Source organism: Trachurus japonicus, chromosome 14, assembly GCF_045865225.1.
Source record: "Trachurus japonicus isolate A0001 chromosome 14, Traja_1.0".
Classification (NCBI taxonomy): domain Eukaryota; kingdom Metazoa; phylum Chordata; class Actinopteri; order Carangiformes; family Carangidae; genus Trachurus; species Trachurus japonicus.
Genome location: NC_140920.1, coordinates 11,982,901 through 12,103,876, shown reverse-complemented (window position 1 = coordinate 12,103,876; position 120,976 = coordinate 11,982,901). Strand labels below are relative to the sequence as shown.

Sequence of the window (120,976 nt, the reverse complement as noted above, 5' to 3'; positions counted from 1 at the left end):
GGGGCAATATGTAGGGCAGGCACTAAAATAGTCTGTAATATAGTTATATAATATATAGTTTGTCATTATAATCCCAAAGGCCACATGGGCAGTTATAATGAGCTAGGGCAGCGATGTTTTAACCCTTGCCAGTTTCCATTTCTGTTTTGAGAACTCTCTACATCACTCAGTGTCACGATTTGAATCAGAGTAATGATGTGCTGAAGTTGCAGGATTATTTATTTCTGTGAGTTTTTACTGTCTGGTTATTTGCCTTCACCACATCTGAATATATCAAAGAGAGAGAGAACTAACACTCACTGGACTCTCCGATTTATATAATGTGGGCCAACACTGCATTTAGTGTGCAGGGACTGCCAATTACTCAGCAGGTGTTGCAGAAACATAGATGAAAAAGAAATTTAGGGTAGAAAAATCATTTCAAACATTAGCAAACTGGACTAACAAGGTTCCACTTTACAAATGGAGGGTAGTGGAGTAAAAACTGAATGGCACCATGGTTCCTTACTTACAAATTGTACATGTGCTTTCTTAGCTAAAGGAGAAAGAGGCTGTAGGTAAAGCAGGGCTATGATGTGTGCCGGTCAGTAGTGGGCCACTGAAGTTGACCATGTGTTGCCTCTTAAATGTCAGTTAACAGCTGAGGCATCGACATTATTTCCTTGAATATGACCAAAAATGCATATTTATTTATATAGCAATACAAAACAAGTTGTCCAAAGTTCTGTACAATAAAAGCACACAAGTAAAACTAATAACAATAAAACTAGATGGGATACAGGTAATGTACAGTAAAAACATGCAATAAAACAATAAAACAGAAGTGAAGATATATCAAACCTAACTAAAATGCCAAGGAAAATAGATATGTTTTTTAATAGAGACTTAAAATGCTCAAGTGTTTGTGCAGTGCAGTCCTAATCTGAAGAGGTACAGTAGGCTGTTCTACCATGTCAGAGCCACCACAGAGAGCTCTGTCTCTGGTTTTTAGTTTTGATCTGGGCACAGTTACTGTAGGCGCAGCTGATTAGCAGACCTCAGTGTTCTGGGGGCATGGTAAGGAACAAGAAGATCAGAGAGATAGGGGGCGCCAAGCCATTCAGCATTTAAAAACAATAAGTAAAATTTTAAAATGAATTCTAAAATTGACAGGAAGCCAGTGTAAAGTGTGGAGAATAGGGGTTATGTGATGCTGATGATGTATTCTCTGTCAGTAGGTGTGCAGCAGCATTTTGCACAACCTGCAATATGCGCATTAAAAACATAGCTCCCAGTGGCTATGCGAGATACACGAGATTTGCCGCGAGATGTTCTTCCGTATGAACGAATACCTTGCAGCAAATCTTGCGCATGTGCACAAACATCGACAGAGCCTCTGGGAGCTACTACTACAACAAGGCTAAAAACAGAGATCAAATTAATTTTTTACAAACAACTTTTTCATGTCGCGTCTTCAGGACACTTGGGTCAGTACGGACGAGCAGTATGGAGGTATTTGGATGTTTCATAGTGTGTGTTTTGGACGATTCAAAAGTGAGCGCTTTCCACCGCCATTATATGAAAATCTGTTGCCCCCCTGGAACTCCAAAAGCGTTTTAATGACTCCGAAAGTTCTCCAAACCCTTCCTTGGCATGACAGTGAGTAGAAAATTGGTGAATTATAGATTTTGGGTGAAGTATCCATTTAAAAGATGAGGTGGAGGCTGTCATGTGGGCAAGAAGAGGGTTTCAGATGTCGGACTATATTAAACAGGGCTTCCAAAGAGATTTGTTCGAAGTTCTCAAAAGAAACGGTGCAGACAGGGGAGTAGGCAGAGTCCAAAGTTGCTGGTGAAATGATGATCTGACATCAGAGTTCTTATCAGTAAAAAACCTCAGGAATTCTTCACACAGCTCTGCAGAAGGCACAACACCTGTTTGGTCACGGGGATTTACGTAAAATGGAGTGAAGAGTCCTAACAAGAAGCTGCGGTTTTTGACTGTTGGCTGACACAAGGTGAGAAAGGCATTTTTTTAAGAAGTCCAAAAAAACCTGGAGGTGATCTTTTTTCCATTTATGTTCAGTGCATCTACAGAGTGCGAGTGGACTCGTTCAGCCATGGTTCCGTCTTTGCTTTAGGACGCTTAGTCTTAAAAGGAGCCACCCGATCCAGTATACATGCACAAGTTGAGTTAAACGTGTTCAACAGCTCTTCAGTCCTGGAACTGCTATAAAAGTCACATGAGTGCAGTTTGGATTGATAAAAACCCTCAGAAAAGCGGGACGCTGTTAAAGAATTCATTACGCGCGTTCGTTACACTGGAACGCATGGTTTGACAAGAAGTGGGGGGGCAACAGCATTAAACAACACAGTAAATTGGTCGGATATATGGATATCGCATATCTCACTAATATTTACATCTAAGCCAAATGATAGGACATGGACCAGCATGTGTCCTTTGATGTGAGTTGGGCCCAGCACTGATTAAAAGAGTCTACAAGGAATAAAAAGTCTTTGACCAGCTTGTCCCAACTCACAGCATAATGCTGCAGTCTCAGACAATCACAGACAGATCATAGTCCACTGCCAATCCAGCCACAAAGGCTGTAAATTCCTGGATAAATTCCTTGTTAAATTGCGGGGGGCAATAGATCAATACGCACAGGATGGGCGTACTAAAGTTAACTATGAAACTCTGCAATTCAAAGCTGGAATAGGCTGACGGGAGACACAAACAGCATTGGTAGCTGGGCTTAAAAACAGATGCTATTCCACCACCACAGCCCCTGGGAGAGCTAAAATACATACAATCAGGAGGGAGTAGCTCAGAGAACTGGAACGACTCACCAGCTTTGACCCACGTCTCTGTCAGAAATAAAAAATCCAATTCCCGTAACCTGAAGAAGTCATTTAGTATAAAAGTCTTGTTCGCTAAGGATCTACAGTTAAAAAGAGCCAAGTGAAGGGTCATCTTCTCAGGAGTCTGTATGGAGTGGGGAGTGGGGACGGAGCAGCCGGAGATTCCCAAGCTCTACCCCACGGAAGGAGGAGGATAAAGGGTTAAGTGGGTCCACCTGTTGTACAGCAGGGGAAAGGGCAGCAGACAAAAATGGATCAACAACTACTGTCTGGTAAAAGCTTATCTTTCTTTAAGAAGAGGTCAAATTTTAAGACCACCAGCGTCTTACAATCTTATAATCCTCAGTGCAATTCTTCTAATTTGAAACATTTTTTGAAAAATATTTAGTTTGTAAGTTCTGCCATTGACCTGGTTGTGATCTTTTTTTTTTTTTTTTAAAGACTGACAGTGAATAATGGTTAAATGAAAAGAATAAAAATGATATCCACACTCAAGTTGTATTCACCTTTAAAATCCTTCATAGAAAAAAAAAACATTGTCATATTATGCTATGTTTTGTGAGGTTGTTTAAAACAGGCAATGCAATTTGTTATGACCACAGTAAATCATACTTTTTGATTCAAAGACAGCTATATGTTTGTTAAATGAACTTAATCTTAAATAAACTAGCACAACCTATAATGGCATGCCAGACAACAACACTGGGTAACAGAATGATTAAAGGAATATAAAAGTTTTCTTGCCTCACTGACATCCAATAACAAAACTTGGAGCAATCGCATTGACTACACCAATTTAAGCTCCCGTGGTAGGTTGTTCTCAATGCCTGAGGGCCTGAAAAGCAGAGACTGAACTGCCTTTGGTCTTTAGGCTACAGAATGGCCAGGGGGGTCTTGAGGTTGTCAGGTTACATACTTGCTCAGGTTAACAGATCAGAGGCAGGTGCATTCAGACATACCAGAGTGATATCAATAATCAGTGCAACATAAAATCACAAACTCCGACCGGGATACAACAGACACGTAAGAGTAACTGACAACCTGGCCTGAGAAGCCTGAGAAAAATACGTGGAGCTGTGGAGTTGTCTTTAGCAGTAGGTTATACTGTACCACAATGTGGACGTCCGCCACATTCAACCTTAACAAAAGGGGATAGCATTACAATTATCAGTAAACCCCAGATATTGAAAATGGCCTCTAATGCTGAGATGCAAATTAGATTTTGAGGCAGCACTTCTAAACAGTTCTGGTTTAAAAATAATATTTGCTTTTTGGGACTTTCTCTGTCTTCACAACACTTTATTTTGCAGTCTTATATTAAAACAAAGAATAAAGAAATGTTAATTTAGACATATTTAGTCCCTTTGTAAGGTCACTTCTTTGAGGTGTTTGTACTTCTTGATTGGAGTCGACCTGTGGTTAATTCAATTGACTGGATGTGATTAGGGAAAGGCACACACCTGTCTGAATAAGGTCTCACAGCGAGCAGTGTCTATTAGAACAAAATCCAAGCCATTTGGAGGAAGGAACTTCCTGCAGAGCTCAGAGACAAAGACTGTGTCGAGGCACGGATCTGGGGAAAATTCTGCTGCACTGAAGGTTCAAAAGAGCACAGTGGCCTTCATAGTTCTTCAGTATAAGAAGTATGGAACTACAGGGGCTCTTCCTAATAGCTGGCCACCTAAACAGTCTGAGAAGAGGAGACTTGGTAGAAAGATGATCAAGAACCTGGTGGTCACTCTGGCTGATCTGGCCCTAAACCAAAGAGCTTGAGTCACAAATGCTCTTTATTCAAGCTGTATCTTTATTTCATGCTATTATTAATTTCTGATATACTGAATGGTGAATTTGTTATAACAAATCTTTAATTGTCCCTGTCTTTAATTGTCCCAGATGCTTATTAAAGAAAAGGCCGACATACTTCACAGAGCAGAGCATAAAAAAAACATATTGCCACTTCATGGTTTCTTTGCTCACTTTACCTTTTTCTGTTGTTTATTTCCTTGTTTATTCACTTTGCCTCCACAAAATCAATTCAGGTCCAATCACATCTTTGTTTTGTGGTCGATTTTGTACTTTGCCTTGATTTCTTGCCAACTGTCTCAAGTACAAATTCTGTGCAAAGGCTTTTTGGACAATGTGGATTCATCTTGTTTTGAACAAAACACAATATATGTCTTCTTTTTATTCCTTATATGTATCATGAATCACTTTTGGTGTGAAAAGAAACCAGAAGTTGTGTGATGATACATATGCTGGCAATTCCAATACAATACCAAAAGGTTTGTTTTTCCAACACAAAGCTGGTGCTGTATGATTGCAAAATGTTAAACGGGATTACTCATAGTGCCAAAACTGACATGTATTTTCACCCACCTCTGCTATCCCCTTCACACCTGAAAGACATTCATAGACAGAATAGAGAGCATTATTTTTAATTCCCTGGCTAGAAATTCTGTTAATTCAGTCTCACAGGTCTCATCAACATTGTTTCCATCTGAAGCAGGTAGTTTTCTTGAGCTGATAAACTGACAGTGCACTACATGTACATGTATGGTTTTTTAACTAACCAGTAATTTCTAACACCTTAAACACATGACTTTGCAAGGTCACCACATTGCTCTTTTTCACCTTGAACCAAAGGCTCTTTAAAAAGATGCAGCAGTTGAGGATGAAAATTGGCTTCTATTTTAGCAAGAGAGGGGTATTAAAGGGACTTTTGGAAATTTGGGTGCAGGTACACTGAGGACTCACTGTGTGCATAGTGACATGTTTGATGATGATCAGGCAAAGCAATGTAGAGTGATGTTTTACTTTCTCTTTCAGAAATACTGCTGCCAAATTTATTTGCATGTCAAAGACCAACTTCTGTGGATAGGGGCATCCAAAATGTGACTCCTTTTGCATATGAATCAGGAAAAGAAAAATGTGCCTTTAATAAGTTAACCTCAAAATGAAAACTTTCCAGAACATAGATACAACTAGGAAATAGTTTGTGATAGATGCCATGTGACATAAAAATTACAGTCTTTGATGACACCAGAATAATTCTTTTTGATGTCAAAAGACTTTGTGTTTATCATATTTCCAATGATACTCTATAATTTGTTATAGCTGGGGAGATTACTTCAGGGAAACGTCTCACATTTTAATATGTTTTCCAGTCAATTTTCATATCACACATCAGTTCTATTGATAAAATATAATACAGGTTTATCAAAGATGTTTCATTTTGTTTAGACTGATGTTGATTAATGCTTTCTAAGGTGATTTTGAAGACAAGGTTGCAAAATTGAAAAGGCTAGTTTGCATTGTATATTACAGAGATAGTGATGTGAAAATGAATCATATTATATATTTTTTTGTTTAAAAAAACTCTCACTGGAGCCAAGGCCAGCTTTTGCCAGAATGCCAGATGGACTCTACAACTGTAACTCTACATGATTCACGGGCGACAGAGACACAGAATTAAGATGGTTTCAAGAGGCTTCTCTTTGAACGGATGATGGTACTTCAGCTTTTAGCTGAGAATGAATAATTGTGTCTTTCAGAGCTATCCTGTGTGAACCTAGGGGATACAGATCAGCAGTTTTGTGAGCAGTGGTCTTTTGTAATCCATTGTTGGACTCCTCAACCACCTATTGTGTCACTTTGTAACAGGATGTTTTAAAGGGTCAAATTGGACACCGGGTTCACACAGGTGGTTATTTTGAATAACATGAGAAAAGATTCATCTTTAACTTGCTTATACAATGAACCAGGACATTTTGTTTTCTTCTCAATTTTTCTAGAATGGAACAACATCATGTTGTGAGGCATTAGATATCTTGATGGAGATTTCCATTACCATGAGAACTGTCACTATGTGCTGTTTTGAAGTAGACGCCATGATACAGAGGAAATGAGAAGCTTTTCATGTTTAATTAATAATGCTAATGAAGCTTAATTAGAGCAGCTTATGAAAAATGCATTCAAATGAGAGATGAGCTTTATCCTTAAATAACAAGCCTCCTGTGCTGGATTTGGTGTCCTATTACATGCTAATTAGACTGCACTGGGGACTGTTAATGAGCATAGATCATTTCAATCTTTAGCACAGCAGGGCCCATATATTTGGAAATCATCTCATATGTATGTACGTAGCATACACTACGACTAGTTCATTGTGAGCAATATCGGTTTGACATCTATCTGGGTGACTGTTGTCATCCAATGGAACAGATTGTTGATAATTAATTGATTACTTAATATTCATTGAAAAACCTGAAATCATTGAATAATTAAAATGTGTATAATGTACAAAATGTGCATGAAGCCTAATTTTGCCATGTTTAACCAATATTATCTTGTGTAGGGAGTTTATTTAGTATTTCAAATTTGAATTGTTTCAGTGTACAGTGAAGATATCAGATTAGATCAGAGAAAAATACCTCATAACTTTGCATTATATATTAATTTGTCAGATTCAATATTTTTCCATTTCATTACATTTGCTTTCATTTTTAGTTATTAAATGTGATTTTTTAACACTGTTAGTATAAAAAACATTAACATCATTTACTCCGTCTTGTATCTATGATATAAAATCTTTAGTCATCTAAAATATCTTAATTGGAAGTATTTACTTTTGCTACCCCAAAAACAAGTCGAGACTGACATGTGCATAACAGATAGCCTCAGAGCATCTCTGCATTCTACAGTCCTTTGGGAGTATCTGCTAAAGAAAAAAAAAAAAAAAAAAAAACCTTGCAGACTGCAGGCGTTCACTACGCAGTTAACAGATTTGAAATTGGAAATCTTCAAACAAACTTGCACAGTTCATTTGCTGTTCACTGAACACTATCCAAAAGTACATTTCCAGATGTATGTTTTGTATTTCTGTATGCAATTGTGTATGTTAGTCATGTCAATTATCCACATTTGGTTTTCTGTTCTTTCATCTAAACACAAAAGTCAAAAATAATTGATTTGCAATGCTAAACAGCGTATCCAGTGATGCATGCTGTGTTCTGAAAGTACATGGATGGTCTTTATGTAGAGAGACAGTGGTGAACTGTCACAGTGTGTGTCATCTCCAGCTTCCTAACAGCTTACTAACATCACAGCTCAATTGCTGAAAATGCCTGTATACCCTGCAGGTAAGGGTCTATTAAATCCTCCTACACTGTGATCCTGCTCCTACGCCTGATTCTATCTCAACCTGTAAGGGTTTTGGTCAGCAGCACCTTTTGCAATTTACTTCTCCTGAATTTCAACAAATTAACCCTTAAAAAGGGAACAATCATTGATTTTATTGCCAACATGAGGCAATTCATACCAGCTGATAAATGAGAGTGATGCGTATACATAAACTAATTAACTATATAACTGGCGTCTTTGTGCGAGCGAAAGAGAGGGGGTTGGATGAATGGGTGGATGTGTGCGCTCTGTTTTACACTGTCAATTTGGCAGACGCCTGCAGGGGCTGGTGTGTTGCCATGGTGATATGAGCACGGCATGAAAGAGCAGCAAGGTTTGCCTAAAAGGACCAGTCTCATAAGGACTGATAAAATGAGAACCTTTCTTTAAGAGTCTCACATACACTATATGCCTATTCAACACAGCCCTGGGTATCCCTCTTAAGCACAACACGATTTAAAATACGATTGAATCACACCTGCCAACTGAATGCTTGAATCACTTCAAATCATTTGTTTTTTTTATGATGATATAATTCTTCTTTCACCACAGTATTCACCATTCATTCAACATATGCTAATATTTTCCTACCACATCATTACATGTGCTCTGAGTTCTTTAAACTGAAAGTATTATGTTCACTAACATCTTCCACAGCCTTTATGGTTGATCTGATATACAATTAGGAAGGTATTGCAAAATGTTTTTTGCACAAAGCATTTATATATTTGGTGCATATTCATAGTCAGTACAAGTCTGTGTAAGATTTGACCTCAGTGTAATATTCAATAGTCAATGCTTATTGCTGGTAATATCCTGGGGGTGTGAAATCAAGCCAATGAAAATATTTACTAAGGATTTGTGGTCCATTTTAAGAGCTATGCAGCTAATTCAAGGGCCACTGGGGTTTAGCACTGGTGAAACTGAGAAAAGGCAGCACCACAGAAAATTGCATGTTTGGTCTCATGCAATATGTACATTTAGGTATTTCCATAAACAGTCTCAAAATACAGGAGGAGGGAAAGGAAATTCTTACAAATAGACCCTGTGTGTTATTTATTAATGCAGACCAACCACTGGGAGAGAGGAAACTGTGTCTGACATCATACATCAGGGAAATGCAGGTGTAACATCTGTGACACTGCTGTATTGGGCACACATGCAGGGAAAGACTATAGTCAGGAGGAACTCTCTGTTCAGCACAGCAACACAAAACAAAAGAGCAGCAGTGCAACAAGCTGATATATTTTAGATGACTTTACCTTTGTGTTTTCCGCAGGTCCCTCCTACTTATTTTTCCTGTCTTTTCTTCCTCTTTCACAGCAACTCTATTCCGGTAGTACTTATGAAATAGTTCCCTATATTATGATTTATCTAACGGGAAACACAAAACAAGTTTTACCAAAAGTCTCACACATTTGCTTTACTTTTTTTTTTAACTTACTGATTTTTTTGTTGTTGAATTGACAACATAAGACAGTTCCTCACATACACCTTTTATCTTGCTAGATGAATACAAGCTTTCAGTTCCACGAGTGTCTTCTCTTCAATAAATATTCCAAGTTCCACTGAAGAAAACACTGTTTTCGACACTCAATTATTTTTCCAGACATGCACGAGGCGTATCTAAAACTGCACGTCGTCATCGTCGTAACAGGAAAATCTGATGTAGCCTATGCAGTTGTGCTTATCTGTAGCCTTAACAAATACTATGTTTTTTGCTTTGCAGTGACGCAAAGAAGCAGCACCTGGTAGACTTAGTACCACATACAGTACAGTAGGTTTAGTCTTAATTGCTGCAGCTGCGGGTTTGAATCTGACCTGCAGTACTTTATTGCGTGTTATCCCCGAAACTAAACCTGCTACACGTCTACTGCTATGCTAATGACTACACATGGCTACACGAAGGTACAATGGTGCTTTGTGGTAAATGAAATATCCAGATGCTAACGTAGTCACGACAACAATGATTTCATATACTGATGTTTAGCAGGTGTGATGTTTACCCTGTTTGCCATGTTATTTTAGTATGCTAACATGTTAACATGTTGTATGAATGGAAATCCAATAGTTGATGGGACATTTTTCTCAAAAGCCATGTATATAGTATATGACCCTGAAGGAAAAGGATGTGTAGTGTGATGTGAAATAATGGTTCCAAATTGTACATACAGTAGGTAGTTTGTTTAAGATATTACATAGATATCATTCTTATTATATATTACCACAAGCACTTGCAACAAACAAGTTAACAAAAATAATCTAACTCACCAACTATTGCAGATTCCTTAGTCGAGTCTCCAGCAGAATCACCTCCGACTTGAACACACAGCACCGAACATAATTGGCAGAGTGCACAGGTGGAAGGACGAGCTGGGGATCACATTCTCTTCACTGCACTTGTGACTCTTACTGGCTGAACAGACTGGGATCTTAAGGTTTGAACACTGTGCCATGAGGTTCCATGTGGATTGGGCTCTCCCAGTCAAGCTTGTCACTGTCAGATGAAAAGAAGGAGCCAATGTGACTCCATGCCTACATGGCTGTGCAAACCCTCAACAGCCCATCGGGGAGTGTGCACAGGGACAACGTGCACATGGCACAGTAAATAAGCCACTTAACACTGGAAGGAAAAGAGAGAACATGGGGGGAAAAAAGTGTCAGTAAACAATTATATTAGCCATACACAGGGATATAACAAATTAAGGCACACACGCAAACTATTTCTATGCAGTGGTTTGGTCTAACACTGATGCTGAGTGTTGCAGTATAATCAGAAAAGCATTTACATTTCCTGGAATTGAGATAACATGAGTCCTATATTAAAGGATCACACAGCCAGGATGTTACCAGCTATTTTGAAGTTAATGATGGTGTAAAGTGCAAGGCATATACCATATATGAGTCATGCCCAAGAAATAAATTGGTAGAGTGGTTGCATGTGGTGATCCCAAAAAAGATAAATAGGCTTTTGCGGTTGGAACAAATCAAGTAAATACCCATGTGCAAATTGTGTCCCTGTTTGTCTCCCTCTCTCCCTCTCGTTAGAGGTGAAAGTACTCGACCATGTAAACACTTGCATGGGCTCTTTCATTTGACTGGTTGACTGGATAAAGTTCTTTTATTTTTTATTTTGTTTGTTTGTTTCTAATTATATGAATTGTCAAAGAGTAACCTTCATAATTTGATTAATACCTCATTAATCTTAATTTCAATATTCTCCTTTGTCTGTGTTTGTTTTCATTGTGCAGCGTTTCTCCTACATCCACTCAGCAGCCATGCAGCACCACTGCTAGATTGATCGCTGCCACAAAAAATTCACTCACATTACAGTAATCTATGGGCTACTTGAGATCCTCACTTGTGGAGCACAGCAACACTCAACATTATCTTGGGACTGTTTTGACTGACTATAGTGCATTATAGTTTGACATCACACATGAACACTCATGCTGCCAAGGAAAGGTAACCATTTTTTTCACACACAGAAAATAACTTCCATACATCAGAGTAAAGAAAATGTATACAGCGTAATATACTGTAACACATAAACAAAAGGAGGAAAATTGTAGCCTACAGTGCTGTAAATAAATATATGGTATTCATATTATGTTCTTGACAAATTTTGACAATTAAACAGACTATTGTGCATGTGATGACTTATACAATGAAATGATGCTGACATATTCTGGAGAGAGCAACCATTACTGTAGATGGAGAAATCAACATCAGTTTAGATCAACAAGATCTATTCACTTGGAAATTGTGCTAACTGCAGGCTACCTGTACTTAATCATTTGCAAAGATGTACTGAGACATTTGCAATTTGATGAAATGAATGAGAAATTCAATTCTGTTGTGAACAACTGCCAAGTGGTTTGGAGGTCTGTCCATTTTGTTTTAAGAATGTAATTTCGGGGCCGCCCCATGTGTAGAGGTTATAGTCCTCGCTGCAGGCGGCCCCGGTTCGAGTCCCGCGTGGGACGGCCCTGTCCTGCGTGTCATTCCCCCCCTCTCTGCCTCCCATTTCCTGTCACACTCTGAACTGTCCTATCTAATAAAGGCATGAAAAGCCAAAAAAATATACTTTAAAAAAAAGAAAAAAAAGAATATAATTTCGGTTTCAAGAAATGAGCCGAACCAATGGAGAAAAACTGTAAATCCTTCCGGACCTAGTCGTCATTCTTCAAAGGACATCTATGTAAAAGGTAACATCAGAGCAGTGTAGCTCCTTTGGGGAATAGAGCAGTGCGCAACAAGCGAGCGGACGAAAAATGACAGTGAAGCGGTGAATGCAAGAGGTACAGAGGAAAAGCTTTGCAGTGAGCTGTCAATGTGGCAGTAAGTGTAAAGTACTGTATGGGCTGCAGTGTGTCAGTTGCTATACGCTGCAGCTTCTCAAGAACAATAAAAGTCATATGTTGTTTCCTCAACAGCTGGAAAAGGTCAAGAAAGCCTCAATTTTGTTTATATCCATGGTATTTATGTCAAATAGCATCTTGTCATTAATACCTGTGCATCAATTATTAAAATCCTCTGGTAAGTAATTATAGCAGAGCTAGTGACTTGTGATTAGTTAAATTATATCTCCTTTTCAGATGAGTCTCTTAAACTGGTTGGTAAGAGAGATAAAGGAGGAAGTTTATAATGGAGGGGTAAAGGTTGGTAAAACTAATTATGGATGCAAACTAGTTAATCTTTTAAACTAATGATAAGTTTTAGGATTAAGGGTACAAATGCCTAAAAAGAATGAAGTAATTAGAGTTGCTGGTGCATTGTTGCCTATTGCTAAAGTAAAGAAAAAAGAAAAAAGTGCAGGTGAGGGAGGAGAGAGAAGCAAGAGAACAGCAAGGAGGACAGGAGAGAGAGAGAGAGGGTGATATGGTCACAAGCGAGGAGAGGAGCGAGGTATCTGGAGGACGACACAGACCGTCTGGGTCACATATCAAACGCTCTAAATTAGGACACAAAAGACGAACATGAATAATCCTATCTATAATGATTCTAAGGTTATTTAATTTGAAGCTGTTCTGCATGAATACAGGCCGGGGTTGCATCGTCATGGACACCAGCACACGGGCACCGCAGCTGAAAAGAAAAATCAGACACTGTTGTGTCAGCCTTTGTTATGTTGTTCTGTGCATGTACAATGTTTCAAATACCAGCTTGTCGGGAGTGTGAATGGTTTTCAACCGGTCATTAACCATTTCTAATTGTTTTGCTGCAGTGTTCTTGTGTTTCATTTTTCTTCTTTTTCTACATGACACACTGGATTGTTAGCTCCATGCTTTTTCACAATGTAAACAGTTTTTCTGTAATAGTCTTAACCTGATGTTCCTCACCATGTTAATTCTGTATTAGAGTCTAATCAGGCTGTAGCATAACTTCTTTTATCTTCTGGCCATACTATTGAACAATCGACTGTTTACTGTTCTCATTAGTGATCTGCTACGCTCCAGTCATTATTCCAGCTGACAGGTCAGTGTACCCTTTGGGTGAGCCTGATTTGTTTGCATGCGTGAGCCCAATCATTAATTCAACCAGCAGACATAGCCCACAGCTTTAGAGAAGACAGAGTAGTGGGTACTTTATGCTTCCTTTCTGCACCTCACAAACCCATAATTAAGAATTTCCAACCAGGAGAGACACAGGAGCTGGTGTGTTGAGACACAGGAGAGTGGCCAATTCAGGGCTGATGAAATCTGATAACAGAGTCCAACCAAGGTTTTATAGGTTTGTAGGGCATTTTGCTGCATATAACACATCAAACATGATGCACAAGTACTTTAAAAGTGATGCCTTAATTATCAACGTATACAGAAATGATAAACATAATTTTTAATCATAATTTTTATTTTCAGTCCTTACTAGAACTGAGAAGCTTTTAGCGGTGAAATGATGAGAGGAGACAAAGTAAGCTCCTCCATCCTGCAGAAGGACCTGCATCGTGTTCAACCGCCTCTCCGTGTCAGCTATTTTCAGCTGCAAGCTTCTAACCAAACCTACTGTCACAAAAGTGGAAGAAATTGTCTCATTAAATGGACTCACCGAAGTGGTCCAAATGCTCCAAATGCTTTTGACATGTTTTCATTATAAAAGAGGGAATAAAGACAGTACAAATGTTTCGGCTACAAGTCTTCTTCACTGGTACTTCCAGGACCTACAGTAAATATACTCAGACAGATTATATGATTCACTGATCCACACAGTGGGAGACCATGGTCTGGCGTTTTAGCAACAGAGATTGTTGATATATGATCATCTTTTATGTCTGGCCAAATGGACAATCTCATAGAAATCTTATACTCCAGAGGATAAGGGCTTCTACAGTAAGAAAAATAACAAGCAGAATAACAATGGCTCAGTGTCTGTTTATTAACATGCAGATTCATAAGTTATTTCCTAAGAAATTGGCGTAAGGCCAAAAAAATGCCCAATCTCACAACGTTAAGGATCGGCACCAAAATTTAATTGTTTTTTTGCTGGCACTGCACCAAGCGTAGTGCAAATCAGTCCTGCTGCCAAATAAACCCAACAAACAGACAAGAGTGAAACATGACTTCCTTAGTGGAGGTAATAAAGACAACAGTGGCATTCCAACTGAGCGTTATTGTTTATAACATCATGGAGACATAAATTACATCTGGAAATTTTTGCACAGCATGTGAGCTGACAGTTGTATCACCTGTGTCCTGACAATGTTTCAATGGAAAGAAAATGCAATTTTCTGCAATGCTTGGCTAAAGAACATCAGACAATAATCTTCCTCAGAGACACTTGTTTCCAATAATTACATATGATTATGTTATCTTACTGACTTACTGTTTCTTGCTATGTAGGGTTTTAACTTTTGTTCCTCCATTGTTAGTATTTTTCTCATCCTCTTCTTAGTCCCCTTGACATTCTCCCACAAATCTATTCACTTCTGGTTTATTCCCATTCTCTACTTTTTCCTTTTTGTAAATGACACTTGCTTGTTTGTCTCCACTTCTCTCCAATCCTCCTCTGCTGTAATATTCTGCTCCTTAACCTTTTTTTTCAATTCCTCCTCTTTTCTGTCTTTTGTTTCCTATTTTTCACCTCATATCTTTCCTCTTTGCTTTTCTCTCTTGTAATTCTCTCCTCCATCCTCTCCTTTCCTTTTGTGTTCTCTGTTCCTCTCATTTATTCCTGTCCTCCAGCTCTCTTTGTGTTCACAACTATGCTCCTAATCCTGCACTTCCTTTGCCCATTCTCTCAACTCTTTACATCTCGTCTTTATTTCCAACTTTATAATCTTACCCTTAAATTAACAGAGTCAAAGTAAGCAATAATAGTGTAACAGTTGCACTCGCTCTCTGCCGGAAGTTTACAGGCAGCACTAGTGCAGGTGAAGCTTCCCTTGCACAACAGGATCATGTCTTATTGACAGTCTCCAGTGATCTGACAGAAACAAATGAGGGAGCGCTGAGTCTGCCACTACATACTGTAAATCGTGGGATGTAACAGGGTGATACTTCAAGGTCAAATCCAATGGATTTGCCACTGCTTTCAACTACAGTTTGCGTGGTAGGGGGTGGGACGGCCTGCAAAATTGCACTGCGCAGCTGGCAAAGAAATACTATGACTTGCTCCATCTATAGTTATAAATTCTACAGCAACTCAAACCTGCAAATTAAATAGCACAAAGATTACACTCACAGTCCATCCTCACTCTGTCAAAACTCACTGTTGGTTGCAGAATTTTGATGTCCATTAAATTTTGTTATGAACATACTTGATTGTTCTGTCAGTAATCAGCTTTCACAGTTGACAGTTACTGGATGTGTTGCTTAAGATGAATCATGCATTTGCAGCCAATGTTTGTTTTTTTTCAGTGACACATTCTGTCATTTGAAGAAACTCAGCAAGGAACTAGAGAATAAAACAATCCTGTCTTTCAGAGACACATTTCAGAACTGGCCAATCCTGCTTGCACTGAGCAGTTTATTAGCAACACCACACTGCATAGGGCCTGTTGTTAGAAGACGCTGTAGTCATTTCTTTCAGATTCTGCACCATTTCAATATAATTTCTTCACATCTTTTCTGCAGATATGTGAGCTGTACAATTAATACGCTATGAAAGTTTGCTCAACTCAATTTAATGTTCCAGTGTAAGATAACTTTTGCTTTGTGACATGGTGCATTATTATGTTTGAAGAAGCCGTAAGAAGATGGTACAATGTGGCCATGAAGGAGTGGACATGCTCAGCAACAAAACTGAGGAAGACTGATTGATAAGTGACTGTTTTTGAAACTGTGGAATTGAAATATAACATGCTCACATTCATGCAAGTGCATGATCTTCATTAATCTGTTTTGGTGCTCCTTTGTACTTTAGTTCCTTTGTGGTTGAAAGTAGTAGTTTTCCTTCTTCACTGGTTCAGTGTCTTTCTCCCTGCCTGCCCTCCTTCACTGCTTGATTATAGGGAAAAAAGAAATCATAATCACTGTTATCTTTAGATGGCAATTATAGAAGCCCTCTCTTTTGGGATTTTGACAGAGAATCAATCTTCAACTCCCTTTGTTTTATTAGTTTTGAGGTACCTGAATGTGTGCCTATTTTACACTTCTGCTATGAGTCAATCATACTGAAGTAAGGATGGTTCAATTAATATTATCTATTACATGGCTTACATGACTCAAATGATCTCCATGAACATAGTAACAGTTGGTGGTTTCTATTTGTTTGTTTTTTCCGATTTTGCAATATGCACCTCATTAAATCCGAGAGCTGACAAGTAAATTACCAGTGTTTTCTAATTTCAGGTATTTAACTATAATTAAAAGTGTTAAGTTTGTTGACTCTGAATGAACCCTGCTGCTTTGAAGGGCATGTGCCATCTTTTGGTTAGCTGTCATCGCTGATGAGATCACTCCAGCACAAGCATTTAATTCACACACCAGATGGTTATGTGGTAATTTAATCTAATGATTCCTAGTTGAAAGACAACTGGGCAGGGCCGCCTTGTAGCAAACGCAACATAGGCGGATGCATGGAGTGCAGAATGTCAGGGGGGCTGCAAGAATGCCACTAACATAATTTTATTAATCATCGTTACAGGAACGTTATCAACAAAAACAGTATTTTAATTAGAATAATATGCATATTGCACCCTGTCAGTGACAAGTTGACAACATGATAGAATAAACTCTGCACTTATTCTATGCACAATGTGAACTGAAGGACGAGAATGGAGAGGTATCATCAGTCCATGTGCAACATGTACTATCAACTGAGTGATGGCAAATGCTCAATGGGATCAGCTGAAGGGATGGAATATTTCATAATGAATACTGTAATTATGAACATTTAAGTGACCAAGGACAGAAATGGAGAAAAGAGGTGATCAAGAAAGCATCGTTATACATCATAAGTTGAATGCAGTTTTGTGCACTGAAATGCCATTCATAATAGCTAGCTAACTATAGCCTATAACAGATAATTATGTTATAATAGCTTTTGAATACAGACAGAGATATGTGTTTGAATAGTAAGACAGTGGTGGTGGTGGTGGTGGCAGAGTTATTTTATTTTATAATAAATACCTAAACAACAGTGTTAAAATACAAGTAAGGTCATGCATAAAAAGGCTTCAGTAAACTAATAAAGTATAAGTACTTGTTCCGTCCCTCAGAGTCATTATTATATACACTGTGTTTAGAAAGTATTCAGACCCCTTTACAGTTTATGTCACTTCTGAAATCGACATATTACACTGGCATCATTATTCAAGCCTTATTGCTAAGGCCTTGAAATTTAGGCTCCTCCTTCTGTCTATTTAAGGTCTCAAAGATGACAATGTACAGTACATCAAAGCAAAAAAACAAAACAGACATGGGGTAAACTACCAGCAGAGATCCGGGAAAAGGCTAAAATTTCTGCTCTATAATAATTCTTCAATGAAAGAAGTTTGGAACAACTCTCAAGTTGGCCATTGGCCAAACTGAGCAATCAGGAGGATGAGTCTTGCACCTGATGGTCACTTTAACAGAACACAGATTCATGAAAGGAAGAAATGAAATTGAACAATTTTGTATATCAAAGAAATTGCTAAAGTGAAAAAGGTTTGAATACTTGAATACACATCAGTAGACCATCATTACTCCAGTGTGTGTCATGTTCCTGTCGAGCTGCTGAAGTTGGAGCATTTTGAACATTTTTATACACAGGAAAACGACCCTCAGATTTATCCGAGTGGGATGATAAATAGAAGAGGAAAGAAGAAAAAGCTATGTTATTATATGCAAATTTGTTTTCAGTTTTTGGAATTTGGACCTGTTGGCAGTTACCTCCACCTCATGCCTTGGCTATCTCAACTCAACTCTTTTGGTTTTCCATCACAGTGGCCCTCATTTATGAAACTTGCGTACACCAAAAAAATGGGTGTACACCAAATTCACCGCAAGGATCGGCATTTATTAATCTGAGCGTGAGTGTACGGTACGCACAAATCTCACGCCAGCTCTGACCAGGTGTACGCACATTTGGAACCAGCGTAGAACATGCAGGAAGGAGTGCTGCTGTGTCAGAATGATTATTAAACCATAGTCTAATAACGCAGCGATGTGGATCACATGTTGTTGTTGTTTATATTGATAAAAAGTTAAAAAGTAGCCAAAAAAGAGAAACGCTACAACCAAGTCCGTGTTGAAAATTTAACTCGACTTTTATTTTGAGCAACTGAGATGAATTAAAAACCACGACGTGACAGATGCTCGTTAATCAGCTGTGTAAACAGAAACAGTCAATGACAGACAGACCTGTTATTGTAGATCACACACACAAACTTCCAACATCTCCTGCACCAGAGCATGACCGGACGGCTCCTCAGTCTCTCTCTCTGCCGGACACCGGAGGGGGGAGGGGGGGTGAGGGGGGGCTCCGCTACCTGTCCAGGTGCAGCTGATCTCCGCGGCGGAGTGTTTTTTTTTTTTTCCCCAGTCAGCGGGACCTGTCAGCGGGACATCGGGCCGGTGTTTCACATCCCTCCATCAGCCGAACCATGCGGTGCTGATGGTCATAAAGTCGCGTTCGCAGCAGTAATATGCCTGTGATTTCTCCTCAGTCACTTGTGTTTAGTAAACTGCAGGAGCATTTCATTAGATCGCTGGGTTTCCTGACGTGGTCGGTGACACGTGCGTCTGCAGCCTCCATCCACGGCGATGACGCTTATCAATCACAAAACTATCAATCTATCAATGTCCAGATATTTAATGTTGCCGCCCTCTCCCTGTTCAACGCGGTAACGCCAGTAAAGTCCCTCTTCTTGGCCGTCTTCCGTGTCTCCATGTCGTAAAAGGGGCAGGGCGACGCCTCTAAAGCAGGAATATATCGGGGCGTGACATTTAAATGACGCTCGTTTTCAGCCGCCGGATTTATCACCACCACGCCGGTTCTACGCCGAAATCAGCAGCGTACACACTTTTAGTAAATCACACGTGACACTTGGCGTACACTGATATTTACACCAGAATCTACACCAGATCCTGCGCAAGTTTGATAAATGAGGGCCACTATGAGTAAATTTGAGAATGTCTAGTAACACATTTCAATATTGTTATCACAATACGACTTGTGATAAATAAACAAATATTGAAGTGTACACATTTGCTGAGTGCAGCTGAATGAAGAGTACAGACAAAGGTCACTACTGGTCATCTCCTCCAACCTCCTCCCTCTGCTGTAGGTGCTGAGAGGAGGCAGCCGCTGTCTCAGGCTGTGGTTACATGTTTACAGAAGTTTCTGGCAAGTGAAGCTGCAGTCAACAGAAAGTCAACTTGCTCATAAATTGTTGATAACACTTCATTATTATCTAACATTAGCTCACTGTGCTCCACTGCGGTGGATGGAGAAGTTGAAAATGTAGCTTGTATACATACATGTGTAAAGTTTGTAGGACAAACGTGTGATGTTGCACATTATAGTTGCTGTTTTTCCTCACAAAGGTTGTGATGACATTCACAAAGCTATAACTGTATAGTTCTCAGCTCCTGTTAGTACAGTACGTTTTTTCCCCTCGTCTCCCAAAAAAGAGAGTGTGAGAAAGAGGCTGTAGAGTTAGTGTTTTTTTTCAGTTGCTCCAGCATTCGTCTTTTGCTATGTATTTATTGCACAAGTTAATGTCACAATGATGATGAAAGAACATATTTATGTATAACATATATCTATTGGTCAGCACTATCATGCACTTCTTCAGTATCACCTCTGCCAAAAGAGATTACAAAAGAGAATCCTTCCTACTGTGTTGTTGTTGTGGTTGTTATTGTGTTAGATGAGACGTTCTGAAGAAAACCATAATTTTTTAAGCAGCAGCAATACACCACTGGCGTAGTCTACATTTTTTGTTAGTTGTAGTGTTATAGTTTTAGTATGGTAACCTGGGAAACCATGCCATTGTCAGTTCTCTGTTTGATACCCTTTCATCATAATATTCTCCACTGTCCATATGTGTCACAATGAAGACAACACAATAGCCTCTCACAAAGTCACTTAAGTGCTGTAAGTGCAAATGTTATTGCTGCAATTGAAATGAAATCATTTATACAGAAAGAATATCATGTGGTGGAGTTACAGTATATACACATATGAAATGTTACAAAGACTACACATTTAATATAAGATACAGTATCAGAGGCCACAAAGGCTAAAACCACTGGTTTAATCTTGAATAATGTTTTGAGTTATAAAAGCTTGTGTAAAATCTTCATATTCAAAGTAACCATTAACTAAAGCTGTCAAATAAATGTAGTAGTGCAGGGAGTACAATACGTCCCTCTGAAAGATATTAGAGTTTAAGTATAAAGTAGCATTAAATGGCCAAGTCTTTGTGTAACTGAACAATGACAACAGTGCATGTGCAGCAAAGGCTTAAATCTATTCTGTTCCACTAAGGAAATTTTGTGTTAGCCATCAATACATGCAATAGAAATGTTTCACTCTTTTTTATAAATACTATATATAAATGAAACCACAAAACATACGCTACACATCATTCATAAATCCCATCATTCATGTCAGCAAAGATTTCACTTACTGGCAATATTACACTTATAATGATCATAGAATATAATAAACGCTGTTTCCTCTCACATGTTAAACAGTTCAATGTCATCAGTATCGGATGTTATGAGGAGATGGAGGAATTATCTGTAATGAAGTCTGTGTAAGACAAAAAATGTGTCACAATTGTAAGATTATGGCGAACTGACTAATACAGATGGATATTTTAGTCTCTTAAACAGTTGTGTTGTTTGCTCGAACACTGGGGCCATGATTGAGCTGTCGGCTGGAATACAGTCAGCCAACTAACTAAATAAAATCTTTACAAAAACACAACAAAAAAAACAGTACAACTGCCAGCACCGCCACGACCAATCCAATAGAAGGATACACACAGACACAACTAACACAAATAACATTAATACAACTATACACACTAACACAAATAACATTAATACAACTATACGTAAAACAATTTCCTTATCACTTTCAGTTAAACTAACTGTTCAGCTAACAGCAGAAACATCCTTCAGGGTCTTAGCCTACAAGCATACCAGTGAATGTCTGATAACATAACAGCAGATAATAGCCTGCATTTCTGTTGAAGCTACGAGCATCCCACTATGTCTGGAGGGGAGGTGAGCATAACAGCTGTGGTGCCAGCTAACAAGCCTGTAAGTAATTGGTGGCAGTGCTGTGGAACAATCCATATACACACACAGCAAACAATCAGATCAGATAAGCAGGATTTGTTTGTCCTCTCTGTGGTTTCCGGCCATAAAGCAAACTTTCATACAGAGCCACTAAGAGATGTCTTGTATGATCCATTCAACCTCTAGCCACTTTCCATTTTCATGTGAACTCATCTCTACTGCATTTTCCCCCTGTAGCGTGATGAATGGAAGGTGGTTCAGTAACTTGCTTTACTTGCCCATGTAGTCTAAGCTACCTTAAAGCAGAAGTAAGTGGTCCGGTCGTTTTCGCTAATGCTGCGTTCCAGGCAGGCTTTTGAAATCGTAAATTACAGCTTCAAGTCACAACTTACGACTTTGTAGCGTTTCAGGCAACCCACTCGTGTTTTTCCGACCTGTTTTACCGGTGAAAGTCACTATAACGGCCACTCATAACTTCCGACCGGTGAACTCGTACCAGATCGAACTGGTACCACTTCACGGTCGGAAAAATACGAGTTTCCTTGAACGCACCATAACAGTCCTCGTCGCTACGTCACCACATTCACGGCGTTCCTTGGCTGCACACACAGCCCTGCATGCCGTTCTCTCTCCTCATTGGATAAAAACTGTAGGATACGATAAATGTTTTCTCTTCGGCTCAGAGCAGAGCAGAGTGACTGAGAGACCCGTGTTTCGGTCCAAACACTCTATGTAAGTGATTGCTGTCGGAAGATATAACTATTTAAGACTTATATTAACACAAATATATCACTTACTTCTGCTTTAAACAAAAATGTACAGTTGTCAGTTCCTAAACCTGTATAACTGATTCTCCAAATGCACGTCTTTTTTAACAAACTTTTTTACATGCAGTTTGGCATACCCTGTAGAACTCATTTGTCATAGATTATCTCTCCTTAATGAAATATTTGCAAGTGCTGGAACCAGATAAAATGTTAAAATCTAATTAATATGCAAATAGTGACTCATTTACAGATACTGATTTAAAGGGGAATTTTAACCACAAAGACTTTAACTGCTTAATACTGATGTAACAAGTAAAAGCTGAGGCATGCCAAACCTAAATTGCCTGCTAGAGGCCTGATCATCTGAAGACTGAATATTTGACTGGTGATTGTCATAATTCATATTGTCACTTGGGATCCAACAGTAACAGAGGAAGTAGGCCAAGCTTACGTAACGCGTTTGAGGCTTTGGGAAGCAGGTGAGCAGCACAAAGAGGCACACTTGAGCAGGGCCAGGTAGAGTACACAAAGATCATCATCTAACACCTGCTGAATGTCTTGCTGTCACTTTTCTTGAGGCAAGGCTGACTGAATATGCAGATACGTTTCTAAATATTCCTGCTTCACTCTAATGTGTCATATAGTCACACTTGGCAGTTGCCAAATTCAGCTGGAATAAGCATGCACCATTCAAACCTTCACTTGAATCCTCACTTCACACACAGAACACTTGATTCAAATAAGATCACACATTGTTTGGTTTTCCACACATAGATAGAGAATCAAACTCTAACGACAATTAGCTAGTCAAGATGATTACACATACATCCCACTTCCCTTAATTATTTCCTCACTTATTTATTTTCCTTGCATCTTGATCACTTCCACTGACGTGCGAGGAAAGATCCAAGGTAAAGATGCAAAAAGAGAGGAATGGAGGAAATATTTTTTTAGAGACATGAGTCGTGCTTTCATCTACATCATTATCTGTGTTAGTGTCAGTTTTTAATGACAGCTCCACAGCAATTGAGTTTTTACTTATTATGCACTGTCCAAACAATAATAAGGACTTACAGCTACCTCTTGTGTCGGGTAAATGGACATTATGCTGGTATAGCATTGATCAAACTATAGTGTATACATGTACATGACTCATGGAGAAATTCTGTGTCATATTACTAAATGGAAATTGGCACAGACAATTAAAAATGTGTCTATTGCTGAAAGGCGTCACACTCACCTCATCTCCCTGGCTATTATATAACCAGTGATACAGCCTGAAAGAGAAAAAAAATCTTCCTATCCTTAAATAAATATATACACACACACACACGCACACCAACCTCGCACTAATCCTCTCCTTTTGTTTTCCTCCTGATTACATGGCTTCCTACAAACACAGAACCAAGCAGCATTACAACAAAAAGTCAATCAAGCCTAACGCTGGTATGAGCATGTTTTTACATATCCTCCCCATGGGAGTATCATATCAGGGCAGGCATTATGTGAATTTGCACAGTGTAAGGCCGCGTGCTCTAACTGTTGGGGATATGTCTGTCACTGCCTCTCTAGAGGTTATATCCGTTAGGAGACCATCTGTTTATTTTGTCCTGGTATCACCTCTGCTTATACTACCTTAGAGCAATATATTATCTGAAAAGGCGTAAAATGACTTTTGGATACAGTATTTGCCAATTTATTTGGAGGAGAGTTATCCTCCTTTTCATTCTGTTCCTATTGCATACGAATATTCTGTACCATTATGTCAGATAAAGTGTTTTACGCTCTGTGCATTTATGATATATATATACGTATGTGTGTGTGTGTGTGTGTGTGTGGGGGGGGGGGGGTTGACACAGAATTGACAGCTGCAGCTTTAATGGAACAAACTGCTCATGATCTCTTACATGATTTTTTAAGGCCCACATCATGATTTGATTTTGCACATTGTCATCACCATCCCACCCATGCTACTGCTGTCACATCAACAGACTTGTGCATTCCAGCATAATTATAAGAAAATCACAAAGTGACATAAACTTTATCACACTTTTCACAACAGAAAATCTAATTATGCTTCATCAAAAGGCAGGCTTTATGCACATCCTGTCTGCGTTGACTGATGGATTGGATTGTCAAGTACAATGAAGTATGTGCACTTGTCTACATCAGACACTCAGTTTTTACCGTCAGATGGAGATAAATCCAGACTAATACTTATATTTTATGCTTGAATTAACCCCTTAAATGCTAATTACTTTGAAGGCAACGGCACCGTGTCAAACACAATATTGGGGTTATTAGTATAATTTTATTACAAATGTAAATCATCATTTTCTGCAGATACCCATCTTAGACTGGCTTGTAAACACTAAAAGTGGGGTTCTCCAAAGAGGAAACATCCCTGCAGTCACGTAGATTGTCATTATGTAACACAAGTGGTTATCTTGAATTTGAAATGGATGATGTCCCTGCACTTAAAAGACCTCTATTAGCCTGCCAAAAAGTGCAAAGATTGCCAAAGATGATGGAAAATGAATATCAAGTGCAATACATCATTCTTGTCTGCCTAGTGATATGGCAATCCCGGGTGGAAAATTAATTTGATTTCCACTACAGCCTGACACAGTGAGATGAGCAGGAGGAGCACTTTCCATATTTTTCCACCAGTGCTGATCATCACAGTGTCAAGAGTCCTAGATTTTGAATATATTTTCACATATTTGTATTTTCTCCGTTTGTTTTATTCAATTGTGTGTGATCTCATTTTTAGTGTGGACGTTCAATAGCACAGCAGGTTAACATGAACGTATTATTTTCTTCATAACCGCTATAATATTCAATCATTTCTCAAAGCTGTCTAGATACCAGGATAATAGGGGTATTTATTAGGTGTAAATACAATCATGCAGGCTATAAGGATTGAAAAACACTCCACATAAAATGAAAATGGCCATGGTTGTTAAATAAAGATATAAAATGAAGCATTCAGTGCAAAGGACTGCCTCATATACTGTACCTATAGCTATAAAATCCACTTGAAAAACAGATGAACTAAAGAGCAGCCTTGATATGACAACTTAAAATGGAACCAGATGGAAAGATTGTTTGTGGTTAACACGGATAAATAAACCCCCAAAACCTACAAGCCTATGCATCAGGTGCACCAAATACATTCAGCAAAACAACCCCATGAATGTCAAAATAAGATCACCATGTGTCTGAGGCTGGGAATACAAGGGTGACTGGTTAATTTGATGATGCCAACAAGCTGTTATATGTTATGCAATCTGCCTAAAGCTACAGTTATATCAGCAAAATGTGTGTCTGCAACAAATACAGTATTACTGCCAATTCTCAGTTAATTTGTAAAAACTCACCTGTAATACAGCCACTAATACCGTCCGCATTCTTTTTTTAACCAGCCCAGCTTGTTGTGTACTGCAGCTGCAATGCGCACTTATATCTATACTTCTTCCTTATTTCTATTGTGGAAAAAAAAAATCAGTGAAATGGACCAGCTTCTTTTGTAATGCTCCCTGTATTGCTCAGCACTGGACACAGTTCAACAAAGCGCCACTCTCTAAACTCACTAATTAATTACCTGTCAATCACGCAGTGAAGTCAACACCGAGAAAAGGGTAGCAGTCAATATTTAGAGCAGTAACAAAACAGATGGAAACTGTTGAAAACTGAAAGTTTGAAGCAGGAAAAAAATAATGATGAAGGTCTCGCATAATTAAATTAAAAAAAAAATGTCTCCCTTGGAAAAAGTTAAATTCATACTCGCTCTGTGACTATGAAGAATTCTATCACTGGTATTAGTCAAACAGCTTAGCCAATCTGACATCTGTTCCACTTCCCTTCACTCAACAGACTATAATGATGATGCTAGTAATGCTTTCTGTTTCAATGACTTACTTCCTCAGCCACTTCTTTCAGTTAACCTGGTTATACGAGACCAGTTGCACTATAGCAGTGGTGGGAGGAATACATTGTAGAATTTAAATTTTATCTCAGCTTTAAGAGTGTAGTTCATGCTTGAGTGACAGGAGGCGGTCACGCTACTAATTAAGGCAAATCATGAGTCTGCAGTTGATGTTAATGTTACATCATATCTGTACATGATTTTTACATCAGTCCCAAGTATTTTACAGATGTAACACAGTGGATCAAAAATATCTATATCTCAAGTATGATTTAAGTCACATTTTCACATCAGCTGCAAGACTCGACAATATTCCAACAGAAACATAGAAAGCAGTGTCTATGAGTGTAACACCGGAGCAGTGTGACAGAAAGAAGGATGACTAAAATAATTAAATTTCATCTCCAGCTAGCCTTAATAACTGTGCATGTTACTGGTGAACAAGTGCGCTGCTCTGAGGCATGCTGAAATGCATGATGAAAGAGACAATTAGTAGTTACACAATCAAAGGGAAACATATCAGCAAACCCAAAAGAGCAGAGACTGATTGGAGAATTTATTTTTGTCATTAGAGCTTGGCAAATTAAATCAGTCCTTTAGACCCATCTTTCTGAGCACCTCAGAACCCAGTTATCATTCAGCAGACAACATCTAAAGGTCTAATCACGCCAGTCCCACAGCCTGCAGTCAGTAAGAGCCTCTCCATTCACATGGTTCTTAAACTGCATCTGTGACACTAGAATCCCGAGGGCGTGCTCTCCACAGATGCTGCTGCCAGACTAACTCTCCCGTCTACAGTCCCTATTTGGAAGGAGGAGATATGCAAAGAAAAAAGAACAGCCTTCTTTATATCCTTGACAGCTCATTACCACGGAAACAACCCTGGCCTGGCATCACTAGCCAGTCCCCTCACTGGAGGAAACAGACAATAAAAAAAGAGCATTGAGGAGAAATGAAAGTGCAATATTACATACACTAACTGGACCTTTAATTAAAAGAAGCTTAGCAGAGTGTAGAGGTCTGCTATATTTTGGGCACCATTAGTTTCCACTACTGTGGTATTAACACTCAAATATGGTAAAGGGCAACACAAAGTGCCAGAAAGAGTGTCTGACACAACAGATAAACATGACAAATCTGGCATGAGCAGACAAGTTTGTACAGTAGGTCCTGTCATGGTTTGGTGCACTCACCATTTTTAATGTTATTGTTCTTTGTTCAGGCATGGAAATAAAATGACAAGGGGATAGTGTAGACAGGTGGGAAAGCCTTAGCTGGATACAGTCCATGCATAGAGAGAGAGAACATTTTTTTCCCCATGCAGGGAACTTTAACCTTGACTGTGGCTGGGCAAACAATGAAAAATCTGTTTAATTATCCACATTCAAGTCAAGCCCATAAGTATAGTAAGCAGCGGCAAAAACAACTGTAATCCCCTCTGTTTGCTGTAAACAACCAACAATGGTTTTCACATGGAACAGGGTAAACATTTTAATAAGTAAAGGAATTTGTTTTTCTTTCTTTTTCACAATCTGAATGTGTTCTCACAACATAGTCATTTCAAAATGGGACAGTCTACAAAGGGTACAAAAACCAGAAAAACCACTGTACTGTATATGTCTACGCTCGTAGATTGTCTGTACTTCCCCTCACTTTAAATCATGGCGAGTATTTTCTAAGGTTTTAAGGTCTATTCAATCACGGTGAAGCAGAGCTCTGATTTAACCTATGACACTAGCCTGTCTCCGAGTGCTACTCCAGAGATGTTTTTTGAGATTTAGATATGTATATTTTTTCAACCTGCAGTTTCATAGGGACCTAGAATTAGGCTTTTGGGGTGTACGTGATACTGCGGAGACACAATACTTGGGAAAAATCATTCTCCTTGAAAACTAAATTGACTCCTCTGACACTCAGCTTGGAGATGTTACTGTCTGAGGGTAATGTGGACTTGATACAACATGCTTGAAGTTATTTTGAAGCAAACATTGGAAGACTTGCAAAGATTTTTTGTTTGTCAGTGGACTCTGCCAGAATCCGGTTTTAGCATCTCAACTTCAGAAAACTGTCCTGCCTGCTAGTTGTGGAAGTAGGTCAGTCTTTTAAGATCAACACATGCAAAGATTTTCCTTCATAGCTTTGAGCAAGGAACCATGGTGTGTCGTTTGGCTTGTTCAGTAACATTTTAAATGGCACTCATTAAGTGCAATCTCTGATTCTGCGGACTGGGATGTGTTGTTGCTGAACTTACAGCACGGGCAAAGTATCCTCACACTGAGTCAATAAATCAGTTCTGCATTCATTGAAACTGGACATACAGAAAAGCAGATCAAAATGCATGCCAGAATACCTTCAAATTAAATAACATTTCATTGTAGATAGATTTATTCAGCTTGTCTGTTGTATCTTAATTATAGCTTTTGACATTTATCAGTATGGCTATTAGCAAAAAATGAAATCCTGCAACACTGAACATTACTTCAACCATTAAATTTAAATTTGGAGTTAATAGTGGCTTTTACATTTAGTTAAAAAGTGTCTTAACATAAAATAACAATAGAATAAAAAGAGAAGCTGTAGCATTCATTCATTCAACTGACAAGAGTGCATATTTTACATATTGTACATTTACTGCCCTATAGAATCCTAAAAATCCCAAAAATCATTTGTAGCCCATGTGAAATTTTAGTTGTGGTACTCATAATCTGAGTGAATATAGCGGAAAAACTGGAATATCAGTCAAAAGGGAAGAGAAGCAAGAAAATATCTGAGTCACTGAATGTCCTCTCAAAGCCTTTATCATATGGATCTGAAACTAATAATAACTTCTGACTTCTAAATATCCCTTGAAGCTAATCTTGACTCGCTGAGAATAGTGTGACTTTTTCTTAAGCTTTAAATGTCTACATATGGTTTATGCAATATGGAGTACAAGAGGTTAACGTAAAGGTTTACAAAGCGGTCCCAGCTGGGGTGACCACTCTTTTGCACAAAAGAAGAGTGGGCAGTTGAGAGATACTGGGGAAAAAAACCCACATTTTTATCTCCCTAAATCCTGACAGATGACACACCCCTCCCAGTACATCAGTTAGCCTGAGGAGGTTGTCTGAAACCTGGGACTGGAGATTTCCTGCACCCCCCAGTTGGTGAAGAGAAAGGAAGACAGAAGAACAAGACCATATAGCAGGCTATCACACACTGCTGAAGAGTGAAGTGGCACAGGCCATGGCATGCACCACAAGTAAAGGAAGGAGCATCATCTCTGCCTGCAGCAAGGGCTGAGGGACAGAGAGGTTTAATCTCATTCAAGCCCCTACATGACTTCACCATACCTGCTTCCCCTCTTTCTGGTCACTAATGTGGAGCAGCATAAATCACAATGTGATATTGGTTAAATATACTTGATTTGTCTGATATAGATTTTTTTTTTTTGTAGAGTAGGCATCCATTTGTCATCTTTTTGGAGCACAGGTTGATTGTTTTGAGGACATTATGCAATCACAGTAAAATATGTATGTAAATGAGAGCGGTAGCCATGGTGAATGAGGCTTATTGGGTATGGTGGTGAGTGTCAAGTGCATGCACACTGCAGTTCTTAGTGGCAATTCATAGAGTTACTTACCACAGTTAAGTGCTAGTGAATGAGGGTTGTTTTGGGAATGGTCCAATGTCTGCAATTATAGACTATGTAAAATAGGCACAGGCTAAAATAATAAAAACCACTTGGAAATCACCTCAGTCACCCTGGATGGATGTGAAGTGTTGAGGGCATGGACAAATCTGGATCTCATAAATAAGCTTAAGGGTGTTTGTGAGCCTTTTCAGTCAGCCAGGCCATATGGTGATGGAGCAAAGCTAATGTTTGGATCACTGCAACACCAGGCCATGGAGTTGCCAGTCTGGAAGATCTGATTCTGTCCTGGAACAAGATCTAACAGAATCAAACACTGTTTCGATTTTAATTTGGTCTGTGCCTTCAAGATTCCTATGTTAATCAATGCCATTCACTTTCTAGCATGTAGATGTCATAAAATAACTGAAGAACATTGAAGCAATTTACATGGGTGTGTGTTGCTGATTATTAATCTACATTTTGAGGCGTAACATTTAGACCTTAATTCTGAAGGTTTGATTTTCGCTCATTTCCGAGTCAACGCGGGCACCGAGTTGCCTCAGATTAGATGCTGATTTTCTACATTTACAGGCAACATTCCCAGTATGTTTGAGTAAGGAGGAGTGTGAAGAGCTGAATTTAAACAGCATTTCATCACTTTTTGTGTATTTGTTGTCACCAACTTTACCCAAAGTGCTGCTGTTGGATAGCACTGTCAGAAACATGATGCACGCCTTTACCCTTCACATTCTTTAACTCCCACCCATATTTTTGTGCCAAATGTCATGAACTGATGTCTGAATTTCACTTCATGGGGAGTCAAAATCCCTCATGTTGGCAGGAAGCTTTAACCGCCAACGGGATATGTTTAGTAAATAGCAGCAGCAAACATCTGGTCCTCTAATTTTAATTACCCTCTGCTTACAGCTGGGCTTTGCTCTATCTTCTGTAATGAAATGTTCTTTATGAAATTTCATGACCTTTTTTTGGAAAAGGCAGAGATAGATGCTTAGATAATTTTGTTATATTATGTTACATTTATCATATTATGTACTGTTCCAAGAATGAACTTCAATGCTCAAATATTGTAATTATCCTCCTGTTTTCCACCATCCTGCAAGCATTTTGTTTGCCTTTTTCATGTTATGTTGTCTTTCACTTCACTTTTTTGTTCCTTGAAATATTTTTGCTCTCTGCAGTAGATGATTGACAGTGTCTTTGGTTACAAAAAACAACACACATACATGCACACACACACACACACACACACACACACACACACACACACACACACACACACACAAACACACACACACACACACACACAAACACACACACACACACACACACACACACACACACACACACACACACACACAAGCAAACAAACATTTTTGACTTTGCATTCCACAGAATTTTTATTTTTCTCACATCTTCAGGAGCATCTGCAGATACCTCACAATCCTTACAAACATCAGGTAATATGAAGTGTATTTTGTACTTTTGTTGTCATTTTTTGGGTTTGTACATGTTAAATATTGCAGATTTGGTATGCTGTGGGGAAAACAACACTCACATTTTTGATTTGTGCCACTCAGTTGTTCCACATGTTCTAGTTTTGGAGTGGCAAAAAGGGCTCCATGCAGTGGCTAGAGTAGCAGACCTTTAAAGTCAGCACAGCAATTGTTTTGTACTTTCAGCTGACACTACCAATTTTACCCGGCCTTGTTATGAAAGTGTGAGAACAGGGAGGGGAGTCAGGGGAGAGCAGGGGAGAAACATGGGCTGCGAGCAATGAGACGAGGTTGGAGACGTGGGCCAAGAGCAACAGAGGGGCAGATGTCGTAGATCATGACAGTTTCGGTCTCTGTCTATTTGGAAGGAATCACTACTGTGCTAATTGCTGATTGCTGCCCTCTTTCCAAATCAGTTTCCTCTCTGCTTGAGTTGGAGAGGCTCTCTTACCTGGGATAAATCTGAATTAAAGCTCACAATATCTCTTTCTTCAATTTGCTTCCACTGGATAATATCATTCACTCAAACTCAGCATCTAAAATTATGATTGAAACGTTATTTTAGAACAATCACCATGAGATTGGTAAACAGGGCACACCACAGGCCGTGAAACATATCAACAATCATCAGAGTAAAACAGCTCATAACGGCTACACATAATTACTCTCTTTATTATGTCATGAATGGACAGTCTTCTGACATCTGCAAATACATATTAGATTCCCCTAGGCTACACTAGTGGATTATTATTGAATGTGAAGTATTCCACCTCATTACTTTGAAGATACCTTGCGAATGTCAGCTCCAATACCAGGCCAATTATAGTGGCTTGCTATTGCCCTGTGGGTTCTCTCTAAGATGTCCACCCAAAACGGCTGTAATGAAACTTTTTTGTCTGCAGAGGACTTGGGCAATACGCTTGCTCTCATTTCAATAGTGTCTGAAGATGTAGTACGAATCTCTTTTTGGTATTTTATTAAATACATTTGATAATTAAGGGTACAACCATGCCTGGAAAATTCTACACTTTCAGACTATTGTCAGTTTGATAGGTCTCTGTCCTTAATCCTGCAGGTGTTCGCCCTTCTTTTTATTTCAAATATTTCCTTGCTGGCTGACACTTTAGAATACTGCTTATGGAGAAATACATCCAGCACTTTTCACACTTTTCTGGGGCCCATTTTTCAGGTGTGAACAGCCTGACTGCTGCTACACCTGCCTACTTTTACCTCTATTCTGCTTCAACCCTTTCCTTCTCACTGTGTCTGTATAAGTCTGACTTTGTCACTGCCTGTGATATAATTGTACACCTCACTAATATCTAATTTAAAGCCACTCACCCTCCATCAGGCAGATCATTACAACTGGTCTGAAACCTTGATAGACCTTCATTACAAATTTTCAGTGTATATTGTGCAGATTAAAGGGATAGTCTGGGGTTTTATGATATGGGGGTTGGGTGAGGTAGTCATGCATGGTCCGTACATCACCTGCATTAGATCCTGCAGTGTGCTACTACTTTGAGGATCTAACCAGGAACACCAGCAGACTAGCAGAGCTATGTGTTGCTGTGTGTGAGGCCACAAGGAAAAATGTGATATGATCACTTTTAAAATCGTCCACTGAAACAACCCCTTCAAAGGGCATATAACTTGATCATTATTATTGTCCCACTGGCCTGGACTGAATAACTGAACTGTGTGGCATTTAAGCTGGCAAAGCCTGTCTTAAGGAGTCGCTGCTCTACCTGTAGACTGCCCATCCAAATAACTTTGCCAAAAAAGTAACTGGAAGAAACAGCTGAAATAGTGAGGCACATTGTTTGCTTTGGAGCATCCATCACATACCGTGTGCACTTGGTTGGGATTCAGTCAGTCATTCTGACAATTTTTGTTACCAGCTGCATATTGCGTGTCATGTTACCTTGCATTATGCTGCCTTAACGCGCTTGTTGAAAAACTCAGAATAATATTGTGAACTCTGAGGGACCATAGCATCACAAAAGAAGAACATGAAAAAAATATTCTACTAAAAAACATGATGTTGTGGAAACACTTGAGTTATGGACACACAATTTACATTTTCTTACTCTTCCCTCCATCACTACCCACGATCAAACTATCAAATTGATAGAAAACAGGGACAAAGGATCCACCTCCCATAAACAGACCAGCTTTTATCATATAAAAGAGATCTACAACCACACTGGGGGTCAAACAGTCAACTCCATGCAGGATAAACAAATGGCACTAGGAAAAATAGAAAAAGCAGCCATAGCAACTTCAGACAATCCAGTGTCTTTCTTGTTCTTATTATAGTCAAAGTACTGCTGTCTCGCTGGCTTTAGTAAATGCTCATTTTATTGCTCAGTAGGCAACTTATATGGCTGAATTGCGGCATTGGAGGATATAATACAAAATCCACATTTCTTCTTAATATCATGTTTAGGATCTTCAGCTTTATTCGTTGTTTTTATAGAGAGTTCCTTCATCTCCAGTTGAGACAAAAGGAGAAGATGGAACAAATTACCTGCACAACTTCAGCTGGTTAAGTTCAAGCAAACGGTCTCCAGATACAGCACAACTCTTTATAGGTCAAGTCTTAGCATTCTGCTCATGACTGGGTTGATGTTGAAGTCAAAATGTAAGAAAGAATATCTAATTATTGAGTCTCAATGACTATTTGTCTCAGGCAGAATTTATAAATAAGGTTTCTTTGTTTTGTTTTTGTTTGTTCTTCTGTCTTTGACAAATCTGCCCAAAAATACAACTGAAAGTTCAGTTGTATTGAATGTGCTGGAAGGGGGCATCCATTTTACTTATGTGCAAAACTAACTGACCATTAATGCTCAGTCTTGTTTGCAGCACGGCCAACCTGTCGCTCAATGACTCTTCTGCAGAGAAAGTATAATCCTACAGCACTGTGTTTACACTGTGGGAACAGGTTCACTAAATCTCAATCTTTTGGACATACAACATTTTTCTTGCTGTCCTCAGCTGACCAGTCTTGGGACAAGTCTTTCTTCACCTTTTCATATTGTCAGAGCAAGTCAGCCATTTTCATAAACATACACCAATTACAAAAACCATTAATATCCATCATGTTTTGTCATAAATCATATAGCTGGACAGCTACTCTGACTGTAATTATTGCTGAGCAAGACGCAGAAGTCTCTGATTAGGTTTAGTCATTATTTCCCTCCATGTGATTAATCTCAGCTTTGAAATAATAAATGGGGAAAATGAACCAGTTCTATGTCAGTGCGTTTGTAATTGTGAATTTGAGCGTGACATATTATGAAGCCAAGTTTTGACAGAAATCTGTTTCTGTCAGTCTCTTCTTTCCACCTTCTTTCTGTCTGTGACAAATACAATGATCAATGCTTTGACATGTTGTTGTTTGTATCAGAGTATCTAAAAATATCATGAAGCCCACAAATGTCAAATTGAAATCCAATCATTTCACTGGCTCCCTGTTTCCACTAAAGTATTTAAAATACTTTTGCTGAATGTCACAGTAGGACAGAAAAACATTCACCAGTGAAAAGGAACAGGTAATATCAAACTTTAGTTGGATAATTTCCATTCATTTTATTAAAAATAAATTTTCACATCATTAACCAGTGCTGATTAGTAGCATTGCTTATACATTAACCTCACTATACTCACACAATTATTCCCTCTACCAGAGGACAGTTTATTTTCCAGTGAGACCACAAGTTTGGATGCATGCACATCATATTAATGCCCTGCTTTGTTTGAACACTCATTAAAGCAATTCTTTCAACCCTTACTGAAATTACACACGCTTTAGTGAATTATATGTGCATCACACTTCGCCTTCAAGCTTCAGTGAGCAGGGGATATCTTAAATACTAATTGTTAAAGGTTCATGTTCTTGCCACTTAGTACCAGGAAATCTCATTTGGATGTTATAAACCCCATTCAAGAGAGCTCCTAATTCAAATTCAAAATGTAGACTTCTCATCATTGCGAATGGTTGTATACTTTAAATTGTATTGATCTCCTAGTTCAGCAATTTCTCTTCATTATGGGAGTAATCAGATTTACCAAGGCTGCATATATGAGATTAAAAAATATCCCGCACCTTCCAGTGGCAACACGTGGGGCCCTTCCTTATGTACAGCACTGGCACCCAGACAACGCTGACTAATGTCTTCTGGCACACAGGATTTTAGGGAAATCAATTTTTGCACAATAACTAGCCCAGGCAAGAATCTGCCCTGTGAAATGAAGGAAAGCATATTACTTCTAATGCAAACCCTATTATCAAAGACACACAGTCATACATTATTTAGTGAATGCCAGTTTCACAAGGCTGGTTCAAAAACAAACATGAATTATTCATCTGTACCCTGATTTTCTTGGTATTCTGAATGTAATTAATATTAAGAACAATCAGCTCATCACAAATCAAACACTGTAGCTGTTTTTTTTCCCCCTAATGCGCCAGGTTTCCGAAGACGATGACAGTGATAGAATTTCATGATTTTTATGCCTAATGGGTGTTCAATGGTGGTGTTCATTCACAATGAAGGGGGGATCCTGCAGGTTTATCGATTCAAGTCCAGGTTAAAGGTTTAGCCATTATTCTGCCGCTGAAAGGGGATCACCCTTTTTGCCCAGAGATCAATGAAGAGCCTGCAGCTATAATTACCATGCACTTGATGGTGGTATTATTACCATGGCATGCATTGGTCAAATTGATTATATTGCTCTGTCAAATTCACACATATGGAAATACAATCACTGTTAAAACATATGTCCATAAATGCACAGTGACATATTACAGTTTTCTGAACATGTAGTACAGCAGCACAACGTCTTCACAGCTGTCGACTACAACTGCTCATCAAATCATTACACCATCAAGCAGCTGTTTGCCAAAATGTCAGAGCTCCAGACTGCAAACAAAAATGCGACACAGTTAAAATTGTACATGGTAATGATGGTCATTTAGCTCTTTTGGTGCCCCCTCTGCACAGCTACTGTGTTAGTGATTGTGACTGGAAAGAGCCCTTTTTCTTCTTGACTGGCTCATTGGGTGCCTCACTGCATGCACTTTCAACTAGTCTTGTGAGCTGGATTTCTCGCAAGCTAGAATCCATTTTGCCAGGCTCCAAGCTATTTGCTTTTGGCTGAACCACAGTAGTTCAAATCAATCAGCATCCTATGAGGGAAGAACCACTCACAGGAAGGAGTGACTGTTAACAACAATGGCAGCTACATTCAGCTGCTCCTAAAGTATCAGAACTTCTCCATTGAAAGCACAGCAAAGAAAAGCACTGAAGGCTTTTCTTTATGGGAAAGATGTTTTGGTTCTCAGATGTCAAGAGCAGCGTTAGAGTTTGCAACTGACTCTGGTAGTGGGGAAAAAAATGGAATGGATGCAATATGTGATTGGTTGAAGTTACCCCATGAAAGATGGTAACAGACAACTCATCCAATAGCATGCCAAGTATTTGTGAAAGATGATTCTGTGCAATAAACAAAGGCAGAGCACTACTGAGTCAACGGTCAATACGAGTATGAGGGGGTTGCTGTAACTGTAAACTTGTTATCGGACAGTTTTATTGGCCAACAGTTCAAGCTTGAAACTTTGACGTTGCACAAAAACAGTAAGAAACACATAACCGGCAGGGACCAATACCTCCAATGAAACACTCAACCTCTTCCCACTTCTTTTCAGCAGCCACGTGTGGAATTGCTCAGTGGTGGAGAATGAAATATTTGCCAGTCAGTCCAATAATGCCTATTTCTGAAAATGTCTCTGCATGTTGCCTTGATAAGCAGCAATCTTGATCACCTGGTCAGCTTTTTAAAAAGCAATGGGATTCACTATACAAGGTTTTAATAGTGAAAATTTGTGATTTAGCTTGCATCTAATTAGTAGATTTATTATATGAATTATTCACCGATTTTTTTTTGAGTCAATCTGAATTAGTTGCTTTAAAATTCCACACACTCACATTATTCTTGGAAATCTGTCCAAATAAAAAATGGATTTATAGCAACTACCAGTGCTTTAATGGCTACTGAAATTGCTCTAACTGTTGTCTAAATGTCACAGGCCACAATCCAGATGCCGACTCATTCACATGAGGCCTGGAGGGAGCGTGATAAAGGTTGCAAATGTCAGTTATGTCTGATAAAGTTTGGAATGGCAGATTTCTGTTATCTTTGCACTTTAAGTTCCTCCACTGAACTACATGCACAGAAAAAAACTTGATGGAGCCATCTAGTCAGAGACCAAAAAATACAAACAAATGAGAGGCAAAACAAGAGAGTCATTACTCAGCTCCTTAAAAATCCATTTACCTTTTGTTTATCTACCTTTCCCTTCATTGTTTGGTTAGCTAACAGATTTCATTTGCAAGCACAATAGTTGTGTGGGTTTCCACCACAGGTTTCAGTCCATAACTATGCTCTTTCTCCAATACATAAACACTGGAATGAGTCAAACCTCATATAGTTGAAGTCTAAACTGTCTTTTCAACTGAAATACATGTCATTAAGAAATGTGGAAAGGCTGATTTCAGTGCACCTTTATTTTCATCCAGAGACTTCATTATTACTTTATTGTAATTTGTTTAAAATGCATGGGACATAATGGACCCAACGTTATTGCTTAACTGTTTTATTGGCTTATTATATTAAGTCAAAGTATTAAATATTTGAAGATTTAGATTATAGCTACCCTCAGTGGAAGTGAGACTGCTTTAAATTCCCCTTAGCTTCAGCTCATGAACTCAAAATTTACAAAAGACTATTTCACCAGATGTTATTCACAAAAAGCGGTGAACATGAAAGATTTTCGTTAGTGGAATGCTTGGTTTGTGGTTTTACACAAGGACACAGTGTGGACAGATGGGCCCAGCTTAAAGATCAGTTGTTGCTTTGTAGACAGTTGAGATCCTCATACTTACTGGCTGCTTTAGGGAAGTGTGATAAGCAGTCTGTATTATCTCACTGAACCCTGCCTGCCCATTACTTGAATAACCATTGATGAATAACTGCAAGTTTATAGGCTGTCACACTGCAGCGAGAGTGAGCGTTTACAGCCATGCTTCAGGCTCTGTGAAGCTAGGTGAAGGACTACTGTGTTGAATCACAGTGAGGTAAAAAAAAAAAAAAAAAAAATACTGTATATATTATAAAATTACAATGTGCTATACTAACTTGCAGATTTCAAACTGGCACCATGTCTACTAGAGACCTTACCTACCTCCTAACCCTAACCCTTTTGGTCATTTGATCCAGACCAAAACAAACAGTTGTCTTTATTGGCTATTTAAGAAAAAAGCAAGAGCCGTACGCATAAACGTATACATGCCACAGAGGTGACTTTTCCAGCTGTCAACCTGCATCATCACCTCATAATGGATTTACACCTGTAAATCAAATTCCTGTGATCGACAACACACCATGCTGCACTTCACTATTTTCTCATTTACAGTTAATTTTAATGTGCAATGTCACCTCTCCAGTGCCACCAATACTAAGGCTTAAGAAAGCAGTCACTATATTTTACCTTTGCCATACTGGTTGCATATCAGAACAAAAACCAAGCTATTAAGTCATTGACCTCTTAACAGAGCTCCCCAATAGACTTTTGTAGTGAGACATAGATCAGTGTAACACCTTACAACCATTTCTGAAGCTTCAAGTGTCCTCAGGAGCACAGTTGCCTCATTTATTGTGCGACTGAAAGAAATGTGGAAACAGGAGGACTCAGCAAAACTGAGTAACTAGTCAAGAGGGGCTCTGGTCAGGATGGTCACCAAGATCTCAAGAACAGTGACTCAAACAGAGCTTCAGAAGTCGATAGAGATGTGAGACTGTCTCAGCAGCACAGTGCACAGTGTCAGTCAAGCCTTTAGGTAGAGTGGCTAGAGAGTTTGAGCCACTTTGAGTAAAATGCATGATAGCTGCTTTGAGGTTACCAAATGGTATTTAAAGGACTGTGGGAGCACTAGAGGAAAATATTCTCTGGTCATTTAACCATCCATGCATGCAAATTGAACCCTTTTGGCAGAACTCCAAACACTATCTCTGGAGAACACCAGGCACTGCTCATCACCTAGCTAATACTATACAGTGAGGCATGGTGGAGGCAGCCTCATGTTATGAAGGTGCTTCTGAGAGGCATGGACAAAGAGACTGGTCAGATTTAAGGAAAGGATGAATGTAGGCAAATAAAGGATGGTCATTGAAGGAAACCATTGTCAGTCAGCGATGACCTGAAGCATGCAGCCAAGACAACGCTGGAGTGGCATCAGAACAAGTCTCGGACTGTCCTTGAGTGGCTCAACCAAAGCCCAGACTTCAATCCCATCGAACATCTGTGGATAGACCTGGAGATGACGGTTCACAGACGACTGAAAAAGGCAGAGCTTGAGAGGATCTACCATGAAGAATGGGATAAACTGTCCAAATCCAGGAGAGCAAAGCTTGGAGACTTACCCAAGAAGACTTGAAGCTGTGACTGCTGCATAAAGCGTTTTTACAAAGTACTAAATTAAAGGTTTGAATACCTGAGTAAATGAGAACGTTTTTTTTATATATATATAAAAAAGCAGCAAAAATGCAGTTTCAATTTGCTTTACCACAGTTAAGTGAAGAGGACTGAAGCCAGTGCTATTTCTGCTATTACAAAAATCTGTTGTTGAGATGTTACTGTATGTTCCATCCATAAATACACCTGAGTTCACTTGAAAACTGAAAGCGACCAGGTCATCCAATCCAGTTGTCTGGACCGTACCATAGTTCAGTTGAAAGGTTTCACATCAACAGTTCAGGATCAAACTAATAGGAACAGAGTTCAATAGACCTTTACCAAACAGGGAATACTGTATGTGTAATCACCATATAGGGGCTGAACGCTGTGATATGCTCATGAAAAAATCAAAAAATGCTACAGGACCACAGTCACACCACAGTAGTGCCTTGTGGTACAACCCATTTTTATTTCATATATTCCTAATTGATTAAATCAACATTTGAAAATGTTATTGTAACATAACTTTAAGGAGAAGGGCATGTTGTTTTGTACCTTTTCAATGAAAAATTTGAAATCAATTTTCTTTTTAATTACTCTCAGATAATAAGGCAATCATCCCAAAGTCTGGTGACAACTAAAAGCCTATGTGCAGTGAGATGACGGAAGCCCAAGGTCACATCTTAAATTGCCAATTGACTGATTGAGGAATTGTAGAGGAGCAACTAAAGCCATACGTTAATGCCTCTGACCAAAGGCTAAATTGAGAGAGCTGATTGTTAGAGGTGGCACAGGAGGCAACACCAGAACATTATTAACTGCATGCTTGATAGTTTTGTTGTGTCACAAATTTCTGTGCCAACCTGTTTGCGTTGCAACCTTATTTTCTCAGTTAAAAGTAAGACAGACTACACACTGAAGTGACATCTTGTATATGCAAGAGTAGGGTGTGGCACACTTGTTATACTGACAGTTGAACAACGTTGCTCACAAATCTGCCTTTTCAGCCATAATTCACAAACACTTTTTTTTAAATGCCGTGCAAATCCAATCCAATAAAATGAAATCACTGTAAAAGTGCAAAGAAGAAAGTTGTTTGTTGAGGCAGCAGTAAATGTTGTTTATAATTATTATAGAGTACCTGAAAATCCTGGATAGCTTTCTTGTGTTATTAGGTCAGAAAGTGTTTGAATTATTCCTTGGATTCTGCCCTTTTGTTTTTACATAGAACATGGCTCTGGATATTAGGCTGCTTATATATTCTCTTTCATGATTTTGTGCAAGAGAATGCCTTGATCACATGCTAGTTAATGGGGAGACCCTCCTTATTTATGGCATAAGATGCTGGTGCAGGAACAACACTGTGCTATTTAATTTTTTCCCCCTCTTTGTGTTTGTGGGTAAGCAATTAAAATAACTGGGTCACTGATTATTGAACTTGTGCTTGCACACAGCAGCACATTGGTATGATACAATATTGGATCTTTCTTTTGATGGCTCACTGTGGAGCAGGCTTCATGTTTCTCGATGAAAGGAGGGCAAAAGAATAAGGTGAGAAAAACAAGTGATCTTCTGTTTATTGCTTTCCTGATCCTCCTATGAAATGAATGGCAGAATGTACTGTATAGTGGAGTGGTAAGTGGCCTGTTGCCCCATGAAAAGTATCAGAAAGCAGGCTGTACAGCAGAAAATGACTTGAGTTTAGCGGTTGTGTCAAGGGTTTCTGGTTGGCATGCAGAGCTGACATAAAAGCCATCATCTAAAAAAGACTCAGCTGAAGAGCATGGCCAAAAAATACATTATTTTAAGTACCCCTATCATGCAAAACCGGTGGAAGTGCTTACTCATATAATCTCACCCACAAGCACCAACGCCACACCAGCATGAAATTCATAACACATGGGCCCCAACAGTGACTGGAGTTTGAGATGACTGACAGCCAGTGGGACCTGTACAACATCCCAAGGCAAACCGATTACCGCCCCCATCAGTATATGGGCTGTCACTGTTATAGAGAGACTGTCAGACTCATTCTCTGTGCCATCAGAATCAAATGCGAGCATCAGTCTCCCAGCATCAGGGCTGCTGGGAGCGGCAAACACCTCATCTTATTAACCCATTAAGCTTGCTGTTTGATGTTAAATTAATTATTATTTAGTGATCTTTGATCTCAAGGGAAACATCACTGTACAGTAGTTCCTGCTCACTGCCTTGATCCTAGTCTTTTTGTTTGTTCTCTCTTGATTAATAGACATGGAAACTAACAGACTAAAAGACCGATCGATAGTCTAAATCGATGGACTGACAGGCCAATAGACAGACTGACAGACAGATAAATGGATAAACAGACAGGTATTTCATTGTATGCTTAAAGTTTTCAAGCTAATAGCACATCCCCTAGATGCCTGGAGTCCAGGCAGGTTCTGTCTGTTATCCAAACAAACTTACATCTCTTCTCAGCTTCCTGTCTCACAGCCTTGTTTCCTAGGTAACCATGTCAGATGAATTGAGAGGGGGACTGACGCCCTCCAGAGAGCCAATCCTCTCTCATCCAAAGTTTGTCTCACTTTAGGTCATGTGACACCTGTTCCCATGACAACCAGGTTGGAGGGCAGTCTGGATATCTCTTTGATCAAGGAAAAATACCACACATGCCAGCAAGCAACCCTGAAATCAAGGAGTGGATGCAGATATGCAATGGCTGGTAATGGAGATGTAATAAACTCATGCCAGATGAGTCATGAACGCATTTGCCCCACTCTGGCATAGGAATAGTGTGGTCTAGCCATGTAGTATACCCTATGTGATGATTGCAGAAAAATATACAAATTTTATATATCAAAAGTAAATTTGACATATTTGAGCAAGCCTATATTTTAGCTACAATGGCTTTGGTGGAAGAAAAATAAATACTGAATTACAATGCTACCAAGCCACTGTTTTTGATGTCTATCATATATGAGCCCTATACAGTATAAACCTTAAAATCATAGCTTAAAACGTACAAAGGGCAGGTAACATGATGCTGCTAGAAAAAGATTGAGTGGATGCCTTTCTTGTCAGCTCACAGCAGCATTAATCACCAGCAGCAGAGTCACAAAACAGATTTTATTTTGTGAGCAGGTGGCCTTAAAGCCTTAAAGGTCTTTGGTCTATGATAAGCATTTGGCCTTTCTAAGCCTTTGAGCTCTCACAAACAAAGAACCATCCCAAACCTCTGGGCAGAGGTAAATGGTTGACTTTTCCAAGCCTTTTAGTCTGCACAAAGCTGTTGGAACGCATCCATCTGATAAGAGGTTCCCATGAGCATCCTTTCAATAAAATATGTGACGGGAAACAAATTAGCTTAAGATACAGTACATTTCGTTATATGGTAAGCCTAGTTATTTCTCTGCTCTATAGTTGTCTCAGAAATACGCTAACATTTAAAATTACATTCAAAATTTATATAATATAAATAAATATCTGTTTAGAACAGTTCCTCCCATCTGATGAATAGAAGTCTTGCTTGACATGATGGAAAATGTTCATTTGTGGTTGGTGAAAAGAAAATAATAGATCACTCAAAGTAAGGGTTTGCAAGTAATGTCATGGGAAAACAAATGCAATAGATTTATTTAGCAGCCACAGTGTTTTCAAGAACCTCTGAAAGGATAAGGCAAGTAAAAACACACACTTTGATCTGTGGCCCAGCCCTGCCCTGGCGAAGGACAAAATAAAGTCTTGAGCTTGGGCAAAGTGCAAATTCTAATTTAATCAAGGCCACAATAAACTCCTACAGAGGTCTTAAAGAAATTGAACTTGCCTTTAAAACCATCCATATTTAAAATCCCAATAAATAGAGATGTTAAATTAATTTTAAGTGGCCTGAGGCAAGGGTATGCAAGATTAGGTTGGCCGTTTGGCCTATGCCTCTGGCCAGTTTATCAAATGGTGTGCCTGAACTTTGAGATAAAATGATCCCTAATTTGATGCAGTATAACATGTTCACTCTGAGAGGAGTATTTCATTAAAGATTCAACACTAATTTAATGACATGACATTTCAATTACCTAAAAATGCCGAAAAGTTAATGATGTGACGCCATTAGCAAAATAATATTTGATGTGTATTTTTTCTTTTCTTTTCTTTTCCTTTTTTTTTTTTTTTGTTGTTGTCACAGACAATTTCTAAGTGGTAAAGGAAATTCACAAGCCAACAACTGCATACACCAGAGGATGACTAACAGTTACAAAGACACTGAAGTGGCTTTTACCTGAGCGCTCCAAAGGCAGAGTTCCTGTGTTCCTGTATTATATAACTCAGTAAAAGACACAATACACATTTTATGGTAGATTGCTTGTAGGTTATAGTGACATTAAGAGAGAGTTTGGCAAGGACCCTTGAATGGTACAGTATAGGTGGAAATCTTTTCCTCCCCCATCTGTTCAACATTAATCAGCAAATGAATCTGGTGCTTTCTAATCTTCATTTAAAGATTGAAGATAAGATTCATAAAATGATTCATAAAATAGTCCAATATTCATCAACGTTCAACATTCACACACATACACATACTGCAGAGGCAACTATTCCTTACAGTTACGTTGAAGCCAAAGTAGGGCTAAACGGGACTGGCTCTTTCAAGTCATTCAGCTGCTGCATCACTTGAGAAGACCCTGTACTTTTTGGTTTCATTCCTCAGTGCAATGCTTTACACTTCAATGGAGGAGCAACAGTGTGGCAGGAGTTAAACCAACATAAAACTGCCCATTATAAGTCAATGCCACAAAATCTGCCATTTCCGTCAGCTATCGCGATACTCTCAAGGAGACACTCCATAGTGCAGTAGGATTTTATAGCTGAGCTGAGTTTGGGGTAAGACATGAGATGATATGGAGTGATGATATACATGTAAATAAGCAAGGCCCAACATCTGACCAATTAATACAGAGAAGATGACATTACCCCACCCCTGGTGTTGATTTGCTGACAGAATCAACTGAGGGCGCTGCCTGAGGACAGCCCAGAGTCAAAGTCAATAAAGAAGTATTGTGGCTTGTGTGTGTGAATACTAACATTAACATTATGTTGCCTCAAATATACAATACAACATATAACATACACACTTTATGAGTCAAGAGCTTAGCTTCCCATTAAGCTGGAAGCACAGACACTGACTAGCCAGTGTCTCAGTATGTGGACTTATAAAGACAGCTCCCCTGAGCAGCACAGTCTGGTACCCTGCTGTACCAAAACAGTACTGGTGGCTGAATGTCACACAGTTCATCTGCTGAAAAAGCTGACCAGAAGGCTAAGGCGAACAGGATGGAGCTCTTATACTGCATTCCTTTTGAACTCAGCAGTCCATAGCTGAGTCAAGGTCAGAGCACATTCATATATCTGCTGGTCAGAAAGATGCTCGGAAAAACATGTCACTTTAAAGCTTTTAAATGACAGTGATGTGAAATCAGTATCTTCCAACTAATTTCAAAGGGGTCTATGTAGTCACCGTATCAAATAGAGCCACTCATTACAAATTGCCTTGAGGAATATTATGCTTAAGATAACTTAGACAAGGTGACAAGTATAATAGATACAACAACACTAGTTACCAATTATGCTTAAATATAACTCTGTGAATCTTCGTATTTCAGCGTTTGAACGTCTTACTTAAATCTGGGTTGGAAACACCACGCTACACTTCACAAGCTTAGTTTTCACTACAGGATGTACTTCTGACAACTTCAACCTCCCGAGTTCAAATGAAATACCTCAACCTTGTAAACAGCAAACATACAAACAGAAGCATGAGTCAGTAATCAAAAGCACAGTCTGTATCTTCTTTCAACCTCATCTGAGACTGACTTTTTCGTAGATAGCTTAGGAGAAATCTGACATTATTTGCATACCAGGTGCAATGACTTTCCCGTGTGGAAATCAAGAGTAAAAGTGAGCTTTAAAAAGGTTTCATGTTAACATCTGAGGAGAGCAAGCTATTGTCCATGTATTTTCTAGTCAAAGCCTGCTGGGGCCAGAATGCAGTTATGAACCCTAATCATAAGGACCTTAAAGACCCCCTCTGATGAAAATCGTGTTTTTTGTGCTTTTCACATATTCCTGTGGCATTTTTCTGATGTTAGAGGACATATCAGCAGAGAAGTAAGTGCAAAATTGCATTTCTGAGTTTTTCTACAGCAGAGCAGTGCAGTCTCCGCCCCCCACTCAGAGGTGCATTACTAATGAGCTACTGGTGCTCTACAGAAGAAGAGCCCTGGGAAATGGTTTTGTGATTTTGGTTAAAAACGTCATAAACACATTTTAAAAACCACAGAGAATGCTTTACAATAACGAGAAAGGATGGTTGGAGGGGGACTTTAAGCATATCCAGTTGGCTTCGTGAAGCTCTAAGCGACACCATGGTCAGAATGGCTACAAATCTTCAGACAACACAAGCTCAAGTTGAGCTTGCAAGATGTAAGACTGAAAAATGTAGAGGAAATGGTGCACATTTGTTAGATGTCAGAAAGCCAATATATCACTGCACAACCTCTAGACCGGTGGCTAATATTTTCTTTCTTTCTTTTTTTTTACTGAAATACCAGAGCATTTTAGTCTGAACTTCACCTCCTGTTTTATTTTTTATTTTATATTTATTTAGTTGTTTATTCAGCTCATTTGAGACAGTGCGCTCAGTTTGTTGGTGGAAGAAAATTGTAAATGGTGTGTTATGCCACTAACAATCTGTTACTATCCATCACATGGAAATTGCTTGTAAGAGAAAAAAGAAACGATTGAAAGTAACATTTTGGCAGAAGCCACTGTAAGTACAGTGACAGCATGCCAAATGCTATTCATTAAAACAATGTTACAATGTCATAATTGATCATAGTCATCCTTGGCTTTTCAATTTGAGGCTGCTGGAACTCTAAATGACCCTCTATATACTAACAGAAGATTGAGTAAAAAATATATATTTTAAATTCATGATAAATAGACAGTATGCCCTCTGCAATTCCCTCCCACAAGACAGTTCAGTTATTCAGTTAAAATGGGTTACATTAGGCAATAAACAGATTATATTTTCATACTGATACTGCCCTTGACAGAGGAAGGAGAGTTATTATGCGATTTGTTTCAAGCATGGCAGAGAGATCCAAGAAAAATGTTCAAGTAGTTTTGTGTTACTTCACTAAAGAGTTTCTTCAAACTAACCCTACCCCTGACACATTGAGAGTTTCCACAGTTGACTGTGTTGTTTGTCACTTAAAGTAAACAAGAAAAGGCTAGTCCTCTGGAAGAAAACACCCCAATTAGATATATGAATATGCAGGTCATTTCTACTGTATGGACAAAACAGTCATGGAAAAAGTCATTTAGAATACTAAAACAGATCAAAGATTTGCAGCATTTCCTTGCTATTAAATAATTGATATGACTGGAAACTATTCCCTTACATATGCTCCAGTCATGTAAGGTGCAGACAAGTCTTGGGAGCAGAAACACGGACATCGGAAAACTGAGCACTGTTCAAGTAAATGCCTCTCAAGTCAGGGCTTGTGGAAGTGATTCACACTTATCTTATTACAAATGCCTCAAGCACAACCATCAACCAGGCAAACAGGCAGGGTTAAGCCATTAGACAGACAAACCAGCAGCAAGAGTCTCTGGATTGAAGACCCACTGTTGACAAATATCCACTCTGCAGAAAGGTCAATGAGCAAGGTGCTGACTCCTTACCATATACTGAGCTGCTCTTCGGTCTGCATGTGTCTTCTAGCAAGTTTTTCAGCAGTAAGGGCAGGCCGAGTAACTAACCTTAGGGGCACAAAGAAACTTTATCAAATATAATGTTTTTTTTTTCCAATGAAAAGATACAGGGATACACTAACAAGCCAAAATGATTTAATTTATATGTAAACTTTTCTGACTGATATAACAGTGATTAGTGACAGCTGATACAACAGACCATTTACTAAGTGATGCTCAATAATGTCTGAGAAATTGCTGCTGAATGTTTCATTTTTTTGTCCGCTTGTGTCTAATGATTCTAAGTATCTCAGCTTAATGAACATATGGCGTTGTCCCAATCTCATTTCACCTCTCTGTCATTTCTCTTATTTATTCTCTCTCCCTGTTGTCAGAGCAAAGAGTGGCTCGTGGAGAAAGGGACTGAAGTGTGACCTTTCCATGATTCCTTCAGTGTCTGCAGCTGTTCTTTTGCTCTCTCTCTATTTATTATGTGTTATGCAGCATGGACCCTGTTGCCACTGTTTCAGTGTTAAGTTGCAAAGTTACCAGTGTTTCCCTGTCCGGAAGCCAAGCCACAATCAACAGGCATCTCTCGTTGGCTCCCTGTCTATAATCCTACAGGGCTAGGGTATTGTTAGAAATTATTCAAACTTGAAATCACCAAAAACAGGCCTTAAAAAAGGAACTTTCGTGCAATTCACAGCACCACCAGCTGGTACCATTTCTAGCCGCCTTTCTTCCATGTTTTATCACTCCCAAAACACATCAAAACATGTTAAAGCTGTCAAGTCTTCACTAGACAAGACAGCAACAGTGGGATATGGTCAAATCTCATAAATTCAGCAGGAGCTTTTGGCATTTACCTTTTGGTATTATAACCATATTATTGAGGAGAAGCAGACTGTTCCCTCACCAGCCCTGATTAAAATATTGACACAATCCCCCATATTCCATGTAAAGACAAAAACAACAACAGAAAGCAAGAAAAAGAAGAAACGCAGTTTTAAGCAGACCTTTGATGGTATTAAGTTCTGTTGATGAAGGAGAGGAGGTTTTTTGGTGAGTACTGATGGTAATTTCTAGGGCTGCCAATGACAACTATTTTTCAAACAATTAATCTTTTTTTCTCCAGAAAATCCAAGTGACACTCATGTATGGTCAGAAAAGCCCAGATTCTGGCCTAAACATTTCCTCAAACACTTTTTTCAGCGTAATTCTATGGCTGGAGCAGATGAGTTCTTACTGTTCCAAGGACAAAACATAAAAAAAAAAAATTAAAAAAAAGTTGTACTACAGCAATACTTACAAATAAAGAAATCCTTCACATGATTGTGACTGATCTCAGTGTGCATCAAAGGCAATATAATTACAAAATAACACTGGATAAACAGCCTTATAGTGAAGGGATTTGAACTGTGATGTGTTTATCCCCCCAAAGTCAGACAATAACCAGCTGCAGCGGTGGGTATCAATAGGACTTTATCAATGTCTTCTTCTTATTTTTAATGATGCAGCTCTAAATATTTCAAGTAGTTTTTTATTGAGCAGGCAGGTTTGTCTCACCCGGTTTCTCGGTTTACAACAATCTTGACACATTTCTAAATCTGTAGTGAACTGACAAAATGTGTTCAACTCATATAGCTACAATACAGACAGCTTCATGTTGTTTTGTAGAACACACTGGAAGACAGCGGACAGAACCAATGGAAATATTACTGTTTTGTTTGTTGCTTGTAGAACAAGTGTTTTGATAAAGTTCTTTTTCCATTCCGTTATTTAACCAGGTTCTGTATCCAGTGCAGGCTGTTTGCTCAGTGTGTGCATGTGCATATGTCTCTATACATTTGTGTCTCCCAGAGAACAAAGGGCAGAGAAGCTTTACAAAAATAAATGATATATAGAAAATACATGTATGTACAGATATATGGAATATATATATATGGAAGTTCATAGTAACTGACTGCCAAAAATAAATTAATATGTGAAACAATTTGTCAACGTAAGATAATGATGTTGACTAATTTTTATAAAATACATCATAAAGTAATGATTCCCTGCAGTTGTCTTGTGACTGATGTACAGTGCATTTCTAACATTTCCCTCTAATTACCTCATTATTAAACAATGATTACTTAGTTCTTATGTCTTAAAAACAGCACTTAAACTATGACCACCATTTCAAATTATTATGACTATAGTCATATTATGAATATTGTCTTCAAATACTAGATTATTTGTACTGAGAGAATGTTATTATTATTATTGTTGCTGTTGTAAGCACATATTAAACATGTCATCCAGTCTCCCTATAAAGTGTTACACAAAGAAATTTAATTGTAGCTTAATTGTTTTTCCTCTCTAATGAAATATATTGTAGCAGAAGACACTCGGGGCACTTGTGTGTACAACAACTGTGAAACATTAAGTCAGTGCAGCAAATCACTGGGTCACCAATTTAACACTTTGGGAGTAGAGTACTGTGTTGCAACACGGCGTGAAATAAATATGACCCTAGTGAATCTGTTTTGTTTTTTGTATGTGTGTGTCTCCAATTAGTTGTCTTTTTTTCTTAAATTTCCCTTTAAAACATTTTCAATAGTTTTACACAAAACTACACTAAACACAGAGAATTTCTGGCTAGGATAAAGGTGAAGACCTAAAGGTTAAGAAATCATTAACCGTTCCTGAAGGCTGGAAAGCCAGAATTGTAGAATGCATTTGCTCTAAAATCTAAATCATTTTCTATGAAAAATAATTTGGAATGCGTCTTTAAAATATTAAATTTTAATGTGATTTATAGGATGGATTTTTTTTTCAAATTTGTTTTAGAAATGTGGTCACAGACCCGCAGTGCAAGAAAGTTACTGCACAGATGACTTTCTTCCTGTACAAGAAGTTTTACCATCTCTACTGAAAGGTTGGCTTGGTTGTGTGTGAATCACACCTCAAAGTCTTTTGAGTGTATAAGACAAGTGAGACTTGGCAAAGTGTAAGTGTGAAACTAAAAAGTGGTGCAGAGTTAGTATAGAACTCTTGGCCATTGCTTGGAAAATATTGCAGAACAGTTACAGATCTCAGCTGTTCCCTATCAGAGGAGAGAGTGCAGGATGTCTGTGTTTTATGCTGCAAGATACCTGTTCATTTTTGAACTTCAAGCACACAACAGGCCCCTGTTCTTTCAATGTGTGTTAACTAATCCAACATGCTGTTATCAGGCTAAAATAATCCTGTTAATTCTCATCCAGCCAATTTGGTTCTTTGAACAGGGTTTTAAGATTGATTTGCTAATCCTGGATTAAGTTATCCTGCATAGCAAAATGAGTAGAGGGTTGAAACCATGCTAAGCATTCGTTTGATTGCCTGAGAGCTGATTGTGTGATTGCAACTGCACAAGGTTGGTGTGTTGGGAGCCCTCCCAGCATGCACCAGGGCAATAGATTCATAAACGTAAGTCTCATTTTATAAGTGTTTGTGCACTGTTATTTGTGTCAGTTGTCCTACATTGTGCTTCACAACATTTCTTCTGTCTCTACATTAGTTATTTTGTTTACTTTTTTAAAAAATCATTTAGATCAGATATCCAGTGAATATTGGTTAGACTTTCAATAATGTCGCAGGAAGGATGAGGTTCTCCCTAAAGATTGTGTGGAGGAAGTTTTTGAATACTCAATCAAAAGTTTGTTATGAAAATAAAACTTTTATAAACCGTATTAAAGCAGAAGTAAGCGATCCGGTCGTTTTGGCTAATGCTGCGTTCCAGGCAGGCTTTTGAAACCGTAAGTTACAGCCTCAAGTCACGACTTACGACTTTGTAGCGTTCCAGGCAACCCACAACCTGCGTTTCTCCGACCTGTTGCCTGTGAAAGTGCACTATAACGGCCACTCGTAACTTCCGACCCGTGAACTTGCACCAGATCGAACTGGTACGACTTCACCAGGTTGGAAAACACACGAGTTACAGGCTGCCCTGAACGCACCATAACTTCTTGTCAGCCGACGGAGTAAGCAGCCCCCGCCCTCGTCATGGATCTATTGGTCCTCGTCCCTACGTCACCACATTCACGCGCATCCCTTGGCTGCACACACAGCCCTTCATGCCGTTCTCTCTCCTCATTGGATAAAAATTGTAGGATACAAGAAAAGTTTTCTCCTCGGCTCAGAGCAGAGCAGAGTGACTGACAGACCTGTGTTTCGGTCCAAACACTCTATGTAAGTGATTGCTGTTGGAAGTCGGAACTATTTAAGACTTATATTAACACAAAAATATCGCTTACTTCTGCTTTAAACAAAAACGGCATAAAGGGGCGGTCCTCTCTGTGTGTGCAGCCAAGGGATGCGCGTGAATGTGGTGACATAGGGACGAGGGCGGGGACTGCTAACTCCATCGGCTGACAAGAAGTTAGCCAAACAACCGGATCGCTTACTTCTGCTTTAATTATAGTTATATTAATTAATTATTATTTCATTATGAATATTAGAAAGCAATCCATATCCTCTTTTGGCTTTTCCTGCCTTTATTTGGTAGTACAGTTGAGAGACACAGGAAATGGGGAGGCAGAGAGAAGGGAAATGACATGCATCAACACATGGGGCACCTGCTTAACCTCCTGCGCCACAGAAAGCAATCCAATTCTACCTGAAAATTATAGTTCACTCCTGTGATTCAGCCTAAACCAGCTACTGTTATTAAGATGTGGTTTTCCAGAGTTGATCTTAAGGACTTGTGTCGACCAGAACACCAGTAAAATATTAAACCAGCTTTGAGGAACCAATAAATCCTGACTCATATCAAATCATCAGCATTAATTTGGATTACTCAGTCATTCACTTACAGAGAACAGGACTCTCATTTTTCATGTGACCCCTTCTGACCTGAAACTGAAAAAGTAGCATTAAACCAGTGGATGAACTACGATTTTGTGAGCACTGAATTTCTGGGCCTGTACTTGTCATACGACCATCTTCATGAAATGTGCTTGAAAAGCAAAACACAATGTCCCGGAAGATTATTAATTGATAATGTTTTCCGCAATAATCATGCAATAATGATATTGTGGGTTGCCTTTGATTGAGAGGTGATGAATTGTTTCCTCATTAATAATTTATTTCTTAATGTTTTTCTTGATCTGGGGGAGGCATGAGTTTAGGTAGCACTGAGGGAAATGCAAGCGCTGCAACATTAATGACTGCACAAATTACATTTGCCTGAGATCTAAGATCACATGGAAAAGCCAAGTTATACATCAACAGTGAACGTCTGCGAAAATGATAAGAATAAACACTGCGCTATCAATTTGCCCAAGTGAAAATAACATTTATGGGAAAGTTTTATTGTTCCTTATTTAGGGCTTAACATCATGCTGAGAAATGAAACAACACGTCTCTGTTCTTCATTTTAGTCATTAAATGATGTCTTTCCTACTGCTTACCCTCGTCAATTGTACATGATGGCACAGAGTGGTTGACTCATGGTCAATGATTAAAAAGCTTAGGTAAGGAAGTGAGTGAGTAAACATGTCAACTGAGCTTATTAGCATACAGATATACTATACGGCAGTGTATTTTATGGGGATATCTATTATCTATTCAGTAACATATGCAATCCTGTTTTCTGTACAAAAAATTGAAATGAATATTCATAAGATGGTACAGTAGTTAGTATGCAAAAGTTAAGCTCAGTGTACCACGCTCTATACAACCCCGAGCAACTGGAATCCCCCATGGCAGGCACTAACAGAGGTGTCAACAAGCAGCTCCTGATTGCCAGTTTGGTGCAGATACTGATACAGTCAGCCCATAGCAAGGCTTTGCTCAAGAGGGGAAAGGTGGATGGAGGCAGGCATGAGGAAGGAGTCTCGCTGTAGGGAGGTGTGTGTGTGTGTGTGTGTGGGGGGCCGGGGGGGGGGGCGTTTGAAAGGTAATCACATAGACTGGAAATATCTTCAATAATAAAATAATAAAATGTAGAAGTGTATAATCCTACATTTATACTGAAAGCACTCTATCTACTAACCGTGTAAACGAATGTTAATTTTGCAAATTTGCAAAATCTTACTTTAGTCAAGTCAATTTTATTTCTAGAGCACATTTAAAAACAACAGGTGTTGACCAAAATGCTTTACATACAAGATTAATTCAAACAAAGACAGGACAGGCACAATGAGACATTAAAAACAACAAGTGAGTGGGAATGATGAGATGGGAAGTTCTCATGAGACTGAATTAAAAGCCGAAGATAATTTACATACTGGTCTGACTGATGTTCGCAGGTCAATACATAATATGTACTTAAAAGCACAGATACAGGACATAAAGGCACTGAGCCTGAACTCCACTGGGTCAGTTGAGTTGGGAATTGAGAAGGAGACTTGCCAAACCTTTTCCTTAAGCTGAATTGCTGGAAATTGCCACAAACACATGAATTACTAGTAAATAACCAGAGCCAAATATTAATTGATAGGAACAGGTAATGTGTGTTGTTGATGGTGCTGTGCTTGAAACAACTGTGAAGTGGGCTGGGTTTCCATACATTACATCATTGGTAGGGGTGGGGGTACAAGACATGGCTAAAATGCTCAAATGGGATTTAATGACCCAAAATTTGTCCAGCTGCCAATGGGGAGGGATGGTTGGCACTGATTAGAATGAAGTGTGAGATTTAGGAGCCACAGAAGTCATTTGCTCTCGGAGGGACTGATGAGAGGGGAGAGCAATGGATTGTGAAGAAAGATTGCATGGGGCTCAGGTAAATGGCACAACTTGCTAAAATAAGGACAAAAACAAAACCGTATCAGATTTAGGGAGATTAGGAACAGAGGAGAGGCAAAATGGGATTTCGATTCAACATGGCTTTCTGATCTGAGAGTAAGAGGTTGAGCAGCTGAATTAATAGCTCATGGAAATGCAGCATCAACAGGGGAGAGGAAAGACTTAGCAATTTTATGAGGGTTGGGAATAAACCAGTGTTCATATGACAATAAATGTTACCCATGGAGTAAATTTAAGTAGTAGGATCAGACAAATCTGTGTCTGGTGTCTAGAATATTATTACTTATTCACAAAAGTCAACAGAGGATGTTCTTCCTGTGACAACTGACAAAGCAAAGCATTTGAAAAGAAGCCCCGGTTCATTTTTTGTAGCACAGTAATTACAGGCTTATAGCTCAGGCTTCTCCTACACCGAGCACTGTAGCTCCAATGTGTCTCTTCAACTGCCAAGCAGAACACTTCCTTTCTGCTCACCTCGATCAACGAACAGGAAGGAATGATGCCAGAGTGAGAAAAGGGTCAGGAAGAGCTGTCACCATTTCTGTCCACCCTAGATACTATCTGTACCAAAGATTTTCCTCTGGGACTGAGGTCACACATCACCTCAACAGTTTGTTCCCATGAGATGTCACACTTCCTAAAACTCACTCGTAAAACCCCCGCAATCTCTTCCTCCCCTGAGCACCACCTAACTCTGTCTTACACATAAATACCAGTTTTTAGTTTTTGAGTTGTTGCAGAATTTTGCAAAACTTATGAATTTTTAATTTCTTACTTGTATAAATTGTGAAAATCAGAGCCTTTGCTATATGATGTGACATTATGTCACAAAGCCTTGTAATGATCATTGATTGGTCATGCTACACCTACAGTATGTCACAGCAACACCTGCACAACACAACCCAACAACATCACAACAACACCCTTAGCTATAGCTGTAACCCTTAAGTACTGGGCTGCAAAGAAGTTAGCACTGTTAGCGCATTCAGCTATACCAGGCTATACAATGTGCAGCATACCACACAATATTTTCCATTGTGTGAATAAGAGAGTCTCCACAGTGTTTGTGTACACACTTAAATACATTAATGTATATTAGTACACAACCCCCTATGCATATGAGGCATAAATGCACGGGATAGGATTATAGGGATGTCAGAGTTCATATAGTGCCATGTTCTACTAGTAAAAAGAAAAATTACTAAGTCTCAGTCTCCCTTGCATCTATATCAAAACGGGGATAGCGTCGATTTATTTTAGGGTCACACTTGTTTTTTTTCCAATTCATCACATATGGGATTTGCAAATGAGCACATCATTGTAAGATGTTTAGCTGTATATTTATGCCCACTGGATGCTTAGTAGGTGTTTAGGGAATTTCAAGTAGGAATCTGATAGCTCCACATATTTGTCCCTAAAGGGGTGCGTGAATGCTTCTGCTTTTCCCTTTGCTTGGCAGAATGAGAGCAGTTTTAGTCTGTTCTTAACGAATACTTTGTTCAACAAACTAAGGTGAAAGTGTCTCTTCTTTATTTTCACTCTGAGGCAGAGCAATACAATCATCTATTCCTGAGGTACGCATGCATATGGTCAATAAATTCTCTATAAGTTTTCTTGAAAACTAAAATTTGTGTCCGAGCAGCACTTTCACTGTTTTCCCTGTATAAAATGCTTCCCAAAAGACAAAAAGATACAAAGACTGAGAAAATAGAGCCCCATGAACCTCCCATTCTTATTCTTTCTTCAAATACTCCAGACCTACCAGTACACAAATAAAGCACATCCATATCTACTTACTATAAAAAGAAATAAGGGGAAATAAGGGGATCACAATCATGGGTGGTGTATTTTCACAGCATCTTGTCTTTGCTCTTACACTTTGTAAGAAAATTACTACGGACTGCACTACAAGGATGCCTTTGGAAGACAGAAAATGGAAGCAAACAAGCGTGATTGTAATCAACTTCACAAATGGTCGTCGGGGCACTGCAGCACACAGACTGACGGAGTACAGCAGAGGCAATCAGTAAGCCAATCAAGCAGACAACTGAAATAAACCACTTCAAAAACAGATTTCTTTGAGAAAAACACAGATTCTTTTGACAAACTACTGTGCATAATGTGGTTAGTAAGTTTAAGTTAGTCAGATATCCAGACATTTACTGTAGAAAGCCTGTTCATTACAACAATCTTATTCTCTGCTCTGTATTCATTCTTTTCTAACCATGCGTGCTGCTGGTGTCATTTTCACTCACACTGTATTATCCTCTACTTTGCCTTTTTTATATCTTCTCTAGAAAAAACATGGTTTGCTGTGAAATTATAAAAATAAATGATAATAAATGTAAAATTCATGTGCTGTCAAAATTTCATAAATGCAAGTTGATCCTAACCTGGGTAATGCCCTCTGATTTCCTACTCTAATTGGGTATTGCAGTCCTGAAGGAGATAATTCCCTTCTTAGACACTAAAACAGACACACACAAACACACACACACAGATCTATGTAGGGAGCTGGGAGATGGTATCATCAGTGCTTTTTCACAAAATGAAAAAAAAAAGAATACACAGAGAGATATGTCTTGTTTTCTCCCCTGCAGGTGTATGGGAGGAGGTAGGAGGTGAGACATATTGTTACTACAAATGAGTCCTTTTTATACCCTTGTTAATCTGACAAATGAAGACATCCACCTTACACTTCTCCATGACAAGCCTTATGTCAAAATAATGATGTGTTAAACAAGTAATAATAATAATAATAATGGTTTACCTTTATAGCGCTATTCTATCGATACCCGATACCCAAAGCGCGTACAGAAACTGTTATTCATTCATACCACAATCACACAGAGTAAATGCTTAAATTACTGTATGACCGTGAATGTTTTGTAACCCTTAAAACACAAGTACAGGTTTTGGGTATGCATGCAGATACACTAACCCTTTTTTTCTCTCCACACAGCAGAGAATATCTCTGATTTCCAAAAATTAAAGTGTAACATCTCGCATTCCTTGTTCTCCTGGGCTGCAGTCATCAGACATACAATTTAGGCTAAACAGTTGTTCCACTAGCTGTCTCCAACTCTTCCTCATTGTCAGCATAGTCACAATTTAGCACACACGTGGACAGAAATGTGATCCTCACTGTTAAAAATTGCTTGTGTAATGAGGAAGTTATGAATAATACAGTAACTAAGTAATAACGTAGTCATTATTAAGCTCTAATGACCATTAGAAACTGTTCTTAGTTCCAGCAGTGCATACTGATGGAACTACCATACAAAGGCTTACTAACAGTGAGGAGACATAGTCTTGACCTGTTTTCTTTTCTCATAACAATACACCTTATTATATACAATTCCTTTATTATTCCTCCATTATATCCTTTTTTGATTCATGGAGATTTATCGCACTTGAACTCATATCCAGTTATTCAAAGCTTTGTTGTTGCCAGATAAAGTGTGATAAATGATGCACGTTAATTGACTGTTTTTGTAATCACTGTCTTTTTAAATTCTAACCAAATACATCTGGTGCATAACGTGTGTGCTGATGAACCTCAAACACACAAACAAAGAGAATTGTTCATAAATTCGCAGTCGCTGTTCTCTCTAAACAAAAAGGTATTGTTTGACAGGCAGGCACTTTGATATTTGACACTCAGCAGAAAGAAAGAAAGCCGCTAACATCAATAAATGTCTTTTTTAAACATGTGGGAAAGAGAAGTGAGTCTTGATATTTTTCAAGAACTGTGTGGGATTGAGTAGTGACAACTGATAACAAATGTAGTTTCTGACCTCTCAGATTGATATGCAACTTCACAGCATTCAGATCTGCTGCCATGGATACGGGGTACCGCATCTAACCAGAGATCAATATAATTCAGTTTCCAGTACCCAGTCAGTCGTTAATCTTAACATCAAACGTGTCACTCGCTATGCAGCTTCAGTGTGACATTATCCAATGAGGCATGGCCTAATGAACAGAGATATAATGATAGAGAGAAAGCAAGCAGACATATTCCTCCCACAATCTTATGCAAGATTCATTTACATTACAGAGACTTTGGTATAAATCACTTCAGTAGAACATTTTTAGTTTTGAACTTCTATGGCACAAGCATACTTTTTTTTGTCCTGTTTCCAATGTCAGCCACTATGCACAGGAAACTTCCTTCCTAAAGAGTATGACTCTCATTAGAACATGACTGTAGTTTCTCCTCCTGGCAGATGCAATAAAGTTTTTCAGACCACAATTCATAAATCTGAATAGTTTCAAGCAAATAGTGGTGGACCATTAACAGACTGCTGTGCTGTATCATTTGCAAATCACGACAAGAAAGAAAAATATAATTTACAAGATAGTCAGTTATGAAAGCTAGTCCACTTTTACCCAGAATAACTTGTTTTGCTCTACCAACTGCTTTGGTAGAAAGGTAACTGGAGGGAAAAAAAAAAAAAAACTTAGACTCTCATAACTTGTCTTTTTCTAAGGAATAAAGCACTTATGTGAAGTTGTTTCTGAAAAAACTGTCAGAGGTGACAAATAAAGAACATAGTTGGAGTGCCACAGCAGAGAGTGAGTAGCAGAAAGGTGGAGCAGCAGTGTGTTCCTGCTATGTAAACACTACAAATGCATTCCCACCAATCTGAAGTGAACCAAGCAAAACCATAACTAGACAGAACCAACAACCCTAACCCTGAGTAGATATTTGCAAGCAAAATTATCAAAATTATTATACAAAATGCACAATATGGGGGCGGTGCGTGGCGCAGTGGTTAAAGCGACCGCCCCATGTAGAGGCTACAGTCCTCAACGCAGGCGTCCCCGGTTCGAATCCCGCATCGGGTGGACCTTTCCTGCATGTCATTCCCCCTCTCTCTGCCTCCCCCTTTCCTGTCTATCTCACTATGAGCTATCAAATAAAGGCAAAAAAGCCAAACATATACATTAAAAAAAAAAAAAAGCACAATATGCTATATTTGATTAATTTATCTTAAAACATTATTTATGTAATAATTACATTATTATAACAGCCATTTTGATAATTAAATAATCAAAGATAAATTACCGCTCTGATTAGGACGAATTCAGATGGGATAGTGCCATCCATGACATCTCACTAACTTACTGTGTATGTGTTGGAACTAAAGAAACATTTATTTGTGGTTTCATAACAGTGTTGCAGAGTGGACCTTCTTTCCTCATTAAGGATCATAGGACAAGTATTGACAGCATCGTGCAGAGAGCACATAAACAGAACAGCCAAGTCAAATTAAGACCTGTCATCAAGTTACTGACAGAATTAGCATTAATTAGTGGCAGCTGATGTGACGTACCACCAGCTTCATTTGTCATTTAACCACAGAGGGCAACGTTCAGCACTGGCTAAGACGAGAAGCTGCAGTTGAATATTCTCCATGCTGCTTTGCAGATGAATATTAGTGTTGGATTTAAGTGGATCTATGCATCTTTCCAACCTCAGTGTCTGAACTCAGAGTCACTGACTGCTGAGCCAAATGAATATTTCACTTACACATGCTAATTTTTACAGACTTATGCAGTGGGATACTGCTTTTGTAAGCAGGTTGCCTGTCCCACTGTGAGCTCAGCCAGCTGTCCACACTATGGGTCCACAGTAAAACTGTGCTGTGACTGGATCATGTGACTTTTTTCAATGGACAACATTGGTTCAGCGTAGTGAATGCATGATTGTCACTGTTTAACAAGCTGCCTGGGCTGATGTTTGTAATGCTTTTTGCACACATGCAAGCGGAGTGTGCTGTGGGGCTGAGTTTTAAAATCAAACTAAAAAGATATCATCTTAATCTGTTGTGTTGTGCTATACACATTACACATCTACAACTTGCTCTATGCCTTTGTAGTGGAGGTTTGCTTTACAGCTCAGCACAGCTTATACAGAGCACACATGCTCACATTTACATTGTACTGCAGCTCACAGTACAAGTAAGAATGAATGAGTGAATCTAAATTCAATCATCATAGTTTATGGAAATGTTGAAGCTAAAAGTCTATGTTTAGCTGTGAAAACGAAACAAGCCCACAGTCCACCTGGCACTAAAATCTGTGAAGAGAGAGACTACTAAACAACCATTATGAGAATCAATAATTCATACTAACAAGTAATTCTTATTATTTGGTTACGTGTGAATCTTTCTCCTGGTAGAATATAATGAATGTGAATTGTAGATAAATTTGGACTTGTAGGACAGGAAATTAAAACAATGAATAAAGCAGGCTGATACGGATATCTCCCTGTAAGATACAGACCACGACACCTTCATGCGTAAGAGCAAAAGTGATTCTGCTGAGCATTTACACTCACTGACAAAATGAATTGTCTTTGTTGTCACAAAATATTTCACTCAGTACAGTGTAGTCTGTGTTTTTCTATACTTAGGCTGCTTAGCTAGAGCCCTCTGAGGTCGTGAGAGCATCTTATCCATGCTGTTCTATCTCTGAGAAAGCTGTGTGAGCCCCTGTGCTCTTGGCATAGTTTTCTTCACAAAATGTAAACACCTGCATCACTGCTGTGCTCCCACTAATTAAAACTCTGTCTGTCTAATGAGAGCCGTGCCTGTCAGGCCCCTCCACACGCTCAATAAATCACTGTTCTCCAGTCCTGCTTTATCCCACCATATACAGAGCAGGATATGCATCTTTCAGATATATTCAACTTAGATCCTCTCTCCTGCTGTCCTGTGTGTTGTCAGCATTCTCCATGAGAATTCATTGTCTTCTCCTCTACACCTGCTGAGTCATAACATGGGTAAGGTAGAGTGGCAGCTCAAACTAAATCTTCTCTCTTGGTGTCCATCAGTGGAGGCTGGTCCATAGAGGCAGAGGAGGTTGATCCTCCTCTATTTTTGAGAGGCCACAGGAAGATCAACATATTTTTAATAAAGAGTAACTGGTTGAAATAAACCTTTACCAAATCATTTATAATATATTTTAAAATCTCTTTTATGGAAGAAAATCCATTAAATCCACTTAAAACAGCTCAACAGCGCCGCCTGCAGACGGAGGAGACAGAGTAGTCTGTGTGAGGAGCAGGGAGCAGGAAGGTGGGGGCTTAGAGGAGGACGGAGGGCTTCTGTCCTCCTCTAGACGCCTCGGGGCGGGATCTCCTTCCATTCTCTCAATGCATTTAGGATTTTTTCATGCTGATTTGTGATTGGCTAAGACGCGTAAAATGACGCACTAAGGGAGGACGTCCTCCCTTACCAATCAGCAACCAGAACACAAGATTGACACCAGGTTGGTCCAATGACAGTTCTCCAACCCCCCTTGGTTACTGTTGCTATGTGCACCAAACTTTCACTCCCAGCTGTGCTGCTCCTGCTGCTCCTAGCACAAGAAATACGGAGTTTTCAGCGACATTGGCATCAATTTGAAAGGAAATATCAGCAGATTTCTGGATAAACTGTTAGGAGATATCAGAGAGAAGCAGTCAGAGAGATTGTTCATAGTTTTCAGATACGTGACCTGGGCCGTCAGCTCAGGTGAAAGAATAGCTAGCCAAATATGTATGTAATTTGAGTGGAACACTTTGCTTACAGATCTCCATGGTTTTTGTTTTTACTTTTTCCCCACTGTGACATTTACAGGTGTTAAACACTGGCCTGCTTTTTTTTTTTTTTTTACATCCCACATGAGAAAGGCTCTGTCTTTTTCATTAGGCCTGTGTTAATCTGAAAACAGTATAATTGAATAAAATGATCTTGTTTTTAAAAAATCTTGTAAGACATTGTTTTACTGTTTAATTTTCATTGAACATCAGAAAGTAGGGATAAGTAGTCAACTAGTAGAAAATAACATGACGCCGTGGACTGGTTTTCCTCCTGTCCTCCCCAATTTTTTCAGTCACCAGCCGCCACTGGTGTCCATGGTTAATAAGCATGATTTCTTTCGACCACAGACACAGTGAGACACCCCAAGTAACCAAACTATAACTATCTGCTTACAAGGTTTACCATGTGAGATTTATGGAAAGTGCAGATGCATTGATCAGTGATGAATCTAAATCACAACAAATGATGACCTCCAACTCCATTCATAACAGAACTATATAATTTTTCCCATTGTGCCAATGCCAAACAAGAGCTATCAATTCTCAGACAGTTCAGTGCTAGATAGGAATGAGTCATTTATAAGGCATTGTGTGACTACATCAATAGAAATGCTTTTACATCATACTTCTATCTGATACCACAGTCCAGAAATACATTTGTAATATTTTAAATTGCAGCTGTGTCAGTGACTGTGTCCTCCTGTTTCGTGTGCCAGTGGCTTGTTAAATTCCATTACAAAGCAAATTGGTAAGCCTCTGCTTGGGTAAAGTATTGCTGTTAACCCCATCACCATGGCAAATAAACAACTGCTGTGTGCATCTGTCAGACCAAAAGGGACTTTTGCAGGCTATGAAGGACACTGCAAGGGCTTTCTTTGCTTCACACCAATGGGTGCCACTAATCTGCTCGAGGCATGTCACAAATTGAAACTACATGGTGACCGGATGTCTTAAGGACCCTGAAGAATAACAGCAAAAATTAGATTAATTATCTTTTCAGTTGGATTATTTATCGTATATGAACTCCAGGTGGTTCTGAAAAACATATACATTTATCCTGTGTGCTAAAACCTAACTTCATATTTGAGGATTACAACACTCTTATGAAGGCTAAGGAGTGTCTTTACAAGACTGTGCTAATGCTAAGATGATAAAAGAACCATATTGTAGTGTATAAATTCAATGATGGCAAAGGGGTCATGGATAAGTTTCCAATTTTCTTATACTGGGCTTGTCGGTAAATATTACTCATTCTAATAGCACAGGTGCAACTAAAAACAACATCTGGCAGTGCATGTGAGGACAATTTTTTAAATTTTTTTTTAGAAAGCAGAAGTATACTGGCTGGTCTACACTGAAGTTGATCCAGTATAATAATGATCTATTCCAGCCACCACCTATAGGGCATTCGTATACCTTTACATAGGGATTGTTGTTGTTATAGTGATTGTGTTTTGGCGTCTGAGCATAACCAAAGTGTATGTCTGACCTAAACAGTGGTACTGTGCATGAACATATGCTGTGCAGATATCGACACAATACTGAAGCTGCCATTGTGCAACTGACGATTCTTTCACTGTGTAGACATGGTAATAAATAGAAGCACAAACAGCCATTACTGACAGTGGAGGAAAATGTCCACCCAAGGACAAAAATATCGTAAACAAATTATTTTTACACTTCCAGAGGTTTGCTATTATGTATAAAATAAAAGGTCTGAGTGAAAACACTCAGAAGAAGATACAGAATATTTCATCAGCTACATTCTTTGACTCCCAATATCTGAGTTTTGTACTTATTCATTAATAATATCAGTATTTAATGCACGTAGAGCAAAAGTTGTGGATGAATTAGTAGATCTTTTAATTTAACTAGCTTTCCCTGGTGCACATTATCTTGAACCATAGCTGGCTCATTGCAGTTATTCTTTTTGCCAACTTAAATAAATTAAAAGGAAGCTATTGTTAAATCTAGCATGCATCTGTCTTTAACAATGACATATTAACATAGTACAAAGTTTCTTTTTATACTGTGCAAAAACATTAAGTTCCAGACAGAGAATTCAAACTGTCTAGAAAAGAGCTCTGCACTCAATATTGTTGGCATGATATTAGAGCTGGGACATCACCACGCAGCTGACTCTTGGATATACACATGTAGAAGACATGCAATCACCTTAAGTTAGATAAACCATCATGGTTATTAATGCTGAAATAAAAAATAAAAACTATTGAGTGAAGCAGACTGAAGAGTCATATTGCAGCACTGACTAACTTTCCATCATCATTTTAAACTACATGTACATTATGCTTTTTAAACACTGTGACATCATGAAGCCAAAACTGTTGAAAGTGCAATCAGCCTTGTTACTGTATATGCATTTGAATCCCGCTTTATCTAGAAGTGGTAATGAAAGGGCAGTCTACTGTTAAAGACTGAGGAGTTACACTGTATATAATTATACTTAAAGCAGATATCAGTGGCACGGCCGTTTCGGCTAATGCTGTGTTCAAGGCAGGCTTTTGAAACCGTAAGTTACAGCTTCAAGTCACAACTATGACTTGGTAGCGTTCCAGGTAACCCGTAGCTCGTGTTTTTACCGTCCTGTTGTCTGTGAAAGTTCCCTATAACGGCCACTCGTAACTTCCGACCCGTGAACTCGTACCAGATCGAACTGGTATGACTTCACAGGAAGGAAAAACACAAAGTACGAGTTTCCTTGAACGCACCATGAGTTAGCAGCCCCCGCCCTTGTCAGGCATCAATTGGTCCTCGTGCTACGTCACCACATTCACGCGCATCCCTTGGCTGCACACACAGCCCTTCATGCCGTTCTCTCCCCTCATTGGATAACACTTGTATCCCACAAGGAAAATTTTCTCCTCGGGTTACAGCAGAGCAGAGTGACGGAGAGACTCGTGTTTAGGCTGAAATACTTCATGTAAGTGATTGCTGACGGAAAATAGGACTATTTAGGACTTATATTAACAAAAACATTCCACTGATATCTGCTTTAAAATAAAAAATAAAATAAAATATTAAATATCTGATAAAATCTTGTGTAAAAAAAACTGAGGTATACAATCATACATATTTTTAACTGATGTTCTACTGTTCCACTGATACATTGTTCTAATGGTGTGTGGTTCCTTTTCACCAGATGAGTCTTGGCACAATTTGTAACTTATACAATAAATCATTGGTTTAGAAAATGATTTCATAGCTAAAGTTACATGGATTTATAAAATGGCTTAGAAACCCTCCACCAACATTCAGACACATACACACACACCTGCTTAGCTTTTCATATAATGTTTTCTGCAGCAAAGCTATAGATATATTATTAAAATAGCAATAGGCTACTGTTTATTTGATTTACATTATCATTATATTATATTTTATACCATGGTCTGGGTGAATCTTGTATATATATATATATATATATATATATATATGTATATGTATATATATTATATTATATACTGAGCCTAATCAATTAGCTGATAAATCAAAGTGCATCAACAGTTGTTTAGAAAATCTGAAAACTTAAATTCATAACCTATTGGCTGGTTTCAGTGATATGTATTTGGTATATATGTCAGCATGCTTGTAGAGATTTAGGATGAGAGGAAATGCCCTCTAGTGATACCTCCTTGATTATTGGGAAAAACAAATCCATGACCAAAGAGGTTGAACCCAAATCTAGACAGCACCTAGCACCAGCCCCCTACAATTACAGTCAACACAAACTCCAGCATAAATAAAGGCTCTTCCTGTGCCTCTGGACAACAACAAAGGCCATGGGGTCACAGCAATATGCCTGTCAATCACACAGCATGGTGTTCAGCCCAGATTGAGTTTAATAAAGCCCAATGACTCATGTACTGAATGGGATACGACTCAACTGGAGCATCTGTTATGGATTATCAGGCTTTGTTCCAAGAGTATTCAGCGTGGGACTTTACTGGATAAATCATTTTGGTGTAAGCATACTTTAAAATCACTGCTACAGCTCTGGACGTCAGATAAGAACAGTATCCATAGAGACTCAGGGTTTGCTTTTAATTTATTACATTTTATTGTTAATTTATTAAGTAACTCTATTTATTCTCTAAGAAACTGATTATCTAGCTTTCTATAATCATTATTACTGGTGTATCCGAGCATCTTAGGTTCACCTGTGTATTCAATATCAAGATAAAAAACAAGATGTAGCACAATGAACAGTAGCCACTCCATTTCAGCACTAATCATGTGACCTTGAAAGAGTTTCCAACAACAACCAACACTTAATGGAGGCCCTTGAGTCATTCCTAAGGGACAGACCATAAAAAGCTTTGAAGTTATTATATATGTTGTCTGATGGTGCCTAAGAAGTAATCTAAGGCTCCACATAAAGTTTTTTTGTTTTGTTTTTTGCATAAAACATAGCAGAAATGATCAGTTCTAAATACAGCAATCGTGTACAGGGATTTTGGCACAAATGGAAAGTCGTTGATCCTTGAATCAATCTGAAGTGGTGTTTTCAAATTTTCATTCTGAGCCAGAACTCCAAATGTTAGGTCAGATTCCTTTTGAATATTTTTACATCTATCTGCATATCACTCTGTAAGTTTCTGCTGTAGCCTGTGTATTGTAAAATATACTGCTGTATCTGAATTCAAGTCCCTGCATAAGTATGTGACCTTGTCATTGTCATCAGCAGACGAAACAGTGCTACAAAAGTGTCTTCATAAAAGCCTTATCAAGTCAAAGTGTTACTGCTCCTTTTTATGAGGACTTAAGAATAATGGTCCCAGGAGAGTTTAGTGTTAGGGCGAGTGTTAGGTGCTCTTTAGGTGCTCTTTAGGTGTTTTTTCATTGCTCCTTATCCAGTCAGTGCAACAACACCATGCAGCGTTCTCCCATTTGAGAACATGTTTAACAACAAACAAACACCTTGTATAAGCCAGTGGACACAGTGGTCTGTGGTGGCTGAACAGAAAGTATTTAAATTGGTCTCTTTATGGGTGATATGAGGAAGAAAAGAGATAAAAGGGAAAATGCTCCAACCACTTTTGAAAACAATCTTATCCCTATGTGTGCAGTGAAGCTGCACGGTGGCAATTCACTGTGCCACTGTACCAAGGAATTTTCTCTGTAGTTTTGCAATGTTTTATTTAAGGGAGTCTTCCAATTTGCTGTTTTCTTGATTGGTTGTTCATATCACTGATGACTGTGGTTACAAGACAGAAAGTTGACAGCTTTAGGTGCATGATACTTGGGTGTGATTGGAAGTTGAAAAAATTGACAGGCAAAGTTGTAGGCGTGAACAGGGGAAACATAGCTATCTGTAAGCCACTGTAAGCTATCATATATTCAGTGAACAATAAATGGTGTCTAAAATGTACAGTATATTTTATGACAGTCATTCTGTCACATTATTGCAACCCAGTCTTCTGTATTTTATTCATCCGCAGCTATGCTGCATTAGCAGTTTACATTTAATGGCACATTTCAGTGCTAAAGGACATAATGGAAGCTTCACACAGTGTAGTAAAAAGTAAGGGTGTTGGGGTGAGGGAGGTTATAGACACAAAAGGCCTTTTTCCTGAAAACTGACACCTGAGGTTTGTTTCCCACTTAGACAAGTTGTCAGTGTTTTAAACGTTTCCAACACAAAGCATGCTGTCTCATTTACCATTCTCTCGAGAACCACAGCTTGTAAATGTGAGGATATACTTCCATCTGCCTCCAGAGCAGCCTCAGACAATGCAACCAAACACATTACAAAAGACAAGGGGGACTGAGTTTAAAGAGACTAAACAGGTAGACAGTTACACAGTCAACACAGGAAAAAATCAACTGGGGCAAGTTTGTATCAAATTTTAGTAATAACTCAATTTTTGGTGTTTTCATTCAATACTGGACATGACTCAAAGAGTCTCTCTTGTAAATGAGACCCTGGGACTCAATGAGATTTTACCTGTATAAATAAAGGTTAATAATAAAAAGAAAGTTCACATGAATTAATTAGTAAATGAAAATGGCATAACTGCAGTTTACTAACAAAGCTGTGGAGGTTGTTTGTTTTTTTTGCACTCTTGCCTTGTGTGGTGGAATTTCTCATCACATATTCTGATAAAAAAAACTTTGCAGTATGCTAAGGATCTTAGTGTGCAGTTGTATCGTCTGTGTAAAAGTGCTTCTGAGCCGGGTTTTTTTTTTTTTTTTTGGGGGGGGGGGGGTAAGTGTGAAAATTGAAAACAAAAACAAAATGTGGGCCAGGTCAACCTGTCTCTGTGAAGCATCAGAATCATTTGGAGTAAGGCATGTAAGGCATTGTCCTGGGGTACCTTTAGCTCAGTGGGTAGAGCAGGCACCCCATGTGTGGAGGCTAATAGTCCTCTCTGCAACCGGCCCCCGTTCGAATCCTGCATCAGGTGGCCCTTTTCTGTGTGTCATTCCCCTGCTCTCTGCCTCCCCATTTCCTGTCTCTCTTAACTAACCTGCCAATTAAAGGTAAAACCCCCCCAAATTGTACTTAAAATTGTATTCTGATTGGACATATGAGTTCAGGCTTAGGTTTTTTCCGTTCTCATTCTTTGTTTTTTTCAGTTTGTAAAATCTGCTTGTGCCTCTCAATAAACTGCTGCTGAATGTTGTCTTGCTCCAGTCATCTCTGAGTCTAGAAAACTCTAACACTTCCTCAGGATAATGAGCTTGCGCACTCAAATTTTAGTATCATAAGACCATAAGAGACTTGTAAAGGCATACAGTACATGGTAAGTTGCTGTGAAATACACAGTGTGACCAAGTAGCTGTTGATCAGATGAGTACATGATTACTTGGTTACAGAACAACTGTCATACTCAAAGACTAAACCTCTCTTTCAGTGGCTTCTTTGATTTTGCGCCACTCTTTATTTTGCTACAGCCCTGAACTGAAAGTGCATCCACATCACGATACTGCATCTACCATACTACAGTCTCTGGCATAATGTTCTTGAGAAAGCACTGTTTGCAACATACGCTGCTTTGAATTTTGACGTGTTGCTTTAAAACCTTGTCCAACAACTTAGATGTCACTCAGTTTCTCACTGGGAAACAGCAAGCGAGTTTGAACACGGTGCTTCTTAGGTAATAGTGTCTCTGTAGCCACATTCAAAGTTTTATAGAAACCTCTTGAAGTGGCTGACTGATGCAGCTTCACTCTCAGCTGCTGACGTCTGGAGCTCTTTTGTGTCTCTTCAAGTCGTGTGTTTTGTCTCTTTTTCCTTCACTGCTTTCCCAGTGATTATAATAGTGCTTTCTGGGATATCCAAGTGCTTTGATTTCACTTTTTTTTAGCATTTTCTTTAAGAATGCAGCTGTATAAATTCTTTACATGTCTCATTTCTACTGAATGCTTTTAAGTTTTTATTTTACCTTTCTTCTTAAAATGGAAATTTGTGAATGAGGAATGTTCCAAAATGGGTCTTTTAACTACCTACACATGAAGCATATTTTTGTTAACTTTGTCTTGCCTGCAATCTCTTTGGCAATTTAACTTTAAATTTGCATCATGTTCTGTTTTCATGGACCCTCTGTAGTGTTTTACCTGACAGAACATAGACACCGAGGCCAACAGTTCATGGAGCAACATGTCACATGGAGGGATGCTGCAGAGACTGTGTCTGACCCAGGGGACACTGATGTCCTATCTGGAAAAAAAATGCAGGTCTTGTACCCTTATTTTGACTGACATTTAACTCAAACCTCAAATGTGCATATGAAGCCTTACAGAGGATTTTCCTCCAGGCAGACAGAGGTTAGCGTTACAGGAACACTTCATATTGAAAAATAACGCCACTGGTGTGAGTGAGTTTGAAAAAAGACGGATTGAAATCATGCAAACGTCCTCAAATATTTTTTGGCATCACGGGCAGATTTTTGTGTTTCACTGCTTTTCAAAGTTTATAGCTGTGAAAACAGCAAGATGTAAAGACATTTCTATGTACTATGTAAATTTAATTTAAAATCAGAGCTGCACGAGCTACAATTTTTTAGTCTGACCTGCCAACTCCAATTATGGTTGATTCCAATTAAGAACTATAACTGAAAGCAACACAATTTTTTTTGTAGCTTTATTCTAATGAATAATTCATTTGTATGTTCATAATAAAACATTATCAATTAACTATTAAGTCAATCATTCTCTCTCTCTTTCTCTCTCTCTCTCTCTGTGAAGGTGACAAAAACAGTGACTGGTTTCTTAATACAACTCTTGCACCAGTATCAATTATGGATGATCATTATTATTGATGGCCTCTCTCAAGGTACAGCAGCAACTCGCACAGTCGCACATGTATGTGAGGTGGCTTTCATGCACAGGTGAGGTGTGCGGTGTGTCACTATTTTTAGCTACTTTGCCTTTTCTCGCATCTTGAAATTGGACATGTTCAGTGGAGTGACGATGTCAGAATAAGCCTGTTGTTGCTTCATGGCTTACTTGGGCCTTACAGGTGTTACAAATTGCAACATGTGCAGCTTGGGCAGTCACAGCTACTTTTAGCTCTTGAAGGTTTTCACTAAGTGTTTGAGTGGAGCAGTCACATTTGAACCTTTTATGAAAGTTACCCTTTGTTAAAACTAGTTTACAGAGGCGTTTCAAATATTTTGTTCAACCAATTTCGCAAACGACAGCTGACCAAATATTAAGACCTCTCAGTGTAACATTGGAACTAATGTTGACTATATACACACTTGAAAATGTCACAAAAAAAAGGTCTCAACACAGTGGTTGGAACCTGAGGAGAAAGAGACATGTCCAGAATGGAAGGGAAAAAGCTGCCTCCCATGTATACCCAGGGGATGAGCAAGCCAAGTGGTGGTTACAAAATAATGACGACTTTACCATGAAGACATCTGACAATGGTGGTGCTACAGTTATCTGGGGGGTAGAAACAATATATTGATGAAACTCACAGACAACTCAATAAGAGGCAAGTCTATGCCCTTATCTCCTGTAATACAAGTTATCAAACCTGAACTCAACATATTTGCTCTGCTCAATACACAGTTCAAAGGGAAAGAATATGATTTCATGTTGTCACACAGTTCTACCATATCTACTCTTTATCTGAGGCAGATCCATATATGAGTCCCGATTAGTAACATAAGGATGATCCCTGAAACAACAGTTATATACATAGATTTTCATATCAAGTCAAATTGGTTTATACCTGATAGCCGTTTTTAAAATATCTTTGTGTTTTTTTTTTTTCATTCATTTACCATGGATATTGACAGCCTACATTAAATGTACACCTGAGAGATGATCAGGGGAAAAAAATATATGCAGCCCCAACTAAATCCCACACCCTGGGACAAGTGTAAGAGAGATACAGCTTCAATAAACTCAGGTTGTGCAAGCTAAAGCAGCATGGAGTATATATCAGCTTTATCAATGTATGCATCATTCTTTCATGTTCAGAACACCAATTGTTTGATTTCTACCACTACCTCAACACAGTCGATCCAAATATGGCTGTTTCACCTAGGGGTTTAATTCAAAATATATATATATTTTTTTGCCCTGGCTTTGAAGGATTCAAGATAAAGTAAAGACTGTTTGATTCTAAGTGCAGAGTGTATGTATATCACTTTGAACTACAGGACAGTGTTAATTTTGACAACAAATTCTAATTTAGTTTTAGTCTTAGTCTTTTGACTAAAATACAATTTAGTTGTAGTCATATTTTAGTCATCTGAAATATTTTAGTTTTAGTCTAGTTTTAGTCGACGAAATATCTTTAGAATTTTAGTCAGCTAAAATTACAGTGGATTTAGTCGACGAAATGTTTCTCCAGAATATCCAGTCATTGGAATTATCCATCAATCTGTTATGGAATGGTATTAAGGTTTGAGTCTACAATACAGGCACAGAAACAGTTGTAATATGGTACATTTTGTTTTATTCATGTTCTTTTAACTTTCATGTTAATACTGAGTTTCAATCAAATTGCTTTGGTTTTCTTTGGAACAGTTTAGTCAGTCTCCCATCTACTATCTAGCACAAAGTCCTCAGCTGCAGTTGTGAGTGGTAAATGTGTGTGTCCAGTCCATCTGGCCTGCTCCTTGGTCTGTTGTTCTAGAAGAACTGAGGGAAGCTGTAGAGATGAACTGCTGCTGGGTTGCTTAGCAGCACTAGCTTTATCTCCACTTGGTCCATGGTCATCTGTGTCATCATCAGAGTCTTCTGTATCTGTGAGGGTGAATAACGGGGGAATCAAGTTGTGATCTTTGTCGCTCAGTCCTCCCAGATCTCTCTGTCACACCATACACACACACGCAGGCACACATGCACGCGCTTGCACACGCACACACACGCGCAACGAATCAATCTTCTAATCAATACAATTCAGAGGTGGTTTCCTTTAGCTTCTATTGCATTTCATGTTTAGTCCTATAAACACGGTGGTTTGTCTGATAATATAACTTTAGCGTGTGTGCTTACCGTCGCGTGTTCTGTGTAGATGATGCTTCACGTTGCTGGTGTGGATCGATGTGGGTCCCCGCGATTTCTGCTCCGGTTTACAGAGGGTCCTGGGCATTGTCCTTGTTGTCATATAAGTGTGTGACCAGATGTCATTTCTTCGTTTCCGTCCTAAACTCAGCGCTGATATTTCCGTGGTGTTCATGACTCATGCTGTCGCGCTCGGAGCGCGTGCACCGCAGGACGCTTACAAGCGAGGCCAGTTTTATTTTGAAACTTTTCATGTGCCGCGGCTGTGGCTCTGCTTTCGGAGAAATCAACATGATTGGACCTCTTCTCCATTCGTCCCTCCCTAACATTTTCGTCTCGTTTTTATTCGTTGACAAAATTGTTAATTAATTTCATCATCGTCTTCGTCATCACAGCTGACTTTTTATTTAGTTTTTATTTAGTTTTCGTCCGTGAAAAAGGTTCGTTGACGAATATTTTTCGTCATAGTCTTCGTCAACGAAATTAACACTACAGGATTATAAAAGAGTAGTGTTAGATCAAACTTACTGAACTTACTAAAATCACTAAGGGTGCACTCACACTAGGGCCAGTTGTTCTGTACTGTGCTGAAGCATGAATGCTGCCCCGTCTGTACTCAAGCACAGTTGCCTCCAACACATACGTCATCATGTTTTGTTTTTTAAGTATTTTGGGGGGCTTTTTCGCCTTTAATGGACAGTAGAGTTGAGAGAGAGAGACAGGAAACGGGAGGCAGAGAGGGGGAGAACAACACTAAGGACAGCTAGGGCCACTCGACACAGGATGCGAACCTGCAGCGAGGACCACAGCCTCAACACATTATTTGTTTACCAACAGGGCGGATGTGCAACCTGACTGCAGAAAGAACGGCGTCTTTTAACTGCTTGACCGGTTGTCATGGTTATCTTGAAGTTTATTTAAAGTGAGGTTAGCTAGCGATGTTGGCATATGCATGGTGTGACGTAATCGTTAAAGGAACTTGGGGCAAGAAAAAAAAATGGTGTGGCTAATGGGTGATGAAGCGTTCAAAACCAAAAAGAATGAGCCCACCCACGTATCTCTTCGTTACGGCTACAGTTACCCTAGTGGCCGCAACGGCCGCCTATCGCTAATGACTCTTATTTCTTGTGTGTTGCGCGCTTGTGCATGCGTGACCAAGTGCGCCGTGCTCAAGCACACCTCTTCCAACCGTACCAGGCCAAAGTGTACCGACCTCAAACGCAGTACACTTGCACTCACACTAGCCAAATAATCCGAACTTTAGGGGGCAAACGTGCTTCGGCATGGTACAATTGCCTAGTGCAAGTGCGCCCTATACAAGTAAAAAAAAAAAAATTAAAATCCCAATAAAAAAGAGACCCTCAAGAAGGAAAACTTTGGAAATCATTCTCAGTAACCTCACCTTCATCTCCCTATGAGTCCTTCCGACTGTTTACAAGGGCTCCCGCAGTCAAAAGAGTAACATCTACATTTTCCAAACAGCTACTTCCTTGTTCCCCCAAAACCCACATGCAGCTAATTCAGTAATTCTGACAGCATGACTAGTGACAGCACAGTAAATGGCTTTGCTAATTGCAACCCACCATAGTTGCTTTTGGAGTATGATGCACAAAACACAGACATATTTTCTGCATCAGTCTTTGACTATGTAGAGATTTCACAGCTCCAAACTCTCCCTTTGCACTAACCTTCAAAGATGCAGGTCAAAAGGAGGCAAAAGTTCAGGTTACTGAAGTAATTCAAACGAAGTCAAGAGTGGCAGACTCAAACATCTCCTCCAGCTAGAGACCTTTTTATTGGAACCCTCAGGGCAACTTCTCTTCTGAGCTAGAATATGGCAGCTTAGATTTGCCTTTTCTGATTTTTTTTTTCTCTGTTCATACAGATATGTGAATGTGACCATTTGTGTTTGGGGTTTTTTGGGCAACTCTTTAGAAAAATTCTTAAGTATTTAGACATACTAAAACAACAAAAACAATAGCAATGAATAATAAATACTGTACTTTCCAGACTATAAGCCACTACTTTTTTCGCCTGTCCCGGTGACCCAGCTCTCGTCTCTGCACACCGCAACCAAACGCGCTCCGTAACCCGTAATCTTTTGTTTATGATGGTTAAGACTACACAAACCCACACACCGTAACATCGTATATGGTATGTAACCGCTCCATTTATTGATTTTTCGCCGGCTTTGTTGTAAACAAATGCACATGGGCGAGAGGAGCATAACCAAAACGGAAAAGCGAGCAGACTTGCACAGTTCCCTACTGTCTTTCTGTGTAAATATCTCATGTTACAACATGAAAACCTCATTCAGGTGCGCTCTATAGTCCAGATGACATATTCAAAGCAGCAGTGCTCCATATTACAGTGCCCACCCATTTAAATCAGTACAGGTGCGCCTGAAATCCAACCAGTGCAAAAACTAAAAAATACAAACCAAATATAAAACAATGTATGTTGATATTTCATACAACATGGGATCATATTATATACAATCACTGATTCACACAAATTAACACATATTTATGTATATTTCACATACCAGTAACATCAGCATCTGAGCTGTTCTGAAACATGAAGCTGCAGGCCATCACACAGAAGCTCTATACAGTAAAAGCCTATCCCTCAAATGGTATGCCCCTCTGCATGTAAAAACTTTGTGGCATGAGCAAATACTGTTGTTCAACTGTTTATCAGATTGCAGAGTAAATCAATATATAGAGGCAATAGACTTCCAAACAGAAGGGAAGGCGTTATGTAATAAGGCAGCTTTTGAAATGAGATCTACAGTATGTGTTCATGAAGTTTTCCAAAGAGAGTCTCTCTTCTCAGTGTTTCTGTGGTTTTATTGCATGCCTCCATTAACCATTGCTCAGGGTATTGAGACTGGATGGAATCATGTTCATCACTGCAGATTCTCTTAAGCCCACTGAGTTGACTAAATGGCTAACATTTTTGCAGGAGGTGGAATTATGACTGGGAGGCAATAACAGGTTGTTTATCTCAATTGGTTTTCTGTACATGGTTGATGCAAGGTTTATAGAAGCCTTACACAATACCACATGCAAAATGGATGGCAACTTGTTTTTTCATAATATTGGAAAAAAAAATACAGACTTGCTCAGCAGCTAGTGTGCAGACTGATCTAATAATGTTTCTCTGTACATTTCCAAGTAAGAAGAAAATCATCCAACCAATCATACAGAGAACTGAACATAAATGGATTGTCAATACAACAAATGAAGTCATTTTCAAACTTCCTGGAAACAATAGGCATAACAGTATTAAAATGGTGAAACCACGGCTGCTTCTGACTTTGAAGCTATCTAGTGTTGCTAAACAAGAACTGATTTCTTAGCCGCACAAACTTTGTTAGCACCAATATTCAGTTGGTGGAGAATTAGATTTCCCTTTTAGATGGGCAGAATGAAAGAACATTGATTCCTGCATCGTTAGGTATGTTTGTACATCAAGTGTTCACATCTCAGGAAACCAGCTGCTGCTGGCATTGCACTTCCCCACAGACCATATTATAATAATATATGTGCAGCATATTATAGGGGATATGGTAGATACTGTGGTGGCTGTAACACTATGAACCATGTTTCCCATGTCAAAATGTTTCTCAGTCTTGCTCTGACACATCATTTATAGACTGGGACTTTATCAAAGATATCTATTCATAATAACGTCTCAGCCCAACCAACCTCACCTTGTCATAAGTGTGTAATGGAGACACTGTGATGTGACCCACAGTTCAGCCTGTTTTGCAGTCCCACAGCTTCTGTAACATGTGACAAAATAAATCCCCCAGCACTTCTTTCAAGAAAACCATATAAACAGATTTAGAGAGCTGAGAGAAGATTGCCTGATGATTGCCTGATGGGATGTTAACATCAGGTGGACAAGCGATTTATTGTGCCATGGAGAATTCGTTGTGGACCTCACACGAAAGGAGATATACTCTCTGTTATTGCTTTGAGCTACAAAGCAAAGCTGCCAGTGTCGTTTTCTCCAACTGTACTTTGGGAGACACAATGAATCAGTCATCACTGTCCCTTAGCTCAATCCGAGCTGTCACAGTCTATGAAAGAGTAAATGAGTTATAGGTATATAAGCAAGAGGAGGTATTGTGAAAGCAATAATCACCAGCCAAAGAACCATCTCTTGGAGGGGGCTTTAAAAAGCAGTGGTGTGTTACTTCACAGTCTCAGACATATAGAGATTAAAAATAAATATTATTCAAGCTCCATACACCTATTGGTTCAATTCAGCAAATCTGAGGTGATGGAATGGTTATCAGAAGGAAAAGAGTTGTTTCAGCATGGATGAAGCGAAATGGCAAGAGAAAGTTATCTAAATGGATAGAAGATCAATATTCCTCTGTATAAACGTTGCAGCATCAACGAGAAAACAAATTAAACAAGATGATTCTTTGTCAGTTATGCTCCGTTAAAAAACAACTATTTTCGTTGAGGCAGGTTTCCAAGTCACAACGAAATAACTACGACTTCAGTGTGGAAACTTTCACTTAATGAAATGATAACCTGAGCTGCTTATGACGACCATGTGCTATATTGAAATATATGGAAATGCCCAGATTTGCTATGCACACTGGGTGATACTGTAGGTAATTCATGCCTGCCAGGTGCTGATCCTAAACCTCAACTGCATGTATCCAAGCCTGCTGATCACAGGAATTATGGTTAAAGGGAAGACTGGGCAATGGGCCCTAGTGAAAAATCCTCACCCCCTGGCATTGCCCCATGGAAACGCCCCAAACGTCGTACAGATTCAAACATATCAGGGATTATTAAGAGACCTGAGAACAAGGTCAAAGACTTGCAGAAGAACACAGAGCAAGTTAAACTTAACTTCCACTTCATCCCCGAGGCTCTGAAAATACTTAGGAGATAGTTGAGGCAGGCTCTGTTGAAAGCTCCCCCGCCGGCACGCAAAGCTTTACTTTTGATGTTAATTCCTTGAAAGCTGTTTCTTTAGCTGGGGATTAGTGCATGAAGAGCTAGGCTTACCATGCTCTGGCTAATAAAGATGAAACATCTAACACAGGTACTCGTACATACACTCGCCTGGGAACAGTGCCTATAAAGTTGCCTTAATTATAGGGAACTCACTTCGCTTCAGTAACTATAAGAATGGGACGACATTTGTACTTTGAAAATGCTGTGGTATTAAAATGTTGAAAATCCTCTGTATTCTTTAGACATAAGTCTTGAGGTAAAATAATGAGTATATAGGCACATCACTTCCCTCGCTCTTGCAATCAAAGCTGCCTGTACTTCATAGTATGCTTTCAGTCTGCCCAGCTTAGGTCTCCTCACCATACCACGAAAGAGTGACAATTATGAAGTGTGTCCATTACAGCTGCTGATTAGCCCCCATGTCTGTTCTGGCTTGAGCGACTGTTGTAGCTAATGATTCTGTGGCGGCGTGCATGGAAAACTGACACCACAATTCATCTGCTTGGCCAAAATGTCCATGATTAATAGGTATTTCACAAGAACATTTGCCTCTTTGAATATTTGAAATGGTTCTCCCCATCCTTGAGTCCTCTGCTCTGACAGTTTAAGAAGTAAATTAATCAGTCCAATCACTGCATCCATCCTGCTTTCAAGTACAATGAATGGCTCTCCTTTCATCACTTACTTGGCCATTTTCCAATAATTAATACCAGGATGATTAATTCTAGTGACCTTTATTTACTAAATGTATAGGTATTATTCAGCATCACATTATACATATTGACAGGGAGACAATATCAGCTAATTACCCCAATAAGCTTTATAACCTGCACCGTGCATTAAATCTGTGAGGCTAAAGTATACCTGCAGTAACTTCCAATCAAATCCTTTTATCACAATTCAGCTTAGTGGAATTTCATTAGTTATTAAACCACACTGTTCTCCTACGTGCCTCTGTTTGTTCATTCTCTGTTCATCCTTGCCATTTGTGTCCCGTAAAAACCTTTTACAAGGTATATTTTGATTATGGATAAATCTATGACCCAGTTTGCTCTTATGGGAAATGCATTAATATAATGTGGTCACGGTTGTCAACTTGCATACAGTTATATCATAAGGCAGGAAGGCACAATTATGTTAAAGCCAATGAGGTCTCTAAGAGGGTGGTAAATCTTATCTATCTCATCTAGAACGATACGGCTGGAAAACACATTTGCCCCATTTGTCATCATACATATTTTGTCAAGCCAAAAAAAACACATTAAACATCTGCATAAACGACTCTGGGGGAAAATGGTCTATGAAATTCCTGTCATGTTGTAAATTTAAAACATTGTTAATTAAACCATTCATTTCCTTGTTTCATGAGGCCAAATTGTCTCACTGGCAAACATCCCTTGGAGTTTGTTGTAATTACTAATTGTCAACAATATTGTCCTTGCATAATTGTCTCAACTTTTGCTCTCTGGGTAACAAATCTGACAGCAGGTATCCTTCCTTCATGTAGCTCTGCTATTTTACCTTGCATGTTAGACTGTTTCTGAATATTTATCACAGTAACGAAAAGGTGATTCATCCGTATATAAATGACATTAGAGACGATTTCCTGAGGACTCTGATGAAAAACATGCATCATTACCGTTCTGTCACTATATATAGATTCTTAGTCCAGCTTCATCATGGAAGTCAGGTACATTTAGCTGGTTAATTTAGTGCTCAAATCAAATTTAACACTGAAAAGCCCCCTTCACTCCATGACATCTAGTCTTCATCAGTCATTACAGGCTCAAATCAACCCCCAATTGAACATATACAATGTGTGACACACATATAGCCATATAAAGGACCATGTTCTTGTAGCAAGCTAAATGTAAATTCTGGAAAAAGTGCATTTATATGCAGTGTACAGAGGGTGATGTTTTATATTTTCTTTGATGCCTCAGGACTCTGCCTCAAATTCAGCCCATTAGTGTAGCAAGGCATACATCACTACACATAAACACAGACGCTAACAAAACACGCTGAAATGGAAAAATGCAAAGAGCCGTAGATTTAATACCTAGAGAAGTTAAGGAGTGGGTGAATAGTCCAAAATACAGCAAAGCAAGTTATGTGGTGCATTATGGGACAAATAAAAATCCCAATCTATTTTGATTTAGCCTAGGGTCTGTCAAGTGCCAGCAATCCTCTCTGCTTGTTAAACAGCATCAGTAAGATACTTTGGTTTTTCATCAAAACTCAAAGTAGAAAAGTTGGTGTAAACACTTGGGTGGTAAGTGCATATGAAAAGATGTGACTGTTGAACATTTTCATTGTAGAAGTGAGGAATTTAACAGAACATCAGAGATGTAAGTAAGTGCGATATTACACTTAAACAAAAATAAGCTGTGAACTTCACCACTGAAAGGAAAAAAATGATTTAAAAAGAAATCCAAATGGATTTGACTTGCTTTCAGGGGGTAAATAAATCTAGTTTTATTCAACAAAGTAGTGTACACCTGACATAATTTTTGGCTTCTTGTAATTACTTTATTTTCAATAGTATAAAACTCATTGCTATGAATTGCATCACATCAGGATTCAATTCTTAACACCAAGGCAAAACAAGGCAGAGAATTGCATTACTCAGTGATGTCATCAGATAGGTTGGCATAGAGAGGCACTATTAAAACAGTGGGGATGAATATAGCTTGTATTACTGAGACATGTCATCAGCGCATAGGTAGCAGGGATTCTAAATACACTTTTCTATCGTGTGCCTGAGTAAATGTGGAACTACAAAAATGATAACAGGTCAAAATACTCAAACTAAAGTGCACATATACTGACAAAGTAAAGAATGTAGTATGTCCCCCCCCCCTTTTTTTTTTTTTAAGTGTTTTGAAATGAATGACTGTAGTCGCCTGAATGCTGAATGCTGAATGGGCTTTTGACTTAATGGTGCCAGAGCCCAGTCCCACATGGAAAGTCTTTATGTGCACCGTTATTAACTGGTCACTTTAATTTCTTCCTTCCTACTGGTAAGATGCTCTTTAACAGAGCATCTAACATTAAATTCACTTGAAAATGAAATGAAGTAACACACCCATCTGCCATCTCCAAAACAAGTGTGATGAACTGGATCCAAAGTAGGCAATTTCTTCCAACCATTAAATAAACCAATGAGCGATCCATTGTTGTGCAGGGAGCTTGAATCTTTGTGCTAAATGGTTATGTCAGCACAAATACTGAGTATGTAGAATGTGCCTTCCCTTTTTTTTTTGCACCACTCCTGATTTATAAGTGATGCTTGCTTCTGTAAGAGGGTGTCTTTTATATCAGGTTCAATGTGCCTGGAGTAGGGGAGTGAGTTAAATTACCTATCTTAATTAGCCTTGAATTACTATAAGAGACTTAAATAACATTACTGAATAAATTGACCTGCATTCATTAAAAATGCCCATTGATTTTATTAGACAGCACACGGTGTCACATCATTCATACATCAGATGTGAGAAGGGCAGCTTCCGCTTGCCAGACTTCTCTGAGTGAGTGTAGCTTGTTGTTTGAGCACATTAAGTTAAGAGCTCTGTGATGCATTAAACTGTTGGTCTTGTGGAGTGACAAGGCCTGGACCTGCCATGTGCCTGGCTAGCAGCTACAGAAGTTCATTAGAGCGACAAACAATATGTACTTGGTAACCCTGACCAAGAAATTGAGAAAAATTGCCACAACTGCCGCACCAGTTGACAGAGCACCGGCCCATGTGTTAATACTGGAACAAGAACAGCAAGTAACTAATAATTCTTTCACTCATTTCTGAAGGAAAAAAACACTATTTAATTTACTTAACAAATATCACATAATTTATAATGTAATGACAATCTTTATTTGGGCATTATCTCATTAAGTTCATGTTGTTTCACATGGAATGGCTACTGAAATGGCAGTTGATTAAGTACCTTGTCTGTTAATTGCGATTGTGTTTTTTTATGCTGTTCGACAGTCTGACTTGTTGAGGAGATTAATGCTTTCTTATCTATCCTAGTCCCCTGGCTCTTGCGTTGTAACTAAGTTATTAATAGCATCACTATTGATGAACTGTCAAATGCTCAGTGTTTGGCAGATGGACCCTTGTACTTGATAACATGTTCGAGGCTAGGGGCCATGTTCCATTTAGAGAGCTGAGGGATAGTAGTGTGTATACTGTATCATACCTGACAGCTGCATCAACACTAATTTAGAGTTTGCACAAGCTGTTCATTACTGTATAGTGTGTGTTGTGTAATAAGATTAATACCCCCGAACCCCATAACAATGTGTTATCTCCACTTTAAATGGTTTTACTTGAGTGTGCATAAATGTATTTTTCTAACAGGGATCACTCCTCATCTGAGAGGAGACAACAGAGGAGGTGGGGAATAACAGCGAGCTAACCACCTTACCAGCTTCAACACTGTTGTCCCTGTAGTAGGGCCCAATCAGGATAAGTGCTTTATATCGATTCAGCAATCTGTTTCAGGTCCAGCTTTTGATTTCCCCCATTAGGTCAACAGAGAAGGTGAACCTATTATCAGCATGCTTCATCTTGATAACTACCATTTGTTTTTCGCTTGTTGATACAGGTTGCTTCTTGACTGAATTGGGTGTGTGTTTGTGTGTGTGTGTGTGTGTGTGTGTGTGTGTGTGTGTGTGTGTGTATGTATATGTGTGAGCATGTTGGCAAGCAGTGAGCCAGAGATTGCCTCAGTCTCTCCAAGTGTGACATTTAGATGTGTGCTTGATGTATGAGATTTATGAGTTGCACTCATCCGTCTTTGATATTTAGCATTAAGTCTCTAAATACTAAAAACGAAGCAAAATACGAGTGAGTAATTTTGAATGAGGACTGTTACGAAGAAGTTGAATTATAATCTCATCAGGAGCCTGTAGATAATCCTCTATACGTCAGTTCATGAAAAATCGAAGACCCTGGATTTTGAGCTTCTGTCAAATCACAGCAGCTCACTTTTTGCCATATCCTGAAAAAGTTTGGTATGGATCTTTTTTTTTTTTTACTGCAAAATTACTACATACAGTATTAACATTTATATAATTTTATATAATGTCTCTCTAGAGTGATAGTATCTTCGGTATGTGCTTTAACATTAAAATGCATACTTAAAAATATACAGTAAACTGCTAAAATTCAAATGTTGGGCTAAGGTAGTTTATATCATCAACATCTGTTAGTATGGAGCTACACTGATAAGCATTATTGTGTGCCGGAAAAAATATTTACATTGAGGAAAAGAAACAACACCTCACTCTTACACCTGCCTGCTATATTATTCTGCCAGTCTTGAGAGAAAAACATCAAATTTATCTCCGTCTGCAGGTTTCTCAAATAACACAATCTGTAGTTTTCTTACAAAAAATAGTAGCATAATTTCTTTTCTCTGTGACAAATAAGGAGGATAAACATATCAGAGTATATCCTATACGGGGATAAATATTGACAATCATGACGGTCCTGATCTCCTCTGCAGTCTGCCATGGCACCATTTCTTCGTGCTCCAGAGAAAAACCTGCAGTGTGTCATCCAGCTGAGAGGGTCATTGCTTGCCAGTTGCTCTCCACTGAGCAGTCGCCTAATGCCAGAGCAAAGAGGAGGGCAGGGAGGATTGCCTCCGACACTGCCCACCCAGGCAATCAAGTGTTGGAGGATTTGTGGGAGGTGGAATTAGTCCATCTCCACTGGCTCTGCCTGCCGCTTCTGCAGCCTCTTCCCAATACCTGTCCGCCTACTCAGCTAGCCCTCCAACCTGAACTACATCTCTCCACTGACTGCCTCTATACAAATCCAACGTGCTGAATGGTCTTTTCTGTTTATCTACCCAGAGTAGTTGCACTACCAGGTTTTTCTTTACAGTATATCACCTTTGCAGAAAGAAAAGCTTCTACATTTCCACTGAGATTATGGATCCAATTTATCTTACTCAATTTATTTGTTTATTTATTTTTATCTAAACTCTGAAATCTCAGGTCTGTCTCTCATATATATTTCTGTGGTCGTATAGGTTTTTGTATCTATCATCTTCTCCAGTGGTTCCCTGCCTTTCTGTGGAACATACTCCCACAGCACTGTCAGATGGACTAAGTACTCTAACTCTTCACTTCAACAGTGGAAGTGGATGCTGTTAATGGTTAATTAAAGCAGAAGTAAGCAGAATTTTTGTGTTAATATAAGTCTTAAATAGTTATATCTTCCGACGGCAATCACTTACATAGAGTGTTTGGTCTGAAACACGGGTCTGTCAGTCACTCTGCTTTGCTGTAAGCCGAGGAGAAAACTTTCCTTGTATCCTACAACCTTTATCCAATGAGGAGAGAGAACGGCATAAAGGGGCGGTCCTCTCTGTGTGTGCAGCCAAGGGATGCGCGTGAATGTGGTGACGTAGGGACGAGAGCAGGGACTGCTAACTCCATCTGCTATGAAGTTAGCCAAAACGACGGATCGCTTACTTCTGCTTTAACCACGGTTACAACTATAACAGAAGTTTTCATACAAGATAGTGATCCTAGAATTGTCTAATGCTGGTGGGCTGGAGACACGTGGCCATTTGTATCTGGGACACTTACTAAACCAAAAAACATAAGACTTTTGGAAATGCTGCTGCACCAGTTTTCATTTGAAAACTCTGAGGGGGTTTGGTCTGTAACAATCAATCACTTAATTACAATCACATTGCCGAAAATGAAAAGCACATGGCTTAAAAAAAGAAAAGAAAAGGCTACTGATTAGTTGTTCAATGATCATAATTCAGGTAAATGTTTGAAACGGTTAACATAGTTGACATTACAAACATACATACAGACTACCTACCTACACAAATTCACACAAGCTCTGTTTTATCTAATTGTTTGTAAGAATTAACAATGTCACTCTTGAAGACTCTTAAACATCTTAATTTGATTTAATTCCTGGACATTAAATTTGCATGGAAAAGGAAAAAGAGTGTCAATTTTCTTTTCTTCATGATCTGCTGAGTTGCTCGAGTGTGGTCACCTGCTCCAATTTACCGCTATGGGACACTGTTGTAAACAAGGTGCCTCCTCAGTATAAATACTGATGTTCTAGCTCAGCACAGTTTTCTTGAGCATGCGATTGTACTGGGCCTTATGATCCACTTAAAGAATAAAATCCTTGTGTCAGCTTTCACGGAAAGTTCATGCAATATGCACTTTATAACACAGTGGAAGAGGAGTTTATCGTTTTATTCACCAACACTCCAAAATCAAAGTCCTGCTGACAACTGGCAATGAAAACTCTCCTGGGGCAGCAGGCAGGCCCAGAGGTAGGGATGCTGACTGATGAATGAAAGGTTGCAGTTTTGATTTCTGGTAGCAGAAACCTGTAGGTGCACCACATTTGGAACTAGAGGGTGAGTGATATTACATCTACATTACACAGTAACACTATGAAGCCTCTTTGAACGTGACACTGAAACCAAAACTGCTCCAGCAGTGCTGCAGAGGCAGCTCTGACCTTTCCAATTAAACACACGTGTCAAATGGGCTATTTGTGTACATATCTACGAGGGATGTTCCTATTACTCAGACTAGATTAGATGATGTAATGTTCATCTAGGCCTACATCTGAAAAAGTATGCTGGACTGGCATTCAGCCATGAAAATGTGCCACTTTTTTGGTGCAAATTAATTTGCAAATTAAATAGCAAAGAGTGGTAATTAATTTATATGTTACAGGCTTTACCTGAGGCATTGAACATTTACAAATTTAGATATTAATCCATTTTGGCATGTTTTGACATTGAGGGATTTCAGCTAATTATAACCGGTTAGATGAAGCAGAGAAGAGAGGGAAAAGCTTTGAGAGATGTAAGGCGTATACAGTAGCATGGCACACCTTGTACATATGCACTTATACACAAGTGTTTCAAAAATCTAAATGACACAATTTTTAATGACTAATCAGGAATGTTACTCTGACAAATGCCAAGTACCAGAGGGCATTTTAGTTTTGATGAGTTCTGGCTAATGACTGTGAAGCCTTTGAATCACTAAGTTGAAAATGGCACTGGCGTGACATGGACACTAACAAGGGCTGACACACAAATATTAATTACTTCAGCATAGAGCTTAAAAAAATCTGTTTCCCAACTTGTTCTCAAGATTTTCTCCGAGCTGTTTATCTGTCCATGTGCTATCTTGACAAAGTCATCGTATGTTTAATGATCTATCTATATCTACTGTAAGTCCACTAAGGTTGAATAATTAGAGTTACACATCAAAATCACTATACTGTGCCAAAGAACAATTTAATTTACAATAACCCAGAACAAGATTGCTGAATCATAAGCACATCTGTCCACATAATATCCATATTCCACATATTCCATTATAAAAAGATTAGACAGATGCTGACCTCTACAGGTATGATTTTGCCTTGCATTCTTGACAGATATCACTTCAAATAATGGAGCATCCTAAGAGTGCTTTTTTTAATCTACGTAAAATGCTGAAATGAGCTGTCATTTAACTGCATACAAATACAATTTACCAAGCAATGCCTGTAGGCACACACACCTGCAGGTACCGTAATGATGTTTCAAGATAGGATGACACTTGTTCATTAAACTGAGCAAAAACAATGAGCATTAGGTACTGTAAGAGGTGCAGTCTTGCTGAGGCTCTGATGGATAATGAAATGTCTCACTGGAGCCAAAATGTAGTGGCAGAGCAACAGGGAGGCAGACAGCTAAACCAAATAACTGGGCTATCAGCCTCTACTGACAAACAGCCACAAGCCTGACTGAACTGGGGAAAATAGAGCAGTGGAGAAGACATGGTGGCAATGGAGCACAAAGTGGAGATGACAGCCTTTAGGACACAAGTGACAGCAATTGAGGGTAGACTGAGTACAAGTGAGTGTCAGGCAGAGGGAAAAGCCATGCTAGTGCAACAAGCATTAATGGTGACTGGCACATGAGCTAAAGACAGACACGAGGGTCTCATTCACAAGGTCCTCTCAGGATGCAACTTGAGGCTTACTGGTCAACTGAGGAGTATACAGTAATGATGTTTCACTGCACAGATATTTTAACCTTCTTTTGAAGGCCTGTACACTAACGTGCATGAGAGCAGTTTAGATTGCATATCTGAGGTGAGGACATCTTGCGCAGCAAAAAAAAAAAAAAAGCTGTCATTTAATTCTAGAAGTGTAAAATTCACACAAAGAGAGCTTATATTAATCAAATCAAAGTTCATTGACGCTGAAACCTTTGATAAAACTCTGATTGCTGAGGGGCTGTTGGATATAAGGCATTTATTTTGTGCACTACCATTCACCAAGTTTAATTTTAGAAGAGAACAACCACACAACAGAGTGTGACTGACCTCATATTGGAAGACATATGGGTCCCTGACCAGTTGACAGAAATGACCAACCTGTCAAACTGACATGACTTTATAAATAAAAATGGCTACACATTTCCCAGCACAATATGGAATATAAGACAATAAATCAAGAGGACATCCAAAGGCAGTAACAGAGGGAGTGAAAACAGCAATCAACTATTAGAAAACTATTCCCATAGATGCCTTTGTCACACACATACATAGGCCTACATCATAACTCTAGTTTATGACTGTAAATGAATCACCTACATGACTGATAGCTAAGTCAGTAGAAATGTATCCAGGGCAGTGATGAAGCTACAGTGAGACTACATTTGGCAGTAAAGACTACTAAAGCACATCGACAATCAATTTTAGGATGTTATATTTTGAAAAGATTACATAATCCCACATCAAAAGAGACAGTGCATAATGTAATGTTCATAATAAACCATTTCGTCAAGCTGACAGCACAGCGAGTGAAAATTCAACACACCTCACTAATTGCAGTGACATTTCAGATAACAGCTGAATGTATGGTTGGTATATAATCCTTTAAAGTGCTAAAATCCTCGTGTACACAAAGGAAAGAGGGAAAATGAGTAAAAGTGCACTTGTTTGCGTGACTGAATCTGTATAGGGGCTAATACTGACCTTATGACGCCTATCGATTATAAAGCAGATGTGACTAATCCGCAATAAAGTCTGGGTTCTTCTTCAAAACTAATAACATTCTGTGTTTAACAGTTAGTTTCAATCAATCAAGACAGATTTCCGACACGGTTTTAATGTCACTGCCACCAGCACATATATTGGATTCTGAATCTTTATGATAAAAGCCTAATATTGGAGTCAGTTACACTATAAATCTTTCAATATTAACAGATATTGGTCTGTATATGAAGGTAATTTTTATGTTTTATTAATCTCCTGTGTTGTATGTTTTAATTTTTTTCTTATTTTTTCATTAACTTACTGAATGTTTGTTTATATTATGTTGTACATGTACAGCACATCAATTTTACAGTTTAGCTTGTCTGCTGGAACTTGAATTGTTCTTGTAATGTTTTAGAATAAGGTTTATCAGCTTTGTTGTTCTGTTACATGGGAATATAGCTTCTTGTTTTTATCACAGCCAGGGCATCTTGCACAATGCAGTTTTCTTCAGAACCCACATATGTTTTCCCTTTTATCACCAGTGTTAACTGAATCATTGATAACAGCTAGGGTCAAAAATGCATTGTTTTGCTTATTATCTTAGATTGACTGTCCACGAGCTATCTTAACATAAAAAAAGACCAACACAGAACAAAAGGTTGTTTTGTTTATGTGTTTCACGCAGTTCACAGATGGTGGGTGCTAATCAATATGTGCTAATAAATACTAGCTTCAGGTCTCAGTGTAATTATGTAAAAATAAAATAATCACAAACACAAGTGTGTGTGTGTGTGTGTGTGTGTGTGTGTGTGTGTGTGTGTGTGTGTGTGTGTGTGTGTGTGTGTGTGTGTGTGTGTGTGTGTTTACAGTCCAACTTACAGTACCAAAACCTGTGTTGACGAGCAAAGCTTTTTGTTTACTTTAAAGCACTGATATGGAAAACTCGCACTTCAGAGACACAAAACTGTTTCAGAAGGGATGATAATGCTCAGCAGAACCAGAATTAAGCCAAGGAGAAAAAGACTTTACTTAGGTATGCTTGGTTAATAATTGTCACATATTGATTGTCCGACATAAGAGGAATGCACTCTGCAGAGGGCAGACATAATAATAGGTTTGGGTTGATAGGCGATGAGAGAAGAGATTGAGGGAGCACGCAATGGAAAATGGCAGGCTGCTGTATTAAAATGTGAATAAAATATTGAGACACGAGTAAAATCTAAATGCCAAGAAACAAACAGCATCATGTAAAAAGCAAAGAGGTTGGTAGAAAAGAAAAGCACAGTGTAGCCTAGTTGTTTATATCACCTACAGTAAGATAAATACATTTAATTTATAGTACACGCATAAATTAAATGTGACAAATATGGGTTAGAAATATATTTTCAATGCATTGGAAAATGCAACTAAAAATTCAACAGCCAAGCATCTCTGTGTTTAAAATTTCCTCTCCCATCAGTAAGGGGCGCTGTTTGCATTGCCACAATGAGAACACATATAATGGGCAGGCCTCACATTTCAACTCAGTTGCCAGTTCATCAGGTACATCATCTTATTATATGGTGATATTAGGTGATATACACAACTAACACTAATGCAGCCTAATACACCAGCCTTGCAATAAATCCTACCTTCATTAGGTTTATAATCTTGAATTTTTCATCTGAATGCGGTTGATTGAATTGATGAATTTTGTGGCCATTTTGAACACTGTTGTTCTTGCTGCTGAATCCAATTGCCTTGTACTGAGGATTGTTTTTACTATTTTGTCAGGTGATTTCAATGGCAAGTAGACCAACTATAATTAGTACAGCATCCCATTGTGTAAGTATGGTATAGTATATTGTTTTCCTGACTATTGTGTTGCCCTGCAGTGGTTTTAGCTTTAATTGGCAACTGAATGTAATTCCACTGGGGGTCACTTATAAAAGTTTCAAAATGATTTATAGGCAATCTTAGAGCCTGTTGAACACAGGGTAATTACCAGACTGCTCCTTCATCAAAGGCATTGTAACCAAACCAGAATAAACAACCAAATCTAGCACAAATTCTCATGTGCATACCCAACACACCACTGGGTCGAAAAAGAGAACTTTACTCACCATTAAAATAACTGAAGGCCGTGCTGCCGCTGCGGACAGTCTCTGGATAATATCTTTAATATCCTTCTCCTCATTAGTGCAGCTGGGAGTAGGGTTTCTCTCGAGGATCAGCAGCACAAAACGGGCCTTCCCTGTGTGAATCATGGCTCGCCTGCGTTAAGTGAAAGTGTGGAGCAAGTGAGGAAAAACAAACGGTCATAGGTGCTGTTGTAGGCAAAGCAATGGCAGAGCATGTTTGAATAAGTTACAGTGAAGTCTAGGTCCATTACTGCTGCTCTATCAGCACAGAAATCATGACAATGAGAACAGTATCTGCAGGCAGTATCTCGTTTCTGTCCTCATACATTTTTCACCAAATGTGATGCTCATTTTAGCCTTGTTTAAACTTACTGGGTGATACTGAAAACAGACTTAGTTTGACTTGTCGTGTCCAAAATAACCCAGGTCTGACAGCGGCGGTGCGGTGGAAACGTAGAAGGGATTATTTACCGGGTACAGCCTGACGTGGCGCATGTTCGCCTTCGTGTCGTTGGCCTCGCCCTCGCAGCGCCGTGACCTGTCCCTGAACTCCGCGGCTTCTCCTCATTTCCTTCTGTGTCTCCGGGTCCTCGCGTGTTGCTGTGTCTAGTTTCAATAATGCTGATGTAAACACAAAGAAAACATTTGCTTATTGTGATAAAAGCAACGTACACGAAACTCACGCAGTCGCATTCCTGTTACAATGAGCATGTCCTGCCTGCACACCTGGTCCTTAATTGAGCGCGTGGTGATTTAAACGTTTATACTGTATGTAGGCTACCAGCTGAGTTTCTCTATAGGCCACTATGCGACTAAAATCTAAAATGTAAAATTCAAATGTACTTCCGACATTTGTAGCTAATCAGAGTCAGAGTCATTTTATTGTCCCTCAGTGGGGAAATTCATTTTGCAGTGTATGGCGACAAACAACAATCAAAAAATATATATATATGTATAGTGCAGTGCAGGACGATTTTTCTCGTTATCAGTTAAAAACATAGTGCAGTTTGGTCGTTTTAATTGCAGTAGGGATAAAAGAAAATGTGTTACTTTTGGCCCTTGGAAGCCTGTATCAGCGTCCAGAGGGGAGAAGAACAAACTCCTCTGACAGAGGGTGGTCAGGGCTAGCCAAGATTTCCTGTGTAATGGCACTTGCAACAATGACCTATAGATTTTACATTTGGTGTTATACCTTTTATATAAATATATATATTCACATTTTAAGTAATAGTGAATCAGGGCCTCTCCTTCAATGAAGCATTACTCTCGTTTTAATAAAGCAATAATAGTCTGACAGTGAGCCCACGTGTGCCACACACTGCAAGTGAAGCAGCTGAATGAAATTCATTGCTAATTTGATTATTTGCACCTGTGCCATTTCTGCTATGACACATCAGAACACCTTGTAAAGCCTGTTGGTACTTTTACTTAAAGGCCTGGCACACTGCTCACCAGCAGTTTTTTTTTTCAGCACCTCTTCCTGATTAGACCTTTAGGCAGAGGGGTGAATTGGTTGAGATCACGGAACTTCCTGCTCTAATAATGATAAATGTGGAAACCTGTTGTCTCGCACAAACCAGTGCAATAGCAGTAGCAGGGGAGTGGATGTGGATTAAGGTCTATCTGTGCCCGCATTAGCCTGATGAATGTTCCTCTCAGCCAAAATAATTAAAATCACCTGTGAGGGTTTGCCATGGATACTTGTTATACTATTGAACCCAGAGCCAGACTGATCAGTGGTCGATTAATTAATTAGCTGATCAACAGAAAATTAATGATCAAGAAGTTGAAAACAGTGTCCACTGGTCTATATATAATTGCGATGTGGATTTGGACCACAGTATAACCACAGCTGGCCAGGACATCCTTGAAAAAGAGATTCTTAATCTCACTGGATCTCTTCCTGGATAAATTAAGGTTTAATCAAATTTTAAAAATAACGCTGATTTCATTTGTGTAACTTGCAAATGTACAGTAGCATAAATTCTATTTTTTACCACAGGCTTTGTCTATGTGATTTTTTTTTTGCCCATAAATGAGTTTCTGGAAACTTTCCATGTCACATTTTTGTACTGATAAAATAAAGAATGTCATAAACAACATATTGGAAAAGTTTGGGATTTTTAGAAATAGTATCCAAAAGTGAGAATGATTAAGCAACAACTGTGATCTTGTTGATTAAACTGCAAGAATCATAGCTAGTAGTCTTAAAATATAAATGCCAAGTCCTTTATGGTAGGCCAGCGCAGCAGTTCAAAGTCAGTCAAGAGCAGTCTCCACTCATGTCTGAAGTCTGCCTCTCCTTTACTGCAGAAGTAATGATCATGGCAAGAGAGGAGAGGCTTCTCAAATTGGCTGTCTACCAGTCTGTCCTCTTGGGAAAGATCATGCTCCACACACTGAGCAGCCTCTTTTGATGAGTGATGTTGTTGCACAGATACATCTGATCTGCGTGGTGGTGTGTCACTGTTTTGTCTCTCTATATATAGTTTGCGTTTTGAGAGTCACTCTCTTTCTTAAATGCAAAAATGCCCTCATTGTCTTGTGCTGATGTGTGTATGTCTGTAGCCATTCCTGTGATGCTTTCTTAGCAGAGACTATCAGTATTTGGAACAGACACTGTAAAGTCATGGTGGATTGTTAGAGTAAAAAAGTGTGTGACTCCATCAGCAGAGACAGCTGTTTGCAGCTTGTCTCCTGCCAACAGTGAACAATGCCTTTCAACCATTATGGTATTATGATGAGGCTGCTTCCACTCCCTTTCCTTCAGTTTTTGCTGTTTCCCTGCATCTTCTTTGTTCCTTGTTTCCCCATCTCCCTGTCTGTGTGTTTTTTCCTTGCTGAGCTTGGTTACCTGGTTGCAGCTCCTGCCATTTCTGCTAACCCTGTTTTTATCTGTGCCATCCCTGTTATCCCAACTACACCCAGGTTTCTTCTTCTCATCTTGTAAGGTTGCACTGCTGTCTGACCTGGTCAGCCACCTCCAGCCTGCCTTACCTGCCCCTCCTCGCCATGCCCAAGCCTCCTACTGCACTGAGTACCCGACCCTTGGATTCATTTTGAGTAGAACCAAAAACAACTTAAAGCAGAAGTAAGTGATATATTTGTGTTAATATAAGTCTTAAATAGTTATATCTTCCAACAGCAATCACTTACGTAGAGTGTTTGGACCGAAACACGGGTCTCTCAGTCACTCTGCTCTGCTCTGAGCCGAAGAGAAAACATTTATCGTATCCTACAGTTTTTATCCAATGAGGAGAGAGAACGGCATGCAGGGCTGTGTGTGCAGCCAAGGGACGCCGTGAATGTGGCGACGTAGGGACGAGGACTGTTATGGTCCGTTCAAGGAAACTCGTATTTTTCCGACCGTGAAGTGGTACCAGTTCGATCTGGTACGAGTTCACCGGTCGGAAGTTACGAGTGGCCGTTATAGTGACTTTCACCGGTAAAACAGGTCGGAAAAACACGAGTGGGTTGCCTGAAACGCTACAAAGTCGTAAGTTGTGACTTGAAGCTGTAATTTACGATTTCAAAAGCCTGCCTGGAACGCAGCATTAGCGAAAACGACCGGACCACTTACTTCTGCTTTAAACTGCTTATTGTCTCTTTGTCTGTGGTTGGCTTGTTTTGGGTCCGTATCTGAACTGAGATGGTTTTGCGAAGGTTTTTTCGTTTCCCAAACTGATGCTGACCACTGTGGGAGCCTATAAGAAACACCCTTTTTTGTACTGTATAACCAATAATTTGTTTCTGATTCCTGACACAATGATTTTAGTGCCCTGTTCAGTGTTACACCTGGAATTGAGTTAAGTTGATTTGCTGACTGATTGCATGGAAGTTTGAGTTTAACTGATAAATCTCTTTTCTATAAGCTTATAAATACAAAAGATACATAATGGAACACTTGAATAAGAAAGTAAAGTTTGGAAAATACACACTAGTCCAAGATGGGGACAGTTTTATAAATATTTAAAAGAGCAGGACTAATGCTTTAGTTTTGTAAAGATCAGTGACAATTCATTAATACGATCAATTTCTGGATCATCAGGTTATAGAAGATCTTTCAACATCTGCTATGTATCTTTAGCTAGCTCTTTAATCCATCAGTAAGAGCCATGAAATGCACTCGTTGACCGCTCACCATCTGGAAAGATGTCTTCAGGACATCTGGTCCAGAGTCTATTTATCGAGAGCTTAATTAACATACCGTACACAACTGCAGACCTGATAGATTAGTAAGAAAACTCTTAATTCATTATTTATTATAAGTTATATTTGCATATGACTGGGAGTAAGAAACCGATGATCTTTTATGACATTTTAGACATTTCCTCTGAAATGATGGATTATTATCATTAAGCTAAAGCCATTAGCCTTTATTAGTGACCTACACTAATAAAAACATAACAGCTGATGTTGTGGCTACTTAGACATGTAAATCCATGAGTCATCAGTTAGAAATGGTAGTAGGTCATTAATAAAGGATCACGAGTGTCTCACTTTATGATAAACCGCCAGGTCAGCAGTTTCAAATGTTGGTGAATCATTGATAAAGGGTAATGGCTCTAACTTTTTAATAAACCATCAATTCTGCAGTTACAGATGATGAAGATGTCAGTCTAGGGTCATAGGTTTGTCACTTCAAGTCACCTGCAAAATATAATGACAACAAATTATTCATAAAGGCCTCGTACAGGATTCCATAAAATCAGCTCTTTGAAGTTGTAAATGTCAAGAGTTGTTGATAGATGGATTTTTGTTATGGATGTATTAAAAACAAATCCAGGAGGTCATTTTTAACAGTAGACCTACATTTGGGTTCATACATATAAAGCCATTTCTAGAAAATGCTGCTGTAATTTTTTATGCTTTAGCAGATAAAGAAAAAAAGGCATTAACTGTGTTGTCAATTTAGAATAAGAAAATCCTAAATGTTAAAATAAAACATGACATTTTCATAACCTGCAGCATAAAAACACTGCAAACTTGATATTGTGTGTGTCATAAATTAAATGGGAAAAATATGTTTTTCAGTTTTCCCAGGGTGACATGGAAATGAGGAAATAGCTTCTTTCCACAGCTTTTCACTTCTCAGTTACTGAATTTAGTGTTGATGATTCCAGAGTCTCCCTGTGCCAACTGTCCATGTCAGGAGGTTTCCATGTGGAGCCTCTGCACTCATCTCCTTCCAGTTACATTCATGTCAAGTTCTGACAAACATGTTGGGTCTAGTTTAATAATGCAGGTGGTGACCTCATGAAAACCCATATGCTGCTCTATTTACAGGAGACAGGGTGAAGGGTACTGTGAAGCTGTTTTATTGTCAATATGTTGACACAATGAGTTTATTATTTATATGGTGATCAACATCAAAATGCTGACTCTGTGACCATTTCTGTGAAAATGAAATGAGGTGAGGTACCTCCCATCTCTTATTTCTCTGTGCTCTGAAAGGAAAGAGAACATTTTCTTGGTGCAACAGAGACTTTAATAATAAACACAATCAACCATGCGCATAAGTTAAATGGATTTTTGCAGACTATTGAATTGCTAAATTTATTAATGAAAATCTATGTTTACAGATGGAATATCCAAATTGGAGTCAGAATCCTTATTTCTGGTAATGGTGTTTGTTCTATTGAGTGTATTTGATAAACTCAAACCATCACTTTCATCCCCCTCGCCCCCGACCCCCTTCATGTGAGAGCGGAGCACGCTCATACTCTCACACCAGACCAGAATCTCATTCACAACCTTTCCCTTTTATTGTCAGACAAGAGAATTCACACTGTAACACTTCCCATGCTGTTTCATGTCTCCCAACCTGTTATTAATATAACAGCAACTTACAAGATGTATGTGTGTGGCACTGCATGAGGCCAGACAAATAGGAGGATAGGTAGTGTTTCCCTCATAACAATAGCAGTCAATCAAGTGAGAAGTCATCCCAGTTTGCTTTTGGCTCTTCATACCAGGTGGTGCAGAACATCTGCAATGTTTTGCAGGGGGGTTATACAAAATCTGAATAATTAGGTGCACTCAGACCATGTTACATGACAGACATTTTACCACTGGAAGGCACAACACTGTTTCCAACTAAAACCGCTTAAGTGTTAAAAGCTGCAGAATATAGGCTAACCTATTCTAATCCTACAGTTTTAAAGCTAGAAAGTAGTTAAAGACAAAGGGATTGATATTCTACTTTTGCCCTTGAGTGAAAGTGTGTGTGGGGGGGGGGGGCTGGCTCTGTGTGTGTGTGCATGCATGCGTGTGTATGTATGTGACAGAGAGTGAGAGAGAGAGTGACAGAGAGCGGGAGAGTGACAGAGAGATAATCTCTTTTGTATTTTTGATCCCTAAATGTGGTGGTTGTGTCCCCTTATCCCAGCTACTTAGTTTCTGCAGTGCGTTAGTGATGCCGTGCACTTAGGCTGTGAAAAGCAGGTCAATATGACCACTGAGAGAAAACCACATGTGCATCACATGGATAGCCCTGGGATTATTCCTCACAAAATGTCTTAATTCCTCTGTTCGCTAATGATCCAGGGAAAATGCCTCTAATCTCCATTCCATTAATTAAAAAGAGCATGAGCCCATGGAAAACCTCACCATCTGCTGCAGTTTCATTCCTGCAGACAGATTGTGTTTTCAGTCTTTAACCAGGGAACTGGGTTTTTCAGAGCAAACGGGTGGAGCATGCATTGAGGTGGATGGAAAACAAAGACAACTGCTCTATTTGAGTATTAATGCACTGTAATGTCCTCAAAGAGGTGTTTTAAACAGGAGCAGTGATGTTTGATGATGAGTGAGATACTGGGGACAATTTCACAACTTTCAGACTCATTCACAAACCCATCCTGTTTTTAGAGCAAGTTTATAGTGACTGTCTTTTATAATAACTAAGTGGGTTTTCAATCTATTAAATGCTGTAATGTAGTCTCTGTATTTTATTACTCATTTTCTACTAGTAAAGGTGTTTAAAGCAGGTTTGAGCTGAAGTTCTGTTGTCTGATTTGTCAAGGTTGGACAGAAATTCTCATTTTCTCAAATGAAATAAATCTATAGATTTATATTGATTTTCTGACACAGTTTCAGTTTGTTATGACAGAGAATTTATTGAAAAGTTTGTGACTGAGTATTGTCACTTAAAATCAGTGAGCCTTTCAAAATAAAACGACCTTGGTTAAGAATTAAAAGTCACAACTCAACCACTGTCTGTTAGAGATACTGTAGGGTGAATACGCTGCAAGAAGGTTAGTTTAAACCTGATTATGCTGAGGGGATATCAGCTCAAAGTGATGAAACCCTCTTATAAGAAATTGAATCAAGGATGTTTGACCGAAGCCTGGAGACTGTGACATGAATTTGATCGGGCTAGTAGGCAGGATAGATTATCCGAGCAGATGTCGTTTCCTCTCTATTGGAGTAGTAGGGCCAATAATAAACACACGCACACACTGACACACAGGACGCACACTAATCTGAGAGAGGCTAGTTGCCCATGCACATCTCTTTCTCTCTCCTCTCTTTTCTCCCGGGCAGACAGTCGCTGTTCCAGTCCCCCCAAAGTCAAGTTTTTTTTCTTTCTTTTTTTTTTTTCCTCCACCGACTGCATTTTGCACAGTTGTGCTTTAATCATTTGATGCGAGTTCTTGGTGCGAGTTGCGGCACTGCCTCAGCCTACAGATGGACACACGAGGAGAGAAGAGAACACTGTTGGGGAGATGGCATGCAGTGTGCTGTTTTGCGTTGTTCACTTGTTTCTTGGACGCGGTCTGGGGACAGATTCGCTACTCCATCCCAGAGGAGCTGGAGCATGGGGCTTTTGTTGGCAACATTGCAGAAGACTTGGGGTTGGATTCGGACAAGCTCTCTGCGCGCAGATTCAGAATAGTCTCAGGTGCCAAGAAGCAATACGTGGAAGTGAATTTAGAAAATGGAGTTTTATTTGTGAATGAAAGAATTGATCGTGAAGAACTGTGCGAGCAGAGTTTGTCCTGTTCCTTCCACTTGCAGGTAGTGATAGAAAACCCTCTGGAGCTGTACAGGGTAGAGATAGAGATTCTGGACGTGAATGATAACTCTCCTAGTTTCCCGTGGACTGAATTTAATCTGGACATATCAGAGTCTGCTGCACCAGGATCTCGTTTCCCACTTGAGAGCGCACAGGACTTAGACGTCGGATCCAACTCGCTACGCACCTACTTGCTGAGTGTAAATGAGCATTTCCTTCTAGACATACAGACGCGCAGTGATGGCAGTAAATTTGCAGAACTGGTCTTACAGAACCCTCTGGACAGGGAGCAGCAGAGTGCGCATCAAATGGTCCTAACAGCGGTGGATGGAGGCGCGCCGGAGAGATCCGGCACTGCGCAAATTGACATCACCGTATTGGACGCAAATGATAACGCGCCTGTGTTTGATCAGTCCTTTTACAGAGTGAGGCTGGCCGAAAACGCACCCAAAGGCACAGTTGTAATAAAACTCAACGCGTCCGACTTAGACGAGGGTCCCAATGCTGACATCACCTACTCTTTCAGTGGCCACGCTCCCATTAAAGTGCGCCAGCTTTTCAGCGTGGACCCGCGCACAGGGGAAATCAAAGTCAAAGGAGTAATAGATTATGAAAAGGCCAGGATGCATGAAATTTATGTTCAGGCTAAAGATAAAGGGCCGTCGGCTGTGGCAGTTCACTGTAAAGTGCTCGTGAACGTTTTGGATAAAAATGACAACCTCCCAGAGGTGATCCTGACGTCGGTGTCCACACCTGTGCAGGAGGACGCGCCCCCGGGGACTGTGATCGCCGTCATCAGTGTGATGGACAGAGACTCGGGTGAAAACGGGAACGTGGACTGTGAGATTCCCCACCAGATCCCATTTCAGCTCCACTCGTCCTTTAAGAACTACTACACATTAGTGACTTCTGATTTTCTGGATAGAGAGTCAGTGGCAGAGTATAACATCACCCTCACTGCCCGAGACATGGGCTCTCCACCTTTATTCACTCGGAAAACTATCTTAGTCCAGGTGTCTGATGTGAATGATAACACGCCTCACTTCAAGCAGCCCTCATACACTGTGTATCTGACCGAGAATAACGCGCCGGGAGCGTCCATCTGCTCTGTGTGCGCACTGGATCCAGATTCTGGACAGAACGCGTACCTCTCCTACTCTATACTAGACGGGGACATACTGGGGATGCCTGTCTCCACATATGTGTCCATAAACTCAGACAACGGGAACATTTACGCGCTGCGATCCTTCGACCACGAACAACTTAAAAACTTTCAGGTGATGGTTCAGGCTCAGGACGCCGGGTTCCCGCCCCTGAGGAACAACGTCTCAGTGAACATCTTTATCTTGGATCAAAACGACAACGCGCCTGTCATCGTGTCACCGCTCCCGTACAACGACACGGCACCCACCGAGGCTGTGCCCAGATCAGTTGACCCGGGTTACCTCGTCACCAAAATCAGCGCGGTGGACGCGGACGCAGGTCAGAACTCGCGTCTTTTCTATCAGATGCTCCAAGCAACGGACCCGAGCTTGTTCAGCATTGCTCTGTACACGGGCGAAATCAGGACGATACGCCAGCTGATGGAGAAAGATCCCACGAGGCACAGACTGGTCATTCTGGTGAAGGACAATGGGCAGCCACCCCTCTCGGCCACAGTTTCCATCATTCTGTCAGTGGTTGACAGCCTGCCAGATTCACAGCCCGATTTGGGTGACCTGTCACTAAGCCCACATCACAGCTCCAACCTCACCCTGTACTTAATCGTGTCTCTGGGCGCAATCTCCTTCACATTTCTGGTGGCTATTATCGTCCTGGTTGCAGTGCGGAGACTGAAGGTCAGGCCGTCCAACAGAGAGTCCAGCTTCCCCTCCATCAGCGGGAGCTGCTGCTGCTGCTCTCGCTCCGGAACTTCCACCACCACAGAAGTGTTCAAAAAGTCCAACTTAAATGTTCGGATGTCCACGGGCGCGTCCGGATGCGCGGAGGCGAACAGCAACGGCGCGCTCCCGCAGGTTTACTGCTACAAAATGTGTCTCACGCCTGAGTCGTCCAAAAGTGACTTCATGTTCCTCAAGCCGTGCAGCCCGGTGCTGTCTGTCCAACAGAACAACGCAAAGAGCACAGACTACCTGACCTCAGGCTGGAGCGCGCTGGACCGCAATGAGCTGTCCATCAACAGAGCAGCAACTCCCAACGAGGTAGCACACTGAAATATTACCCACAAATCAGCACATTAAAGAGTTCTGACTTCACTTTGGCCCTGCTCTCTCATTCAAATAGATTTGACATAAAGGTTCACCACAAGGCCAAATGTCACAATACACTTTACACACTAGGGGTCGCACTATTTGTACTGATTCTATTTCTACTATATAAATATATTATTTATCTATATCTTTAATAACTTGTGTTTTCCAAGTGGTTTTGCATTAGAGGATGTTAAACTGCATAATGTATTATCTGATAAATACTGCCACAACTTCAACACTCCGTTGTCTGTTAGTTAAACATGAGGAAAAAGTCCTGGCTTTGTAGTTTTTATGGGAGATCAAATGGAAAATCCACTCCCTATAACTTGGAATTTGTGACAGCATACACTTCAGTGTGTAGGGCAGATTATCACAATGTGTCAAGCTGTGAGACCCTAGTAAAAAAAAAAAAAAAAGGTGGTTCAGGGATAAATGACACATTCTTATCACAGACTTGAAACTGTCTCCTGAGCTCTGCCTTTGTGCTGAATAGTCAACAGCATCACTGTATCCATCGGTATTAAAACTCACATTAGTCACATAAGCAGATTAGTTGGCAACTCATTTTTTTGTTTTTTTAGGGGCAATATGACGTCTTCTCAGCCATTATAATGTTGCATCAGAGAGTCATTATGTAATTTGTCATTGTAAGAAAGGTGTGGACAGGAATGTGCCCCCCCTCCTCTGGTTTTACTGCTGTTTCACTGTGATATGACTGTTTCAATGGAACTTTCTCAGTGTTGACTTTCAATAGAGACTAAAAGACAAAAAGGCAAAGTCATAAGGATTTATATCTAAATTAACTGTAGCTGTTGAGCTGATCAGTATTATTCTTTTTGTTATGTTTCAATAATGCAGCTGAAGTATTCAAACAAGGACTGGACATGGACCAAGAACCAACGCAACTCAGCTTACAAGAGGTGAGTACACAGTTCAGCCACATCACTATGCACACATACATGTACAAACTGAAGCATACTTATATGTCTCTTTATCTTTCTAGGTATAGTTCAGGAAATATGGAGGGCACTCTTTCAAGTCAACAAACCTATGCTGATGCTGATGGGTTTTCCTGTTCCATGGCACCACAATACTGGACCTGGGGGAACCATATGAAAGGTAGGTGGTGGCAGCTGTGCAATTCTGGCTCATTATTGTTCTCATGAAAGAGGAGGTGGGGGTTGGGGATCCTCAGTGTGTCTGTGCTTAAGGATTTAGTAAGAAATATAAAATGGTAAACCGGAAAGCAGATAACACCAGGCCTCAAAATTTGGGCTGGGGTGGTGGTGGGGTGAGGGGGGTGTTAATGCATCAACATGGGGATTACTTAAGCCCCTACAAGAGGTGTTTTCCGTCTTTGTGCGAGAAGCTGAAATTAAGACGATGCTTTTAAAAACCACCCCATTCAGATCAAGTAGACTGTATGCAAATATGAGGTCTTTGCTGAAATAATCTTCTGATGCAAACTGTAATTTATGCACATTTTACAGGCTGTAAGATGTCTCTTCATGAGGGAACCGCTCCTAACTACTCATGGACTCCAAAGTACACTCAGCCTCATTCAGAACCACCAGACTATCAGCACAACGTATACATTCCTGGCACCACGTCTGGCTACAGCACCCTGAAGTTGGCGCCCAGAGGAGAGCTGGATGTATACAACACCTTCTCCACATTTGGGAAGAAAAAGAGATTCATCTCAAACTATGAACAACCTTTTGACAGAGATGATGATCTCATAAGCAATTCTATCTTTAAATGATAACTATTCTGTATATTCTATGTATGATACATTGACATGTTCAGAGAATAATAACTATAAATTACTTAATCAGTGGATTATTGGCTGTTGGAGGCTGAGATACCATATTTCTCCTTTTCCAAGGGAATCATATCATTCATTGCAACAATTATATTTTTATTTTTGTAAATACTGAGAAAAAATAGGTATATTTTGAATTACGGTGGGTTCTCTCAAGTAGCACAGGTGGACAGCATGAAGTAAAACATTGTAAGACTACTGCAATGTGGTCTATAGTTTGAAGGCAGTGAAGTGGAACACAAGGGAAAAAGGTTTTTTCATTCCCCGCAGCAGTGAACTCAGGTAAATGTGATTTGATCAGTCGGGAGGCTGCTGGCTCTCAGTAAGGCAATAGTGGATGTTAAGCTCTAAAGAGGTTCATGATTCCAGCAGTTTAGAGTCTATTACACCAACGTTGACCATATACCAGTCAATTTTAGGTAGGCACACCTTTTTTTGTTGAGTAGAGTCAGTGGTATTGAGTGCACTGCTGTATGTCTGAACTGTGAATCAACTAACTATGCTAGCAGTGAATTCTACATCCTAATAGCCTTCAAATATGTTTCCGTCTAGAGTTGAGATATTTAAGATATGTACTTTTAGGTCTTGGTTAGATGATCAAATTGTACTACAAGTATGGTTGTCTCTTCAGTTAATTTTCTGTCCTCAAGTCATGCCTGCACATTTCATGATGGTCGGTTGTGCATGTTAGTAAAAATGTGAATGCAATCCAGGTACAATGCATAAACAATACAGAGGAATGAAGCAGTAGAACAGTGATGGGGAAGTAAGAAGAGGCATGAATAAAACAATTCTGACATTAAACTAAAGAGTGTGACCATGCAACCTGTTCTTCTTGGTTCCTTAAGGCCATGTGATAGGGAGCAGAATCACAGCTGCTTCAGCAGGTGCAGTAATATTGCACCGACACATCAGATCGAATCGTTGATGACATTTAGGAGGGCAATTACACAGCTGACATGATGCCGCTGCATAATGTCATCCCAAACAGCACACAACTCTTGGTCTATCAGATTGTTTGATCACCATCAACTGCTGTGCAAAGTGACAAACCTCAATCACTGGTTTTACACACTTCAGATCCGTATTCATTATTGGGTATAATTTATACAGTGCAGTACATCTACAGATGGCTACCCAGTAAATCTACATGTCACTCTGTAAGTAATAATGCCAATAAATATCCCTTCTACTCTGTAACTGTACCTGTTTATTTCTGTTGCTCTGACAAAAATGCAAAGACCTACGAGAAAATTCATATTCACAGAAAATGATCCAGATCTGCACCAGCCGACCCTGGCCCATGTGCCCCATGCCTCCATCAAGTTCAGTGCAAATTGGTACAATGCTTTTTTTTTGTTGTAATCCACCTTACAAATAAACAGGCACAGGTGAAAATATAACCTCCTCGGTGGAAGTAATTACAGCTACAAGTGAGCTTTGCAGAGATTTACTGGATCAAATGTGATCTCATGGCTTTGACAAAACTGAACAAAATGCTACAGGAACGCAATTAGCTAACCAGATTTCAGAAAGCATAGGACTAACACAATAGCTCCTTGAAAATGTATCTTGTGCATTGTGATCCAACTCCATAAAAGGTCAGAGGTGTGAGTTACAGTATATTGTCAAATATCAGCCTCACTGCACAATGTGAGTCATTTGTCTCCATTATCCTGCCAAGATAGAATCAGGCATAGTGACTAGACCTAATCCCCTCCTAAATATAGAAAGGAAGTCAAAGAGCCCAGTCATATCCCCACTCGATGACATGTGAAGCTTGTGGCAGAGAGGAAGCTGTTATTATTGTCGTGTTATGACAGTGTGACCTTTTCTCTTGAAATTCTGGTCAGTAAACCAAAGGTTTTAAACTGCAACTGTGGAGATTATCCCCATGATGTGAGCTCCTGCAGTGACCAGTGGGTTAATCTTGGACTTGAGCCTGACTGCCTCAGTGAACTGCTTCATGTAAAAAAAAAAGAAAAAAAAAGATCGCCATGAGCCAGATTTAGATTCATTTGAACTCTCTGAGGATCGACCTTCTTTTTTCTTTTTTTTTTAGCAGGAAATAAAGATACATCTCTGTTACTTAGACACTACCAGGATTTAATAAGCAAATCCAGATAGACCCACAACTACATCCTGCCAATAATTACAGATAATCAAGCCAAGATTTATCTTTGACAGTATCACAACCAACCCAAAAATAGCTAGGCTTAGCAGTCATAATATCTCCCTTGTGCTATAAGCAGAGACACACAGCATATGCCCTGCTTCAGTGCCATGTCAAAATCTGTTCAGAGCCCAATCTGCGTCGCTTTATTTCTCTTTATCTCCCATATTCTCACCCAACAATCCATCGCCTCCGCACCTCCAGTTGAACTGAAGTATTTCCCTTCTTTTTCCACTAGGGGGTGCCTTTCCCTCACAGATAGGCCACAGCGTGTGGTTGGCCATTCATATCTGAGTGCATGGTGCCGGTTCACACTCTCCAACAGCTTTTGGCAAGATTATTCTATTATATGACTTTTCATTACTTTTTTTTTTAAATGTGCAAAATGTAACTTGTATATTAGGGTGAAACTGCTATACTTTAATTTATATTGTACATCATATTTAATTTCAGTTGATATATGTATGAGTGTTAGCACAGATCCCTGATCAGATATACTGCTCTACACAGTATTTTATAGGCAGGTGGACAGGTGGCATTTCTTTTATAAAGAGTGTGCAGGCCTATAGTTGTCTTGTTTGTTGTTCTAGGGTAAGAGTAGCCCTAGGGAGGATCAGACCTCTAAAACACAAACCACCAAAACTTGTTATACATTTCACAATTAAAATTTGAGGTTAGCTCTATGCACACTATTGATTGAAATTAAAATATAGACATTTAGAGAGAACTTAAAAAATAAATAAATAGGATAAAATAAAAGAAACAAAAAAGGAAAAACAACTAAATTATATCATAAAACAACAAACGACACTTGACTATATTGTTCAAAATAAAAATGCTGATATAATTTATGTTCATTGCTAATTCCTTCTGTTATTTTATTTATGGCCATAAATATGCCGTTCAGGTGTTTTTGGTTGCATTCAGGTTATTAATGAGAGTCTGATGAGGTGTCTTTTGTTGTGAGGTTAGTTTGTACTGAATATGTTCTTATCTTCACTTTAATAGAAGAAAACTACAGGAATCAAGAAATATCTAATTATCTCCTTCAGCAAGAATCTTACCTTTTTTTGCAAATATGGGATAATAAACTGTAACTATGTCCAGTGGACATTATTGTCCTTCAACTTCAAGACTCTCCAAACACAAGATTTACCTTTGACAAAGTGGCTACTTATTATGACTTGCCTGTGACAGTATGTATAAAATATTTGTATTGTAGTGAAAACACTTATCTGGATTAAGAGTTCACTGTAATTCTCAGAGTCCTCACTGGATGGCGCTAAAGGACAGCAATTGTCCTGACCTCAGGTCAGTTTATAATCTCTTTAGTTTGGGAAACACTAAAATGTAGTCCAGCAAACACAGTCAATAACAGTGAGTAAAAGCTGTATGGGCAATGATAGAGGCCACACCAGACGGCATGGCTTTTCAATTTAGGTCACCCCAGAACAAAGGAAGAATGACAGTTTCTCTGTATTACTGAGGATAAATTGTGGTGCATGTTTAAACAGTAAAAATGTCAAAACTGTTGTTTTCTGCTGTTTTCTTTCCTAGGTTAAGATTAGTGAGGATTATCTAACATAAAGTAGATTGTGAGGAATGCAAATGCAATTTTGACATATACATTTAGATATGAATTGTTTCTTAAATACCAAATAATCTATATAGCCTACAAAGTGGTGCAAGTAACATTATATCATCAGCCATATCACAATTGCCTCAGAGGTAAATCATATTGTCAGTGACCAAAAAGACAAAATAAATCTAAATATATCTTTCACATTTCAGATCTTATTTTTATTTGGCAATATTTTAATTGTTATGTTAAAGGTCTGGATGCAGGGTATATCCTAGTGTAGTGTTTTTTTTATGTATATACTGTAAAAGTTGAACATTTTAATAATATAACAATTATCACACTGTCAATACTTTTATATATTCACTAATGTTCAAATCTTTGTTTGCAACATTGTTTACAAACTGTAAAGAGATTGTCTATTGGAGGTTTTCTAATTATGAACAAACAATTAATGACTAAAATGAATCAAATAATTTAGTGGTAATCTTACCCATGCAAGCTGGTGCATAAAATGGTGTAATAAAAACATCAAACATTTGTTCTGGAACCAGACTTTCCTTTTGTGCACCCCTTACTTCCAACGGGCCCCCCCACCCCCATCAGGCTATACAGATGCTGCCTACGCCCCTGCAGAGCATTTCTGTGAGAGCCCAGCTCCTCCAGCGGTACTGTACTGTATATGGCCTACTGCAGCTACAGCTACAACTCGTGGACGCAAGAATGACACCGGCACCCGCCTTCATAAAGACAACCTGATCGTAAGGGCGGATCTGATTCATTTCTATCTTTAAAAATACCAGAATGATGGCGCTTATCATTGCACCTTTACGGACACGTTTGATCGCGGCTGCTTTTACATTCATTGCACTATGGGGATGTGCGCTTTCCATCACTCGTTACTCTATTCCGGAGGAGATGGAAGAGGGCTCCTTTGTTGCCAATCTGGCCACAGATTTGGGTCTGGATGTTCGCAGTTTGGTGCAGCGCAGAGCAAAGCTCGATGTCATCCACAGCAAAAATTACCTTGACATCAACAAAGAGACAGGGGAGCTGGTAATCCGTGAAAAGATAGACAGAGAGAGCATATGCATGACTAAAACAACCTCGTGTTTTCTGAAAATGGATGTCATCCTTGAGAGCCCCATTCGCATTTTTAACATCGAGCTAGAAATCATGGACATCAATGACAACGCGCCTGTGTTTCGGAGAAAGACAATGCCCTTGGACATTTCGGAAGCAACCCCTCCCCGTGAGAGATTTTCATTGACAAACGCCGTGGATGCTGATGTGGGGGCGAATTCTATCAAGACCTACTATCTCAGTGAGAGCAAGTACTTCAACATCGATATACAAACTGGCAGCGATGGCTCTAAATATGTCGATTTAGTCCTCAATGGTAATCTGGACCGAGAGGAGCAGGCAGTTCATAATTTGATTTTAACCGCTGTGGATGGAGGGGTGCCTCCCCGCTCCGGCACAGCCAGCATCATTATTAACGTCCTGGATATCAATGACAACGCCCCCCTGTTCAGTCAGCCGGTGTTTGCAGTCAACGTTTCAGAGAACTCGGCTGCAGGGACAGTGATCATGACCTTAAACGCATCAGACTTGGATGAAGGCACAAACTCGCAGTTAATATACTCATATACTCTGTACACCTCAGAGAAGACACAAGAGCTCTTCTCACTTGATCCAAACTCAGGTGAAATTAAAGTGAAGGGGGTGATTGATTATGAAGAGAGTCAAAGTTTTGAGATGCACATACAGGCTCAGGACAGAGGGGCGAACCCGCTGTCAGGACATTGTAAAGTGATGGTGTCCGTCACAGACCTGAATGATAACTATCCGGAGGTGACCATCAAGTCTCTGAAACGCTCAGTGACCGAGGATGTCTCTGTGGGAACACTGATCGCGGTGGTCAGTGTCAGCGACAGGGACTCTGGAGTCAACGGCAAGGTACAGCTCTCCTTAAATCAGCAAAAAATCTTACCGTTCATCCTAAACAAATCCTCAGAGGGTTACTTTGAGCTGCTGGTTTCAAAGCCACTGGACAGAGAGATAATAAGCAAATATGACATCACACTGAGGGTGACAGACAAGGGCTCGCCGCCTTTGACTGAAAACGAGACCATCACTTTAGAGATTCTGGATGTCAATGACAATGCCCCCAGATTCTCCCAGTCTTTCTACACAATCCATGTTGTGGAGAATAACGTCCCAGGGGCACTATTGACATCTCTAAGTGCATTTGACCCAGATCTCAATGAGAACCAGTACTTGGTTTATTTCATAATGGAGAAGGAGATTGTGAACACGTCTATGTCAATGTTGTTCTCCATCAACCCTGAGAACGGTGATCTTTATGCCCTGAAGACTTTTGACTATGAGAGAGAGAGGGATTTCCTCTTCCACATTGAAGCGAGAGACTCTGGTGTCCCCCCGCTGAGCAGCAATGTGACAGTTCACATCATCGTTCTTGACCAAAATGACAACACTCCTCTCATAGTGTCACCTTGGCGGGCTCAGGGCTCTGTGGTAGAAGAGGTTATACCGAGGTCCACAGACAAGGGGCACTTGGTCGCCAAAGTGATTGCCATCGATGCGGATTCTGAGCAGAACGCCAGGGTCACGTATCAGCTCCTGCAGATCACTGACGCGAGCCTCTTCAGCCTGGATCAGTACAATGGTGAAATCAGGACAACAAGGATGTTCAGTTACAGAGACCCGAGACAACAGCGGCTCGTGATTGTTGCCAAAGACAACGGAGAACCTTCTCTCTCCGCAACTGTCACCATCAAGATATCAACGGTGGAACATGTCATGTCCTTTTCAGAGACTACAGAGTTGCCGCTAGAATATGACGTCTTCACAGACCTAAACTTGTACTTAGTTATCGGTTTAGGAGCCGTGTCATTTCTGCTACTGATAACCATCTTGGTTATCATTGTGCTGAAGTGTCAGAAACCTAAGCCGAAGGCCATCAAGATCCCCCCGGCCAATAGGAACAGCGTGATCAGCAGGAACAGCGTGATCAGCCAGAGGAGCTCCACCATCGCAGATTCCACCCTGATATCCAGCGACGCCTACTGGTACAGTTTGTTCCTCGCAGAGACCCGGAAAGGAAAAGTGGTGGTGAGACAGCCCATAATCCCAAAAGGAGCTGGGTATTTTGTGTCCAGTATACCCAGGAGCATAGGGCCAAGTGAGACCACAGACTCCAGAGCATCCACACTGGAGGTATGTATCAATGAAATGGCAGCCAGCTCTGGTTGCATTTAAGTGTAGTAAATCATGATTGATGAACAGGTCTAAGACAATATTTTAATGGGCAGATTTCTGTGGATGCAAGATGCTAATACTGTTATAGTTTTTACAGGTTTAAAGAAGTGGCTTTACTACTAGATGTATCACAATAGCAATTAGAAATGCACGTAACATACATCTAAACATCACAAGACTAGTAGGAAAGATTTTGTCAATGTCAAGAATAGAAAGTACATTTAACCTAACATGTTATGTTTATGTTGTTTATGTAACACATGTCTTTAAGTGTTTTTAATATAGAGTTGATGTAGTAAAAAGTCAGTGACTTCAGTCGAAATCTCTGCACAGTTGTAACAAGTATTTTTCATTTATGACACTTCCTACTTCCTTCCTACTTAGACTACACAACATTTCCAAGGGAACTGTTGTACTTTTCACTCCATAACATTTATCTACAACAACTATAATAACTAGTCTATACTACCATTTGATGGCCAACTTAAGCCAAATGATTTCCTTGATGTACAAGATTCATTAACTGAAAATGTGATTGATTGTTATGGAGATACATAAAAGCAAAAGAAAGAAAAATTGGGAAAAAATGTTGACGCTAAAATGAGAACATAGTCATGCTAATTTTCAATATCTGTGTATTTCTACAGAAAAGTATCAGCACTTTCAATGCATAATTAGGCCAAACAAATATCCCCCATCCTGTACTGAAAATGTGCCACTGTTCGATGCCTTATGTAGTATGTAGGTCATTTATTACAGATGCATAACACACAAGCAGAGCCAAACTATTGGGTGAAAGCGGGGGAGGACTTCAAAGAAGCCCAGACATGGAGGGGTTCTCTACAAGGACAAGACGTGTTGCTCCTCTGAATGCGCTGCATAGTGCTGGGGTTCTGTACGTTCTTCACAGCAGACTGTAATCACTGCAGAAGTGCTGATACTGATCCAGCAGATGTTGTTTGTCTTTGTACAGCTGGACCTGCAGACTAAACTGAAACAAGTGATGCCCTGAAAGATTAAACATTATGAATATGCATAAATGCACAGGTGCATATGGAGAGAGAGAGAGAGAGAGAGAGAGAGAGCGCGCGAGAGAGACTGAGGCATGTGTATGTGTTTGCATTGTAAGTGAGTGTGAGTTTCACATGTACCACTGAACTTGTCTCTTTTTTCTATTCTTAAGTACTCAAAATGAAAGGAAGTCCATTCTACAACTGGAGGTATGCTGGTTGCTAACTACATTCTGTAGAGCCACTATATATAATTGTATAGACATTTTCTATTCGTTTCTATTTGGTATATACTGTATGTTTGGTTTGGCCCCAAAAAAAAAAAAATTGGTTTGAGAAAGTGTCACAGTTCCTTATGCAAATCTTTAGTGTAATCCTTTGCTCAACATATTTTCCTGATAAAATAGAGCAGAATCAATTTATTTCTATTTGTCCCCGGTCAGCCTCTGCCTCTCACAAATCCAACACCCTGTTCTAATGCAATGCTATTGTGAGCACTAAAATTTAAATTGGCCAGTCTCTCAAGTGAGAAAACCTATCAGCTTATTCTGAGAGCTGAGATTAGAATGAAATTGGCTGCTGGTCAGATTTGTGTTTTGCACATCTGGCTATCTTGGCAGAGATTTGGGGGCAAAGGGATGGCACAGATAGGAAAAAAGGGATTAAAGAATGAATTGTCCTGAATAGGTTCTCAGTGTGTAATGTCCCTGAGAGCAGCAACTGTATCACCTAAGTCAATATTACTGATCACAAGCTTCCTGTTTGAAATCTGTGGGCAATGTCCTACGATAATATGGAACCTGTCCTTTTTTCCCCTCTGTAGCTGTAATACTGGCCCACCAAATAGTAAATAGCACATTGTGATGCCTGCTTGTGCATGCTTTATTTTTACACTTCCTGCTACACAATTGTAGTTAATGTCATATTCTATTTACACTCCGAGTGTAAGTCCGACTGATTTTCTATGTATGATACTGAAAATTGTGAATAGCCAAAACAAAAAAGTGATTCAAAACATCAGGACAAAATATAACAAAATTAACACCCAAATACAGAAACAAGGTGTTGATTTACCCTTGTATTTAAAATGTCCCAGAAATCCGATGACATGTCAACGACAGTGGCAGTAACCAGTCACGATCCACTGTTGCATGAGTGGGGACTTTCTATAAAAGTTTATATTTAGGTCAAATTTCTCTTGTTGCTAATTTTATCTTCTGTCTTTCAGCAGGAACCCAGAAGAGAACTGCCATGATATAACCGTCGCATCGTGGGAGTCCCCGGCTGATTCTTCCCTGTGACTCACAAAGATGTAAAACAACTGTCCTCCCCCAGCCACTCTGCTCCAGCTCCTCTTTCTCTCCAGCTCCCTCGATCCCCATGACAAACATCGACCACTAATCACCTCAGCTTTCGACCTTCTTTTCTCTCTTTTAGGCATGAATCTGCATGATTCTACAACATGTTCATCATATTTGGACGTAGAACTGAAATCATCTATAGCAGAATATCTGGACATTACTAGAGTGGCCTCATGTAGTGAATCATTCCTTCCTCCTAAAATGCTTAGAAGCTCCTCAATGGACAAGTCTGCCTTCTCTCTCTGTGCTGTAGTAATGAAAACCATCAGTAGCTCTCCATATACATACAACGCCATCATCAGTATTTCCAAAGCAAAGGCTCAAAACACGTCTAATTATCAATACGCACATGAATCAGGGTAAATATGATTCTTCCATAAGTCTGTTAAATACTGAACTGTAGCTGGTTGTGTCACTGATTCAGGCTTTGCACTAGGTGTTTTTAGTTTTTAAATAGAACATTTCTACTGTATTTCGAGTCTTGCCGTTTGGCAAAACTCATACCATCAACTAGTAAGTTTCTAGTGGAAAATAATCAATAATCAACGATTCAATTTTAGATTTTTCTTTTTTTTTTACAATGTTTGTTGTACTCAACGGTGATGAATGTGTGAAAATAACAAAAACAGAATGAAAGAAAAGAAAACTGTTAAAAAAAAGAGAAAAAAAACAGTAAACATAGCAGATACACTGCTTCTCTGTTTATTTGATTGTAGATACTGGAGTTCTATAGATTTTCAACACTAATATTAGATGTGCAGTTTGTACTTTATAGACTGTGCTGTTATAAAGTATCTGACTGAGCATACAGTTATCTGGCTGTAGAAGAGACACACAATAACACAACACTGCAATATTGATTTTTCAAACAATAACAAAAAAAGGTATCTGAAACATGTTCAGTATCCAAAGTGTTTCAGCCTGTCTCCTCATGTTGGGCTGAGTGAGTGAAGGTGCTTGGGAGGGGGCGTGTCCTCAGGTCAAATTTTTATTCAGTGGTACTCTGACATCACAGACTAGGGCGGGGCAACTGGGTAAAACATTCAAACAAGGTAAACCACATTTTTCAACAGGGTCAAACGCTAAGGTCACTTTTCTTTGTGACAGGGTTTTACTGATCAAACATATAAGCTATAATCTCCTCATTTTACTTCTAACCGATTTATCCCCGGCTGAAATGAAAACTGGTACTTTAAATATTTTTATTTGTATTCATTTATTGCACACGGTGCAAATTATATTAATCAATCTAAAAAAATATATTAAAATTACAGTGGAAATTAAAAGAAAAAAAATTTGTAATGATAATTTCTGTTTACCGAAAAGAGCAAGAATATTAAAATGTATTTATCTTTGCCATGTTACAAGGGAATATGAGGCAAGGTATTTTATGAATTTTCATGTTTTTATAGATATTTTATGTGTTAACTTTTAATGCTGCTTTAGTGAGCTTCTTCAAAAGCGTTCTTGTGTTGCATATTTGTAGTTTAGTGCTTCTGATGTTGTTTTGATAGTGTACAAAGGTTAAAATAAAAACAAGAGTACTTTTCTTAACCTCAAAGGTAGCGCTGTTGCACTACTGTAAAGCCCAGGACTTTCATTTCTCAGAAACAGGGAGCTTATTAGGACTCACTCATTAGGGTGCTAAATTATTAAATCTAATTGGTTAAGGTCAGGAGAGTGGATTGTGAAAGGGAGAACATGATGTTATTTTTAGTTGCAGTATTTTAGCGCTGACTCTGCCAGTAAAGAAAACACTGCAGATCACATAGAGTGCATAAAAAGTATTGAGCAGATGACAGCACTTTGAAATATGCACTGAATCTAAATGTGATCGCAGCACTCGAATGTGTCGAGATGCATATTCTGAGTCAGTGAAATCCGACCTCTCTCTTCCTCTTGCACTGTTACACCAGGCTGCTCAGACATAAACACAGCTGGCTGTCTGTCTGTCAGACTAAAAGATGTCACTTAATGAGGGATTTCTTGCTGTGGAGTATGTGTTGTGTGTGCAATTGTTGCCTGAACCAGTTGATTCCAACAGTGTTTAAAGAATTAATTAATTGCACATATGATGAGCTCCTTGCGTGCCTTCTGCATTGTAAAAGATATACGTGACTGTTGATGAATGAAATAATGGCATTTCCTACAGTATTACAAATTACAGTTATTCCCACTGAGAAATACCACCATGATTTGTTTAGGAGTTGCTGGTTAGGGATTCAGCCTTTTGGTTTCCACATCAGATGTTCTATTCAGAACGAGTAGATTACTGTAAATTGAACTGCTTTATACTTTGTGTTTTTTATACAGTAGACTTTTTTGATATCTTCTGTATTCACTGTGATCGAATGGCACAGGAGGTGCTTGTGCTTGGTATAGTAAAAAAGTGTGTTATTTCTCATGTGTGTACACAGCTCAGTTTTTTTTCCCTCTGATTTGCCAGTCAGACTGTAAACGTATGCTTCGAGAGTTGCATCAAATGTAATCCGGCTCCATCCCACTTAGTGGATCAAAGACAGTATGGGAGAGAATGGCCTTGCTTTATTTTCAAGTCTAGTTAATTGTCAGATTTTGATGTTGCTTATTTGGCTTAAATGTTCTGCCTGATCATGCTAGTTTGAATAAAGCTTTTTAATCTGTCCCTCTGTTGTGTCTGTGATGAGAAAGACGGAAAACTGAAGTTATCAAAAACGACTTCTTCACTGTGACACAAATGCATCTCTCTCTGTCTCTCTCTCTCTCTCTGAAATTCCCTCACATACACACATTTTGACCCAGTTTCTCTGTATAATGCTCTGTACTAATTCTTGGAAATTGAAAACTAAATAAAGGCGATGTGCCTGCAGTTCAAATTGCAGAAGCAGACAAATAATAGCTTTGTCAGGATTAGCAAAGGCCTAGAGCCAAATTGCATAGTCTGCTCTTCACTGTGACCACACAGGGCTTTTAGTCTGTCGTCCTGCAGGAGACTGATGTGTGAGGGCCCCATGAATTTGATGGCAAGCAATTCCCTTACTCCACTTCAGTAAATTTTCTGTTTCTGTCCACATTTTCAATGGTTTTACCCATTACTTATAAGAAACTCATTTTCATCTGTTAATATCAGATATATTAGATAGGTAGATATAGTTTCATAGTACTGTGTCAATAAATGTTCCAGCAGTATACGACTTTGTGCTCAAACAAAATGGTCATATAAAATAACAGCAGCAGTTACTTGGGTTTTATGTTGGATAGTTGGTTACTAGTGGTTATTACAGTACTTTACAGCACTTTACAAAACTAGTAATACTCTGTGAAAGGCCTTAAGGTCCTTGTGCTCCAAAAGAAGTAGGTCAGTGGAAATAAGCAGTGCACCTGTGGCTACACTGATGTGTGCTGCTGAGTACTTGCCATCAACCTCCCTCCCTTCAAAGTGAGCCACATGTTAGGAGCAGGTGCTGTCCATGGTTCTGAAAGCGTTGAGCAACCCAGCTGTGATAAACAAGAGCACTTGTGTGTGAAAGCATAGTTTGTCTGCTTTTTATTTACACTGTTCACTAGAAAGTAAAATTGGCAATTCTGTTAGGATTCCCAGATCAGATTTCAACCCATTTCTTTATCATAATACGTACATTGTTGGGGGTAAATGTATGTGAGGCTGCTGTGAATAGTATAGAACCGCAAATAGCATAAAGACGGGGACATTCAATTTACTCTTACAACCCAAAAACATGCAGATTAGGTGAAGAAACATGAATGCACTGGTCCTGTGATGGACTGGTGACTAATCAGAAGGCTACTCAGTGCATCTGGTCCTGACATGACCCTGTCTGTCTGTCTGTGAGTTTATCAAGAGGCTGTGGAAGTTTTTTTGATCACCAAGCCCTTTTTCTTAAGAATTCTTGTAGCTTTGTAGTGTTTTCCCGGTGCTCTCCTACACACATCAGCCACAAAACAACAGCAGCTTTGAAAAAGTTTCTCCTCTCTACAGTTAAGCAGCAGCACAACAGGTACAGAATTAAGCAGCACCATTCATCCTGCAGGAGTTCTTCTTTGTGCAGTTCTTTTAACTTCTACAGTCTGGTCTCCTTCACAATGAGAGAGCTGTTGATTTGATTTGTTTATTGCATGTTTTTTTTTGGACTGAGCTAGACTAGCAGACAGCAATATATTGATCCAGTTACTGTGATTTTCAATTGCGTGCAGGATTAGAACATTAAAAACGGATATTTTCAGAGATAAGCACAAGCTGCTAAAGCATATTTTAACCTGATTATATGGATTTGCTCAATGTTGTCTACATTTGGTCACTATAAGAAAGTCATTTTAAAACCAGTTTCAACATATGGATGTGTGGAGATTTCCTATGATAAAAACTCATTGCACAACACATTTTCATATAAGTGCGTGTGAGGCTGATTTTCTTGTCTTAAATTGTTGTCTGCAGCATTTGGACACCGTTTCCCTGCTTAAGACTGCAGATGGCAACAGTCAATTCAAGCTTTGGCATGCATTTGCTTTTTGGCAGAAGGTGCTCTCTGGTGCCCTCTGTCTGCGTTTTTTTGGCCTGGAGTATCATTGTGGGGGTTAGTGATGTGTCATCCTGTGTAAGAATAGTAAGTGACTACTATAATAATATGTGCATGCCACAGTTATCATACTCTCTTTTTAGGAATAAATTCTAACTAAATTCTAACTCTGCCTGTTTGACAAGTTCACTCGTGCAACAGTCTACAAATGTTCGAGTCATGTAAACACACTCAACGCAAAGGCATTCAGTCAGTAAATCATCATTACTATGTATTAATATGATTTTACTATTAGAATTGCAGCAGTATCAGTCAAAGTGTGAGACAGGCTGCGATTGCTTGACCCATTTGTACAGTATGCGTGAGTCAGATCAGTGAGAGGATACCCTGGCTGCTGCCCATGCACAATGGGGTCATGAGTCTTATCACCTAGAGCTTTGATTTGCACTACAGTTGGAAGGATAAAGAGATGAAGAAGTGTCCTGTGATGTGCCGCTCTGACAGAGGTTAGAGGGAGGAGTGAAGTGTCATTTGTTTTATTTTGTGACAGTGGCTGTGAGGAAAGATAAAACACTTTCTGCGGTGTAGCAGAAATGGATATGAACAGGTTGTCACTCTGATTTAGAGACACGCGTCAGATGAGACAGGAATACAGCGCTATTACCGCATCTGCAGAGTCTATGATTTTATCTACTAGATCTCCATGGACAACGTGTGTCTTGTTGCTTGTATGTTACATCAGTAGGATTTTGTTTTGATGAGGCAAATGTTGCTGTGGATTAGAGAGAATTTATAGCTTGATTATTGCAGTATTTATATAAAGAGGTGTCTTTATTAATAAGGGAGAGGCTTCACATTCACAGGGGAACCAGTGACTGAAGTAGTAGTGATCTGGAGGCCAGGCTGATGGAGTACTACGCTGCAGCTAAGTGCAGTGTCATTTAGGGTCCATCTTAAGTGACGCCTGTGGCAGGTTATTTATGCGTGTGGCTGTCCTTGCCATGGGATCACAGCCGCACTAGACACTGTCTGCCTCTGTGCTGCTTGTTTGTCATGACTGCATGCGAGCTGCAGTCCAGCACATTGAACTGGACTGTATATTCTGGCAAAAAATAGCCATGTCAGTTCTTAAATACAGCAAGGATCATATTTGTAAACTTAAATATTTCAGACAATTTGTGTCGCAGAGATGAACATACAGATACAGATTTGCTCAGGGACACTGGTGCTGTCTTTGCAACAACCGCTCTGTTCTACCGCCCTGTGATTTTACTCTCAATTCTTCAATGAAGAATGTAACAATTTTTTTTTTTTTTTTAGATGTTTAACATGGCTTCCTTAACCTTTTCATTTGCATGCATTTTGCAGTTTAGTGTGGGGATAATACAGTACATCAGACTGACAATGTTGATCACTGCAGGGACTAAAACATTCAAATGGCTGTTGCTATGGAAACAATATTTATATGCAGCCTTATGGATTTCCAAAAATGGTTTTGATAAGCGGCAGGTGAACAATAAGCAGCGCATATTTGAATGTGTGAATTCATATTCTATCAATTGACATCATTTAAATGCAACACATAATTTCACAGTCAGTGTGCGGATGATCAAAAACCAAGAGGTCTGTGACACACACATAAGTGCCAGGACTGCTTAAGAACAAACAGTGTAATTCTTTCAATGACTTTTCTTTGAGATTTTTTTTTTTTTTTTTTTTAAAGGAATCTTCATCATTTTTTTGCCAACTCTCTTCTTCCTGCCCTGGCTTTGACTTTTGCTATTATTGATATCAATTTAATTTATAATTTACTTTCTTTTCTTTTCTGACAACATCTTGCTGTGGTCCAGCTGACGCTGCATAGATTATTCAAAGGAGCCATTGTGGCTCTCCTCCATTTGATGCACTCAGCCAGTGATCTATTCTGCTTAAGGCTATCAGGACAGCCTTGCCCTGCCAGCTGTTGTGGCCGACTTTGCCTGTCTGTTTTGGACGGATTTCCCAGACCTTAGCTTCACCCCAAAATACTGTAGCTTTGCTTTCACTGTGGAATGTTGCTACTCGCTCCCTTTTTCCAGTGAATGTGTTGCTTGTTCCCAGACAGACAGTGTTTACAGCTCCTGCTCAGTGCTTCTCAGCTAAAAGCCATGTGCTCCATATTCACTGACATCCCTCCAGTTTCCTTTTTGCTACATGAACTCATTGCTGCAAATTCATTCACTGTGTGATCGTCATTATCTCTAGGCTCTACCCCAAATTTTACACAAGAGAGCTGTGGTTACTGACCTAGCAAGCCCTGATTGCTCTCATTTTCTTTATTGACTTGGTCCTTCAATATGTCTCCATAACAAAGTGGTATGCATAATACACAGAGGTTTATTTTTCAAATATCTATATGCAGAAATATGGTAATATCTGTAATGTTCAAATTCAGGCAGTTTCAACAAAACAAAACGCAATTTTGTATTTGGGTACATTAACCTTAGAGGGCTATTAAACAAAAATGGCTAATGTGTCCACAGTACTGACATTTTATCAAATTTTTATTAACACTTCTTTACACCCCATAGTGGGTGATTAAATCATAATGTTTACAGTTTGCATGCATCAATTGCGTTAATAAATTAATCATCTCATTAACTAATATTAGAGATTGTCATCAATGTCTTTGACATAGATTTGATATAGATTTAAAAATATATACGTATATAATTAACATGAACTAAGTCATACATCTTCTTATGAGCTTAGCTGGTAGCTTGTAATTTCACATCCCAAGATCCCAAACCAGGTCAAATGCATAATCAAACTTCCCTTTACATGTAAATGTGGCCAGTAATTATACAGCCATGCATGGGTTTCTCTGGATGTAAAGTGTTTTGTTTTGTAAGGGCTTTATACTGTTTTCATTCTGCCACCCCACCTCCCCCCAGCCTGAACCTGAGGAGCTGTCCGTGGTGCTGAAGTAATTATTTGCTTGTGCTGTGACACACATTTCTTGCTTCTAGTTTAAAAAGAAACACAACAGGTGAAAATCTTTAACAACCCTCATGAGACCTTATCCACAACCACAAAACACTCATATAACAGATACTGTATTATGGTAACATCTGATGAGCAGATACTGTGCATTGCAATTGTTATTTTTTTGTTGTTTATCATGTTGTTTTCCAGATTGAGACAGAGGTTTGTGTAGGATCATGGGGGGAAAAAAGGCTGTCAATTTTCTGACTGAAAATTGTTATAATTGTCACAATCCACCTAAACGGTGAGTTTTCAAAATTCATTTCTTTACAATTAAGTTAGACTGTAAAGAAAGCTGTGTAAAATGCTGTCTTGAGGTAATACAGGTTCAAAGGATGGACAGCAGAGATTTAGATCTGTTTCATGTCTGTCAAACCACTGAGGGAACACTTACTGCCTGTCACTGACAACACTTTTAAGCAAACTGTCATTAACACTTTAATGTCTATGGACCTGCTTTGTATTGACGGGGTCTTACTGTCTCTCTGTGGGGTTAAAACGGCGTTAACCATGTTATGAAACAACAGCGAGACCAGAGTGTTTCTGTCCACATTCCACCTATCAGTGTTGAAATCCTCAGACATCAACAATAGTAACAATATTTCATCAAATCATTTTAAATGGCTCTTTACCATGGGTGGGGTCTCGGAGGAGTGGGGCTTATGTGAACATGGTCTTTGATACAGGGAGCACAGATAATCACATTCACACCTTTGGGTAGACCAAGAGCCTGAAAGTGCAAATTTTGGGGGGGGAAAAAACATGAATGGGAGCATTTACTACCAGCTTTGGGAGGGGTGCAGCTATTTCCTAGAAGTGCAGTTTACACAATCGGGGAAAATCAGTGGGATGTTTGCATTTCTTGAAGAATGGAAATGGAAAGAATGAACCTACTGTAGTAAACAACAGTTAATTACAGTCAGTAGACTCTCCTACTACATGACAAAGACAAATAGCCCGCACCTCCACACGCTATGTTGACTAATAGCTCTCAGTCACAGCATTTTTATTTTATTTTATTTCTTATATTAGGCTGTATTCATCACACGTCTTGTTTCCGTGCGCATATAGACCCCTATATCATGTTTGTCTTCAGGATATAGCCTACTCGACAGAGGATATGAGACTCGTGCTTTATGGGGTCCACCACAGGCATCTTAAATACGATTATGTGACCTGACAGTCGGAGGTCTGCCACTGACAGTGATCCATGTGGAGGGAAGGTTGTGATTGTCAGTGCGATGCTTTCGTTCTGCTGCGCCTCGGCCAAATGCTCGCCATGCGGTGGGCTGCGCCGCAGAATCGCTACCGGCATATCAACCGTCCTCCCGACTCCAATTCAGACAAAGGAAGACAAACATAAGCGAGTCGCTAAACATGTGTCTGTTTTTTTTTTTTTCCCCTCATGTCTGTCATTTTGGAGCCGGTGTAGATGTTGAATATTCTGCACATTAGTCATGACCTTGCCTCTATAAGCAGCAGTCCAGGTCCAGGCAGGGGGAGGATCCAGTAATTTGACCGTATGAGCCAAATCTTCGGGTCATATTCTCCATTTCACTATTTCCACCATTATACTGTATTTTCCCAGTCATGTGTTGCACAGCTGATTTAGGAACTGAATGACTGGTGTTGGTGGTTGAATGCATGAATATTCATATGCCCGTTTAGTGTGGTCGCCTTTTTTATTATTATTATTATTGTGGAGGTGCTTTAATGTGTTGCTCCCTTATTAGCTCCCAGACCATATAGCCTACCGACGTCGCAATGGAGGGATGAGAGGAAATAAATGGGTGGGGAGGGAGGAGGGGAGCTGCGCCACCGTGGAGAGGAGAGAGCTGGAGTCTGAGTGCGCGCTAGGGTGGGATACTGTCCTTAAGTCAAGTCAGCCACATTACATTACATGATTTCCGGTTGCGCTTTTCGAAATAAAATCATTTAAAAAAAATGTCCGTGCAGAAGGCTCTGAAATTGTTCAAATTAATGGATACAGAGTATGGAGCACAAGAGATTCATGGCCACAGTACATACAAGATTTATGCAGGTGAGGTTCATTATTTAGTCTCATGATGAACCTGTCAAAAAATATAAATTTATTTATGAAACTCACAACTTCAGTGCAAGACACATAAACATTTTGACATTGCATTTAACTGTTGCCTATTAACATGTCTAGATTAATGAGTGAGTCTGATTCTT

The 120,976-nt window shown here is 39.3% G+C and overlaps 2 protein-coding genes and 1 long non-coding RNA gene across 6 annotated transcripts; 2 read left to right on the top strand and 1 right to left on the bottom strand.

The window, feature by feature from the left end:
* Positions 1-10,350: 10,350 nt before the first annotated feature.
* Positions 10,351-90,339, bottom strand: LOC146974348 (uncharacterized). The gene is made up of 3 exons (XR_015037544.1): positions 90,221-90,339; positions 89,732-89,882; positions 10,351-10,641 (listed from the first exon to the last, which is right to left on the bottom strand). It is a non-coding gene; the product is annotated as an uncharacterized LOC146974348 (long non-coding RNA).
* A 6,881-nt stretch (positions 90,340-97,220) lies between these two features.
* LOC146974347 (protocadherin-10-like) lies at positions 97,221-102,352 on the top strand. The gene is made up of 4 exons (XM_085797546.1): positions 97,221-99,964; positions 100,874-100,935; positions 101,019-101,134; positions 101,506-102,352. The coding sequence occupies exons 1-4, from the start codon at positions 97,436-97,438 to the stop codon at positions 101,775-101,777; spliced, it is 2,979 nt and encodes a 992-aa protein (XP_085653672.1). The 5' UTR covers positions 97,221-97,435; the 3' UTR covers positions 101,778-102,352.
* A 3,848-nt stretch (positions 102,353-106,200) lies between these two features.
* On the top strand, positions 106,201-113,886 carry LOC146974346 (protocadherin alpha-C2-like). Of its 4 annotated transcripts, none has more exons than XM_085797545.1 (3): positions 106,201-108,829; positions 110,055-110,091; positions 111,110-113,886. In XM_085797545.1, the coding sequence occupies exons 1-2, from the start codon at positions 106,394-106,396 to the stop codon at positions 110,064-110,066; spliced, it is 2,448 nt and encodes an 815-aa protein (XP_085653671.1). In that variant the 5' UTR covers positions 106,201-106,393; the 3' UTR covers positions 110,067-110,091; positions 111,110-113,886. The 4 variants fall into 4 exon arrangements, with proteins under 4 accessions (XP_085653671.1, XP_085653668.1, XP_085653670.1 ...); XM_085797544.1 differs by having other exon boundaries at positions 106,224-108,829; positions 111,113-113,886; XM_085797542.1 differs by lacking the exon at positions 110,055-110,091.
* Positions 113,887-120,976: the final 7,090 nt, after the last annotated feature.

Bases quoted from the DNA above. Each gene is read 5' to 3' on its own strand.
- LOC146974346 (XM_085797542.1), top strand. From the start codon at position 106,394: ATGATGGCGCTTATCATTGCACCTTTACGGACACGTTTGATCGCGGCT. The intron at 108,830-111,109 runs GTATGTATCAAT...TCTGTCTTTCAG, and splicing joins CCAGAGCATCCACACTGGAG to CAGGAACCCAGAAGAGAACT.
- LOC146974347 (XM_085797546.1), top strand. From the start codon at position 97,436: ATGGACACACGAGGAGAGAAGAGAACACTGTTGGGGAGATGGCATGCA. The intron at 99,965-100,873 runs GTAGCACACTGA...TCAATAATGCAG, and splicing joins GAGCAGCAACTCCCAACGAG to CTGAAGTATTCAAACAAGGA. The intron at 100,936-101,018 runs GTGAGTACACAG...TTATCTTTCTAG, and splicing joins CGCAACTCAGCTTACAAGAG to GTATAGTTCAGGAAATATGG.